Genomic DNA, 132238 nt, shown 5'->3' with positions numbered 1-132238 from the left:
CTGTTCTTTCTCAGTCTCCAAATATTTGCTAACTAGTAAATACATGAAATTTGTTTTAGCTTGTGCAGCCACAAAACCTGGGAAGCAGTTTGCAAAAGTGGATTCTCATTGAAAATTCTGGTGTGTGCCCTTCTATGTTGTTTTTGCATGGACCTATGTTGATAGCAATTTATAAAATGGTACGTTGACATCCGCAAACAAATAAACTCCAACAAACCTCAGAGCATGCTGGCTAGTTCGCTTCAGCAAGGTAAGTGAGCCTTGCAGTGGCCAAACTGGTACACTTCTTCTGTCACGTACCAATATGCAGACCTTGGCTTGCTGGGTTGTTCTCATTTAGGGAACATTTGAGTGATGGGACAGGATAAAGGGGGTGGCCGGGATATGAGGTAGGGAGGGGTGTATACCTTTATACAGCCGCTGTATGTGAATGTGAAGCAGTAAGTGCATGGAAAATATTTTCAGCCCCACAATATAGGGACCCCATGCCCTTTAATCTGGCCCTGAGGCACCCTCAGACTTCTGTATCAAAGATGGCTGAAATATGTCCCCAAGCCTAGGACCATCTACATACAGCCTGGATGTGATGGAGAGGAAATGCCACTTCTCCTTTTGGGGAATGTGGTGTTTGCTTCCACACGCTGCTGTTTACTGCTACTTTTAAGCAGACTCTCACCCCCCTCCTTCCATCCTCCACTGAGAGCCCTCCTTTAGTCTCTCATCTCCAGACCTGCAGGCCTGTCAGCCTGCGATGCCTAACTCCAGCTGTGAGCATTTGGAAGGGCAGCCTATCAGAGGGTGCTCAGATGCATAACTCCAGATCCTAAATGACACTTTGGCACCATTTCCCTGATGTTCTGCCTTCTCCTTCCCTGGGTTCTTATAATGTGCCTTTGCACTACTCGTTGCTGGTAATGAGGCCCCGCCTAATTGCCATTCAGTAAACTCCAGTTAAATTAACAGCTTCATCAGATGAGTGTCAACAGCTGCTCTGTGACAGCCACAGCTCTCCCTGATCTCCCAGTCCTAATGCCCATGACATTCAAGTCATTGACTGACAGCCAACAAATCAAAACCTGGTACTGCTCTCTATGGCCTGAACTGTCACCCAATGGCCAGTGCGTCCCTGTGTCCATGCATATAAATATACATGCAAGTACATGCATGTGGGGGGAGAGAAAGATTGTGGGTGCATTTTAAGGTGACTGCATGAATGCCAATAGAATGGAAGTTACGGCTATGTGAAACACACCACAGGTGTGCAGGTGGAAACCATGTAACTTTTTAAAAAATAATAATTATATGATCCAGTTGATGGAATTGTTTTCCATGACATATCTCAAAGCCATTTTGCAATAAAAACATCAACAATAGAAACAATTACTATTCTCTATGAAAAACAGTAGTAACAATTCAGTCTGTAAAAACAGCTAAAAACAATTTCGTACATAACTAATTTTACATCTAATATAGATACAGAGTGGAATAAAGATCTCCACGTGAAAGGTTTGTTGATGAAGGTATTCCATAGGTGCCGAAAAGACAATAGATACACACACACACACACACACACCATCTGAAGTGTAAGGGAAGTGTCACCTTACAAAAGACCTAATTCATATGGAACAGATCTCCTGATAAGATGGTATCTGAAAGATGCCTGCAGATACCTTTTTCTGGAATGCATTGATTGGGTACCTTATATAAAGGGTGAGATTATCTTTTAAGTAATCTGGTTCCAATCTGATTATGTTTTTGTACACCACAAACGACGCTTTGATCTTAGCTTGGTGGCTAATTGGCATCCAGTGCAATTCTTTCAGCAGTGGCATAATATGGTGGTGATACTTGGTCCCCTAAGCAGTTGAGCCACTGCATTTCACACTAGCTGCAGCTTCCAGGCCAGCCTCAAGGGCAGCCCTAGATAGAGTGCATTGCAGTAATCCAACCCGGATATTACCAGATTCATATAAGACCAGTCACCTGTAGATTTTCCCCAGTGTCATTTCCCTTTAACAACAACACCATCAAAAGCAGCCTGTAATGACTGCAGATTTGTGGGAAGGGGAAGTTTGAAGGGTCAACAGCAAGGGACTCTCAGGTGGTACCTTTTCCTTTGGAGAAAAATGTGGATAAGTTCTACCACCTCACAGGTAGAAAAGTAGCAGGGTGAGTAATTTTGAGCAGAAAAAGGCAGGACTAGAAAGGGTTAGGCAACACCCCCATCTCTGTTTCCCTGTGCAAAATAACAGCTTCGCCAGACTGCACTTATCGTTTTTTTTTCCAACGGGGTGGGGAAGATAAAATGTTTTAATGCCACATCTCATTAGGGCATTAATGGCATCACCTGGCATTCTTTGGCTGCCGCAAGTGCCCCAGCACCCTGGCACAGCCCACTGGCACTGTCCCCTATCCAAGGCTGTGGGTTTTTCTGATGGCAGCAGTGTCCCATTGGGGGCAGCCATTTTAATTTCCCACAGAGCAATGCTATTTCAGGCTGTAGGTAGGGAGGTCAACAGTAGGTGGAGTCAGAGGCAATGATAGGCAAAGTCAACTAGTTATAGTATCCTCCTCCCACAAGGGCTACAACACTGAGGGTTTAGCACTCAGTTGGAGCAAAGGGCAATTCAGGCTTTCTGTGAATTGCCACCTGTTCCAGTTCGGAGATAAACAGCATGTTTTCCCTGGCAAAAGAGTGGGGCAAGGGAGAAAAACACTCAGACCCCATGCTTTCTAGGTATGGAACCAGAGGAAGTGTAGACGAGCCCTGAGACTAAGGAGGAAGCCGGCAGTCAGCGCCACCCCATGGACAGGTTGTAAGTACGAAGGAAGGCATGTGGAGCTTGGCTGACGGCAGACTGAGCTTGGTGGGGCAGTTGGTCATTGGTTGCATTGGGCCAGCCCCCACTGCCTGCTGCTGTCTTTCCTCCAGGAGGACCACCCTCAAGCCATGTGGGAATATTCTAGAGCTTGAATGAGAAACAAAAGGAAATCAAACCCGACACAAAACTGCAACCTAAGGAACAACCAAGTTGGGATGTGCAATATTCAAGAAATAGGAGGCTGCATATATGACTAATACACCGTAAAGATTACTGTAATACATTTCATAACGACAAAATAAAAACAAGCAGCCTAATGAATGGTCACTCCGAGACAGGTTTACAGATATCATTTCTTATAAAACCTACAACCACAAACAGCCCTCTCAGGGCAAATTAACACAGGTCACTTCCATATAACAAACAACCAAATGTGCTTTTACCATATGCTTTTCTTCTGCTGTTTAATAAGGTCTTAATAATCCCAATTCTCCCATAAGCTAAAAACCAATAAGACCTCGCCTTTCAGCCCCGCATTTGCCAAAAACAATAAAGCAGCATTAGTTTCTTGGTTCTGTGCCACCTACAAAATAGACAAAAATTAATTATAAAAATCATTATAATTCTTAAAAGTTCAGTTCCCTCCCTGTAAAATACCACAGACTCACCACTTGAAAAACAACTTCCGATCCTTAACAAGGGCAAGAGGAAAAAGCAACCAGAAACCTGTTCCTAGGAGAAAAGGTAAAAGCAAATGAAATGATGGCCACAACGAATTGTATGCCCAAGGATGGTTGGGACTGCGCCATTAGAGAAACCTTGCGTGAGCTGGTCCTCAGTGCTCCATTCCCCACCCCTCAGAACAGAAAATGTGGTACACTTTAATTGCAGTGGCACGTTCCACATATTGGTAAATAAACTCTAGCTAATATTAAGAGAGAGCTTTGTGCATGGGAAGGCCACCGCAAGCCATTTGAAAAGGTCACCTACATTATCAACTCCAAATCTAATTAGTTAATGCTTATCTGTAATGAAGGCTTCTTCCCACAGAGCAATCTGGAAGGCTAGAATGTTATGAAGCGCTGTGAAAGGAGTTTCCTGAAGTCCAGGAAGAAAGCCGAATTGGATTCTGCAATTCCAGTTTGAAAAGCCGATCTTTACAGAAGAGCTCTTTCTCAGCAGCAGGGACTTCTTCCATATTTATTCAGTTGCATATTTAAACCTTTTTCTTCCTTTCTTTTTAAAAAAAGGATAAACATAATTTGGCTTTTAGCCAAACAATTAGCATTTGACAACTCGGTCCTTTTCAGCAGCAGCCAGCTTGGACTCACAATCTGAAAGTTTCAGGTTGCAATCTTAACTATGCTTACCAAGATGTCCAGCTGAACTTGGGGAGAAATCTTTTTCCTCAACCTGCAAATACAAAAGCATGGTTATTCCTACGGATATGTAAATACTTGGTTTTTTAAATTCTTCTTTCTGCATTGAAAACTTGCCATGAGAAAAACGAATCAAATACTGTGTCGTGTTTGATGGGGCTCTGATCTTCAGGAGGATGCAGCAAATCACACAAATGTTGAAGTGGGTGAGCGGGTGATTGACGAAAGAGAGGCAGGCATGTCCGGGACCACCCAGGGAGCTCTGTGGCTCAGTGGGGATTTGGACTCAGTCCAAGGCCTCAATAGCATTGCTTAGCCGAGCAGAGTGTTTTCGGCACTATAAGTACCAACTGTGAAGCCATGGGAAGGAGGACAGAAGGAAAAGCCTTTACTGAGAGCAAACAAAATCAACACTGCAGCTGGGATATGACCATCGTAGGGAGAAAGGATAATTTCATCCCAGCATCTCTCCCTTAGGGTGGCCCTATGCTCTTCTTAGCAGAGGACAGCCATCTAATTGATGCTGTCCTCTGTTGGAAGGACTGCCACGTCTGGTTCAAAGATCTGAAAAAGAGAAAGTAGGGTCTGGAAGATGCTCTTCAAAAGTTAGCAGCAGAGTTTTTCCAAGCAGACTTTTCACCTGTACAAATCTCCTCTCGGGCATCCCACACTAAAGAACCGCCCCCCCCCCAAAAAAACCCTGAATGAAGCAAGTGCTGTGCTACTTGGTTATCAGTGGCAGTTTCTCCATAGGAATCTGTAGTTCTTATCAGCTGTACTTGTTGTTGTTCAGTCATGTCCAACTCTTCGTGACCCCATGGACCAGAGCACGCCAGGCACGCCTATCCTATCAGCTGTACAGTGATGATTCATTTATGAATCTGCCTTAGTTCAGAAACTTACAGGCACAAAACTAGAAGTACTTGAAGGGTATTTACAAGCATACAAGCCCAAAAAGGAAGGTAAGGAAGTGGAGTTTCCAGGCTTTAATATGGTTTGGGCAGTTTGCTTTAAGCATGGGAACTAAGCACATGCTTCCTTGATTTAATTTGTGTGCATGCTGTCCCTGCCATTCCCTGCCATTCAAGTCCTTAATAAATACTTGCCCGTTATGTACCTATGGTGAAATACATTGTATAATCTCTGTTCCAACTTCTATCCATACATATAAATTAGCATATTCAAGTTTTATGTCCAAATCTGTGTCCTCATGTGTCCTCTTTGGGGTGGTGGTGGTCATGCATAAGTGGCCACCCTACTCCCAATTTACAAATAAATCACTGCTCTATGTCCTTGAAGGCCTTTCACCCCTGGCCTACAGTCTAGGGCTAAATACACACCATACATTTAAAGCACTTTCCCAAAGAATCCTGGGAACTGTAGTTTTTAAGTGTGTTGGCAATTAAAGCTTTGTGAAGGGCAAACAACTTCTGGGATTTTTGCTTTTAATTTATGGTGTGTAAAGCATCTTTGGATTCTCAAGACAGTTGAACTGCAACCTTCAGAATCCTTCCAGTTACCATATTTTTTCTGTACATAAGATGATGCTTTTTGGTTAAAAAAAAAATCAGGCAAAAACTGGGTGTCATCTTATACACACATAGTGAATGCAGAGGGGTGACATGTGATTAATGGCAGCAGCAAGCAGGAGATTGGCAGTGGCGATTGGGCGGGTGATTGGTGGCTGCAGCAAGGCCTGCTGGCAATTGGCTGTGGCTGTGGCAATTGGGCAGGTGATTGGCAGCTGTGGTGAGGAGGGTAGGCGATTGGCGGCGGCGGCGGCAAGTGAGTGAGTGGGCTGTTAATGGCGGCGAGTGGGCAGACAATTGGCGGCTGTGGCGAGGTGTGCAATCGGCAGTGGCTGTGGCAAGCGATCAGTAGTGGTGGGCAGGCGGGTGAATGATTGGCAGAAGTGACCTCCCCCACCCCCCCAAAAAAACTAAACAACTTAATTTCTTAATTTTGGGTTTAAAAAAATAGGAGTCGTCTTATACATGGGGCAGTCTTATACATGAAAAAATGTGGTATACTGATCCCTCCTCCTATCTGGTCAGCTCATGCTGCTCAACAACAATGGGAGGCAAAATAAACTTTTCCCATACTTACATGCACACACACCCTGACTCTGCCCCATACTCTCCCTTGTCTCCTCCCCTCCCCCCACATCCTAGCAACTAATGAGGCAATGGGTGAAAAGGGGGACACCTCCCCATTTTCAGTTCTTCTCCTCAGTGGGATAATTTACGATACAGGTTAAATTCCCTTAGTGAGCTCACGCGCCAAACTCCCCTGTTCTTTGTTTCCCATAGCAGGTGGCATTACCATGAACAGGGAACATGCTTCAGTCTCTCGCATGGTGTTTTACAATCTCCCATCTGTGGCAAGACACAGGTGGACAGCTTTGCGATAACGTGCTGTGCAGCCCTATGGATTTTCACAGCAATCCATTTCTCTGTAATCCAAGAGGCTGCAATGGGATTTTTGCTTGTAGCATCTGCCTTCAAGAAAGGAAGGATACACTTTCCGAAGCACGCCCATCAATCCTCAGAGCTGCCGGTTCACCTGGGAGCAGCTGGGAGATATTCACTTTCAGTATTAGAAGGGGAGCATGAGCGGGATAAGGGGGAAGATGGGAGGGGATAAGTTTGCTTGCCTATTGTGACAGCTTAGGGACATTCCTCCTAGGAAGCTGCCTTAGACTCTTTGCCCTGCTGCTGTCCCCTGGGGAAATGTGCCATTCAGTGCTAAATCAAAACAAACAGCAATCGGATTTTCTGTGGATTGCCGTTTGTTCCGATTTAGTGCTAATTATCAGGTTGTCCAGGAGAAAGCAGTGGGGCAAAAGCAAAACTGCTTGGGCCCATGCCTCAAAACCCATGGGACAAGCAGAAAACCACTAGGCCCCATGCTTTCTTGGCTCCGGACAAGTGGAAGTATGGGCAAGCCCTAGATCAGATTGTTTGGCCATGAAATCCAGCATTGTCTTCTTTGACCAGCAATAGTTCTACATTGTCCCAGGCAGAGGTCTTTCCTATCATCTGCTGCTTGATCTTTTCCCACTGGGGATGACCCAGATTGAACCTGGGACCTTCTACATGCAAAGCATGGGCTCTACCAGTAAGCTATAGCAGTGCACATTTTTGCCTCAGAGAACTTGGGTTCTAAGCACCTTGACCTGGGGAGGGAGGGAGAAACATTTACTGATTTTCCTTGGTCAGCACAATAGCTTGAGCCAGCCCTGCAGGCAAATAATAATAATAATAATAATAATGTTCAATGTAATATCCATTCTGGATGTTACTGAAAGTTCATGCATGCTCAGCAAGAGAAACTGTCCCCATGAAATGAATAACGGTGTCCAATTTGTCTTTCTCCACCAAATATTTCCTTTTCAAAGTATATTTGTGTGTGTGTGTGTGTGTGTGTGTGTGTGAGAGAGAGAGAGAGAGAGAGAGAGAGAGAGAGTATTTCTTGATTCTCACACTTCTCTTTGCACTTTGAATCTTCTAAGAAAGTGTGACTAAATTTGTTGGTCATTTTAGGAAGTTTTAAAAACAAAAATTTGCATGTGTGTGTGTGTGTGTGTATTAAAAGTGGGGTCTTGCATTCCCTTACTCATTCTTTCTATAAAAAAAAATCACTCCTCTTCCCCCTTCAGTTTACTTGTGCTTGAATGGCGAGTGGAGGAGAGCCAGAGTCACCCCTTTTGGGCCAACCCAATGCCAAAGCACAGCCATGAAGTATTTCCACTTGTAAAACAAGAGACAGAGGAGGCAGTGTTGGTAAATAGCCCATTAACACACTGTGTCACTCCATTAACTCCAAAGAGTAAACATCTCCTTTATTTCCCCTCCCACTCTCAGAGTGGAGATTGTGAGATTCTGCAGTGTCCGGGGCCAGTCATGATGGCTTGCGGAGGAGTAGAAATAAAATCCGCACGTCAAGATTTCAAAATTTAAGGCCCTCTTTATGCCACATGATATTCAAAGCCCAAAATTTTCAAGTAAAACCCAACATTTGTAGTCCATTAAGTTGGAATGCTTGAATCTGAAATTGGTTTCTCTCACTCCAACGCACCACACCAACACACACGCAGGCATTGCCAAAGCACCAATCTGACTATTATTATTATTATAAATAATAATAATTTGTTTATTTCCCACCCTTTACCCTAAGGTCCCAGGGTGAGTTACAGCATTAAAAAAAACATTAAAAACAATTTTAAACAACTTACTAGCTTCATGGGCAATTCCACTGAAATGCTTCCTTGAGCTGTTCTTGACCTAACCACTGCAGGTTGCTATTAAGTATATACAGTTGATGTATTTATTTATTTATTTATTTGGGTTTTTAATATCTGTAACACAGTGGACAAAGAACTGTGCTTCTCCAGATCACCTCCAGATGATCTGGGTGATGTATGCTGGAAGTAACTCAGCCACAGAATGAGATTTCCCATCCATCCTACAAATCCTGCACTCATTCTCCTGACACTACAGTAGTTTGGATTAGATCGTAACACTCCATGCCAACTGCCCACATAGTTTCTGCTAGGCTACACTATATACATGCCTGTGACAGAACTCAACCCTCTTTTCTGAGTCTCTTGCTTCAGGACTGGCTTTATTTCATTCATTTCTTGTGCATTCTGCTTTTTCCCTATGGAACTCCTAGAATATGTACATAGGGTTTCCAGGCAGCCTCCTATCCAGCCATTGACCACAGCCAGACCTGCTTAGCTTCACCAAGATGACTGCATTATGCGCCTTCAGCCTGTGCCATGAGGCTTTGAGAATTATCAGCTTGGGCAGCACTCTGGAGCATAATTCGAGCCTGAGTGCAAAGAATGGCAGTAGCTCATTGGGACAGCCCTCTCACCCAAACCACCGCACTCAGCACCCCCTGTGGCAGTGGGACAGCTGTGGAAGATGGAGTCTAGACTGCCCAACTCCGTTCACCTGGATGGCTCGGTTACAAATGGCAATTGAGCAGAAGCCAAGATGCTCTACCGCAGTCAAAGAGGGAAGGAGATGTTGAGTACATCTCATTTTACAAAAAAAATGCACTATCCTCACAGCTTCTCCTTTGCCAGTGACATCTGGCTGCCTCTCCAGGCTAAGCTCCTCTCCCATACAGCTGGAAATTCTAACGTTTGCAGGAATGGCAGAACACAGAATCAGTTGCATGGCCTTGGATGCAGAAAGACCTGCTGTTGGACTTGGGGAAGCAGAGAGGAAAGAAACATGACTTTGATGTGAACAATACAAGCTCTTAATTGTGATTCCTTTGAAACAGCAAAAAGGGCCGCCTTCCACACTGTCCATGACAGGACATAAAAAAACACCATCCCTGATTCCTTTCTCTTTTATTTCTTGTGCAAAGTGTTTGAGAACCTGATCTGAGGCTTCGGTTTCATGACTTCCCTCAGCAAACGTGACTTTTCACAGGGAAAGTGGCAAAATCCCACTTCCCCTTTGTTTCTGTGGGAATTGGCTCATGCTCGCAGCCTCTCTCACGCCTTATGCCTGTTATCGGATCCGACACGAATGCCTGCAGCTCGACCATTTGATCCCTTCCTATATGGCTAATTTCTCCACCCCTGCCTCCCTCTGCTTGGTCAAATTCACTGGTTGTGACTGTTTTATTAACACTTTGAATGTTAGACCATGGTGGAAGTATAGTTAGAAGTCGTCAGTCTGAGTCAAAATAAAATTGAGGAGGGTTCAGAATACAGAACCCATTAAAAAAGCGGAAGTCAAGAGGAAAAGATCAGAAGTCAGACATGCTGTAATTTGAGGGGTGGGGAACATATGAACAAGAGATACATGAAAGCAACTCTCAGATCTACAGATGAAATTTTCAGGCTTTCCCCATGAACCTTGACATTTTGTTTATAATGTTCTCAGAATCAACACACCAACGCTCAGAATAGGATATATCAACCAGGTCCCCAAACATAGTATTAATTATGGCCTCTCACACACTTACATTTCCTTTGCTCTTTCCAGGCACAGTCCACAATTTAAAGCTCTTTGTTCAAGCACCTTTTTTTTTTTGCTTCAGAACTTTCCCTGAGAAAACTCACTCTTTAAAGCTCAATTGGAGCAAACATCATTCCATGGAATACCCGAAGTGACTCAAATTGATATTTGCTCTTATTCAGCAAAAACTAAAAACCCAGGATCAGATCAGGTTAACCCTGCTTTGCTTCTACAGTTTACCTGAAAGGTCTTATATTTGATTCCTTTGGATTGGCAGGACTCCCCAGGCCTAACCATCCACCACAGATGTTTATCCAGTCTGCTTTCATTCAGATTAGCTGGTGTCCTCCTTTTCCAGAGAACTCACTGTGAATCTTATGTTGGATTATGAAAAATGCAGCTGAGACTAAATATACCTTTGAAAGCAAGAGAGGAGTGGGGAGGAATTCACTGATCACAACAATCAAGTGTAAAGGCACAGCTGCTTTTATTCATGAGTGTTAATAAGTTGAGAAAACAGGCAGAGATGGAAGGCAAGCTACAAGATCACAGGAGCATGACTATGCTGAGACATCTCAAGAGCTCTTGATAGGAATTAGGAGGATGCTGACTCCCAGCAGTCCTGTATCCTGAGGTGGTTTGGAGGATACATCTTCTTGCCCTACCTCTTCAATCAAAAGCTGAGGATCCTTTCTCCTCCTGGTTTTCTGATGGAGTGTTGCTCTAAAATTAGGAGACAAAATGCAGCTGTCAGAACAAAGAGCTCAAGCTATGATGGATGGGCACCAAGATGACTCTGGCTGCTCGTTATCCCCTGCCCTGCCTTGGCGCTCGACAAGGGGATGATGCAGTGGATTGCTACGAGCCACGGAGGCGGATACCAGGGAGAGAGACAACAGGAGCAACACACACTGGTCGAAAACGTTTGCTTGACAATCTAAACAGAGGAATTCACATTTAAATTGTCCAAGTCCTAAGGGGCACAGGGGATCAGGCAGTGTTTGCATGGGTGGCATTCTGCAAAAGAGGTAACTCAGAAAGGTTCCAAAGCATTTGGCAAAAATCCTTAGATCTTTATGCAGAGCAGACACCACTGTTCTGCTCCAAACATCTTTGCACAGGTCTGTTTTACAAATGGCACATTGTTCCAGTGGGTGAGCTAAGATTAACCTGTGTGCTGGCACCTTCATGGTTGCTGGATGGTTAGAATTGCAATACAAAATTTCTGCTTTGACTGGCAAAGCAGATAGCCTAGTACTTTTCTACATACACTTGATGTCACACACTGTATAATAAATATGTGTGATGTTTATTTTAGCTTACTTTGAGCCAATTGAACCCACTTCCCTTAGAGATGTGCTGTGGCTGGATTTGGTTGAAATAAAGATGGGCGTTTTTGTGTCTTAGGTCCAGTATGGTGGAAATGTTTGCAGAACATAAGTATAGCACAAAGCTCTAGATTGCAACAACTTTACTCCAGATAACAAACAGGAACTTTCATTTTTTCGTTCTGGCCTGCAAAAAAAGTGCTGTTCTTTCCCCAGTGCACCAACGGAGAGTTCTTTTGGTATCTGAGCATGAACAGTATTTTTCCTACCCCACCACAAGGCAAGATCTTCCCCCAGACAGAAGAGTTATGTTGTGCAGTCCTCATTGCTGTTGAACCCAATAAACATTCATACTATATGCATCAAAACAGGTGCCTTTGCTTGCAGTTAGTCATTTCTCAAGGTTGCCTTCCAGCAGATGAGTTCGCATTTTGATAAAGATTTGAGTAGAATGATCTCCCACTGTGTATGTCACATACCTACAACATGAATGGTTGCTTCTTTCTTCAAGTACAGTACTGACAGGCTAAATTCTCAAGACAAATGGACAGGTGCAAGGGAGAAACTGTGATTCAGGTGTCACAGTTCTGATAAACTAGTCGATGCCCCCTTCCTAGCGGGTACAAGAAATAATAATAATAATAATAATAATAATAATAATACAACTTTTAGGAATATAAATTCCCCTCTTGTTTTTTGATGTCTCTCTTCTTCTTTTTTTAAAAAAAATTATTAGAGTTTATAAAGAAAAATACAAAGATTATTGTCAAATATATATATTTTTGGTCCAAACTAAAACATTAATCCAGAGGCAAAAAGGAGAAAGAGAAAAGAAAGAAAGAGGAAGAGACAAAGAAAAAGAAAAAGGAATAGACAAGGAATTAAAAGAGAGAAAGTGAAAAGAGAGACAGACTGAAATGAGGAGAGAGAGAGAGAGAAAGTTAAGAAGCTAAAGAACTCCCTATTCTTCATCTATCCGCTACATATAAACATTATTCACTTCATCCACTTCAGTATTACACCTAATAAAGCCATTGTTTTTTGATGTCTCGAAAGGAACTCGAAAACCAGAAGAATCTAGAAGATCTTGGGAAAATATTTTCTTAAAATGTGCAATGAATTGTGTCTTCAAAGTGGCATTGCTACCTCTGTTCTCTGTGACTGCAGAAGCACAGAATCAGAAGCCATGTGTATTTCAGGTATTTCTAGGAAATCCTTAGCAATTATTTGGTTCCACGAGCCCATCTGCAAGAAGCAATGTCTTCAAAGAAGAAATGGGTGCCATAGGGAGCAAGAGTTTGCAATCTGCCCACTTTTCAAATAAGAGGAGCAATGCCCCTATGCCCTGGTGTGACAACTGAAGGGCATTCTGTGCCCTATTAATCTGCACCCTGCAATAAGGCTGGGCTACCTTGCCGGCAGTGTCCCAGCCTAGCCTGCCTTGCTGATTATTACTAACTGAGTGGCAGCACAGCAGGAGATCTGTGCAGCGGGAAAGTTTGTCTCTTGAGCTATCAAACATCTCATGTGTGGAAGTCCTGGCATCCTGGACACCTTCCAGATTGGGAAATTACCTTCTGCCTCCCTGACTACCCCCTGCAGTTTAAATGGGAAACAGTCTTCTCCCTTCTGCCACTTCCAATTGCTCCAGAGGGTTTTTGTGAACTGTAAAACAGCTGCCATCAGAGGTGGGAAAGGCAATGAGTTGCTGGGGCCATAGGACTGACTTAGTGAAGACTTGGATGACTGTCACCTGTTGACTTGTCAACACCATTCCCCATAACGCCTTGGCACAGGATGCCTTCTGGGGCTAATATTGACCTGGTCTGGCAAATGCATTCAGATCTGCTGGGATCAGGGCATACAGACCAATGTTCAGTCATATTAGATGTGCAGAGTAAATGGGTTGTCTTCTGTCCTCTGTTTCTTTATAACAGTTTCAGATTTAAAGCAAAACTTTCTCCTCAGCAGAGCAGAAAAAATAAGGCAAATATCATATTAATGTTGGATAAGAACATGGGTAGGCAAACCATGGCTCGGGGCCCAGATCCGGCCCAATCGCCTTCTAAATCAGGCCCGCGGACGGTCCAGGAATCAGTGTGTTTTTACATGAGTAGAATGTGTGCTTTTATTTAAAATGCATCTCTGTGTTATTTGTGGGGTATAGGAATTCGTTCATTTCCCCCCCAAAAAATATAGTCTGGCCCCCCACAAGGTCTGAGGGACAGTGGACCGACCCCCTGCTGAAAAAGTTTGCTGACCCCTGGATAAGAACATTTACTGAGTTAACAGGATGGTAGGTTTTAATGTCCTGCTCAATGTTATGTCAACAAAATCACTGCTGAATATTACCAGTGCAGACTTATGCATGTTTACATGGAAGTAAGTTGCGCTACACTGCCCACAAGGTTCACTGGAGCTTATGCCCTAGTAAGTGGGCTTAGCATTGCAGCCTCACTGTTGACCACCGTATACCCAAGATCTTGAAAACTGGAGAAGATGCAGTGAAGAGCTACAAGCATGGATTAGTGGATGGAGGACAAGCATGACCAAGAGATGCTAAAGAATATTGACCTGATTGTTGACGTGTCTTCCCAATAGATCTTTGCTTGAGTTTTCTGCTGTGTTCCCTGATAGGTAAGAGGGTGGAAATGAAATGAAATGAAATGGTGGCTCATACTCAACCATTGCACATGTAGAATGACTTCCTGGAGTGCAATGGAACTTCTGGGTTTTCCCTGAACCCTCCAGAGAAGATATGAGGGAAGAACAGGGCTTGGGGGAAAGAGACATTATATTGGACTTGTGGAAGTTGTTCTGTGTGTGCAACGATTTAGTTGGGTGCAACCCAGTGTGTGGGAATAAAAATTAAAATAAAAGCATATCTTTTATGCATATCTCTGAGTGATTGGGCACTTCCCAGTTGAATTCTTAAACAATTTGCATAACCTGCAGAGTGACTCTGGCAAGAATGTTCCTTACTCATGTGTTAACAAAATCTAGTTTTAATGGTCTGGTTTTGTTGTAACTGGGGGGAAGTTAATTTGGCTGGTGCTATGTTGACTCTGGGGTCACGCTACAATCTCTCAGAGATTCATTTTGATGTTTATATGAGGTGCCATGCCACTTTGCAGGCATGGATGAGGAACGGCAGCAACTGGGCTGCTGTAGTATCATTTTTGGGTGGCGATTCACATGGGAATGTTTACTCAGAGGTATGACCCACAGTATTCAGTGATGCTCACACCCAAGTAAATGCATGCAGGATTTCAGTTTCAGAAGAGGATCAACAATGCTTCAGTGTCTACACAGAAAGGGGTAAAAGAAGAATTCTTTCATCATCCAGTGAGTAAATGAGTTCCAATCAATGGGGCCCTCAATTTAAACCACATGAACTTGTTGGAATATACAATCTAGGTTCCTTCATCTTTTTTTTTGTAAACCAGGAAAAGTATCTGTATTGGAGTAAATTATTGGGAGTTATTGCTTTGTTGTCTGTGTTTTAGCTATTTATTTGTGCTTTGGTCTTGTTTTTTTATCTTGTGAACCACCCAGAGTTCTTTTGATGAAGGGCAGTATATAAATCTAATAAAATAAAATAAAAACAATTAACATTAAGAAAAGGGACTGTAAAGCATTTAAAACATTATAGCCTACACTTTCCACTGCCAGTAGTTTAGTGATGGTCAGAAATTTGCAGTCTCTGGCCCTCTTTGATGCACTTATCATCACTGATTTTGAGCCCAGTTATATTATAAAAGCCAGAATAACTAATGTTAAGCTACTGGAAAATTTTGTAATGGAAATTAAACCTTCTGCCAACATTTTCCAACATCCGAATGACAGATTTGAGCTGAATGTTGCAGGAGAGGAACACAAGAAACCTACTGTTGATACCAAAGGAGTCAGGCAAACAGCCTTTAGTCTTTGGGTGATTCCACAACATCACTATTTCAAGTTGGGAGTCAATTACATCCTTACGTCAGACTTTCTGCAATAAGGAACATGATGGGGGAACTTCATTAGAATGTCTGGGGTAGCACTTGCTTTCTCCAGTCCACCTGGATTTACAGATGGGGCCATACCACTACCTGGGCCATGATGATGCCTCTGGGACTCCCCTGTATTTTTCATCTGTAGCACAAGGTGTGTCAGGAAACCCAGGTGAGTCTTTACTGTCTCCCTTGGGATTATGATGTATTGATTGACGGGGGGGGGGGGGATGGACGATGCATGAGACTCTGTTGCACCAGAGGGTATGGGCCTAATTCAAATTGTAAGAAACTTGGCCCACAAGACCAATCCTGTTAAGGAAAGGTTCCCTACTCCTGTGTTAGAGGTTTTTAACAGATGCTGGATGGCATAGGAGCCAACTCCTAGGGGCCAAGGTACCTTAGGCACCCCCAATAAAATATTTGAGGAGGCCACCCCCCCTGAAGTTGATTCTCAGTAGTGGCACCTGCCCTGTGGAATGCCCTCCCACCAGGTGTCAAAGAGAAAAACAACTACCAGACTTTTAGAAGACATCTGAAGGCAGCTCTGTTTAGGGAAGCTTTTAATGTTTGACAGACTATTGTATTTTAATCAGTGGCGTAGCTAGCCTCAGTGCTGCTGGGGGCGGCGGCAGCAGCGCAGAGGCACCCCCCTGGGGGAGGGGCACGACACGTGCGTCGTGACGACATCATGACGTCACGATGCACGTGTATGCAGAAAGGGGGGATTTCCCCCTTTCCGAGGCTTTTTTCGGTGGGGGGTGGTGGCCAGCTAGGAGGGGGTGGCAAGTGTGACACCCCCTCCTCGCTGGTCCCCCCCCCGCCGGAAAAAAGCGGAGGAAAGGGCAAAAAGAAGCAGAGCAAGCCCTTGAATGCGCCTGTTCTGCTTCCTTTTCCCGCCCCCCAGCGTTTTTTTTCGGCGGGGGGTGGTGGCTAGCGAGGAAGGGGTGACAGGTTTGACACCCCCCCCTCGCTGGTCGGGGCCCCCCCCGCCGAAAAAAGCGGCGGAAAGGGCAAAAAGAAGCAGAGCAAGCGCTTGAATGCGCCTGTTCTGCTTCCTTTTCCCGCCCCCCCCCCCAGCGTTTTTTTTTTCGGCGGGGGGGGTGGCTAGCGAGGAAGGGGTGACAGGTTTGACACCCCCCCTCGCTGGTTGGGCCCCCCCGTCGAAAAAAAGCGGAGGAAAGGGCAAAAAGAAGCAGAGCAAGCGCTTCCATGCGCCTGTTCTGCTTCCTTTCGGCGGGGCGGGGTGAGAGGGGCCGGCCAAAGTGTCACCCCACCTCCCCTTGACCTAGGGGCGGCCCGCCCCCCCGCCCCCACCCTGCGACGCCCCTGATTTTAATATTTTGTTGGAAGCCACCCAGAATGGCTGGGGAAACCCAGCCAGATGGGCAGGGTATAAATAATGAATTATTATTGTATTACTATATTATTCAAATGGTGTGCATGTGCTGCATCTCGTGATCAATTATGTGGGGTAGGGCTTTCTTGTTGTCCCCTCCCCCAATATTTTATTTAATGTTGGCAAGTTGGCAACCCTGCTGGATGGCCATTTGTAGCAGCATATGTCTGGCATTGGCAGAGAGTTGGACCAGATAACCTTTGAAAGTTGGAGCACCATGGGAGAGTAAGTAATCAAGGGGTCTGCTAAACATGGCAGGTTTGATGTGGTAGGGTACCCTTTTCTTAGCAATAGGAACAAAATTTAGAAACTTCATTGGCCTCCAAACAAGGAAGGAGGGGATATTTGTGCTTTTGAACACCAGGTTGCTGCTGCTATCATTGTGTATGTACCTGGCCATACTCAGTGCCTCCATACCTTCTTGAGTTTATTATCTGTTATTTGTTGAAAAACCAATAAAAATATTTCATGGGGGGAAATAATCATAGGCTATTCCCTCCCCTCCCCCATGGCACATCTTTGCCCCTTTTGGGGGCACAAAGTTTGGGGATCACTAACCAGGGCATCCAGTCCAGGAGGAACCTCTTTAATAGCCAATCATTGCTGAGATGTTGACTATGTAGGAATTGGGTTCTTTCCATGCTATCAAGAGGAAGCAAGCTACAAGCCAAAATGAATAAGCCTTTCCACTACATGGAGAAATGTGCTCTTGTCTCCCCTGTACTGGCAGAACAATGCAGCCACCAGCCTGACATTCCGCTATGACACGTGAGCCAAAATGGAAAGGCAGACCATTGACTGGGAGTGATTTGTGGGTGATGTGTATTCTAAAACAGGAGAGGGCACATTGTCTGATTTTATTGAAGTTATCTTTGGGGAGGAGTAAGAAATAAAAAATAAAAATCATGATTGGGTTGTTGTTGTTGTTGTTGTTGTTGTTGTTGTTGTTGTTGTTGTTATTATTATTATTATTATTATTATTATTATTATTTTTACAATTTTAATTATGATCAACAAATATGCAACCACAATAAGCAGTTTCTAAAACCAATAACAAAATACAACCAACACTTTAAAACGAAGCAAATTGCAAACCTAGTAGTAGCAAGAATTAAAACAACAACAACAACCCTGCAGTAAAACTAGCAACAACGAAACTCGATGTTATACATGAAAAGCCTGCTGAGATAAAAGTTTCTAAAGTTTCTTCAGTTTCTAGCAAAGACCAAGGGTGTTCTGGAATGGCATCACCAACACAGAGAAGCCCCTGTTTCTTGTGCTCCCTCACCAAATCTACTTGCACTTAGAGCAAGGCTTCTGACATTGATCTTCATTTCTGGGCAGACCAGTGGAATAAGTAGTCCCCAACAGTAGTGACTGGTGGTCAGTGGACCTGGCAGGGCTGCTAGTGAATCATGGGACCCTAGCCAATCAGGTCACAGGGACCGTTGTCGTTTGCTCCCCATCCTCCTCCCTTGCAAAGATGTTGCGGAAGCCTTAACAAATGCTTAGCACCTGACTCAACTGAAAAAGGTGTCTTATTGTGGTTCAGAAGGGGTCCCTGCTGTCAAGTGGTGGCTGGCAGGGCAGAGGTCAGAGAGGCCAACAGTAAGTGGAGGAAGAGCCAGCTAATTCTACTTTTGTCTCCATCCTCCTCCCTGTTGAGTAGTACAAGGGCAATACTGACATGAAGCAGAAGGAAGCTGACAGCCAGTGGCACACTTTGGACTGGATGCAAGTAAGATGGCAGGCAGGTGGCAGCTGGAGGCAGGCCGAGACTGGTGGGGCAATGGACCAGTCTCCACTGCATCCAGTCTGAAAGTAACCGAAGCATGAATGGCTGAAGCCAAGTCCACTTTCTCCAGGTAAGCCAAAGCTTGTAAAAAGCACTCCTCCTAGCAACTGTGGCCATCTGGGCATCTGGAGAAAGTGATGGATCATTGAATACTCTGGAGCTAAATACCACCTACCTGAAGAGCAGTGCAACCTCATCCAGGATGAACCACCTCACCTAGATCAGCAGCGTTCTTGACTCACAGTTCCTCTGTTTCGTCTGGATTTAGCTGCAGTTTCGTAAGCTCCATATTCTACTCCTGAACCGACCTCAGATTGCTTGCCTTGAAAACAGAAAGAACTTCATTTTGCTTCTTCCTCCTCGAAAATTGTACCTCCTCTGCATACTGTCAGGTTAAACTCTATCTTCTCTCAATGAATCATCACAGACAGATGAGGATCAGTGCAGATGTCAAACGCAGCTCTAGCACAGCCTCTGTGTTTGGATTTGCTCCCTTCTCCGTTCTTCTTCCCTCTCTCCCTCTGCTGCAGGATGACACTCATCCATCATCAGCATTTTAAATACAAGCACATCACTGAGTTTGTCACCCCCCCTTTTCCCCAGCTCATTGCAGGGCTTGGCCTCACTCAACCACCTCCTCACTTTCCACTGCCTGCTGAAGTTGTGTAATCCTCTATTTGGTTTAGTTCCACATGGCTTCCTTGTGCATGGATGAAAGAATCCAATGGGAGACGAGTAAATTACACTAAATAATAACAGGCGGTTTGCTCCGATAATTTTCATAACGGCACAGGCATGCACACAGACTCACATGCATTTATTCATAAATACGCATCCATCTGAACAGTTACAAGCACCAGATGTAAAACTGGAGCAGACCCATAGAAAACAGTAGACCTGACCATTGTGTTTTTTTACCAGCTGGCGGCTAATCTTAAGGAACTGATTACTATAATTAAGTATGTATTCAGAGTATCAGATCACTATATACCAAAGGTAGCCCATCAAATTCCTTGTCTTGTTCATCTTCACAGCAATCCTGTTTAAAAAGACACAATTTGCCAGGGGGGGAAATGAGTCATATGACACCATACATTTAAAGCACATGGATTCTCCCCCAATAATCCAGGGAGCTGTAGTTTGTTAAGGGTGTTGCAGCTCTGTAAGGGGTAAGCTACAATTCCCAGGATTCTTTGGGGGGAGCCATGTGTGGCGGGGGTGTGGCATTAAATGTATGGTGGGGGTGTGGCATTAGCGACAGCAGCTTGCCCATGGTCCATCTATGAATTAATGGCTGAAGTGGGACCAGCCTAGCACTTCACCCCCTAGATCGCTCTAGTGCAGGCATGTCCAACAAGTAGATCATGATCTCGTGATCTACCAGTAGATCACTGGATGTCTCTGGTAGATCACCAGACATTTTTGGTAGATCGCAGTAGATCTCCCCCCCCCAGAAAAAGCTTTGCCCCCCCAATAAAGCTTAACAACTTTGCCTGTCAATAACAATGGGTAGATCACAGCCAGTATTTTTATAATGTGAGTAGATCACAGTCTCTTGGGAGTTGGACATGCCTGCTCTAGTGGATTTTGGTCTGCATATCAGAACATGAGCACTTAGGCTAGTTGTAATTATGAAGGACGATGGCTTTGTGGTAGAGCACATACATTGCACTCAAAATGCCCCAGGTTCAGTCCTCAGCATCTCAAGGTAGGGTTAGGAAAGATTTCAGTCTGAGACCCTGGAGACTGTTTCCAGTCAGTGCAAATGAAGACTTGATGGACCAGTCATCTGGCTCAGCATCAGGCAGATTCCTATGTTCCAGTGAACAGAGTCCATTGGAATGGACTCGCAGGTTCTAATCTCAGTCAAACTAGGGGTAAGCAAAGAGGAAAAACCAACTGAAACTGTTTGGTTTACACCACGAGCAATTTTGGGCTGTGGTTCTACCGTATATTTAGTGGCTGTTGATGTTTTTGAGTGATGCCATGGCCTCTTGCTAGTGCAACAAAAGTTTATGATAATGACAACTTGGAGCAACCAGACTAAGAGAATCTGAGACACAAACTTTAATCTGCTACAAGCTTTGCTGGGTCTAGACCCATTGATCTAAAAAGGACCTGACACTCAGATTCTGTTCTCCAACACACCATGCCTCGTTTTAGAGTGACCTCCCTTTTGAAAGCTCTAGTCCTGGATCTCAGATTCCAAATCCTCATTACACCAGGTGTAAATCCAAAATAACTCCACTGACTCCTTTGGAATCACCCTGGATTTATGAGGGGTGAAACCGAGCTTGCTATCTGTCCTGACTGATTTACGGGTGTAACTGATCTCTGAAATCCTGGCCCAGTATCTTTCCTAGCTGCATATGGAGAACGGCAGACGAAGAGAGGGTTGTTTCGGAAAGTTGGAGCAGAATGCCAGGGACAAGTCATGCCATTGCCTCACTATCCATTTACCAAGGGAGCAGCATTCTGTTGAGCTCCGTCGATATTTCATCTCGTCAAATAACTGTGGCTCCATGTCAAAGGAGTTCTTCAGAAAATAAATGGCAGGGGCTGAGGGAAAGAAAGGGAAATGGGCATCTCTTATCCAGGAAACCTTTCTATCCCCGCTACCCATATCACTTGTTGGAGGGAAACTCTCCCTTCCTTGAAATAGCTTGATACTTGTTAAAAGAAAGAAAAGAATCCTTGCTGGGTGGGGTGGGGGTGGAGGACACACTAGATTTTATCATCAAAGCAAAATGAGCTGGAGCATTGCCTCTGTTGCACACATGACTCCGAACTTCTGATATGTCATGCATGGCTGCTCAGATTTAAACAGAGCGGCTTATTTTAGCTGCAGTTTATCTTCTCAGCGTGCCCTGTTCAAGAGAAAAGGGAGGGAGAGGGTTATTTAAAGGGAAGCCCCTGAAGTGGCAGACCTGAACATCTACTAATTATAGAAAGCAGAAGGTGCATTGAAGCTAAAGGAGGGAAACTGTTTTTCTCAGCTAGTGGTCGGGATTGGCATTCTGCGTAGGCAGTGCCTCATTTAAGCTACATGAGGCCTAATGGAAAAAGGAGAGGATTGGCCATGTTGGGATAGAAGTCAGGCCTATGGAGAATCATCCTTAACCGCTGGCAGGATGGCAGATCCATGGAGGGCCTGAGGCCTTGGGCTGAGGAGAGCCAGTCAGTTATGTAAATTGAAGCTAATGAAATCCAACCCAGGTGGCATCATTAATTAGAGTAAATCAGCCTGTGTTGCCCTGGTGCCAAAAGAGGGAAGAGATAGTGGGGAGAGTGGGCGGGGGGTGGGCACGGGACAGGAGGACTGAAGAGAAAAGCTTCAAGGAAGCCTGTGTGCCAGCATGCCGTGAGCCTACGGGTATCCATTCAAAATTTAATAGACACGGTGGAGACGTGGCGGTTGTTTCAGGGAATTCTATGGAGCTGCTTTCTGGAAATAAAGGGTGCCCATTACATTTTATGAAAAACTGATGTTCTGAAATATAGGACATCTCTTAAAACAAGGGACATCAGGCAACTCAACAGGGGTTGGATTGGGGAGATGCCAGCATTAGGTTTATCCAAGGCCTAGATAGGAGTGGAGGGGGCAGAATGAAGGGCTTTGATAGGCCAAAGAGAAGGGAAGTAGAGCACTCAGCTTGGCCAGGACTGTTCAGCAGCTCTGGTGAAGCCTTGATAGGTGAGGACGAGGGGCCAGTGGAGGGCATGGGCAAGTCCCCGTTCGCCTCTGAAGCTCACTGGACAGCCTGGGCAAGGTGTTATCATTCACCGGCAGGTCGCTTTGAGACTAAAAAGCAAACATAAATCAGAAATGCCTGGGTATTTTTTAAGGGGAGAAAGATAAATTGATGAAATGGTTGCACAGAGTCACAGATCTGGAAAGAAGCCATTTTAATTTCAGCAGACATGTGAATTTTGTGTCATTTTGGAAAATAAGTTTTTATTTTATGGTTTAAGTATTCTTTTTATTTTGAATGGCATATGGAAGGGGGAAACACAATCTTTTCAGAGTTTAGGGCCTCTAACGTTCTTAATCTGGCCCAGTTGATTAAGCATTGACACACAGCTGATGCAAAAGTAACCCTCAACACAGATACCACGCAGTGGCTGTGCATCAGTGATGAGCCACTATGAAAGAAGGTGGACGTGTACCTATAGAGCTATAGTTCTTGAAGATGTTTCTCCATCCTGTTTTTGCTCTTCATGGTTTCTTTCCCCAAATTAAGGCCATCATACATCCAGATTTTCCAAGACATTACCGGGATTTCAAAGGCAGGTGTTTTTGTTTTGTTTTTGTTTTAAAAAAAACAACTAAAAAAAACCCTCAACAATTTCAGTGGTTTCCTAAACCCTATCAAAATGAGATTCCATGGGCTATAGGCTTCACCTGCTAATGTCCATAATAGCCACTGGAGGCTCTGGTGGTAAATGCCAAACTGAAGACAGATTCTAGCTTCTCCAAGACAGATGGAGAAAATGGTGGTGGCTGCATCTACAGAGGTGGGTGAAGGAGACCAGGCTCTTTTTCTCCTGGTATGCTACAGAGCTGGTAGCCATTTTCTCCCTCCCTCCCTCCTGTGTTCCCAGATCCCCACAGCTTTTACATATCTCCAGTCTTCCTAGTTTTACTCTCAGGACTATTATATGTCACTTACTTTGAAGGAATGTCCTTATTTCAGAACCCTCGAGCTCCATGGAGACTCATAAAGCAAATACCCCCTCTCACACAGAGCACCAAAAGTGTCTTATGTTTGGGGGATTTCTGCCTGCTAAATCTCGCTTGCTCTCCTCCCTCTCTGCCCACCCAATGCGGCTGGATAGGCTTGCATATGCTGACACTGGCCAAACAGATGGAGGGGGGAGCTAATGTGTGTGTACATCAGCTGCATCCAGCCCAGACGCTGATCTATAAACTAATCCCACCCTGATCTATAGCCTAATTCACCTAAAACACAATTACAATCTGGAGGAGAAAAATATTGATTTCAAAATTGCTTTGCAGCTGGTGGAATGGAATGGAATGGAATGGAATGGAGGGTGGGGGCACAGAATGGCAGGGGAAAGGGAGAAAGAGGCAAACAGCAAAGACCCAGGAGACTGCAAGCGTTCTGGGTGAAGAACAATCTGTGAGGTAGAGCCATGGCCGTCTAGCCTAAGGAACAACGAGGAGAGTAAGATGGGTGTTGTTTCCTCAGGAATCAGCAGCTGGAGGTCCCTGGGCCAAATCTGGTCATTGTGTGTGAGCAGACTAGTGGAGGGAATGAGAGACTCATCATGAGAGCACCAGATGGATCAATGAACCCCTTTTCTAGCTATGGTCCAAGTTGGCCAAGGACAAATAGTTATAGCTTGGTGTGATGATGAGTTGGAAGCAGCAATGTTTCCGAATACCAGTTGTTGGAAACCACAGGAGGGGAGAGTGTTCTTGTTCTCATGTTCTGCTCCCCGGTTTCCCACAGGCATCTGGTTGGTCTCTGTGAGGAAAGGATGCTGGGCTAGATTGGACAATAGCTTGTTCCAGCAGTAAATTCTTACTAGAGGAGGCTGCAGATAAGAAGAACTGCCATGAATTGTGATCAAAAGGTAGAGTGGCAGTTCATGCAGATGGAGGCTCAGCTGGTTGCTTTGAAGGCAGGGTCTTCGGGAGGATGAATCTCATACATTCTGGTGATAGGTCAGTTGGCAGAGCATGTGACTCTTATTCTCAGGGTCGTGGGTTCAAGCCCCATGCTGGGTGAAAGTTTCTGTGATTACAATTCTGTGATTCAGTGTGAGGGGGTGTTGAGAAATCTGGGATGCATCCATTGCAGCTCCAAACTCCAAGCAGACCAAGTGCAGTGGTACCTCGTGTTGCGTAACCTCCAGGTTATGGAATCTTTGGGTTATGGCCATGGCAAACCCAGAAGTGTATACTTCTGGGTTTCTCCACTCATGCATGCGCAGAAGCACTCTGCATGGTGCGTGTGTGCGCCGAAGCGCTCTATCATGCCGTGCTTGTGCGCAGAAGTGGCACCTCTAGTTACGGATTTTTCAGGGTGCACACGGCACCCTGAAACAAATTAAATCCGTAACCACAGGTACCACTGTAGCCATTTTTACTCATTCTGATAATTTGCTAGGGGCCTTGGTAAAGGTCATTACCTCACTATGTCCCCCTGATACACAGCCCCAGATCTGAATCATATGCGAAGGAACGTAACAAAGGTGCCAGCAGATACAACAGAGCCAAGCCAGCCCCTGTGCTTTGAAGTGAGAAGCAGAACTGAGGTCAGACTGAGACAAATCATGGGTCTGACTTATTTAATCACCCCCAAATTTGATTGTTTAAAACCATGCAACATTCATCTTCATGCAGTGCAACCTTGTGTACATTTTTCTCTGAATGAAGTTCCACATTGTTCAACTGAGCTTCCTCCCTAGTTCAGTACTGCAGCCTTAGACTCTTGATCATTCCTTTGTAAGGCTACAATTGCTATAACTTTACCTGGTATATATGGAGGGTGCTATGATGACACATATATTTATAAATTCACCATTTCCCCATAGATTTTCTTCACATTTGTGTGGCTTTATGGATCTCACCAAGACCAAAAAACAATCAAAAATGGGAATGCATGTATACTGACATTTACAGTAATGAGGCTTGACTTAAATTGGAGGAGAAGTAGGCTTAGGTTTTAGTACTGCCAGAGTCTTCCACACCAGGGGCACAGGTGGGCCCAAAATGCAGGCAGTCTGGCTTACTACAGGTTGAAAGAAATGAAGTAAATACCATCTAAAGAGTGCAGCACATTGCAGGACAGCTGCATGGAGCATAATATCCCCCACATGCTTCCAAATCTTCCTGACCTTGCTCCGTTGGGTAATCTATCTCAGTGTGCAATTTATAAGTGACTTATTCAAAGATTTCTAATAATGTGGAATCAGAAACAGAGAAATCTTGTGCTTTATGTGTTGCTGCTAGATTCTGTCAACAAGGACATCATTATCATTAACAAATCAAATTATTTTGCAAGACTTGAAAGCTGCTCTGCTGTCAGCCAACTCCAGGCTGAGTCCTCTTTCCTGGCAGCAGCATTTGAAAGGATGATATATGGCACACAAAGGGAGGAAGGATATGTTTAATGGCAGATGGAAGTGTTCTATTGATTACACAGAAAAGACATGAAATACTGACATAGGTGGCCTGTTATAGAATTTACTAAACATTTATGGAGAGCAGTGGAACACCCAGTGGCTCAACACTCAAAATGCTTTCTCTCCCCAGGAAGGCTCTGAGAATGAAGACTTTCCTGCTTGTTCTAGACTGCAAGACACAGTTCAGCTTCTGATTTGCCCAGCCTGCGTATTAGAGGGCTGCACTATAGCCAGGAATAAAGTGCTGTTCCTATTCCCACCTCTAATGTTCCTGACCTGCACATTTCCTTATAAGCTTCAGAGGTCTTTTCCAAGTTCCAAACACCAGATTTGTGTAATCATTTATGTAATATTTGTTGTCAGTTCACAATGATATAATAAATATAATAAATATGGATCCCCAAGGATGTGCTCTACAGGAAGCTAGCTTCAGGCACCAGGTTCATGGGTAGACCAACTCTGCATTACAAAGATGACATGAAGGCTGGCAACATCAACCCCACTGTGTGGAAATCCCTTGCAGAAGATCACATTACCTGGAGACAGTCAGGTCGCGCATCCATAACAGTGAGTAGAGGAGAAATGACTGCTGGGAGCAGAGATGGGTTGTGGGAAATGCAACACGTTTCGATTGCACTTGGCACAGAAGAAGAAGAGAAGGGTTTGGATTTGATATCCCACTTTATCACTACCCGAAGGAGTCTCAAAGCGGCTAACATTCCCCTTTCCCTTCCTCCCCCACAACAAACACTCTGTGAGGTGAGTGGGGCTGAGAGACTTCAAAGAAGTGTGACTAGCCCAAGGTCACCCAGCAGCTGCATGTGGAGGAGCGGAGACGCAAACCCAGATTACGAGTCTACCACTCTTAACCACTACACCACACTAGCTCACACAGAGCCTTGGAGGCACCACAGGAGTGCCATAACTATGATATAGAATGGAAAGTGAGAGGTGAGTGGCACCAAATTTTGGCATCACAAAGGGCGCTGCTGAAATTTGAGACCCCAAGGTCAACCACTGCTGGGAGGAGCACAGAGAGAAGAAAGGCCACAGTGCATCTGTATCAGCACAACCGGATGCCTTCATCTGCCCCAGCTGCATTAAAACATGTCTCTCCCATATCAGTCCCTACAACTACAGCAGGTGTTGTAACTCTCCAATGGTTTGACTTCACCCCCAAAGGCGGACTCCTTCATTTTCTCCCGAGACAGACAGATGCCAACAACTGAATAAATATGTTATACTAATTATCTGTGCAAGCATTTTATGAACTCTAGATATTCTACCAATGTGCCTTATAGAGGCATTGAGTTCCACAGGACAACCACAAATCACATCTGTTGACTCCTTGGTATCTTGCTGCTAAATTCATCACAGAAGTCCTAATTCTTGCATTATGGAAGCAAGTAAATAACACAACCAGGATAACTTGGTTCATTCTATTTGTGATCTGATGAAGCATCATTTACTAAGTGAGACAGGCTCAGTAACCCACATATGGTGCCAGATGAAGCTGCTGGTGGGTTTTATTTCTTATCTTGCTTCTGGTTGTCTTAACCTTCTTATCATGCCCATCAGTGTGGTATCAGCTCATTTGGCACAGAGATTGAAATCTGGAGGAAAAAGTAGCACAAAGGTGGCAGCTGTTAAGACAACAGCATCAGATGCATATAATTTCTTTCAAAATTAGATTTATTGAAGTCCTGTCTAGTGGAAATCACTGTAGCATGGAACACTCAGCATATGGATTTGATCATTGACTTATGCCTGACTACATTTTTCATTAGGGGAAATATTGGCTGTGAATGTTTTGACCTCATAATCTCTGTATTTTAAACAATAACCAGTGGAAAACCAAACTAGAGCGGGGAGCTAGACATTTTGTCTCAAGTACTCTGTTGTACTTAGGAATGAGTACCTGTAAAAATAAAATAGAAATCAGACATTGCTTAAAAGGGGGAGTTCTTTCTCTGCCTTACCACTGACAAGCATAGAGAACAGGTGGCAATCCCATTTTCTTCAATGGCTAAATGAAGGACGCTCCTGCCTCCAAGTTGAATGATATACTGTATATATATTTGAACTGCTTCATCAGAACAGTTTCACAAAGGAGCTATAGGCCTCTGTGTGCACTGTGGAGAGACAGAATGGTAGAAAGCATGGCTAGATTCCAAACCTCACCCTCAAATGGCAAATAAAAGATCATTGGGATATGTTTTCAATGGCTGTGGAGATGAAACTACCAAAGGCCACATCAAATAAAGGGCAGTCTGAGGTCTGCCATGTCTTACCCTTGGAGAGGGATTTAGGATGGTGAGGCCACCAGGGAACACAGCCAAAGGATTTGAAGTCCAAGCATTGAACACACCAGAGGATTTGATTGATTTGATTGTGGGCGACTCATATTTAATCCTGACAAAGATCTGAGGGTCTTTCACTGAACTTGTAGTACCAGCTGAAGAAAAGACCAAGGTCAACATTTCTGGTTCAGGGCCCAAATGACCATGACTGAATACCACCATTTTTATAGCATCAGGAGGAAGTGAGATAAAGATCATGCACTTCGTTTTGCCACACCCAAACATGTAGCAGACAGTTTTATAGCAATGCCACTAGACTTAATAAAACTTGCTTTGTATCATTTTAGAACTTGCTTTGTGAGCATTCATTTTCTAGCGCGGGAAGGAATCCTCAACCTGCGTCTCACTTTTGGACAATTTTGATTTGATTTCCAGGTTTTGACGTAGCCATTAGTTATTAAGAGAAATTATTTCTGTTGTTGTTGGGTCATTTTTAAAAAATTAGCTCCAGGCAGCATCACAGAACAAAGAAACAGAATACCCGTGAACAGAGTTAATCACAAATGGCTAATTATTTCACCCCAACCCTCCCTCCCTCAATCATGAAATATTATCCCCATGAAAAAAGGAAAAGGTATCTTCACTCATTATCTCTTCATGGATTTTATGCACCTAATTCATCAAAGTAGAAACACTTCCTGCTTGTCTCCTATCAGTTTTGGAATAAAGCTGGTGACCCCAGGGATTCGAACTGCTGGAGGTGACGCTTCTAATTTATATCTCCCAGGAAATGCCCCAAACTTATATTCCTTCCAGCTGTGGACAGAACTTTGTGGAACATTCCCAAATTGAGGCGCATGTTAACATTGCCAGTTTGAATGGTTTTCTGTGAGAACAAAGGCATTTAGCCTTGAAAGGTGTTGCTGTGTCTTTAACAACTGCACGGCAGCACAATCTTTGCACAAATGGGAGATGCCACCTCTGCTACATTCTTCACCAGCTAAGAAACAATTCAAAAACAAAGAAACGTAGGAACCAGGAATGCACTACAAGTTCATCACGTCCTTATTTCTGAATGGAATTGTTTCAACAAACGTGAAATAGTCAGCAGAATTCTTCGTCTCCTCAAACTTTGGTGATTCTTGTCACAATATGTTAAGAAGACGCTGCTGGATCAGACCAAAGATTTGTCCTGTTCTCACAGTGGCCAACCAGATGTCTGTGGAGAGCTTGCAACCAAAAGAGTACTCTTCCCTCCTGCAGTTTCCGGCCATTTATTTATTGCGTTTATATCCCATCTTTGCATCCAAGGAGCTTAAGGTGGCATTTACATGGTTCTCCCCCTTCCTAATTTAAGCCCGACAACAACCCTGTGAGGTACGGCAGGCTATGCTGAGAGGCAGTGACTGGCCCAAGGTCACCCAGTGAGCTTCATGGCCTAGTGGGGGTTTGAACCCTGGTCTCTCCCAGGTCCTAGTCTGACACTCTGACCACAGGGGCTCTCAAATTAATTTTCTGCAGGAATAGCCAATCAGCAAACACGTAGGGAGCTGTTTTGTTCTGAGTCAAACCAATGGTCTATGTTGTGGAGTAATTTCTTCTACACTTGTATCAGGTCAAGCAATTTGTTCATCCAAGCCAGTACTGTCTATTGCAACCAACAACAGCTCTCCATGGCCTTAGTCCTTCCCATTACCTGGCTGCCACCAGATTTCTTGTGAGATCACCCTTTCCCTTATATAACCAGTAGGTCACAGTGTTTTGCAGGCTAATTTCTCGTTGGAGTTCATAAAACATCAGAAGTCCTCTCCAGAGCAACTCAGAGCAGGGCTTTTGGTGGGGCTGCCTCTGTTTTGTGGAACAACATTCCTGTTGAGATACAGAATTCCTGAAAGTGCCCACTATCTGTACTTTCTGGAAACAAGTGAGGACATTTTTGTTTTGACAAGCTTTACCAGCTGGTCTTTTCCTAGGATCCTTATTTTGTTTTGTTTTCAAACTCATTTTTAGTTTTTTTATATAGTTTTAAAATTATGTATATGCATGTGGATAGAAAATGATAATAATGATAATGATAACAATAATAATTTTATTATTTCTACCCCCATCCACTTTGGGTGGCTTCCAACACATATACAGTAAAAGCATAAGATAGATAGAAAATAGATAGAATGTTTGTACATTTCCTTGAGACTCATGTGAAAAGTAATTAATGATACATTGTTGTTTTTTTAAAAAATTGGGGTTGAACCTGGGACCTTCTGCATGGGCGTAGCCAAGGGGGGCAACTGTCCCCTGTAAATCAAGTAAATCAATACAAAATACTTAACTAACTGAGGTTCTGCCCCCCTAACATAAAGCCTGGCCACACCCATGGCTTTGGTTCCTCTCACACATATAGCATTATAATATTGAGTTGAATTCTGAACCAGAATTAAGCAAACAATTGACTATGATGACCATGTACCAAAACCTTGGGAGACACATGCTAAACTCTGTGCTAAACTCACTTTGCATACAACCTCAGTGTGACTCGGTCTTTTGGCTCAATCCTAGCTACTGAAGTAAAGGCGGAAATCCTGAACTTGGAGCAAAATTACACACTGAACATAAAAAAACCCTGGATCCAAACACAGCCCAGCATACTGTTTCCACTGAGCTGTGAGATGGCCCTGGGCATACTTGTAAGCAGAGCATGAAGAGGACAGCTTTTTCCTGTTGTGTTGTTTATCTCAGTTATCTAATACTAAGAGGTATGCTGTCTCTGTATATGGGGATGTGATTTAACAGTATGGATTGACTGCCCAATCCTCTATGAATTGTCTAATTCTCGTTTAAAAGACCCAACTAAGCTGGGAACCACCAACATTTCCTTGGCAAAAAATTCTATACCGCCAACATTAAGGGGGGGGGGGAGCTATCGTGATGGTAAGCAGGATAAAACCAGCAATAAAATTACATCCGTCGAAGAAATACAAATCACAAATCGCTACCATCCTTGTGGTAGCAAACTCCATGAATTCGTTTTTTTAAAAGTTAGTTGAATTGTTAGAAATTGTACATCACCTTGGACACTTTGTGGCAGCAACACAATTAATAACATTAATTTGTTGACTGAATGTGTGTTATCTTCAGAAATACAGCTATCCAACGCTCTGAAAGGGAGAGGGGTTAGGGTTACAAGGGGGAGTGCCAAGCTTTGTTTAAGCCAAAATCATGACATCACATCAAAATGATGGTTGGAGAATAAATGTTTTGAAAGGAAGCGCCAATATAGAAAGGTTTACTGCAGGAAATTTAGCAAGCCTGGCAAAGAGCTACAGCCCAAGAAACGAGCACTAGAATGTCAATACAGTGGCATTTTAACAGCTTTTATTAATGTTTGAAAGCAAACAGCAGGTGTGGAATGGGCCAGGAAAAGCAATTGTATCAACAGAATCATAGCTTGTCATCTGCATACCTATAACCCAGCTGACCTTTGGGGTTTCTTTCTGCATTCAGGAGTCATGTTCTCATTTATTTGTTCCATTCTGCATTCAAAACGTGGTTTTAAAAGGGGAGGGGGGAGAATCCAGTCGCATGGAAACTTGGGGGGCAGAGTCCTGCCGGATTTCAGAGCGAAGCCTTGTTATATATTGCTTCCAGCAGAAGCCTTTCCCGTAAAAATAGCAAATGCAAAAGGGGACCATCTGGGGGAATGAAAACACATTTGAATCAATAGGATAGAGTTAACAGAATAAAAATAAAATAAAATAGAATGAACCAAATGGGATAAAAATTCCTGTGGATATATTAACTCTGAATACCAGATTTCAGGGCAGCTGTGAAATCATAACATGGGCCAAAACCTCTTATGGTGTAACCCTGTACAGCTTTCATCAATGATGTGTTGCACCTGGTTGGATTTTGAAGAGGTTTTTAAGGAGATACCGGTAGTTAAAAATTGGGATAATGTAAGCCTCCAAGTCCTCCCCAGGTCTTGACAGTGGGGGAAGGAGCCAGGCCCAATCCTGGCTGAAAGTTATCCTTGCCCTGCAGAACAGAGGAACCCATACTACTAAAATTACTGGAGACATGTTTATATCCTGGCTGGCTGCTTTGGGATGAGATGGGAGAGTGTGGGACTTCAAAGGCCTCCTGGGGAACTTTGGGGAGCCAATAAGATGGAGTATTCCAGTGTATGCAAGCATGAGAATCAGCACTTTCCAGTTCATGTGCCCCCAATGTAACTGTGTTAGTTCCCTGCTCTGTTCTGAAGTTCAGGCACAAACATAACATTAACTACCAAAAGGCAGGAGCTCAGTTTGACACCCTCCCTTAAGTGTTCCCAGTGGTTAGGAAATAAAGAGCTTCTGTCAAATCAGATGTGCCATGGGAGTTCTATGAATGGATTTCACAATTTATTTATTTATTTTCAATTTACAAAACCAGTTGTAGAGACTTGGATTGGGGCTGCGAGGAGGTTAACCTTCCTCAGCCGACACACATGATTTCCCTGTTGAAAATCACACCGACACACCACAAAGCTGCTATTTAGAAGAACACAGTCAGTACACAGTGTTATGCCTGCAAGTTTTTCTAACTGAGGCTAATAGCATCTTCAGAGAAATGATTCTTCATGGGAAAAGATAGCAGGGGCAAACCTCTCACACAGTCCTGACCTAGGCACAGCGAGAGGGCTTGCAGCTCCTTCAGACAATGACCAAAATAGTTATTAGCAATGGTGGGTGGCACGCTGTGGGGCTTCTAGGGTGAAATACAGGAAGGTCAGCAGTAGATGGAGCCAGAGCCAATGGCTGGCAGCATGGGCGTAGCCAAGGGGGGCAGGGGGCTGCTGCCCCCATAAACAAACAAACTTAAATAACTGTGGTTCTGCCTCCCCCCCCCCCAAATAACAAAAATTCTGGCTACACCCATGGCTGGCAGAGCTCATCTTCCTCTTTCCATCTTCTGGGTGGCAACAATGAGCAGGGCCTTTTTAGTTATGGCACCTCACCCTACACCACTCTTCTCCCTCCTCCCTTCATTCACCAAATCCCATCCCTAATTATCTTTAGAGTGAGATTGAAAGCATTCTCCTAAGCTCTTAATGCAGTTTAATTTTCCTGCCATGTCTTTTTGCCAGATTTAATTTTTGACTTTGTTCTAAGTACTTTCATTGTATCCTTTCATTGTGATGTTTACCTTGACATCTGCCTCATGAATCAGTATGATTAATAGGTAGGTGCTGTATTCTATTAATCATAGACTTGTGTTTTAAGAATTTTGTCCTGAGCAGGACCCAGTAGCTGAAGAGAGAGGTGGCAAGAGGAAGATAATAGAAACAGAAAACATTTTTTTTTAAATGCAAAAAAATACTGAGAATGTGATTGGATGTCCTGAGTAAGAATCTCCTTAAAAAATCATTAGAATCTCTTTCTGGTGGATATAGGAGTAAATAGAAAAGCAGGGAATACATGTTTCCAATAGATACATAAATAAATGAGGCAAAAGTTAAGAATAGCAAGGTAATTGCATTTGAACCAGAAGCATAGGAGACTCTTACTAATCCACAGTCCCATTTCCTGCTGCCCTGAGGGTGTTCCCACCCTAATACTGACCTGAGAACATGACCACTTAGCTTAGGAGACAGGCTTGGTAGAATGGCTGCCAGCCATCAGCTAAAATACTTACTTGTCAGCATCTCCTTTGTCCAGAAAATACATTGACATACTACATTGCAACAGCTTCAATGGGGATATTTTTATACAATGATTTGATAGCTGATGTGTGATATTTCCTTTTACCTGCCCTCACTTCTTTCCTTCCTAGACAATGTCCAGAGCTGAAAGCAGTCACCAGTTAATCCATATGATTAAATGACAGACTTGATAATCACAGCCATTTAAATATTAAGAGGTGAATTTTAAATCAGGTTTCAATAGGACTTCTTCTGTCTATGTGAGAGGGGTCAGTATGGAAGGCGTTGTTGTAAACAATTGATCACATTTACTCATTCAGAGAATGACTTGCCAGACAATCATTTGCCAGACAATGAATGACTTGCCTGTGAAACTATTTCCATCAAAGGTCTTGAGATGATCACGTTCACTGAAATGCTGTATCAAATTTATCAAATAATAAGTCAAAATCAGGACTATTAATTGACCCAATCCTTCATTTGGGTGACACCTCTGGCATTCTTCTTGTCTTCACCTTGCAATTCTCCCTGCTTTCCCCCAAATCCAGTGATGTTAACAATCTCTCAAAATAGTAGCTGCGCCAACGAGAATCTACATTTCCGCCATTCACATGGCATGAAAACTTAAATGCTGCTATTTTCCACAGCACATCAAAGGAATGGAGCAGTTTGGGGGATAATGTGGATTAACATAAACTCCTTCAGATCACGTGCCTTGCTGGGCTTGCAAAGTGGGATTCCATAATCAGATTTCAGTTGGGCTTGCTCTCAGAGACAGGGTGTTGAGTTCCATTGTATAGAAATGGATACTGTATTGGGCAACAGCATGTGGGTGTGTTGACTGAGCAGTTGACTGGGGAAATCTCTCTTGTAGGGCCTAGATATCCAGCAAATTTATACTTATTGTATAATATCTGTCGTGGCTTCCTCCAAAGAACCCTGGGAGCTGTAGGTTGGTACGGGTGCTGGGGAGCTTCTCTCAGAGTTCCCCAGCCCCCCTCATAAAACTACAATTCCCAGCATTCCCTGGAGAGGTGGAATGACTGTTCAAGTGGTTTTTGCCTGCAGGGTAGATGATCACATGCCCATTGTCTTCTTTCTAGGCTGTTCAACAGCAACTCTGTTTTCAACCTCACGGCCATATTTCCAGGTGATGGGGAGGACATGCTTCCATAGAACTTGCCCATCATCTATCTGGGTCTGTGTTTCTTCAACTGTTGGGAAAGCACCCCAAGGTGGATGTTGGCAGTTGCTAAGGGGGACACAAGTCTGTCTTCACTGATTCTCCCCTGCCCCATATTTTATGTCTGCCTTGCCTGGGCCTGAAGGCAGAATGTTGGCTGGCACTTTCTCCCCGCAACCCAATCAGTGTAACACGAGTGGTTGTGTGTCGTATTAGCTGGGAAAGAGAATACATTTTGCCTTAGGGCAAGGGGACAGGCGTGCCTTGGCTGTTCTCACTTTCCCTGCCTGGCAAGCAGCACAGTGCACTCTCTTGGGCCATCTGGAAGTGTCTTCACCAAATGCATTTCTTGCCTTTCAAGTGCTTCTGACATGGGTCATGTCATCAGTCCCTATGCCCCTTCCTCCCCTTCTGGTCTATGGCACACCATACAATCTCCATATACTCAAATACTGTATGTGTATCCACATGCACATGATTTTCATGGGTGGGCAGTGGTGGAGCAGCAGAACACTCGCTACACTTTGGGTGGGCATGGAAAGTTTCAAATCAGAGTAATCCTGTTTTTCCTGTTTGTAGCCAAAGAGCAGTGCTGGTTGGTAGCCCTTTGGCAATCTTGGAGCCACCTCCCCTTCCCTTGGAGAAGTTATCTAAAACGTTTAATGTTATTTTTATACTAATAATAATAGGCCGGACAAATGCTTAATCAGACAAACAGACAAAGTACAATTAGAAAGACAAACTGCTGTCCCAAATGGAAGAGTGGCAAAGAGGAGAAGAAAGAAATCAGCCTTGGATGAAGCAAGTCTGTGTTATCAAAGAGCCATGTTGGAAGAAAGGTAAGCTCAGGCCATGGAAGAAAATAACCCAAAGTGACATCTGTGCACAGGGAGCCTGAATGCAGCCACTGAAGCGGCATTTATCTGCTATCTGTTAATCGCTTTAAGATATTTTCATGGGAGGCAATTCATAAATTAAATAAATGAATCCATAAATTAAACACATAAATCTCAACTAATATTTTAGAAATATTTGGATATGGCATGTCCTGTCATTGAATGGGGTGGTTCGACTAGATGACCCATATCTTTCAAATCCATTATTTTGATGGAACAATCCCACATTGGTTATCAGTGCTGTATACTGTTCAATACTGGATACTGTTAAATGGCAAATTGGCAAGTTTTATACAAATGCATATATTGCAGTGGTATTTATTGCAGCGATATATAATGTTACCGAGCACAATTCAAAGTGTTGGTGCTGACCTTTAAAGTCCTAAACGGTCTCGTCCCAGTATACCTGAAGGAGAATCTCCACCCCAGTTGTTCAGCCCAGACACTGAGGTCCAGCGCCGAAGGCCTTCTGGCGGTTCCCTCACTGCAAGAAGTGAGGTTTACAGGGAACCAGGCAGAGGGCCTTCTCAGTAGTGGACTCTTCCCTGTGGAACGCCCTCCCATCAGATTCAAGGAAATAAACAACTATCCGTCTTTTAGAAGACATCTGGAGGCATCCCTGTGTAGGTAAGTTTTTAATGCTTGGTGTTTTATTCTGTTTTAATGTTCTGTTGAAAGCTGCCCAGAGTGGCTGGGGAAACCCAGCCAGATGGACGGGGTAGAAATAAATTCTTCTTCTTCTTCTTCTTCTTCTTCTTCTTCTTCTTCTTCTTCTTCTTCTTCTTCTTTTAATATTATAATTTTATTACAGAGGAACTATCCAACTCTTTTCAGTTGCCTGATTAAACCAGCCTTGACTGCACAAACTCCAGGGTAAAGGAATGTGTCCACAATCCCCCTCAATGGCTTCTCCAAAGTCAATGAAGCATCCTTCTTCCTCACCGCAGCAAACCCCTTCCATGACTGGGGCTGCAGAGCTGGGAGTCTCTGGGGTTTTCAGAATTGAACTGAAATGAATTTTCTTGAAAGTATGTCCTATTGATATCCGTTTAATAAGAAGGTCCAAACAGACATGCTATGAGAGAATGGTGATTGGATCTTCTGACCTTCTCAATTGGCAGGGGCTCCCATTCTGAATGGAGCAGTGTCACTGTAGGGAGGTGGAGGGATATGCTTAATCCTTTCCCTAAAAAAAAGAGTCAGAAACAATGCAGTCTTTCCTCCCAGCTTTCAATCCTTGTTTGCATGATCTTGATTGGGGAAACGACACATGCAGAATTGGCTTCAAATACCCCACCTCCCAGAAATCTTGTTCCAATCTAAATCAGAGAGCCCCACAATGGCTTTATTTTTTATTTATTTTTAAATGAGGAGAGCTACTCACTGATGTCCAACATCGTGTTCGTTTTGGTCCTTAGTTCCAGGTCCTTCTCATACTTTGGTCCTTCTCAGTCCTACAACTCTATTAAATGAGTTAAACCAACAAGGTAAGCGTAACCTGGAACTTAGGAACTGGGATTGCATAAATCGTTCTGATTTTGCTTTTGCTCCTCACTTCTCTCCCCATGTCTCGTCCCTCCAAGAGGAGCACCAGCAGGCTGTGTTTATTGCCCAAAATGTCAGCGAGTCCCTGTCCTTCCAGTTAGAGGTGAATTGTTACTCTGAAAATATTTCATCCTTAATGCCTGCTGCATGAGCCGGAGCATGCATCTCCGTGGGGTTATGCTCTTTCTAATTTATCTGCTGTCCCAGTGTCCAGGTCAGATGTCTCCATTGCTCTCCACCCCCTGCCCTCCTCTCAGTTTTCAGAGACACTCCGTCTCCACTTACGCTCTCTCTCTTTTCTTTTCTCTCCCATCAGCAGAACATTACTCAGCCGATTGATAAATGAGGTCAGAAGTGGCCTGACAGCCATGTTGAATTTGGAAGCCTAATCTGGGAAGAAACTTGAAAATTGGGGGGCATGCTTCTCAAATGATCCTCAACTCAATGGGATGACAGTCAGTCATGTGCCAGTGCTCCCCTGCCCCACTCCCCTATTTTAAGAATGGGGCTGTGTTGCGTAACGGGCTGAAAAGTACCCAATCAAGAATCATGCACGTGGGATTACTGTGTTTGCCCACATCAGTTTTATGTACATATGGTTTTTAAATGTCTCTGGGTTTGATATTATTTGAGACAGTGAGATCCAGCACTTAAGGATTTAGCTGTTGATATATGTGTGTGTTAATACACATTAGACATGCTGCCTTAATTAGGTGTGTTTTTAATTTGTGAGTAGAAATCCGGAAATGGTTCTGGAGCCATTGTGAAACTGGAAAAACTGGGAGGGGAATGTCATCAGAAAGGTAGGATGATTAAGAAACTAAACATTGTGCATTTAATAAGCCTAATGCCCCTAAATAGAGACATGTCCGTTCATTTGAATAGTCTGTATGGGTCTTGTCATGCCATCTTAAAGAAGATATAATGAAACTTTTTTTAAGTACTAAAAAGGGGGATGAAAATGAGTAGTGACAGTGAAAGGGGTTCCTTACGGTGGGAGATTTAAAAGGCTTATAGCGCAGTCCACAAATCAATTAAGACAGACTTTAAACTGATGGGACCCCCACTGTAATTAGTTGAAACTGATTTAAGGCAATTTACATCTGCTCAATTACCTTGTGGGCCAATCTTTATTTGTTCACTTTTTAAACTGTGTGGGTCGGTTACGATCCCAAGGCAGTTTACATTCAGTCTTTGATGCCGATGGTCACTGAGATATTGTATATTTTCATTACTGCTACTGTTATTCTTAATATCCACCCTTCACCAGCAGATCTCAGGGTGGGTTACAACAATTTTGAAAATCTGAATTAAAAACTGTTGCAGTGTTACATATATATCTCAGGTGTCAAAGGGCAGTGTAAAGAGGTGCAGCTGTAGCATTTGCTGTGCGGACAGAATTCCACAACTTGGGGATGCCACAGAGAATGCTCTCTCCCAAGCCACCCCACGGAAAACTTCTGAGGAAGGTGTAAGTACCAAGTGATCTGAAGGAAAAGAAGAGGTCTTTCAGATACTTGGCCGCTGAGACCACATAACACCGGTCCTGAAAGACCTACATTGGCTCCCAGTACGTTTCCGAGCACAATTCAAAGTGTTGGTGCTGACCCTTAAAGCCCTAAACAGCCTTGGCCCAGTATACCTGAAGGAGCATCTCCACCCCCATCATTCAGCCCAGACACTGAGGTCCAGCTTTGAGGGCCTTCTGGCAGTTCCCTCACTGCAAGAAGTGAGGTTACAGAGAACCTGGCAGAGGGCCTTCTCGGTAGTGGTGCCCATCCTTTGAACACCTTCCACCAGATGTCAAGGAAATAAACAACTATCTGACTTTTGTTTATGGAAGTTTTTAATGTTTGATATTTTATTGTATTTTTTATTATTTTGTTGGAAGCCACCCAGAGTGGCTGGGGAAACCCAGCCAGATGGGTGGGGTATAAATAATAAATTGTTGTTGTTGTTGTTGTTGCCTAAGCTGTTTAAGGCTTTGAACACTAATATGAGCAGCTTGAATTGGTTCTGGAAACAAACCTGGCAACCAATGCAGGGGTTTCAGAATGGGTGAGTTCTAAAAGCAACCCAAGCTTGTAATCTTTTCTGCAAGTGCCCACTAAAGGACAAAATCAGAATGTCTCTTGATGTCTAAAAATACAGCAAAATTAGATATTAAGTATGATGGTGGGCCAAGTCAGAATTTTTGTGAAAGGTGTATAACACTTTCAACCTACCTGATAACAGCATAAGCAAGGAGCAACCCAGTTACACCATAGATTGCTATGTTTAAATACCAGCATTGTCTAGAAGTTGGTATTATTCAAATTAGTTACTTCCTGCTGAGAAGAGCTCCTAACCAATAAAGCTTAATCTGATGCCAACAGTTGCTCTGGAAAGGAGATTTTCTCATGTTTCATATGAAGCCCGGTTTGTTTGTTTTTTTGGCACAAGAGAAACCAAGGATCTTGCGCATTATCTTTTGACACGCTCCTTTCTCATATCAATTAGAATCAGATTTCTTCCCCAGCTGTTGACAGATAAGGAAAATTGGTCAGATCTTCAAAAGACAGACTTTCTATTAGCAAATAGATGTTAAGGACTATTACATAACCAGCCATTTATTCCTTGGAATTATCTAAATCTCATGCTGCTTTTGTTGTGAATGGCTACCATGATCATTGTAGTGACAATTAATTTTAGTTGACCTACCTCTTGCCATTTGTAATCATTTGTAAGATATGAGTCCCATCGTTAAACATTTTATATATTGTAGCTTTCAGTTCATGTTTGTTTCAGAGAGTGCAAATTTGGTAAGTTTGTTTCAGAGAGTGCAAATTTGGTAAGTTTGCCTTTAAATGCTAACAGAATCAAATTTCTCCCACATTCCTGCATCTGCTTTAAGTAATAGCTGAAGATAAAATACTGAGATGAATCCTGGATAGCTCAGTTGGTTAGAGCAGGGGTCAGCAAACTTTTTCAGCAGGGGGCTGGTCCACCATCCCTCACACCATGTGATGGGCCGGACTATATTTTATGTGAGTTTTTATATCAAGTTTTCATTACATACGAGTTGTGGTTGATTTATGGAGACATAAGAATGCAGTCGTTTCCCCATGTAGTGACAACAGGGATTCCACCTCCATCAACAGGGACAGTTCCAGGTTTGAGCAACATGCTTTCTGGTTGGCTCCCTCCTGTGTCAGTGCCCCCTCTGGTGGGTTTACCTGGTGCAGCTGCATCATCAGGTTGCAGCATTGCAGCAAACAGTGTTGGGCAGCTGGGTCTCTGAATTGCCCTTTTCATTTCCCATAAATCCCCAGACTGACACTGCTTCAGAGGCATTGTGGGAAATGCAGAGGTTGGCTCCAAGACCCAACTGCCAGGCACGAACTGAAGCACAATTTTGGAAAGCAACTTGTTTGAAGGGCACCCCAGGGCAAACATCTGTATTGAGCTCTGCTGGTGCCCACAGGGCCCTGGCTAAGGATGCTGGATGCTGGCGCTGGGTCTGTCTGGCAACAGGCAGTGCAGGTTGCTTCCAAGGAGATGGGAGGGGGAAATGACTCACTTATGGGTTACTTCATCGCTTAACAGATTCCAGCAATTCCAAGGAATATTATTTCAGACCTGCCTAACTCTTTATCATATCCGGCAAGAACCAGTGACGACAACAGACAAATATAAAAAGGAAGGGTAGTTAAATGGTTAGGTTAGAGTGCAAAAGCAGCCCTGTAATGATAGTAGGAATCAAAGTGTTTCAGGAGTAAGTGCCCTGTGCACGGGGGAAACTCTAGCAGAGGAATGAAACCCAGGGCAGTTGCAAGTTGCACAATGTTGTAGTATGAATTGCTGGGTTAAGTAAAGTTTGTTTGTTCCACACTACAGACTTTGCAAACTGAAAGTGAAACTATGATACAAAACAAACTCCAGGAAATGTTGCAGAGAACTGGTAAGGACTATTTGATTTGTACTAAGAGCGGATCAGGTAAGAAAGATGGGCGACTTCATCATGCAGCACTGATGCTTCATGTGGCAGAGGACGAATACAAAGAAGTATTTTAATATTTTCTAGTTTGTTAACGATGCAGATGGTATAGGGGAAATCAAGTTTCAGTTGATAAGTGTGAAGTTATGCATTCTTCACTTAAACTCAGATGGGAGGATTTATATAGCCCCATAAGTGACTGATTTAAGGCTGTTGGCATGACCATGAGAATGTGGGGTGCTGTGTCAATTACTTATTAAAGATCACATAGCAAGAGGCATAAACTTTGACACTGATTGCTTGAGAGTCATATTACTGAGAGGCCTTCTGCATGCTGCTGGCCTCAGCTTCCAGCTCAAGCCACTCAACTCTGAAACTAGATGTGGTCTCTGACACTGAGCCTGACCATGTCACATGTTCAATTCATGACCCACCAAGCCAAATGCAGTCTAGCCACAGGGCTGGTTGAGAAATTCAGTTTCTATGAATTCCAGCATGAACTGACTTGATCTGGACTAATGTGCAGAGCAGACAGTAACTATTCTTTGGATTTTGCTCTTTGTTGAATTTGCAATACAGTTTTTGGCTCAATTTTTTTTAACCAGAATTCATTAATTTTAGAATAAAATAAAATTCATTTATTTTAGGATAAAATACATTTAGAAATGTGTAAATTGAAATAAAATACATAATTAAACAGGCATTTGTATATAGAGATTTAAAATATGAATTGCAAAACCAGAATAAGATAGACTTATGAATGAGCACATGCAAAATTGGCATGGGGTAGAAATAGACTGACCTGTTCATTCCTTCCTACCAGTTAACTACTAGGGCAATCAATCCCTTGGTGTTCTGCTTGTGGGTCAGAACCTGGAAAGCCCATATAAACCTTTACTAATTTCTGGCTCATTGTTACATGCCTTCCTCCACCAAACTCCATCTGCATCAAGGCTGTCCAGTCCTCCATAGGTTTTTCATGCAACTTAAAACTCACAAGTCATGCTGATGAAAACATTTCATTGGTGCAGCATTTATAAAGAAGAAAAAGAATAAGCTTCCCTCAAATCGAGAGGGGTGGGGTAGAGAAATCTACCCATTGATGCTCAGGGCATCTGCTGAAAGATCTGAATGGATTTGACCCAGTTCCAAAAAGTTATGATCTTGCAGACAGGCAGACAAAGAGATGTGGAGGGGAGGGCCCTGTTTTGCTCTGCCAATTCACAGGGAAGGCTGGCTCCAGCAGCCCTGTGCAGATGCTTAAGCATTTAAAAGGCCAAGACAACCTGCTACAGCCATTTTGTGCAACATCAAATTTTTACTCCTCTATTGGCAGCTCTCTTCTAATAAGTAGTTAATTTCCCTTCCCCTTATGCCTGCCAGTTTAAAATGATCGGGTGTTAATGGTTCAGGCCAAAGCACATTTTTTAATTTTCCAAATTGTGCCTGCTCTCCCCTCTCTTCCCAGCCATTATTCCTGACCAAAGCCCAGCATGAGGTTGTTTGCGTTGATGTATTTTTAATCCCATCCTCCTCGTTTCCCCAGTTTCACATGGCAGCCGACCACATTAGCCTGTGTAAAAGCTTTTCCTCTGGATTGCTGGCAGCCAGACTTCCAAGCCCAGCTTGCAGTTTTCCCCCAGAGTGGCTGGATTGATTGGCTACAGGCAGAATGGGCACGGTTCTCCACTGCTTGGACTGAAACGGAACCATCTGTTACACCTCTAGTTAAAAGTACATAAAGTTGAGCATTTGCGTGTAGACAATACCACCCCTGATACACTCCCCACCGCACATCTCACTCGCACTTTGGCAGAATCTCACACCATGATGGGGCCCAGTACAGGAAATCCGGCACTTCAGCTCTGCTGGAATGAGGCAGAGCAGAGACTCCAGTGCATAAATCAAGCCTTGCTTGTTTCGTTACGATCCTTGCCGCTGACAGGCCCACTGAATAGGGGGTGGGTGCGGGTTTGGTATCAGTTGAGTGGAGCCCATCGATTGGTTAAACTCTGCGCCATGGGACTTAGCCAATCGCAATTTATTCCCAGGCTGGTTTTGGACGCATAAATGGAGCCATGTTGAAGCATTCTTTCAGCTTTCTTTGTGTTGCTTAGATTGGCCCTATATCTGTTCCTGGGAGCCACTACGCAGGTCTTGTTTATTAAATAATTGTGCAATAACTATCTAAACTTATCTTTTAAGTTCCACTTAAAAAGATTAAGAAAGTGCTAAAACTCTCTCATTGAAATCAATTGGACTTCTTGCCAGAGTGATGCCCACTGGTTTTTAAGGCAAAAAAGGTGCTTCTGGGATAATCTAGATGAGTAGCATTTCAATAGTGGCTCATATTCCTATGGTATGTCTTGGATCACAGAGGTGCTGTCCATCTTTGTCCAGTCCTAGTTATACTAGTTTCAACAAGACTGCAAGTTACTTTTATGACAACAAATGATTTGGCGCTATTGTCTATACTCTGCACAATTATTATTGTTTTCTTAAATCAACACCTAGCGGAAAAGTAACCCAATTCTGAACCAAGAACTGCTCAGTTATAATCAGTCTAAATAATGTCAATAATTACATCATTTAACTACAGGTGTCACACACAAAATGTACATGTACGTGCTTAGTTTTCATAATTTATCCTGTTTCAAATAACCATTTGGAAGAATGAAAGGTGTGGGTCACTGGAGCTTTGCCTTGGGATTACTGGAAATCCTACTGAGCCCCAGCCTCGGCTTCAGGGGCACTGCCCTTCACATTCTCAATGCTCTCTTTGACCCAGTCAGAAGATCTGTATTAATCTGGGTGATGTGAAACATTTTAAAATCAAAATTGGTTTCAATGGGAGAGATTAAATAATTGTTTAAATCTATGAGATGGCGCAAACAATCTTGTACTCCAGGTCCAGAGATCACTGCCCTATACTGGCAAAATGGTTCCTGAATTCTACACATCATCCTCCAGCTGCAGTCCTCCAGATGTTTTGGACTAGAATCCCCACAAGCCCTAGGCAGCATGGCATGTTTTGGGCAGGAATGATGCCCAAAACATCTGGAGGGCATCACATTGAGGAAGACTGCTGTACATGCTCAAGCCAGGAAGGGGAACAATTAAAATCAATGGAAACAAAATACAAAAATGGTGAGAAAATGACAGACAGACATGTGCCATCCACCCATGGAGTCAGCCAATGAGTTCGTGACAATTGGGACATGCCCTCTGCAGAACCCCTGCATCTCCACACACACACACACACACACACACACACACACACACACACTGCACAGTGATGCCAGAGTACTCCCTCAACCCCAGTTGCACAGCTAGCAACAATCCCAGTGCTGTCAGTCCCCAGGCATTGCGAAGGCCCTGATGCTCTTCACAACCACTGTTTCAGAGAACAAGATGAAAAAGCAAGGCAACAGAAGACATACAACACGGTGCCCACATAGCACCCCAGACCCACAAAGAGAACAGTCACATGCACACAGCCTTCTCTGGGATAAGGGTTGAAGACATATAATCTAGGGATTGGAAAGCATGAATAGAGCATGAATACCTCATCCCCAGAACTGAGACCCATACCCACCATGTCAGCAAATCAACACCAGTAATAAACCTGGAGGGAATCCACAGAGAGGAGGAAGTGCTAGGCTGTAGGCTAGAAGCATGCCTCTTTAAGGCCCACATCCCAATGAATAAAAGGTTCCAGTCCTGTCCCAGACACTGTTAGAGCAAAATGCTCACTAGGGAGCTGTCCTTGGTGCTGACTGCCCTTGCTCTATTGTGCCCTGCGGGTTCCTCATTGGGACTAACCCCTGAGCCACTCAAGAGGAGTACTGCATGGGCCAACCCACACTTTTGGCCCACCCCCTAGCAACCCATGTGACCAATCTACCCCCCCCCCGCTGCTTTTTTGTCTGAAAGTGCAACCCTACTAGCTGGACTATCAGGGTCCCTTCCAACTCTACAATGTAAGAGTAAATAATAGCGTAGGGAAGCAATGAGAACCTCCTTCTTTGCTCAGGAGTTGCAGAAGTCCTCGCAGGTTTGAAACCATCTCTGTGAGCACAAATCATTTTCGAGGCTTTCATATAATACCATCAGCCCCCAATTTCCTCTTTGAATATGAGCTTTTATCTCCCGGTTCTATACAACACACATCTGCCCGGCTAGGCCACGAACCCAACCAATGTGTGAGTCCAAGGCTAATTGCTTTCTTGTGGATGCTGACACATGTTCCCCCCCGTGATTGCTCTACTATTGTATCTGAGTGACAGCTACACACACTGGCCTAGGAACCTACAGTAGGATTTCAATCTCACCTTTTTGCTCTCCAAACACTGTGATTTCTTTGAGCCGCTTTGCATTGGTTTCATGTGTGCTACTATAGGTCACAGGGAGGGGAGGTCATGGGCTTGAATTTCAGCAAGCATCAATGGCACTTGCTTCTTTCTCCTTCCATTGTGTCCTAGGCAGCTCATCCCTTTCTCTCGAATAAAGCCACGGTTCAAGTTTACACACACGTTTTTCCATTTGCACTCTGCACATTTACCAAAGAGGATAGAATTTTATTACAGTTCCTGGAGTTTTGTCTGGTCATTCCTTGTTCTTTTGCCAGCTGCTAAGCCAGTGGGCTCCATTTCTGATTGGGACTCTTTGTCTACTGCTGTTTATAGCTCCATTTTTCCCCCTGACGTGTTCAGTGCTTTCTGTTATATGTTCTGTGCTATTGCTTGCAGCAGGCATGTATATTTGACATATGTCCCTAGCTTAGTTCTGTTTTAGGAGACTTGTATGACATATTCAGATGGTACAGGATGCATATTTACAGTGTGGTCCAGCAGACAGTATTTTGGATATGGACCCAAAAACCTAAACTATGAATTCATAAGGAAGTCTTGGGCAAGCATTATGCCACCATCTCAGTTCCACCATGGTAAAATGGAATTATCTTCATCAAAGGGTTGGAAAAAGAAAGAAGAATATCCTTATATGGTAAAGCATAATAGATGTGATATTTCTCTTTAAACTGAAAAAATACGTTTTCTGCTTCTGGTAACTGGAAATAAAGTGCAGGTATCAGTTGAGCATTGTGGGATCTGCTTCTTATGGATTGTTGTTTAACTGATGAACATTGGACCTGTGTGATTTGCATGGAAATGCATTACAACAAGATTGTATACTTTCTTTGCAGTGCTGTGAACACTCAAGACTACTATCCCTAGTGAATTATTACCTGGCTGCCCTGTTTAAACGGTTGCACTTCAGAATTCTGACAGATAGTGACATGCATTTGTTTTTCCTGCTGCCATACAGGTGGGAGTACTTATATGATGAATGTGCCCTGCAGATAAGACCTAAGTTTTCCAAATGCAATAAGCATTAGCTTAGGCCATGTCTGCAAGTGCCTACATGTTCTCCACCAGCTCTCTTGCAGCAGGAAGTGGGAGGACCGATTATGGAGTGAGCAGACTTGAAGCTGTGGGATCAATTTTTATTTTATTTTTAGTAGAACTCCAAGATCAACTGACTACAGCCGTTTGCAAAAGACATACTCTTAGCATTAAGTAATTATGAGCCCCAGAATTTGTTTGACAATCAGAACTGAATGGAGCTCACAGTCCTTCCATACAAAATTCCACCCTGGTTAGCCCAAGCTTTCTTTATTTCAGCACTATAATTTTGGGCAGCAGAGGGGTTGCTGCTATTGTTAAACAATGGGACATCAGCCAACTCACTGGTGATCACTCTGATCTGCCAGTAGCTTCATATCAACTTTCTTCACACCCCTGTACCTGGTGGGTTGGCAGATGATGACCCTGGCAATAACATCAACCATATGCATGAGGGTCTCATCACCATTTCAACTCACTGGTGATCACTCTGATCTGCCAGTAGCTTCATATCAACTTTCTTCACACCCCTGTACCTGGTGGGTTGGCAGATGATGACCCTGGCAATAACATCAACCATATGCATGAGGGTCTCATCACCATTTCAATGAGCCTACCAAGCTATTATTTAGACATTGCAACTCAGACCTGCAGGTAATGTGTACAGTATGGAGTGCTGAAAAGGGCAGGTATTTATTTCATTTGGTAGACTGAACTTCGAGTCCCATCACCCCTGGCCACTGGTCATGCTGGTTAGAGGTGATGGCAGTTGTAGTTCAGCAACATCTGGAGGACCAAAGGTCCCTCACTCCTGCCTTAATTTGCCTAGTCCTTTTTGGACTGGCTCTTTTGTTATCTGTGTCACCATGTGGCATGGTGGCATAACGAGCTGTACAATCTTTTTTTTAAAGGTAACTTTAAGATTTCTCTTCCCATCCAAGGATCGCTCTTGAGCACCAAAATAACCAAGGGGAAGAGCAGCAGAGATAGTCATTTGCAGCAGCAGAGCTTCTGCCTAAGTTAATGGTTTTAATCATAAGGCATCAGTAAATCTATAATACGCTGCACGTGCCCTTATTTATCAGCATGGCTCTTTTTCTGACCAAGCTAGCTTTGGCCATTGCAGTCACAAGCCATTTTAATAGCAACATTCACTTAAGAATAGCTAACTGTACTGCTCCTGGCTGCGGGGAAGTAGCATTTTATTAAATGCTTCACACAGATTTTTTTTTTCCTTTGCATAATAAAGATGAATATATTATATCCTCCTCCTCTCCAAGAGTGAAACAGTAATAGGAATGTAAAATAAAAACACCCACCCACAAACAAACAAACAATAAAGTGAAGCATAAATAGAACATAATGGCTGTAGTGGTGAACTGAACTGACGATATAACATCTGCCTTGTGAACGTAAGCATGAGTTCCTGCACAGAAGAATGTTTATTAGCCTAACTTTTCTCCTTTACCCCCACAGAAAACAATCAGTATTGGTACCCTAACGAGTCTGTTTTTGAGTACAAAGGATGACTTGCGAAGTATTTCTGTAGAACCCATTCCATTTCCCATTATCTTAATTTGCTGAGTCATTGTCACAGGCAGTTGCCAGCTTTTTCTTTTCTATTTTGCCTGTTTCCCAGTGTTTGGATCCTTGCTACAGCCCATAGTGAGGAACCTTTGGCCATCCAGATGTCCTTGAACTCCTATTCCCATCAGCCCCATCCAGCATGTCCAATAGTTAGGGATGATGGGAGCTGTAGTCCAGCATTGTTTTGGAAAGCCAGACTTTCTCCACTCTGCCGTACATATAACTTTTAGTATGGCCTGTGGGCAATAAATTACCCAGAATGCATAGGGCTGTTGTGCCGGAAGGTTTCATATGCAGAGAAGAAACTGTGTGTAAGTAGCAGATGAGATGTCAGACTAGGATAGGGGAGACCCAGGTTCAAACCTCTGCTCACCTATGAATCTTACTGAATGGTCTTCAGGCAACGGCTATATCTCAGCCTAATTGCACCTCACAGGGCTGTTGTTAAGAAGCAATGGAGGGAACCAAGTATGTTGTTTTGATATCCTTGAGAAAGGTGGAATATACATATGCAGTGGTACCTCTGGTTAAGAACTTAATTCGTTCCGGAGGTCCGTTCTTAACCTGAAACTGTTCTTAACCTGAGGTACCACTTTAGCCAAACTTAGTTTGGCCAAACTGCGAGAGGCAGTGAAGGATAGGCGTGCCTGGTGTGCTCTGATCCATGGAGTCACGAAGAGTCGGACACGACTGAACGACTGAACAACAACAACAACACCACTTTAGCTAATGGGGCCTCCTGCTGCCGCTGCCCCGCTGCCACGCAATTTCTGTTCTCATCCTGAAGCAAAGTTCTTAACCCGAGGTACTATTTCTGGGTTAGTGGAGTCTGTAACCTGAAGCGTCTGTAAACCAAGGTACCACTGTAATTAAATCATAGGCAGTAGAGGCTAGTGGAGCAGGGTGGGCTGACATTGCTTACCTGGCTTCCCAATGTGAAGGTCACTGCTGGTAACCAAAAGGCAGGGGGCAAGACAGTGGTGAGGTTGGCATGGGCAAGGCAGTGGGGGCATTGGATTGGCCCCATCACTGTACCAGCAGTTACTGGCAGTGACCTCCACATTGGGAGGGCAGGGACGCAACACCACTCCACCCTGCTTTGCCCTTGCAGCCACCACTGATAATAGAAATGTGGGCAGTGGGGGCGGGGAGGAATCCATAAGACCAGATGGATTGTGTCTCTAGAATATGGCCAATGGTCAGGGGTAATGGAAGTTGTAGTTCAGAAACATCTGGAGGGCCACAGGTTACCCATTCTCTGCTTTGGCTTCTCTGAGATGCAGGGCCGACCCTACCATTAGGTACAGCCAGGCCTCAGGCCTCAGATGATCTTGGGTGTAATGAAAGGGCAGGAAATTGTTAATGATTTAATTTATTATTCTCATGTGCATCTTGATATGGGGGTGGGGAAAATGGGGTGCCATTAGAAAATACTGGGCTCAGGCAGCAAAAAAAAAAAAAAGGCATGGGACAGCCCTGAGTTGTGTTTTACAAAACGTGATCCCTGCCTGATAGGATCTATATGGTATTTACACTTTCTGAGAATGGCCATGCCCTTTGACTGGCATCAGATAAACAATTTAACTTGCCGTTTGTTATTTCAACCTTTCATAATATGTCACTGTGGTCATTAAATAGTTAGAAGCATTGCAGCCCATATCATATGGCCCAAGATTGTGCCATATCAATATTAGTATCACAAATTAGGAAGTCACAAATTAGTAGGACAATTAGTTTTGTAAGCCTAGCTCAGGATGGGCTGCTGCAGTGTCTACAATTTCACATTGGAAAATATTCCACAGATATTTCTCTCCAAAGCTTTCGCAATCTAATCAAGCAGCTCATCTGTGAGGGGACATAGGCTTGTTCAAGTTAGCTGGTGAGTTTCATATCATGGAGCTGAGTTGGTAGATCTCGCCACTGCTCAAGGCAACATTAGATAGACAGGTTTTTAGTATGAAATCTGAAGCTACTCTGCGTTTCCAGATCATTCCCATCTCTAGCACCACATTGCGAATTGGATTCATGCCTTATGCATATAGGAAATGCATGGCAAGTGTTGGCAATCAAGTGAAGATGTTGCACTATGATAATGTTGAGTGGTAGTAGGGTCTAACTACAGTTTAGCAGTCAAAACCTGCATTGTGAAGCAATCAGCCTTAACTGGACTTCATAAGCCTAAAACCACCCCCATGTTGGTTTTGCGTAACAGTCCAGGTAGGGCCAATTGCCGTACAAAGTAGATTTTGACTACTGAAATGTAGTTAGACCCACTTGGTTTTTATTGTGCAAATTAATTATACAGAACTGGACTATTTGTTCTTAACCATTCATTTAGGGAAACTGTCACCATTCTGTAGTGTTCTGGCAAGTTCTGAAAGACACTCATTATTCTGACACAATGGGTCTGACTGTTAACCAGAAGGTTGGTAAATCGAGCCCACCTAGGGATGGCTGTGGGCAGGATTCTGGCATTGCAAGGGTTTAGACTAGATGACCCTTGGGGTCCCTTCCGACTCTACAGTTCTTTAGATTTATGGCAGCTTCTCTGATTTGTCTTGTAACCCACATGTCTGCTAGCTGGTGGTAGAGATACTACATATATACACTCTCTGAATTTAGAAAAGGGGGGGCTGGAGATTGGCTTTGGTGTGAAGATTGAAAATGCTTTAGTAAAATGCCTTTGTCATAGGGATTTGACAACTGCTCACATTTTCACCTCCCTCATTTGTCATTTTCCTTGGGAACCCTTGATCCCTGCTTGTAGGTTTATTTGTGCAGTAAATTGTGCATATTGTTAATTAGATGTGAGAAGTCCCAAGGGGGTTTTGGCCATAGGGTGTCTCGTATTTATTATTCATTATTTCTTCTTATTAATTATTATTTATGATCAAGATTAATTTTGCAAGCAGCCCTCTGCCTGGAGTGATAGGGATACTGTTTTAAGGAGTACAGTTCCGAGGACAGAGCTCCCAGGGAAATCAGTGGGGCATGTTTTCTCCCTTTTTGAGTGACTGGAAATTAGTGGCTGAGCTGTTGGAGGCAGAATTCTGAAAAAGCAGTGATGTTCTGCAGAAGGCTCTAGCCATAGTGGTGGCACTTGGGAACTCAGATCCTAGAATTTTCCATTCAGCAGTCAGTGGTTTGGGTCATGACTTCCAAAGGCCCTCTAGCATCACAGAGTACTAGAGATTCTGGTGGCACAGAAGACCTGACAATTGTAGGATCTTTGGGCAGTGTGTGTTCCCTGCTTTCCGCCAGCAAGCGATGTGCATATATGAAAAAGACAGGAAGTTGAAACTGTGCAGGCAGTGTTTTCCTCATTGGTTGTTGTGTTGAATGATAGCGCTAGAGGCCAGTGGGCGTGGGACACAGATCAACACACATATGAACCTTTCTATTCTCTGTTCCCAGATGCAGGATAAAAGCGATGGCTGCCAAATGAGCTCCCCATCTTTAATTTGTCTTTGTTATCCTTGGGGAAACTTGTATAGCTATCTCCACTTCCCACCACCCCCAAGGATGAGAACCTCTGTTTCAGTTTGTCTTCTGTTCTGCCATTAAACCAGAAAAGTATGAGAGTTTAACATAATACCAGTGGGAGAACGAAACTCTGCAAATTAAGGTCAAAGCTAAATCCTGCAGGTAATGAGATGTCAATATGAGGAGGAGGACATGCTGCAGAGGGATGCAAGGCAGTCTCATTATTTGGCTGCTTAAAAGGAAATTAATAATAAGCCAAATATATACAAAGGAGAATAACCACAAAAGCCTGTATCTTACTGTAAAGCAATGGTGCTTCTTAATATATTCTATCAAGTAGTGGAGAAGATGAAAGCAACACAAAATGCAACACAGAGGCAGTGAAATGCTGCTGAATGTGACTGTGTAGCTGCAAAAAAAAAAAAAGAATATAGCAATTTATGTATTAAATTCTGTACTGCTTTTTCTTTTGAATATTTCAAAGCACTTTTCATCCTGAAAAGTTTGAGTCAGAAGCCAGTACAAAAAAAGAAAGCTACTCATGCAGTACAATCCTAAATATGCTTACTCAGAAGTCAGTGAATCCCAGTGAGTCCAATGGGGCTTACTCCCCTATTAAGTGTGCTTAGATTGCAGCCTTAATCCCTAAAGATCACAAAAATCATAATCACAGCCGTTATAAGAATCCAGCACAGAGTTAAGCATTCTTGTTGCTGTCAGAGTGTTTATGCACGTATAACCTTGTGTTGAAGTATGACTGATAAAATCTTCATCAGACGTCTTCGTATAAAATAAACATACACATCTCACTTTACAAAGTAATAGGGATTCATTAAATACGTTCTGCTGTTTTCTGAAACTCAGCAGGGTCACGGCATGTGAAATTTCAGTAGGCTTAGGGGAAGGATTAAAAGGGGCTGAGGCCACAACAGAGAATCCCCTGTTCCTACCCTCACTCCCACCCCATACCACGAAAATACATTCTTTGGAAAGGGGATCTAGAGCGAAATTCTGCAATGATCTCACTAGGTATAACAGCTCATATAGAGTGAGAGGGATCTATTCCTTCTCAGTAAATCAGATTCCTGGATCTCCCAGGAAACTGGTCATTACAGTCTATTTTCAGGTGGCACAATGAAAGCCATAGCAAATAGACGACTATATGTGCTTATTTAGAAGTAAGTTAAATTACATCAAATGGGGCGTGTGCTCAGGATTGCCGCTCCAGCAAAGCAACAATAATAGCTACACTTGTTTTCAACAGAGTGTTGAATCAGATGAGCTTTTGTTTGTTTTATTTCTTAAGGGTACTTATGACTCACCCTTCATTACATGATCCCAGGGTGGAGTACAATAAAAAAATAAAATACAACCAACACAATTGCACTATAGTTACAAGAGCAGGTAAAAACATCATAACAAACTTAAAATTATTATTCATTTTTAAAAAGGAAATTACCCACAGTCTCCTTTGTTGCAATCACACATTAATACTGTACTGGATTTCCATGAAATATGACCCCACCATTTTATGAAATATTAACTGTGCAATTGTAGAATTTTTTTACATTGTTCTTAGTTGATTGAGACTGTGTATTTTATGTATTTTTTCTTATTTTATCTAATTTTACACCATTCCAATAGCTTTGTGATGTGAATGGTTTAGACATCTGCAATATAAATAGAAACAGAAATACCCAACCAAAGCCCAGGCAAACAGGTGGGTGCCAAAATGACAATGGTATTGGCAAGTGAATGGATGTCCTTGGAGAAAAGATAGGATAAAAATGTGACAAATAAGTTAAGAATGCTAGAATATCCCTTCTGAATTAGACCAAAGGCCTACCTAGTCTCACATTCTGCTCCCACAGAAGCTAACCAGATGCCTGTGGGAAGCCCAGAAGTAGGACAGCAGAACAATAGCACTCTCTCACTCACATTTTTTCAGCAACTAGAGTCATTTCCACACCATACATGGCTTCCCCTAAAGAATTCTGGGAACTGTAGTTTGTTAAGGGTGCTGGAAATTCTAGCAATGTGGGGGGTAAACTACAGTTCCCAGGATCTTTTGGTTGGGGATCTATGTGCTTTAAATGTATGGTGTGGCTGTGACCTGGTGTTCAGAGGCATACTGTCTCTGATAGTGGATGGAACGCAGAAACATCAAGACTAGAAGCCATTGATCTCCATTAATTGACTTGGATTATGTTGCAGTTAACACCATGGCAACACAGAATCAATCTACTCATAATTATCTACAAATCCAGAAGTTCAAAGAATGACTTCAGCAATTACTATTTTGCTTCTTGGTATGAGTTTTGGGAGAAAAACAACAACCCTCAAATTGCAAGAAAACTCAAAATCATCTTCTTTTTATTTGGGCTAGCAATCTCACATGAACAACATAGGGCACCATAACAACCCCTGATATCTGTTTGCAGCTTTTGCTATCTGGAACTGGGTTACAGCTCATAAGAAGATAAGAAGAGTGCTGCGTCTCAGGACCAAAGGACCTATCTCGTATAGAAGAAGAAGAAGACGAAGAAGAAGAAGGAAGAGAAGAAGAAAAGAAGAAGAAGAAGAAGAAGAAGGAGAAGAAGAAGGAGAAGGAGAAGAAGAAGAAGAAGAAAGAAGAAGAAGAAGAAGAAAGAAGAAGAAGAAGAAGAGGAGGAGGAGGAGGAGGAGAGGAGAGGAGGAGTTTGGATTTTATATCCCGCTTTATCACTACCCGAAGGGTCTCAAGCGGCTAAACATTCTCCTTTCCCTTCCTCCCGCACAACAAACACTCAGTGAGGTGAGTGGGGCTGAGAGACTTCAGAGAAGTGTGACTAGCCAAGGTCACCCAGAAGCTGCATGTGGAGGAGCGGAGACGCGAACCCGGTTCCCCAGATTACAAGTCTACCGCTCTTAACCACTACACCACACTGGCTCTCAGGAAGATCAGGTTTCCCACAATGTCCAACCAGATGCATAAACAGGACCTGGGGGCCAATAGCCATGACTTGGTTTTCACATTTTCTGCCTTTAGGAAACCCTTTCCACTCCTATTTGCCTGCTGTGGAACCCCTGCAACTTGGAAAAGTTTTTGGAGTATACATGTATTGAGGTGACGCGGGATGCTGGTGAGGCCTCTTGATGCTTAGCCTTAGCTGAACCTTGTTGGGTGAAGGGTATAACAGCGGTTGCGGGCAATCTATCTTTCAGGGAATCTTGTCTGCCGTTTCTGATCTTCTCACTCGGGAGTCCCTGATTCCTCTCACATGGAGTGTTCTTTTTCTTCAGTTCATCAACAACATTGTCATCACTGCGTTCTATCAAGAATTCCAGAGCTAACCCAACACCAAAAGGCAGGGGAATCAAGCATTTGGGATCAAAAGGATGTTCCTAGCATGAGAAGAAACTGTCTGTAATGCTTAATCGCAGTTGGACTGCAGTTGAAATTTTTGCATGTCTTGCTACTGGGGAAGATGCTTCAAATATAAAGTGCTTAGAAGGAAGCCACCCAGGGGAATATTTATTGATGGGCAGGTATATACATTAAAAAAATGATCCCCAAAATAACTCACCTGGATTTTCCTTCATCACCTGCCTGTGATGAAGCCTAAAACCTGGGCCCTTAAGGTTATCCTGGGATGGGTCTAGTTGTGAGGAGACCCATTTGCATGCATTCTTGTCTGACTGCCCTTCTTAACTCCAAATCTCTATCAACATTATCTATGTCCAAAGTCAATAACAATTGACTCAGTCCTTCCAGAGGAGATTAGCAACAGCTGTATTTTTCTTTAAGGGGGTAACTATATCAAAGGAGGGGGAAAGAGGTAAACTTCTCCAGTAACTTTTTTTTTAAGGGAGAAACTAGACCCTTTCCTTAATTCCTGCACTCAGAAATATGGTCTGGCTTCTTTTTCATATAAAAACCTCAAGATGTGACTGTGTTTCTCTGAACATTTAAGATAAAAGGAGAGTCTGACATGTCATCTGCTACTTACACACTGTTTCTTCTCTGCATATGAAACCAATAGGTTAAAAGTATTTGTTTCGTTCCTGCATTCATTTGCATGTATAAACATAAGTGGTGATTTCAGAAAATCTTGAAACAAGTGGGTTTTTTAAAAAAAATTGAGAAAACTAGCAGTGGTTCTAGAAAAACATGAACTCAGGATCCTGCATGTTCATGCAAAGTATACACAAAGTGTGTTCATTCAAAATATTTTTAAAACAGCAGAACTTAAGATTCTAAGAACTAACTGCAGAATGTTAATTTATTCACAGGAATATGAGGGGTTATGAAAGATTTTGCCTCCCAGATTTATATCAGAGATCTCTTTGCTCTTTCTTTTTCAGTTTAAAAATAGTGAATCAGGTGGATTTCAAAGCCATCAGATCACATTATTTTAATGGTCCAGGAGGTGTGTGGATAAGTCTTATTCTGCATCTTATTTTGGAGATACTAGTCATAAATCTCTCTTTACTTTCTCATGAAGTGTGAGAGGCAAACTTAAATATGGGCATATATGCTTGTAGTTATATAATTATATAGATAATGCAGCACACTCTTGAAGGTAGATTTTCAGAAGCCATTTAGGGAATATATTTGTGTAAATGGCCACTGCATTTAATCATTAGAATTTTATTCTTATCCTAAACACACTTACATCTAAGTAAATATTGTTAGGCCCCAGCTGCGCAAAATCTAAATCACCTTATGTGATTCCTGTCATTACATTCACATTCCAGATAGGTGGTGGATTTGAATAATATTGTGGAATTGCAATGGAAAAGATAATGCATATATGCGCTTTTAAAACCTCAGCACATTCCTAAAATGTAAAAGTGCTGAGACCCGCCATTCAAGTGTGCTTGACTCTGTTCTCTTTTTTGGAGTAGAGAGAGAAGAGGGGAGGAAAGCTTCTGTGCCAGCCTGGACTGCTGGCCACCTAAATGGAACAACGCTAGAGGATAAAGTGTGACTTATAATTGTGTTTGTTCCCTCCCTTCAGTTGTGTGCTAATTACCAATCACCCAGCTTTTAATTATACACACATGTAAGTCCAGAGGCCTTTAGGGACATCTCCAGAAGAAAACTTAAGGCCCTATTTAAATTATTTGTGATCAAATTCTTGAGGTTTTAAATTTTCGAAGCTTAATTTTAAATTTTGCATATTGTATATTTTATTGCGGAGCGCTTTTTTTTTTTGAAAAATTGTGAAATGTAGGATATAAATTTTGGAACGAACGAATGAATGTTTAGCCCAGCACAGTTTGTGTATGGAATGGGCTCCATGTGGTTTGGTAATTTTAGACACTGGACTTAATGGTCTCATGAGAATGGTGGAACTCTTTAGATGGAATTTCCTGTGCATATACTTCAATTTCCTTGCTATGGTAAGCCAGCCTTCCTGCGTCTGCGAGTCCTTCACCTACTCCTCCTGTAAGCACCTGTTTAAGAATAAATGCCAGTACTGTAACATGCTTACTCAGAAGTAAGACTCACTACAGTGGGAAGTATTCCCAGGTAAGTCGGTTTAGGAACTGCCACCTCAACACAAGGGGATTACTTGTGCCTAAGGGCTTTTGGAAAGGGAGACAGCCAAAGGGGAATAGCTTTAACCGGACTGTTTCTTTACTTGTCACGAAGTTGTTTTTTCGTCACCAAATGCTTCTCAATGAAGACATATTGTCCATGTTTTCTAGTTACTGTTTTACTGGTGATGATAATACTCTGTTGGGGGAAAGGGCCTTTAATTGGTAATATTTGGCCAACATTTTTTTTTTAACTGCTGGCTTCAAAAATAGATTATTGGAGGAGGGAATGAAGAAAGAAGGAGAGAGAGCAAGAAGGGAAACGATCCAAGTTCTCTTTTTCTTGGCCGTAGAATCCAGAAAGTTTTCTTTATTATTTTATTATTATTATTAAATCCGGAGCAAATGTTGAGAGTTAATTCTATTTCCACCGCCTCGCTTTTATTTCAGTGAGAGGGGGGGAATATTACTTTTTAATTAATTTCATCACTGGAGTTCTTAGAACTGCAAAAAGAAAATTAACGTGCGGGGGGGGGGGAGGCGGACGGGAAGCAACTCGCCTTCCAAGTGAGCAATACCGAAACCTATGTGAAGCGAGAACTTTTTCCTAGGATAATTTATTGGAAGGTGAAATAAAATATTATTGCCCTGTCTGTCCGGATTGCCGCTGAAATGCATCAATTCTCATATTGCGATATAATCCAATGATTTGTTTATTTCGGAGTCTTGAATTATTAAAGCCAGCTGTTTTATTATAAGAAGCTTTGGCGGGATTATTTCTTTGATTTCCTCCTCCTCTCCCCCCTCCCCTGGTTATTAAGTTTCCATTGATTTCAAGCACATCTTCCTGCCCCCTAAAAGAGAAGAAAATGAATAAAAATCAGAGTATTCCGCAAACTCTTTAATTTCTTCAAGAAATGCTAGTTGCATTTGGCACCCGGAATAAATTATTCACGGGTGCACTCAGCCGCCCAAGGAAGCAGATATTAAAGGTCTCAGAAATGAAATGATCATTTTGCATTTCGATCTGTATTAGCATAACCATGCTGAAGCCAGCAGCATTCCCTCCCCGGGAAAATAAATGAATGATTTAAAAAAAAAACAACCCTAAAACTGTCATCCTAGCACCCTTCAAACAACAGCAAGTCCAAGGTGGAAGGCGCAATTCCTGTTGTCTTGCTCGACCCAGGATCTGGCCTAACTTCAGTCGAATGGTACATTCTTCCAGGGAGAAGAGCTAATCCTGCCCAGAGCACATTTGCAACTTTCAAAGTATGATGTCCGCTATTGCCCCAATTCCCACCCATGGCTTGTCTAGAGGATTCCCACGCACGCACCCCTTCCCATGAATAAGTTCACACGTTTATTGGTCTGATGATCTAAGGAAGAGGAGTAAAAGCAAAATATTACATTTGGAACAACAACAACAACACAATCACCAGGATTTCTGGCTGGCAACGTTTGTAAAGAGAAAGTTAAACTGCCCCGCCTTAGCTTTTCCGAGTTGGGTGGTTGGGAAGTCGTTAAAAAGGCGTTGGATGCGAGTCAACAAGCAGCCTCTAATCTGTTGAGATCAAGAAACTTATCCAGCTTGGAAGGAATATGACGACCCATTGAAATCTCTTTCTGTCTCTCTCTCACACACAGGCTGTGGGTGGGTGTTCCTCTCGCTGGAGGGTTACTAACATTTTCCAAGTCCTGGCAAAACAAAGAACCAGCAGAATAGGCTTTTGCGCTGCGTTTTAGCATCCATGTGAATCTTTTTTTCTCATTTTAACAAGGATTACTCAAAGTCCCAAAGCAGCCAAATTAATGAAGGAATAAATAAATGGCTAATTTATTAATGCAGGCCACCGAACCACGATTGACAATTGAAAAGAAGGGCAGGGACGTTAGCTTTTACGTTCAGATTCGTAGCTTTAGATGTTTAGCTTCCACTTCAATATGCTTCAAACTAAAACAATATTTATCCGGGAGTTTAGTGCTGCTGGAATCCTGAACCAACCTAAGCTCCAATCGCAAACATAAATCATTGACAGGTAGGTAGCCGTGTAGGTCTGCCATAGTCGAAACAAAATAAAAAATAAAAATAAAATCCTTCCAGTAGCACCTAAAAGACCAACTAAGTTTGTTCTTGGTATTTTAGAAATCATTGAGAAGTAAATTGCGATGAAATCACTGAGATTTGTTTTTTTGGGGGGGGGGCGGAGGAATCGGGCTGTAAATATGTTTAACGTATTTAACAACTCAAAATAACTCAAAACATTCCCGCATACATTGATGGGTTTTAAAGTTGTAGTACAATCAACTCAAAGATAAGGCCCATTGAGGTCAGTGGGACACTCCCATGTAAGTGAGTATAGGATCACAGTTTTAGGGTGCATTGTTTGCAAGAAAGTATTTATAGAATAATGCAATTTAAGCAGAATATACTGAAAAAGTTCCCCTGCACAGATCTATTCAAATTATGAGGAGTTGCACAAAATCGCTATGCGTTGCACCCTTCGACTCTGTAGGGTTAAGTTTAATTTAATTTAATTAAAGACTAATTCGTTTGATTTGGAAATGTTGTAACGCAGTGTTATACGAGAAAGAGGAGGATGTGTCTATGAATGTTGTTTTCTCATAATTTAGCAACATCTGATAGACCCCCCCCCCGAAATCAATGCAGTTAAACTGCATATCGCTAACACTTGCCAATCACCCAACAATAATAATTGATTGTGATTGTTTTGATACCTTTAAAAAAAGTTTTAAGATTTCAGAAGCATTAAGTGCTATTCCATGGAAGTTAGCATATTTAAATTTCATTGCTCTCAACAGATGTGACTAAGGTGCTGGGCCCTTGACTGGACTGTGCTCATGGCTTTCAACACTAAACATTATGGAATGTTGGGTTCTACATCAAAAGCTTTATGTTGCAAATAAATATGGCTTTAGATCTGTCATGGGACTCCATCTATTAACTGATGAAGTGCCTTGCTTTTCACCCACTAGTCAAAGGATTCATGTTTCTAGTCAGAATCCAGTGTAGGCTATTTCAAAACATTTGATAAAGATGGCCTCAGTTTAAACTTTAATCTCCTTTTTTGCTTACCAAACTCAGTAACGAGCCATGTGCCCTGTATGTATAACAGCATATTAATGGTATTATGGCCATGATTATTAATGATAATAATTAAAGTAAGTAACACACAAATAATTTATTGCCGAGAGAAAATTTTAAGCTCCTTCCTTGAATCAGTAAGTGTAAGACAGCTGCTTATAGCTATTTTGCCACGACTGGTATCAGAATGTCCAAATCCACAATTACTCTGTAATAATAATAATAATAATAATAATAATAATAATAATAATAATAATTTATACCCCACCTTCCCCGGCCATGGCCAGGCTCAGGACAGCTAACACCAAATATAAATTACAATAAAATGTAATGGGGGGGGGACAGTTAATTAAAATATGGCTTAGCATACAGCTTAAAATGCAGTGTTATTTTAGTAGTAGCACATAAATCAAGGAAGGAAACATCAGATATTCACTTGAGTTAGCTATCTATGCTGGTCCTACATGGGCCAGCAAAAAAGCAAAGAGAAAAATTATATATTAAATCCCATATAAGGGGTCAGAGGGAGTCCAGGCCAAAGGGCAGGCAGAACAGCTCTGTCTTGCAGGCCTTGCAGAAAGATGTCAAATCCCACAGGGCCCTGGTCTCTTGTGACAGAGCGTTCCATCAAGTTGGGGCCAGTGCTGAAAAGGCCCTGGCCCTAGTTGAAACCAATCTAACCTCCTTGAGGCTCAGGACCTCCAAAGTGTTGTTATTTATGGACCTTAAGGTACTCTACGGGGCATACCAGGAGAGGCGGTCCCATAGGTACGAGGGTCCTGATTGCACCAATTAACCAGTGAAGCCCCCACACTCGTTGGTTTCAATGGGGCTTGCACATTGGAGAACTGTGGACTTCAATGCTCTCAGCTCTATAGCACATGTCAACAAACTTCAAAACTCTTAGCAAACTTTGGTTAAAATCTCTTAGGCAAACAGCCTCCTAAGATATTAACAGATGGGGTGGCTGGGAGCAAAAGAGCCTTCTTATGAGATAGCTAATTTCAAGACTGGATCTACAAATGCAAAATTTAAAAATGAGAGATAATATTTTCATAACAAAAGTGAACAAACCAAAAATGAGGTAAAGTGCCTGCTGTTGCATCTTTGCTGAAAGACACACAACAAAACCCTGGGCATGTCTACTCAAAAGTAATGCACTTAATTCAATGGGGTCTACTCCCAGGTAACTGTATACAGCAGATGTGGGAAGCCTTTTTCAGTCTGAGGGCCACATTACTTTCTGGACAACTTTCTGGGAGCCACAGGCCAGAGGCAAAAGTGAGCAGGGCAATAATGTCAATATTACCTGGCTTCTATAAATGCTTACAGGCCCCTTTCTATCCTCCAGCCAGACTAAAACATTCAAGGTGAGTGTGGAGCAAGACTAGTGAAGGGCTGTGGTCTAGGGAAAACCTAAAGGACCAGACAGAGAGGACTGAAGGGCTACGTGTGGACCCTAAGAAGTTTAATTGTGGCATAAAGCTTTCATGGGCTTTTTTGCTTTCTCCATCAGATGTGCAATCTGAAATCCATGGCAAACATTTACCTAGATTTCAGCTGGTACATAGCCTTGAAGCATGAGCTCAGAACTCCCAAGGAGCCACAGTCTTGTAGCCTCAGTCTCTCCATCTGCAATATGGGGGTTGCCTGACGTACCTTACAAGTTTGTTGTAAGAGTTAAAGCTTGATAATGCATGGGAAGCACTTTGAACAAATTTGCATTGATTTGTTCTTACTAGATGTTAAGAATAACTGTGCTAATCTGCTGTATCAAAAATGGCAAGAAACTAATGGCACTATGAAGCATAAAAAGTGGCATTTGTGACATAAGGTTCGTGGGTTTGTGCCTTCTTCATCAGATGCAAACTCTGAAGTCCATGGCAAACGTTTGTCTAGATTGCAGCTACCTAGCTTGGAAATCCCAACCTTAAGCATATCCCCACGGATATAGTGTGTATACCTGGAGATAAAGTGTAGCATTGAGATACTTCTTTTCTTAGTGGTCCAGCTTCAAGTTGCTTCGACTTTGCTTTGTCTTCTACACCCCCGATCTTATCCCCCATTTCTTGGAAGAAGAAAAGTGGGGCTTCGGCATCTTCACAGGCCCTTGCACATTGCACTGTTCATTGGGATTAAGCAGTACAGCACGGGGGTGGACCGATTTCTGAGTAAGCAATGCCCAGTAACAGTGCGTCCAAGGCTAGAATACTGACGTGTGAAATCAGAGAATGGGATAAAAAGTGCTGCTGTTTTGCATAGAGAGGAAAATCCAGAGCATTCATGACCAGGAGGGGTTTTTAAGTTCCTACTGCAGAATTTCGTCAGTCATCCCGAAAACTGAGTCAAAACTTATGGGAAAAGACACAGAGAAAAGGGAGTCGAGGAGCGGGGTGTCCTCCTTCCTCAGTACTCAGCCAAAAGCAAAACTTCAAGTTTGCTCTCTCTCGGCAATCCCGGATGTGTCCCATCCCCGCTTTTCTTGGCCCCCGGAGGACTCGACGTCGCTCACGTTTGTCCGCGGCTGCCTCCTGAAAAGTTGTCCTTCCAGTGGAAGCGAAGAGAAAGGCTACCAAGACGACAACGTGGCGACCTGGACTCAGCTCCGCGGGAGGCGCGCTAAGAGAGGAAACCAGCTGCTGGTTCCAAGCCAGGGCGCCGAGGAGTTTCTTCGCTGCTCCTTCGCCGCTTGTGACGCTGCGTCGCTCAAACCAGATTCCTTCCTTCCTTCACTCCAAAATCCAAAAGCATCAGTTCGTTTTTCTTTTCCCTGGATCACCACTGCGCGCCCAAGGGCAACGCTAGTTTTCCTAGCGTAGAGAAAAGAAAGAGCCGGCATTACTAGAGAAAAAGGGGGAAGCGGGTCACCTGGCGGTGCCTCTTGAACGGAGTTGGGCCCTTCGCTTGGGAAGGGCAAGCAAGGTCGAGGGTGCTGCCACGCGCACGGCCTTTTTCTTTCCCCATAGCTGCATTTCTCTGCTTGCAATCGTCACCCCCTAAATCCATGTAACTCAGGATAACTCTTCATGTATCTGATGCAAGTGAACTGCAGTTCAGGGAAGCTTGCGCCTTAGTAAAGTTGGTAGTATTTTAGTCGACGCCACTTGTTTTTGCTGCAAGAGACTACCAGGGCTACTCCTCTAGGGGTTTCTTTTTAAAGTTACCTTCTCCCTTCCCCACGGCCTCTTGAAGAAGCAGCTGAAGTATGTAAACTCCCCTTGAGACTATTCCTGGCTGCCTCTGTTGCAAGGGACAGGAGTTTGAGAACAGGAGTGCCCTTGGAAATAGACATAGTAGAAGTAACGATAATAACAACCCAGTTATAGGTGTGGTTGTTGTTTCTCCGTGGCCCAGCAATAAAGTGCATCCTGTCGCTCCCTTCGCACAAATTTCTCACGCCTTAAGAAATCTTGAGGAGATACACACTTGCCTAAGAAGATAAGACGCGTCTCGCGGAATCTGACCTAAATTCAACCAATCCGGAATTTTTCAAGAAGCACAGATGCTGACACAACACAAGAAATGGACCAGTGGTCCTCCGGGTTACCCTAGAAATAATAGAATGGCAAAAGAGACCCATTCTCCCGCATCAAAACTTTGGGATGACATCCTGCTGCTTTCGGTGAGATTTATTTTCAAAGAAGTGGCAAAGTGTGCGCGAGCGCGCTTAGGTAACTCTGAACACAACACCCCTGTAAACAGGCATTGAAAAGAGAGGGCCGTATCCCTACTGGACAGAGAGTTTGATTTGTGATTTTGTTCCAAAGAGGTGTTGCTTCTGGCTCTGGCGGGTTTGTCTTTGATTCCCCCCCTTCCCCAATTTGGAGAGGAGAAGCCCAGAGAAAAGATTTTGAACAACTTTTAGGCTGTTTCAACTTTCTGATAGATTCCAATCCTGCTATGCCTGTTTGGAACCACCGCCACCCCACTCAACTGAACTATTTATGCAGTGTATACTGCTCCTATATGAACCGAATTAACTCTCCAGCGTAATGCTAACCATGCTTACTCAGAAATAAGTGCCCCCCAGTCCAGTGGGACTTACTAACCTGTAGGTAGGTTGGTTTAGGATTGCAGCCAAACTCATTACTCCGTTGAACACCCAAGTGCTTGCTTCACATTTATTTCAGTTGAACTTACTCCCAAGCAAGAGTACACTGCAATGCAACCCAGTGAACGCTTCCCTGGGAGTAAGTCCCACTAAAATCTCTATTCGGTGTCTCTATCTTTCTCTGGAAGGAACTCATGGACTAATGTCTGACGCCGATTATGGAAAATATCTGAGGAATAGGGAATTAAAATTAATGCATTTCCTATCTTTCTGCAGTTTGCAAACATAAGCAATACTTACAAAGGACAAGCGGATGGTGGTGGTGCTTTTTTTACTTTCCCTTCCTGCCAGATGTTACTCATCCTCGGCTTTTGCAACTGTTTTTTCCCCTCTCTTCTACATTGCTGTAGGAATGGGATTGTAAGGTTTATTGCAAACCGTGTTGACGGAGAACTCAGTTGCGCGTTTGCACCGGTTGGCTTCCTTTGTATTTAAAGGACTTGTGCCGTCCAGCTGACATTGACAAAGATACCTCTGTAGGAGCCTATAAGTTTCGTTAAGAGTAAAACATTGTAGCCGTGAAAACCGGGCAGCTGAGCCGACGTAGTTCGGATAGACCTTTTTGAAAGTTGATATTTGGCCTAGCTAAAAATCGATTCTGGTCATTTGAAAAGGTCAAGATGTAAACATTTCTCCTGTACCCTGCTCTTGTTTTGTACAGCACAGAAATGTTTCGCTGGAAAAGGTGACTTAAGAAACAACAACAGTGCCTTTGTTCTGTTTTATTTTTAATCCATAGTGGAGTTGCCTTCCATACGTTCCTGCACAGGTCTCGTTGCGATGAAGGGGGGGGGGGGAACGAAAATGCCTTTGTACAGTTTCCCTTCGTCTTAATGGAGCTTGGGCGGGAGAATGTACAGCTGAACTGTCCGGACTCCTTTCCATGTACGCTTCCTTAGGAAATGTAAGATCATATTATTTACACAACACTGTGCTTTCCAATGAATCTGCATTAGGTCTTTTGTAGTCTCTTTCATGGCAGGTATAAAGAGATGGGTTGTCTAGCTGTTGAAAAAAGAAACTATACTGACCAGAACTTTTAACCTCCTCTTGCAAAACAGGCAAAAGCTGATCCGGTGTGTGCATTACGCGTTTTCTCCTTTTTAAATAAAGTGCTAAACATTACGAAGGAATAATTTGGAATACTCTGGAGTGATTCTTTTAGGAGGAGGAAACCTCATTGTGGGCCCAAAGTACAGGAAAAGTATTATTCTGCTTTGCCTAAGGCTAAAAATCCTCTGCACGGTTACCGGGAAATATGCTCGACTACTGAATAAACATGCACAGGATTGTGCCCCACGACTGTAAGCCTTTGAGCACTACTTGGGAGTAAGTTCCGCGGAAATCAGCAAGTCTTAACAGGAGGAGTCTTGGCGTGAAATCCTAAATCAATTCACAGGAATACTGAGTGTGTCTAAACAGACTTCGTTCTTTTGATTCCAGAGATCATAGAATCATAGAACTGTAGAATTGGAAGGGACCATCAGGGTCATCTAAGTCCAACCCCGTGCAATACAGTAATTTTTGCCCAACGTGGGGCTCGAAACCACAACCCTGAGATTAAAAGTCTCGTGCTCTACCGACTGAGCTATCCATTGGTCTTAATTCTTAATTCTATGGGCCTAAAATTTTGTAATTGATTTTACTGTGTTTTAATTGCCTTGCTGTAAGCTACTCCCTTCGTTGCATTATGTGCAGAACTTTGGGACTTACTGTATTATTGTTATCGCCGCCACCACCACAATCACCACCATCTTATTCAGGGAAGGTATTTGGCCTACTCCATTGTATGGTAACTCACTGAGCAGCTCCACTGACCGAGCTCGTTTAGAAGGTTATATCTGCGTTTCCTCCGAAAATGAACCTCCAGAGACAGCCAACACTTCAGAAGTGTTGCACTAAAACGCCACTCGTCCCTGACCATTGGCCATGTTGGCTGGGGACGATGGAAGCTGGAGTCCAAAACACCTGGCTACCTTCCCTAGAAGAAGTCAATCACACACACACACACACACACACACCCCAACCCACTTCTGTGGCACATTCAAGACCAACAGATTTAATGCTGCATAAGGTTTGGTGCACAAGAACCCAGTTTGTTTATTAACAGGAATGACTGTTGAGTGGGAAAACGCAGAGGAGATGGATAAGATGAGACAGGAAAAGATAGTTGATCAATTGATGGGCGGAAGAGAGGTAAATAATGAAGTGATTATTAGATTAAACCTATCCATTCTTAAGGAAATCAGCCCTGAGTGCTCACTGGAAGGACAGATCCTGAAGCTGAGGCTCCAATACTTTGGCCACCTCATGAGAAGAGAAGACTCCCTGGAAAAGACCCTGATGTTGGGAAAGATGGAGGGCACAAGGAGAAGGGGACGACAGAGGATGAGATGGTTGGACAGTGTTCTCGAAGCTAAGTACATGAGTCTGACCAAACTGCGAGAGGCAGTGGAAGACAGGAGTGCCTGGCGTGCTCTGGTCAATGGGGTCACGAAGAGTCGGACACGACAAAACGACTAAACAACAACAACAACATTTAGATTACTTCCATCCCTTGGTTTCTGAAGAGGCAGGGAAGAGTTCACAAAGATGAGTAAAAATTTCAGAAAGTCAGTGAGTTTAAACGCACACAATACAGTGTATCAGTACACAGTCACATTCTAGAATATACCATATTGCATTTGTAGAAAGAGAAATGTCAGGACCTGAACCTCCCTGGAGGCGACGCCTTCTGACCTGGACGCTTTGGCCCTGATCCCCTTTGGGAAAGGCTTGGTTACCCAGTGGCGAGTGGGAGGCATTCTGCGCATGGTCAAAAACACCTCTTCCTTGGTAGATCGTGGTCACGTGCTTTAGCCACGGAGACTTAATTCCTGAGGAAGCTGAGACAGGCTAGTGGGGAATGACATCGAGGTGCTCTTTCTCTCCCCCACGCCTCTTCCTCGTGGCTCTGCCTTCTCTCTGCCTGTTATTTGTCTCCTTCCGGGACCGGCTGCCCTTTCGGGAAAACACAGGACAGGGATCTGCGCTTCTAAAGGTTTGATATTGCCGCTTGTCTCCGCGCTGTCCTCATGAGAAGTCAAAACATGTTTGGCTGGCTCAACGAGGCAGACATAACTAACTGAGAGACAGGCAGGGATCAGCTATGCCGGGAAAAGGAGGTGTCACTTGTACGCAGTCACTTTGGTGATCAACACTTGGATGATTTATGCCTTCGACTTTAATTATATTTCTGTGACAGGTGGCACTTCCCTGGACAAAAGTTAGCAGAGGTCAGCCAAGACGAAGTGTCCCTTTATCAGTCCTGAAATACAACGGAACGAGATGCAACGTCCAGGCAGACAGCCCACAACATTAACTTAGCCTCTTGGATACATGAATTGACAGACAGTGGCCCAGGATCGGAGATGGGGAAGATCAAGGTAAAATTTTGTCACACCTTTGAAAATAAATGGAATCTTTCTTCCTCCTTCCCGCTCTGACCCAGTCCGGGTTCTTGCATGGTTACTAAGAGCTGAAATAACATGTCATTGACTCCCTTCAAGAGAAAGATCTTGGGAATACAAAGCAAAACAAACATAACTTTGAGGGCTAACTGCTTGTTAGCTTCAGTTCAAGGAAAATAATCTGTTCTGCAGAAGAAGGCAGTGGGTGGGGGAGAAGTCAGTTCCTCAGGCTCCTTAAATTCAGATGACTTATAGTTGTCAACCTAATCTATGGTCCAGTTACAAAGGAAATTCATACATTTAATCTGAGCATGCCCCATTGAAGTCAATGGAGGAGAACTGAGATTTGGATCCAGGTACTTTAAACTACCCAGTAGGGCTTGGTGAACCACAGCCAGTCCAGAGAGGACCATGGTATCTCCAACCCATTTGGTATCAATGCCATCAAAGACTTACTCTTCTTATACCTGACATCATTAGAGGGGTTTCTGAAAATCAGCAATTTGGAATGGCATTTAAAAATGGAGCTGAATCCATCCAAATTCCAAGTGGCTACTGGGAACTGCTCAGGACACACCATGTATTTAAAGAACACGTGTTTTTAAATGTGTTTGTAAGTAAGGGAGGTTACATTAGTGTCAGTATTTAGTAAGTTAGTTTTGAGGCCTTGAAATTGTTGCTTTCCATAATGCTCAGATTTCTTAGAGGTTCCACTGGATGCTCTGTATGGAATCCACAACAATCATAATTTGCTACACAAACAGCAAAACCCTACCTATAAGCTTGCCTTCATAGCCCTGCTGCTCTGTTGGGAACATGGCTTGTTCTTCCCTCCCACCTAGCCTCAGTTTTCCTCCCACTTTTCAGCTGTTTTGTCCTGCTTTCTTGGGGTTTATCTCACTTTCTTTGTATCATAAAGAGTGACCTGATCTCAAAAGCTGTACACAGATGGAAACCTTCTTTGGGATGGGATGTCATGGATAGCACACTCATTATTGTCATGACTCATTTAGGTCATTGGAGTGTTAAATGCAGGGTGCTTCTGATTCTTGGTGGTTGTGACCTTGACCTGTCATTTGTGGTGAATCAATTGACCTCTAGGCCAGGGCTGGGGAATCTGTGACCCTCCAGCTGTTGTTGAACTCTCATCAACCCCAGCCAGCATGGCCAGTGGTCAGGGACAGTGGGACTTGCAGCCCTGAAGCTTCTGGAGGGCCACCAGTTCCCCCAGCCTTGCTGTAGGCCCTGGTGCACTCAGAAAAGAACTTTGTGGGCAAAAGTCAAGGATGCAAATCAGCAGAATGAGTCAGAGGGACTTTGCAGCAGGACTGGCCACATTTTGAAGCATGTGAAAACAAATGTTTACTATGATCTAAAGAGATGATAGCATTTATGACCATTCACTCTATAGTCCAAAATTGCATAACTGCACCATTGTCTGTAAGAAAAATGATGTTACAAGGAACCAGGCAGAGGGTCTTTTTGGTAGCGGCACCCACCCTGTAGTGGCACCCACCATGACATCCATCAGATGTCAAGGAGATAAATAACTATACAACTTTTAGAAGACACCTGAAGGCAACCCTGTCTAGGGAAGCTTTTAATGTTTGATGTGCTATTATGCTTTTATAATTTTTGGAAGCTGCCTAGAGTGGCTAGGGCAGGCTTCCTTAAACTTCCCCCTCCAGATGTTTTGAGACTACAGTCCCCATCATCCCTGACCACTGGTCCTGCTAGCTAGGGATCATGGGAGTTTTAGGCCAAAAACATCTGGAGGGCTGAGTTTGAGGAAGCCTGGGCTAGGGCAACCCAGTCAGATGAGTGGGGTATAATTATAATTATTAGCATTTCAACCATCAACCCCCAGCCAAATGAAACTGTTAGAAACAAGAAGAGCTTCCTTCCACATCAGGACCAGGAAAGTCAGACAGAAAGATACTCAGGCCATTACATCCTGGATTTCAAGATGTATTCCTACAAAAGTGATAGAACAGAGAAATGAGACATTCCCTGGTCAACACACAATATGCTTCTTGGGTTTCCTTGAATCAAAATCGCCCCCCCCCCATATGCTCGAAATGCCTTGAGCTCCCAGCTCTTTGGACACCTTCTATTTTGCACCTAATTGATTCTACTCTTCTTGATTCCTGTTGGCTGGTTTCCTCTCTCTTATCTTTAATGGTCAGTACTGCAAGAAAGACTCCCTGGAAAGATGTTGGGAAAGATGGAGGGGACAAGGAGAAGGGGATGACAGAGGATGAGATGGTTGGACAGTGTTCTCGAAGCTACTAACATGAGTTTGGCCAAACTGCGAGAGGCAGTGAAGGATAGGCGTGCCTGGCGTGCTCTGGTCCATGGGGTCACGAAGAGTCGGACACGACTGAACGACTGAACAACAAACTGCAAGAAAGTATTGAGGTTCTGATCTATTATTCACTGGAATTTTGTCTTTGGCTTAAAGAGGAAGGAAGAGAATTCACATCTCTAATTCCATCTCTTATTTTGAAGTCCTATTGATTTCAATAGAAGTTATCTCCAATACATTGTTCTTGGTATGGCTGTAAACACATTCCCACTGAGTTTACAAAGTTTTCTCTCAAGTAAGTATGCATACGATAGCCTCTTTAAATAGTGTCCCTGAGGCAGTTACTACAATCCAGGACTTTACAATCAATGGATATTTTACCATTGGCTTCAATGGGATGCAAATTGTAGCCATAGGTTAGCTCATTTCCAAGGTGCTTTAGTGATACTTGTTTAGAATCAGTAATTTAATAGTATAAAACTATCTATAAATTCATCCCAGTCCCAATATACTTACTTTTAAAAGTAAGTATATCCTATTTAATATCGTATTTATTTAAGTACACCACCCCTCCTTTTTAAACAACTGATTCCACTTTTGGGGAAACTCCAGAACAAACTACCTCAATTCTAGTTACAGGTAGGTAGCCATGTTGGTCTGCCATAGTAAAAAAAATAATAATCCTTCCAGTAGCACCTTAGAGACCAACTAAGTTTGGTCTAAGCATGCACATGAAAGCTCATACGAAGAACAAACTTAGTTGGTCTCTAAGGTGCTACTGGAAGGATTTTTTTTTTTACTATGGCAGACCAACATGGCTACCTACCTGTAACTAGAATTTTTATTTTGTTTTTACCTCAATTCTGATGCACAATCTCTTTAGAATCTAGCTGTTCCTGTTTCTCTTTTGCTTAGTTCTAAGCATAACGCATGCTAATATATATATATATATATATATATATATATATATATATATATATATATATATATATATATATATATATATATATATATATATATATATATATATATATATATATATATATATATATATATATATATATATATATATATATATATATATATATATATATATATATATATATATATATATATATATATATATATATATATATATATATATATATATATATATATATATATATATATATATATATATATATATATATATATATATATATATATATATATATATATATATATATATATATATATATATATATATATATATATATATATATATATATATATATATATATTCTGTTTATACCACAATCCCTTGCAGGCACAAAGGCAGGTGCTGGCGTTATAGAAGGAGACTCTAGGTTGCGTTGGAAGATACTAAACATTAAATTGTCAACCTCTGGCCCTTCCGACACTTTCAGAGCTCGTTCTTACACTTCCAAATCCCCATCAGTAGTTTCAGGATTATTCGCTTGCCTTTACTTCGGATTAAATGAACTCCGGATTAAAAGAGCAAACGTGAACGCTGTGTTCGCAAAGCCTTTTAATAAACAAAACCTCAGGACACCAGGAGCTTGCAGCAACTCCAGAGAGCCCACCCATCCCATTTCAACCACTTCTCTTTGCAGGACGCACCAGCTTCGCCTCCCAGCAAAAAGAGACTCCTGTAAGAACACAGGAGATTCCTTAGCCCCGGCAAGATCTCGACCCCACCCTTCAGACATTAAGGAGTTAAAATCAATGACGGAAGTGGTCAGCATGTCTTTTTCTTTTCCCGGAACTCCCAATATCGCCAGTATTTAAACTTAAGTTCTGAGTATTCTAAAGGATGGGCGGGACAACATGGAGGGAGGGCTATTGCTCGAATGCCCTATCTCTGGGAGACGCAGAGGGACCTGGCTGACCGGATACTGGAGTAGCTAGGCCTTTGGTTTGCTTAACCAAGGCTCTTATCATCATCTTCTTCTTCTTCTTCTTCACCCACCCCACCCCATTTCTCCAGATAGGTCCCTTCTTGACCATTTTGACCACTGGTTCAAGGCAAATATGGAGCTGGGAAACGAGTAAGTGAGGGAGGGGGGAAGTATAGTCCAAACAATTCCAGGACTTTAAAAGGGGGGGGGGTGTTTAAATTCCGTGCCTTGCTCGGTTGGTAGCAGGACGTTGATATAGTGACGCAGTCAATATTACTGCTTGCCCAGATAGCAGTGGAGGAGATCCACCGGGAGAGGAGAGTCGGGACCTACTTTATTTCGTGTGACTGCTCTTTTAAATCTTATTCCAAGGCGACTTCACCGGTGCGCACATTTCGTGCGCATGGGCGAGCTGTGGTGGCGAGCCCTTGCAAAGAGGACTCGCGAGAAGGAAACGCAAGCACGCTTATTAAGCAATATTCTAAACACGTGTGCAAATCTTTTAAGAGTCTATGTCAGTGAAATAGTATGTATTCGTTTGTTTGCTTTTTTTTCATTTATCTGGGTCGTTTTCTTTTAAGGGCAGGCCACCAGTATCCAAGGGCGCGTGTAGAAAAAGTTGATCTATTTATTTCAAACGCAGGGGACAAAGCCAATTGGCCGATCTGATCCTAAGCACGCTTAAGTTGAAGTAAATTGCTTAGATGCGACTGTTGTGAAAGGTCTCTAGCCCACTGAGCTGATGTGATTAAGGCGCAGCACCAGCTCCAGCCGCCTCTAAGGTACAGGGGGAGGGAGAATGTGAGTCTCCTCGGGTTGTCTTGGGAGGGACAGGCCTCCCCCGACGCCCTCTTCTTTTGTAATGGGGTGAGCTGCAGCGAGCTCAGTATACATCCCCCCCAAAAAGTGACTCCAGTCCACACCGAGAGAGAACACAAGCCTGGACCGACGTTTTATGGGTGCACCTCACCCGACACCCCACCATTGTTGTCTCGGTTTAAAAACGAGCTTCCGAGACATCCTACCTCAAAGCTCTCAGGCCGATCAAATCTCGGCAGGCATCTCTTGATCTGCTCAAAGATGCCCGCTGAACCTCTGTGTCAAAGCACACTTGTTCCAAAGGAAACTGCCATCGATTACAACGAGCTTCTGCTCCTCTCTCTCTCTCTCTCTCTCTCTCTCTCTCTCTCTCTCTCTCTCTCTCTCTCTCTCTCTCTCTCTCTCTGTCTGTCTCGTGATGGAGAGACTCCAATCATTTATCAAAGCAGGAAGCCAAAAGAAAGGAAACCACCCCTCTCGGCAAAGCCAAGGCAGGAACCTAACGATTTAGATTCAGGGTAATTTCTCCCCTCCCCTAATCTCCTCGCAGTATTTGATATGATGAATAACCCAATATAGGCCTTTAAAAATAGGTCACTGCATAAAGAGACTCCCAGAGAGCAATAAAAAAAGAGGGGGAAGGAGGGCGCTTTAAGGAGAGAAGCCCTTTGACTTTCTCTCGGTGTTTGTTGCGAGCATATGCGCGCAGAGGACAAACAAACGGAGGCACCTCTGGATGGGAGTCAAGGTGGAGGGTGAGGCGAGCCTGTCCCCCGTCTCCAGAGGTTCCCCTGTGGTCTGAAAGAAGACCCGAGTGCTCAGGTTGGGGGGGGGGGTGGAGAAAGGCATTAAATCTCCCCTTCCCATATCCTGTCTATGTGCGCAGGGCGGGGGAACTATCCACGGATCTAAGACGGCCCTCTTTACACTGCGATACTTAATCCAGAATAACGGCAGCAGCATGTTTCGTACCCAGAGTCCCCGACACACTCCCGCACCTTCGTCCACAGCCAGGAACGAGCTACAGGATCATACATCTGTAGAGCTGGAAGGGAACCCAAAGGATCATCTAGCCCAACCCCGGCGACGAATAACTTTCTCGTTTTCGCCGCTTTTGTAACCGCTCTGTTTGCGAGGTTAAACGAAGCAAACTAATCCGCGTTAACTGCTTCTTTCTACCCACGAGCCTTTGGATTTCACCGCAAACGCGGGGGGTTGTTTCCTCTCTCACACCCTCTTTTATTTTGTGTTTGTTCAGTTTCTTTGTTCCCCCTGGAACGATACCGTGGTTTATAGCAGTAGTTAAATATTTGCTCTTTCGGTGGTTGACTACAGAGCGGGGATCCGAACTCCCTTCTCCATAGGAGCGGCGGCGTTAAAATATGGTGCCTCTGGTTTTCGCTCGTGTTGGTAACGGGAGGCGTCGGAGAGATTTATGGAATTTTAGCTTTACAGACATGAAGTTTCGGGGACAGACAATAAATAAGAGGGGAGGGGATTGGGGAACGGTTTATTTCCTCTCACTAGAGCCTATGAGAGGAATATGGGGGGGGGCGAGGCAGTGGGAGGGGAGGGACGGTGATCCCAGGTAATCATTTGTGGAAAGGCTCACAAGAGCTCCTAGCGCTGGAAATGCAGGCGGAAGAGTCACGTCCCCAGTTCGCGGAGACTCTATTCCACCAGCTCATCCCGTCTCTATTTCCACATCGCCACCAACAACAACACTTGACTTTAACCGAGCCTAGAGCCAGCCTGGCTACACTGATTTCAGAGGAGGGGCGCGTGAGAAGGAGGGAGGGATCAGGATCCTAGTTTATGTAACTGGTTTCCACTGAAATAACTGGAGGGTTCCTCTGTTTATAAACAAAGGGCCTTCGGAAGGCTGCATCTCTCTCTCTCTCCACCCTCCCCACACCGCCTTCCTTTCCCTCGTTTCCCCCTCTTGAAAAGGGCTCGCTCCTCTCGACAGATCTCATAAAGGGCACGGGGATGTTGCAAGATCGCCTGCCGAATAATATCATCATAACCGGAAACGTGATGCTGTAATAATGTTTTCATCTCGTTCCAGAGGGAGAACCAAAATGGTTTCTTCTTTACCGCCACTACTACCACCCCCTGGTTAAAACAAAAAACAAACAAAAAAAACCCTCCTCAAGGACAAGGGTCCTCAAAGATTCTCGGCGACCCTCTGCCCTGCTCCCAGTCACTCAGGGAGCCTTTCTGGGGCAGGGGGAGCAGAGGGAAAGAAATGCCTACACCTCGCGGGTCCCCAAGCCTTTCAGCACCGTCACCACCAAAGAGCCGTATTTCTGCTCAGCTTTTGAGTGAAGCCATACGAGGGTGGTTTAGGAAAAGTGGGGAGGAGAAAAGAGAGGGTGTGGGGGGGAACCCTCCTTGTCAGAATCATCTGGAGTTTTTTTACGGGAAATGAAATATATCCCTTCCGTCTTTGGTGGCCCTTTGCACTTGAATTATAGCAGAGAAGGATTTAGCTAGAACTATAGGGGGACTGAGCGCTCTCGTTCGCTCTCCCTCTGCTGTCCTCTAGGTATTACCAGCGATGATATATTTACCGAAAGTCTATGCACAGCTCTGTGATCGCACCACCTTCTCTGACATGTAGAGATGATGATGATGATGATGATGATGATGATGATATAATAATAATAATAATAATAATAATAATAATAATAATAATAATAATAATAATAATAATAATAATATGCTTGAGCCAATGAGATCACCCATATTACAAATACTGTAGTGGAAAGAAACTAGTCTCAGCAGCAACTAACAACAGCTTACTGCGTATTTGGTTATCCTGATCTCAAAGGCAGGAGGTCGCCATGTTACTTGGATCAAGGTGAAAACTCCTACACCAATACATCAAACAATATGTCCGTATTTTCTTTATTTTATTTTTTGGAAAAACAATAACCTGACATAAATGGTTATAGAATTAGTACAACAGCGCTCGCAAAGGCAGAGACGCTTTGCTTCCCCCTGTAGATAAATAGATAACACATAATAATTATTTCTTCCAAAGCATGCTGAAAGGAAAGAAAAAGCAGTACAAAAAGTTTATGTCATAGGTGTTTGCCGCCTGCTAACCAGGCGGGTATTTATTTATTTTTTAAGACATCAGCCACAACCATTTAAGTACCGAATTAAAGGTACGGAATTACAACTTCGAAAAATAAAGTGCATATTATTTTGGGGTGGGAGGGGAAAAAAGCGAAGGAAAAAACACATAAAAGATTAGAATAAGCTTTTGAACGAAAGATTTCCCTTACCTGGTGATCTGTTCGTTCCTTCTGCCTCTGGTTAGAAATAATATTTAAAAAAGAAAAAAGAAAAAAAAGATTAATCATAATCATAATCGAAGTCGGGAGGGGGGAATCTGGAAAGGAACTATTGATGGGATTTTGGAGGGGTTATTTAATTTTTCCTCCAAGCACACTGTATTATCCTGATGCAATAAAGCCTGGCTGTAATGTAATTTTAAAATACATACGTCCAAGCAAATAGTGGGGACAGAATATGACAAGTGTATTTCGACATTATAATTCAAGTGGGCTCCACCTACCATCCGCCTCCCAATTAATGGCCTAACCAAGTTGCAAGAGCCTGCATTGGCCAGACTTGAGAGAGGGAGCTAGAAAGAGACAGGCAGAGCGAGAGGGGGCGAAAAGTGTCATTGAGGCGAAGGGATCGCCTCCCAATCAACAATAACTTGTTAGCAAGAGTCAATTACCTCGCCTCTGCCTCTCGCCGTCTTTTTTTCTCCCCCCAGCCCGAGGAAAAGAGGCTCTCCGGCGCCTCTCGCTCTCCCCTCGCTCTGGAGGAGCCCCCCCTCCGGATTTCGCTGGGGGAAGAGGGCGAGCTGGGGGGGCGAAAGACAGATCTGGGACGATTTGGGGGGTGTCTCCTAAAATAGCAGCTGGGAAGAGAAGCGAGAGGCGAGAGAAATAAAGTGGGACAGGAGCGCCTCGGCCACCTCTTTCCCAGCCAGGACTGCGGACCCTGCCTGGCCGTCCAAGGACGGCTTCCCACCGCCCTCCTTGGCCCCGTCCTCCCTCTTCTCTCTCCAGGGCCAGCAGACCTGCCTCCTGGTGGAGTTGAGGACCTGAAGTTTCGGGGAGTCTTTTTGGAGGGGGGTGTTCTGTTTTAAATTTTTTCCTCGGTTTCTTTTTTGGCTCCCCGCCTCCTTATCGGTTGCTCTGCGTTGGCGACTGCAGAAAAGCGAGGGAGGTCATTTCAGGCAAAGAGCGAGAGTAGGAAGGGGGCACAGGGGGTGCTGCGGTGGGGAAGGAGCCGGAATCCCCGACGCCCGCCAAGCATGACTTCCAAAGACGACGGCAAAGCCGCCTCGGTGGAGGAGCGCCGGAGAAGCCCGCTGGACCACTTGCCTCCGCCGGCCAACTCCAACAAGCCCCTGACGCCCTTCAGCATCGAGGACATCCTCAACAAGCCCTCTGTGCGGAGAAGTTACACCATCTGCGGGACTGCCCACCTGCTCTCGGCCGCCGAGAAGCACCCTCCGGCCGCCCTTCCCCTTTCCAGTCGGGCGCTGCTCTCGCAAACGTCGCCTCTGTGCGCCCTCGAGGAGCTGGCCAGCAAGACCTTCAAGGGGCTCGAAGTCAGCGTCCTGCAAGCCGCCGAAGGTAAGACCCGCCGCCCGCAGCTCGGGCTGATCAGGGGCTTGCTGCCTGCCGAGCTGCCTGCCCCCTTTCCCTGCCTGCCTTCTAGCTGGGGGGGGGGGTGTTTTGAGGGGAGAGAGATGGTGGCGCGTTTGTGGAGAGCATCGGTGGAGAACTTCACCTGCTTGGCGCTTTGAGGATGGAGGCGCGGCGGGGGCTTAGGGAGGACCACAGATGCGGGTTCTGGTCTGGACAAGAAGGGGTAGCCCCATCTCTGGCCCCCCACAGCCACGCCGGGCTGTTTTGAGAGGAATCCCGCAAACGCTCTGTGGTTTCTTGCCCTCCCCCCTCCCCCACGCGCAAACTATGTCTTTGGAGAGGAGGCAGCCCACGCGTGAAATCGGTGTGACTACTGCAGCCTGGTTTGTGCGCCCAGTCGGTTTCCGCTCCCCGCTCCACCCGCCCGCCCAAATTATCCTTCTTCCCTCCGGCCTCCATCAAGTCCCCATGGCCATTAAGATGCTGGGGGGAATAGTAGAGGCCTACTTTCCTTCTTCCGGGGTGGGATTGGAGAGTTCTCCTGGCTGAATCGGTGGTTTGTTTTGCTTTTAAATTCCCTTCTTCCAATGCAGTTAAGGGAACCCCAGAGTAAGGAGAGGGGAGGAGGAAGATGGCAAGAGGGGCCTGCTGGTGTTTTGGGGGGTGCCGGATGGCTTCCTATCGCTTTGTGGCCTGGGAGAGAGCAAGCGAGAAAGAGAGAGAGAGACTGGATAAGTCTCGTTGGGCTGCCTGTGTGGGGGGTGAGCGTGATGAGACTGAAAAGCCTTATTCTGCCTATTTTCAGGAAGGGATGGGATGACTATATTTGGCCAGAGGCAGACCCCCAAGAAAAGGAGGAAGTCTAGGACGGCCTTTACAAACCACCAAATCTACGAACTGGAAAAGCGTTTTTTGTACCAGAAATACTTGTCCCCCGCGGACCGAGACCAGATAGCGCAGCAGCTGGGCTTGACCAATGCGCAGGTGATAACGTGGTTTCAGAATCGCAGGGCCAAGCTCAAGCGGGACCTGGAAGAGATGAAAGCAGACGTGGAGTCTGCCAAGAAACTGGGACCCAGCACCCAGGTGGATCTGGTAGCCATTGCCGAGCTGGAGTCGACCCCCGAAGGGAGAGCGAAGTCGCGCTCCCTTTCGCCTGCCCTCCCCAAACATGGACTGGAAGGCAGCAACAGCCACCTCCAGCTCTCCCCCGGCTCTCCTCTCACGGACCAGCCGGGCAGCAGCAAGGACTGCTCGGAAGACGAAGACGTGGAAATTGACGTGGATGACTGAGGGGTGGTGGTGGTGGTTGCTTCTTCTTCTTCTTCCTCCTCCTCCTCCTCCTCCTCTTCCTCCCCCTCTTCTCTCCCGCCCTTCTTTTGCCCCGCAAACAAAAACAAACGAAGAAATTGACAAATCTCTTCCTCCCCGCCTTCCTTCTCCTCGCGCTCCCTTCCACCAAGACACAAGGAGAAAAAGTGTCCGCTCCTGCGCCCTCCTCATCACCCGGGGATAAAAATAAAAAATAAACAGAACAGAACAAAAAACAAAAACAAAACCCACGCCGGACTTTAGGGGGAACTGCAAATCAGCTTCCTTGGCGACTCAGTAAAGGCGGTTTCTTTTCAACAAAAGCAATAAGCAATATGAAAGAATCACAATTATTGTTAATTATTATTATTAAAGTAGGAAACAATATCCCAACGGCTGCCAAACCAGGTAGCTATCACTTTTTTTTTTTTGGAACGGTGCAATTATGGATAGCTTCTGTATAAATATTTAAGCATATCTATTGGGTATTTTCTTTTTTTTAGGGTTTGCCTTTTTTAAAAAAAGAATAATAATAACGATATACTTTTTGTTGTTTATAAAATAACTCTTAACCTTGGAGTAAATGCCACCTCTTTGATGCTTGGTTAGACGGTTTTTTTGAAAGGTTTTCAAAATTCACTTTATGTGAGAATTAAGTTAAACCGTGGTTCCCTTTGCTTGCATGCTCCCTATATGCACGATTCTTCCCCACCCACTTTTCTTTGGCTTTTTTGTTTGGTTGTTTAATTCTCAATTATTATTTTTTTCTTTCTGGGATATCGTGGGGGTTTGGGTTCTATCGCAAGTTTAAAATATATACTTTCTTTCCCACCCCCAGCACCTAGGACTTGGTCTCCAATGAGATTTCTGCCTCGTTTTACCAATTAAAAGCTATTTTTACCATTTACTGCTATTGTTGTGCTTTTATTAAAAAGGGAAAAAGGAAAGCTACCTTTCGTATTTTTATATGAAGGTAGTTTTAAGAAAAGAATCTAGACTTATTTTTTACTCTTTTTTAGAATTCTTTTGCATGCTACCGAAATAATAAGACTAATACCGCTGCTCAAAATGATAATATCAACAATAATGAAGAACAGATCCAGCCATCAACAGATGGGAATATTAACGCTATAAATACAATTGTACAGGTTTGAAATGTTTTTCTTTGATCTGTAAAAATAATTTTTTAAGGCCTGCTTATTTAAGTTACAACAGGGACGATGTTGCTTTATATCTTGTCTCTCAGAGTTGTACAGACAAGTCTTTTTCCGACACAATAAAACCTTTACAATTTTAATATACACTTTTTAAGGTTTTCTTTGGGAATTAAAGTCTTTAGATATCCCTTTTATCCGTTGTTATATATATATAATGTTCCTTTCGTCACTTTGGGGGTGATACAAATGTGTTTCAGCTTTGGGTGTCACTAAGTTGCCAGCATTTTGAGGTGGATGAAATGACAGCAGGAAATCTGCATTTCATACAAGCTACACGTAGAAATCTACTTAGAGCTGAAACTGTATTTCTTTTTTGGGTAGGGGCGTTATCTTAAAGTAACAAGGCTGGTGAGGCGAGTAAGTCACCAAATCCAGAAGCATCCGTGGATATAAAAATAATGGCTTATAAAGCCGTGTGTGTGTGTGTGTGTGTGTGTGTGTGTGTGTGTGTCCACACATACACCATACACTTTCATTCCAGAATATAGTCTATATAGAAAACACGGTTAAGCAGCAATACATCCGTGTTTTGTATATTTACGGATTTCATACATAGCACACATAAATAAGAACCCTTCCCTCAGTTTGCATCTAACAACATTTTTAAAAAACCCCCACAATAATAGAGAACTATCCCTAAATCATGGCGGAATCGTCCAGTGTTCATAAAGACTATTAAAGTAACATATTAGAATCGCTTGTTTTAAGGGGGCGCGGGCGGGGACTGCAAAGGGAAGAGAGAAAATTGGGGTTATTTTTGTGTGTGTGTGCAGAGCTGCCAAAAACAAACAAAAAACAAAACCCACCTTCAGGTAAATTTTGCTTTCTTTACTATCGCGTATGTACCAAATGCTAATTTAATTTACAGCTCCCCTTTATGTCTTTCTAAACGTGTATCTCCCTTTCCCCCCAAATACCGCGCTCTGCCTTTTTGACCCACCAACGTGGTGTTTCCCTATTCTTGGTAAAATTTATGTGAGAAGCACAAATCTGGTGTACATAGCGGCCTAGTTAAAAGAGTGTGGGGGGGGGGAGGTGGGGTTGGGAGAAGAAGGAACTGGGTTCCGGTGACGAGAGGGGGGACAGCGTGGCTTGGAGGGGGGGAGAGAGAAGAGCGTTTTGGGGGGGCCAGTTTCTCCGAGGCGAAATCAATCTTTCTCCTCTTTGAAAATGGATGGCGTTGTAATTTTTAGCGTAAAGCATGAAAACTGGGGACAAATGAGGCCTCTTCTGTGAAGTGACAAGCGACAATGGAGCATGCTCTGCCTCCTGCGGCTCGCCATGCTGAAACAAGCGTGCGCCTCCGTCGCAAAAAGGACCGAACCGCTTGGAGACCATATGGTTTTTGAATTTTCCTCACAATTTCCAGACAATTTGATGGATTAGGTTAACCCTCCCTTCCACTGTTTAACTCCACAATAATGGGAGTGGAGCTCCCTTTCCTCCCTCCGCCCCCCCCACTTCCACCGCCCCCTCCTCCCCTGCGCTGGGGCATCTGCGCCTTTAGACGGGGCGCCCATTCTTCTCCTTTCTCTCTTGGCATTTGGAACAAGTCTATGAATTACAATGAAAGGCACTTTCTTTAGTATTATTTGGGAGAGCACTTGTCTCCCACCCACCCACCCACCCCCTTTTTCCCTTTAAAGGGGGATGAGGGGGTCTGTTTGCAATGGATTTGTTTGACTTCTGTCCAGATATCACGCAAAGCCTTCAATCTTGTCCTTAAGTGTTTTTATGCTAAGCAGGCAAATCGTAAAAGGCTGAGAAACTGTGACATTTATGTGAAGATCTAGTTAAAGGGCTTTATTTGTTTTCTTTATTTGCTCTTACCCTCCCCTCCCCCTCTGGATTCTCTTTCTCTCTTCTCTCTCTCTCTCCCCCCCCCCGCCCCACCTCCCAAGCTTTTTATCCTTTTGTCTTCGAATAGATTTAATGAGGCTGCAAAAACCGATGCAAGTCAATGTAAGCAAGGAAATGTGTTTTTGTTTTGTTTTCAAATAGAGAGATTGAGGGCTGAAGGGGGGGGGAGAGAGAGAGAGAGAGAGAGAGAGAGAGAGAGAGAGAGAGAGAGAGAGAGGAGGTGTGGGGTTGGGGAGAGGGTAGGATAACACCGGAGTTCATTTGGACTTGTGAGCTATTGACTCCAGTGTTCAAACGCAAGAGATGGATGGAGCCAGAGAAGCACCACACAAGTTTGCCACACGTGGCATTACAAGCCAGAGCTGCTTTCTTTAGCTTGGGGTGTTTTTTTTTTCCTCCCCTTTCTTGCAGCATGTTAATTTGGCCAGAAAAGACGGGGCCGATTGTTGACTGCAGATCGCTTTGCTCGGTTTGTCAACAACCTTTCAAAACGCGACACACGATCCCCCGGAAGCCCCACCGCGTCCAGTGGGGGACAGATTCCCGCCTGACCAGGTTAGGGGTCTAGAGAGGCTCTACATTCTTTTCTCGCGAATGGGTCTTTAAAGCTTCCTGGTTTTCAGACTGTTCTTCCAGCTTAGATGGAATAAGACTTTTCAGAGCTCAGGCGGTTAGAGCAAGGGATTGATCTTCTTGCTATATGGTATTTTCCACCCCGCGTTCTGCTTTTAATGGAAAGGGCTGATTAAAAAAATAATGATGATGGGGGGACACGATGGTTAAATACATGCCGAATTTGAATCGATGCCACTTCTGATGAAACCGGTCGTCGTGGCCCTTCGGTGTAAGGAGCCCTGCCTGCTCTCTCTTGTCTCCTCGCAGTTGTTACTCTTGAGACTTAACCCCGCAAACCGGGAGGAAAAATTATAACCAGACAAAAGCGATACATGTTTCCTTCTCAGGGTATATTGTATCTCTCTTTCTCTCCGGTAGCCCCAACTTGGAGCTTGATAGGTTGTATATTTTCCGAGACAGACGGAGTTTTGTGGAAAGGGGTGTTCCAGGCGAAACAAGAGACATCTTGACACCCAGACGTGCCAAAGCTGAGTGGACATTTGATGAAATCACCACTCGACACAAAAGCCCCGAGCAAGGGAGACTTTTATCTCTCGCCAAAAGAGGGACGGCGGGGAAAGAGGGCGGTGGGGAGTGGGGGGGGGGAGAAGAGCGGCGGGGCGATCCGGCATTTTTAAAAAATCTAAAACAAAACCCTGTCATATTTTAATGGATGTCTGCTTTTAGAAAGAATTTGTACACGTCTAACGGAATAGGTATCTCTCTGATTAAGAAGAGCGGAAGCCTAGTTTCACTATTAGCACGAAGAAAACTTGGCAGTCTTGGATTTGCAGAGACACACAATGTCTTCCTCTTCTTCTAACAGGAGATTCTCAGAAATGAGAGACTCCGTCGTGGGGGCGGAGGGAGCGGTGAGTTGTAGGCTGGATCCATTTGGGCGATTACTAGGGAGTAAGCCCCAATCGGGTAAGTTGGGCAGACTTCTGAATAATTAGGGCGGGGGTGCTTTTTTTGAGCCCCAAAGATGGTACCTCTCCATGGAATAAAGTATTTGAAATCAAGCAACTCTGACACCAGGACCCTAAACCTTCCAAGTGTCTGCCTAGCGCTGCAATCTTGCAAGCTGGCTCCTTTGTGTCTTCAGTCAGAACTAACTTAGCCCGACTTTGTTCAAAGGAGGACTTGCTAGCTACGCGACGGTGCAAACGACTGAATCCTTAAAGTTATACGCAACTCTACTTCCTATGCAATGTTGCATAGCCAGGAGCAACTATTATTTGCAGGAAAAATAAGCCTGTCAAAAAATTAATTCCGGAGGGGCGCAACTGTGTTGCTGGGACCTCCCTCCCTCCTTAATTCCCTCCCCCTTTATCGCCCCCCTGTTATCCCTATGTCATTGATCCTACTGTAATTTATCTGAAGTTTCCAGACCGCTGGGGCTGAGCTAGTCTCCCTCTAGCTGTCTGTTTGTCATGTCAATTCCCCCACCCCGAATTTCTTATTTTAGGGGCGCTGTCCTGTCCTGTCCCGAGTCCTGGGGGAGCGAGGCGGGACAGAGGCCTGCCGTGCGAGTGTCATCTGGACCCGCGCATTCCCCCTCGCGTCCCGCCGCTCAGCGAAGCGGCAGGCTGGGGGGTCATTTGCGCTTGTAGGACGCGCTAGATTAGCTCCCGATTCCGTGTTGGGAGCGCGTGTTTAGCCAACGGAATCCGCGTTGGGTGTTGTTCGTCACCAGCAGGTGCGCTTTTGCGAGCTGGCGCCGGGTTCGCCCTCCTGCCTTGGTGGGAGTGTGGGGGACGGGGCAGCGGTGCTGGGTGCGAATCCGCACATGCTTCGGGCGCATCCGGAGAGATAATCAAACAAAGAAACCCTCCAGGCGGACCCCAACCCCAATTTTATTCTGACCCCTTTCCATAACCTATGAGAATCGCGTGCCTTCCCATAATTATTCTTCCGCCATCACCAACATTTTGCCTGGTTCTTTAAACTCGCTCGTGTGTGCGCTCGCACGTGGGGCGACAAATGTTTGCCGGAAACGCCCCCGTGTTTTGCTGACACTGTCCAATCCCCTCCTGGCCCCGGAAATGTGCAGATCTGATCCTACTGCAGCTCGGCTCGTTCCCTTTCTTTTGCGGGAGGAGATGCGCTGGAGCGCCCCGCCCCTCACCTCCCTTACACAAACAAACACACACCTCAGCCTTAATTTAGGACCATCCTTAGCCTCACCCCCCTCCTTCCTGCACTTTGGGAGCCGAGGGAAGACCCGAATTTGCCTCCTGCTGCCTTAAAGGCTCGCCTTTGTCGGTTGGCTTCGCATTGGGCTCCCAAAGGTAACAGTGAGGACCCACCCCCCTCACTTCTCCCCGCGTCCCTCCCTTCTGGCGGGGCTGAGGGAGACGGTTGAGTCAGTGAAATTCAGTTCCTTATTTTATGAGGTGTCAGGGTTGATGTCAGACGTGGCAACGATAACTAATACTACCGTCTGAGAGACCAGAACGTGGTAATTAATCCCAAAGACTTAAGTGTATTTTAGTTCAGGAGGAAAAAAAAAATCACTAATTCAATCGTCCGGAAAATTGAAGTTTGATGCATGAGTCCCTGTTGAAAGGGAAGGCGCTTTTTTTCTTCTTCTTCTCCTTCCCTCATTCGGATTCTGGGGTTGAAGCTGAAGTCGCATCTCTCGTCTTTCCTGTTGTAGTTGCACACACACACACACACACACACACACCCTATCTAAATCACACGCTGTTTAATTCACACCTAGGTAGCTGGATCAGTAGCAAAGGTATAAACGTTGCACTCCTACGCATATTTAAGTTCCCACCACTCCAAATGTACTTCGGAGTTAAGATAATTTAGATATTCGCTGCAGGGCTGCAATCCTATGGAAATACCTCCAGATGAATTTGAATGGGATTGTGCTGATAGCTGTGCCCGCAGGCATGTGTGCGAGATAGGCGCACACACTCACTCACACATATATGTACACGTTTGTGTGTATATACATCCACTGTTACAAACGAACATTATATACATGCATTATACAACAAATTATATCCAAGTGGTAGGACTTAGTGCGCATCTCTCTCAGAACCCCCGCCCCCTTTCAGAAATACATAGCTGTAGCCGCACCGTTAGAAAACAGTGTCACCATACATACATACATACCCACCCACAATAAATCCCCTATTACGGTACCTACGCACCATCACGCATGTGACCTGCGCACCAACGTTTGCACACAGCTTCACGGAAGACAATGTTATCACACACCCCACACTGCCAGCACCCGCAATCCCAAGACCCTCCTAGAGAACACCTTCAGCGGTCCTTAGAAAACCACGCCACGCTTGTGGGGTAGAGCCACACATACTTTTTTACACCCCCAGGGTCGCGTTTTCAAAGGGGTCCTCATGGCCAATATTGGATGCTTCCTTTGGATCGTTACATAATCTGACCCCCGACCCCTCTCCCCTTAATGGCTGATGCCTGTAAGCAGATGCACAGGTTCCACGGCGTAACCTTTTACATCTGTTTCAGTACATCAAAGGTATCATTTTTTGAGATGGAGATATTTGGCGTGCCTGCTGTTGCTATTTGGGCTGCCGAAGCAAGAGTAGATGGAGAGGGGGGATCAAGTTACTTAGGGCTCCTTAATCCTTGCCTTCTCTCTCCTTCTTTGATAGATGGGCTCGGTTGTTTGTGCTTTGGACGCGCGGGGCAAGTGTGCGCCTCCGCAGGAATGCCTTTTGTGTCTGGAGAGGGAGGCGCCCCGGCCGCACGGAAATATACCAGGCAGGTAAAAGTCAACCAAGCACGCAAGGGCCACGTGCCTTGGAACGGCGGCGTTTTTGGTCTAGTCAATCCGGTTCAATCAGCGGGAGACAACAGTTCGGATCCTGCCTCTGCCATGGATTTATTGGGCAGCTTGGAACAATTTCCAGAAGGGTGGGTCCTCTTAGTCTGTTGTAGCAAAATCAAACAGAAAACAGTACAGAGTCTTGTAGCGAAAGCTTTTTGCAGACCACAGTACACGTCATGTTTAAGTTTCCAAAACAAGCGTTGGGCAACACACTCCCCGCCCCCAAGGCTCAGTTCCACAAGCAGCGGTATCATGTGAAATAGGTTTTCCTGGTTAGGACTGTACCACTTCACGTGGATGCTGGTATATTTGCATGCTCCCAAAGGCATGACTTCTCCTACTCCTTGGTGGTGGTGGTGGTGGTGGGAAGTGATGATGGCTTTTCATCCACCTTCTGGACTCTTCAGAGGTAGATGGAAGGAAGGTATTAGAAAACACATAACAAGAGAGACTGGACTCGAGAACCTTATTGTTTTTTAATGAAGGAGCATTCAAGTGCGTGAGCGCCCACTTGCAGTCTGAAGTGGTACAGCCTCAAGACAGATTTGCCATCTCAGTGAGAGCCTAGTCTAGATTCAAGGAGCTCGTGGATTGCGGTGAGCATGAACTGAAAGGGCAATAAAGATAAACAAGGATTACATGGGAGGAGAACGGGCCTATGCCTTACCGTAGCCTTCCACAAACGTTGATAAACTGAGCGGGGTTGGCTGACCGCATTTTGAAGGGAGTAAAGTAATGCCTAAAACCATTAAGCCCAGATTCGTCCAGATTCTAAAATGACCCAACTGAACCAATGAAGGATTCTGTTTACTCCTGTGACAACACCGATAGATCATTCCTATGATTAGCTAATATATCACAGACAGATTTTTTTTAAAAACGAAGTTGTTGAGTTGTAAATAATCTCTCTCTCTCGGTACTTTTATAAGGAGTTTAAGGAAGATTTTCCCGATGAACACATGATATGCCCGTACCGTTTAGACCAGCGGTCCTTATCTTAGCCGCAGAGATCCTTGGGTATTTTAATCGGTCAATGAAATGGCTCATCTTCTAAAAAATATTAGATCACTTGTCAACCCTACTCAGATTTTATCTGAAGCTTCTAAAGATCACCCCTCACCGCCTCTCAACTTCTTCTCAACGCTTCTCATTCATTAGCGAATTTCTAGTAGCATTATTTAAGCTGAGATTCTGTCATGGATACCATTTATTTTGACCACCCCAAATCTGTACTTCTTACCAGGCAACAGCAGCCATTTGATAGGCTACTCCTGGGAAGTGAACTTCTCGTCCAGGGCTGCTTAGTATATCGTTCTGGCCCCAATCCTATGACTTCAACAGGAGTCGGAGACTAAGACATAAAATCGCCCAGGGGTTCCCGGTCATTTTATCTCCATCCAACGCGTTTCATCGGCTCCATATCTCTGGGTCAGCACTGCTAATCAAGACATAGCAGTAGGACCAGGAAAGCGATGGCAATGCTACTTCCAAGCGCCAAGAAGTGGCCCAAACAGGTGAGAGCCAGTGATGTGTAGTGGACCGACTGTTGGACCTGGGAGACCGGAGTTCAAATCCCCATTCAGCCACAAGGACACAAGGAGAACCTTCTGGATCCATCTAGTTCAGCATCTTGTTCTAGCAGTGGCCAACCAGATGCCTATGAGAAGCCCGTAAGAAGGACATTCTCCCCGCCTTCGGTTTCCAGCAACTGGTTTCCAGAAGCCTACTGCCTCCAGTCATGAAGCTCACTGGGTGACCTTGGGCCAGCCACTGTCTCTAGGCCTAACCTAAGCTACAGGGCTGTCGTGAAGATAAAGTAGGGGAGCATCATAAATGCCACTTTGGGCTCCTTGGAGGAAGGATGGGATATAGATACTGTACATCAATAAATGCGAGGGCTTCGCAGTAGAAGTTTGGCATATGGTGCTTCTCTCAGTTTCAGCGGTGAGAGAAGAAAGCTGAGTACGCCCCATGCATTTAAAGCACCCACCCTAAAGAACCCTGGGGGGTGTAGCTTATCCACCACAGAGCTACAGTTTCCAGCACCCTTAACAAACGAAAGCTCCCAGGATTCTTTGGAGGCGGGAGAAGCGCTTTAAATGTATAGTGTGGACGCAGCCCAAGCCACACCTGCCTGCTCCGTGGTTATTTAAGGCTCCAGGCTCCTGTTGACAGGAGAGTCATTAAAAAGGCAGGTGATGGCAGACCAAGCGCCCAGGAAAAGCGATGCAGAGGGAATGATTTCATGCCAGGTGTGCAGGAAGGAAGATTTAGTTGGCTGAAAGAAATCCCGAGTTTATCGACGTCAGTATGAAAACAAACCCCGAATTTAAACAGAACAGTATTTAATCCCAATTCAGAGCGGGCCGAACAGTACTATAAGGAATCCATCAAAATGGCTCAGAGGCGGTACCTGATTCTATCTTGGCAATGCAACCTCTGCGGGACTTGTGAATGAAGCCCTGCCTGGAATTCAGCTTCTGGCAATTGGGGGAAGGTAAGAACCGGAAGTGATGCCCTGTCCGTTCGTCGGTTGGTCCAGTCTCTTCCACCTAGACAAGAATGATCAAAGCAGGTTGCTCCTCAGCAAGCGGAGCTGGCAGCATTCATTCTGACAGAGCCTCTCTGCTTACTATAGCCTGGTGACTGTCCGAAATTCAGAGGATTTCAGGCAGCCTATGCATTCCCAACCATCGGCATCCAACTCATTGGTTTCAAAGTAGTTGGGTGGGTTTCTGGTGTGTGAAGTTTAGTAGAATACTTGAATGTGTGTCAGCTAACACACCCATACTAAATAAGTTCACTGGGGCAGAAGTATGTTGCATTGACTTTCAGGGACTGTTAGAAGTTCGCCATGTGCTCTTCCTAAATAAATTTATTTAGGGTGATTTGGAAGTGATGGAGAATTAACTTGTCTCGATTTATGACGATTAATTTTTGATCAAGCTTATTCAAACAGTTAAGAGTTATCTAGGGCTTTACATGTGATTCTGGGGACAATAATGGTTTTTGTAAGACTGTATTGCCTGAATCAGGAGGACATCCATTTCCCTAGAAAATCGGACATTTGCGATTAAAAAGCTTAGGCCTACATTTTGCAAGTGTAAGTTTAGACATGTCTCTTCAGAAGTAAGTCCCATTCAGTTGAAGGAGACTTGGTCCCAAGAAAATGTGTATAGAATTGCACGCTTAATCAGCTGCGAATGAACTAATCCATTGTCCAAAGCCCTCAGCTGTCCGTAGGACTATGTATTGCAATCTCTTTTAATTAAAGACGGCAAGGTGCACATTTCTGTATTGATTGAAGCTAACTTCCCGCCTTTCATTACGGTATGTAGAAGTAAAACAAACCCCTTCTGCATGTTGTTTAGCATTCTTCGTGTGAATTATGATTTTAAATATCGCTCTTCACACATTTCCCCCCCCCAGGTGTATGTAGCTTCCCACCCTCTGTTGAAAATGGAGGGAATGCATGCTGGGGTTCTTCCAATTGTTCCAACCTCAACCCCCCCATCCAAAAAAATCCAGGATTTCCACATGAAGGCGAGTGGAGACTGGCACAGATACTGTGCTAATCCGCATGAAATTATTGAACGTGGGTTGCTTTATAGCCTCCTGCTTTTCTTCCCCACCGTCCTTGTGAGGACAAGTGCGCACTCTTAGAAGCAAGGCTTTTCCAGGACCATAGGCAATTTGTAGGACTTTTCTGGTTCTTTTCCTCCCGTAAGTTCACCGTAGAGAAACTGCTGCTTTGTTCTGAATGTCAGAAAGCGAGGGGTGTGCTTAAAATGCGCGAGACTTATCGTAACAAGCAAACGTCCGTTGGATTACAGCATCTTCAAAATCAAGACCAGGGTTGTGCCTTGAAAGGGCATTCAAAGCACTTTTCCTCTCCAAGAATTCTGGGCCCTGTAGTTGAGAGTGAGGGCTAAACAACAACACTTTGCAAACTACAGTGCCCAGAATTCTTTGGGGGGGGTGGTCTTAAAGGTACAGGTATATTGTGTTCACAGCTCTAAAATAATAAAATGTCACCACTTTAACTAATTTGCACCCTAATTTTAAGTTTTGTCTTGTTTGAAAAGTGAGGATCTGATGAAAGAAGAGACCTGGTCAAAAGTACACGGACTACCTTTGATGGAGAATCCTAATATTTTGAACCCCTCCCCCCCATCATGGTTATGATTTAGAGCTCCCTACCTGACGTCGTTAGAGGAGTTATTGTGAGTAGTCTGCCAGGCAGCTAGCTAGCTGGGGGAGGTGGGGAGGGAGCGAAAATTACTGCCCGATCCTGAAAATCGGAGAACATTTCATTGATGGACCGTCTTATTAAAGCGCTGCGGAACCGTCGCTTTGATTGCTGGCCTGCCTTGGTTCCAACGTCGCAGACCCTTCCTCTTATTAAAATAATAAGGTGTGCAAATATAGCCGGGCCCTGTTTGAAGTAGTAGGCACTGGTTATGTCTACAGCCCTCTCCTCGGGGTCCGGCGAAGCTATTCCAGCTAATAAAACTAGGCAGGGAACGCAGGGTAAACTGAAAACGAGATGAGGAACAAAGCCCTGAGACATTTGGAGCAAATGGAGGCATGGAGCTTCCGCGAGCCAGCGAAGAACTATCCACTGTGGACCTCCAAGATCTAGGGGGCGGGTTTCCTTTTGCCCTGCTCCGGCCGTTCAAGTTGGGATGTCCTGTATAGAAAGCACGCTCTCTACTCTGGAACTTTGGTCCCTTCCTGAATTGAATGTTTAGCTTACTCTTTGCCTGTCCTCCTGATTTTTTTTTCTGGCTCCACCACAAAGGGTGAAGGCAGCTGTGCATTAACTATGTGGACTGACCACTTTAGGATATCTTCGTATGTGTTTCATAGCTGTTCCTGCTTCCACAGTTGTTTTCTATAGGCAACATTTTTTTACTGGCTCCATCTGTGTTTGTATCTGGCACTGCCCCCACCACCAAACCAACCCACAGTTTCAAACTATTCTTTTTTATTTCCTTTCTATACATATTTATTTATAGTTTAAAAAGCAAGACAGCCTTTCACAAAATCTTAAGGCAGTGTACAGAGTTAACATAATAAAAGCACAACAATAAATCCTCATATTCTTGCTTCTGGCAACAACAAGATTTGTGGGTTGAAATCTAGCAACCAACCATTGCCATATTTGATCTCCAAAGTTTGCCAAATCATAAAGTGTAAAATTGAGAAGAGGAAATGAAAAATCTAGAGTGGCAGTGTCTGTTCAGCAGACAGCATTATAGACGAGCCTGTGCTGAATAAACTTAGGAAGTCTTCATCATAGAATAGTAATAATCTATAATTCAGAACAGGAATGGGGAACCTGTGCCCTCCCAGATATTGTTGGATTCTGTCTCTCATCAGCCCCAGCCAGCATGGAAGGTGGGCAGGGCAAAAAGGTTCCCCATCCCTAGTCTAGAGCACAGAAAGGTTATTTCTCAGTCTAGTCTTCTCTCAAATTCTGCCATACAGGATTTTGGGGAGGGGTGAATGGGCTAGGATGAAACAAGACATTCAAGACAGTATTTAAGTTCCATGTCTCTGGTGATTAAGTAGCCTATAGTAGAATAATTGAATGTTTGTCTAGAGTCCCAGGCATCCCCAACCTGCGGCCCTCCAGATGTTTTGGCCTACAACTCCCATGATCCCTAGCTAACAGGACCAGTGGTCAGGGATGATGGGAATTGTAGTCCAAAACATCTGGAGGGCCGAAGGTTGGGGGTGCCTGGTCTAGACTCAAGGCTCTTCCTGGGTTCTCCTTATGACTCTGATGGCAATAGACAGAAGACTAAGCCCTGAATGTTTCCCCTAATTTTGGTCTTGTTAAGTGTTAATATTTTCTTGTAGGGGAGACAAATGATCTCCCCACCCCCACCCCACAAGTGACCAAAGGGCCAATGAAGTTTATGACATTCTATTAAAGACCTCTGAAGGCATATGAACATCTTTCTTAGTTACCATCACTCCCTCCTTAAAAAGGAGTTCGTAGAAGGCGATGCGGGTTTTTTTAAAGGCATCAACATCGTGGCGGCGGCAAGAGGCTCGAAAGCTGGAAAGGCGTGCTGGAACATTGTTGTAGCTTTATGTGGAGGGGGCAAAATTCTTCTCACCATAACAACTATTTTTGACTGCAAAGGAGTGATGTTCTAGAGGGCACAAAGGGTGCGTGGCAGAAACCGCAACCGATATGGTGATACCTCAGATTGGACCATGCTATGAAATCAGGGTAAGATAAAAAGACTTATTTACTTTATGACACTCCAGTTCAAGGTAAGGACACATGAAGACAAATTATTGGTCTCAATGTTTTTCAAAGAACTCAGAGAAAGCACGTTTGTGAGAGATTTCCAGGATTTAGCCTTGCAACCATTTTTAAATATGAGTCCTACAATATGAGGAGCAATAACAGAATGAGCATACTCAGAGTGCCCTTCCATCACTGCTCACTCACTACAAATATCCCCCCACACATTTAGGGTTAGAGAAGAAAGGACCTCCATGTTTGCCTCTTATTTCATAAATTAAAAGCAAGCTCAGTACTATCTGAGATATAGAAACAGCCTTGACACCAGTAAATATGATAAATGAATCTTTGGACCCCCTGGGGCCTGAGGCAGTTCCATAAAAAACACAACAAGTGACTTGCCAGATCATAGAAGGTCCATCTATCCAATGGGACAGTCTCATGCTCCTGGAATTTCACAAGACACTCCCTGGTAGAAGCGTTCTTACTTCTGGTAAACAGAGAGGTTCAATTCACTATCCTGCCTAATACCCATTAAAAGACCTATCATCCCTGAATTTGTCTGATTTGAATTTCTAGTGGGTTGGCTGTTGTTGAAGAGATCACCTCTGGGATCGGGACTCATGGTTCTGGGCATCAGCGTTTAATATTGTGCGGTCCCACTGTAATAGCCCAGGTGGTAAAGGGGAAGTGTCATGCTTCTTATTCATTTCTGCATTGTAGGGGCCTCTGTCACATTTCACTGGTTGCTCAAGGTGAACCCATAACGCCAACACAATCCATGCGCAACACACCCTTTCCCTTATATATCAATATCCAAGACAGTAATCAGACAATCGATTTTAGGCCAGCTATGAACAGAAACGAATGTAATGAGGGGTCAGGAAAGGACCTTCGAAGAAAGGTGACAAAGAAAAAAGTAACCAGATAATATATATCAGTGTTTTACTGCCACTACTGGGCAGAGAGCTCTGTGACTCTATTACATTGATATCCACAGTTATATTCTGAATATGGAAGATACCATGAATACATTGTACAATACATTTACAAAAATAATACATTTAAAATACAAAAATACATATATCTGTGCACTAGATTGCTATCTATATTTCTCTATACGTATGTTTATAATTTGTGTGCATAGACATGATGACATCCAATATGCATATACTTAATTTATGGGATACATACCATTCAAAGGGGAAAGGGTGCATTTAGTGTGCTTATAGTTATTACAAGTGTATGTGCATGTTTCCAGCATTTTATTATCCTCTTCATTTCTATAGCACATGATGGTGTGAAATGTGCTTTTCAAATAATATGGCCACTTATTCTCTCAGAGAGCTTGGCATGTGTGTGCCCATTTTGCACATGGAGGATGAAAAGACTGATTTGCTCAGACTGCAGCCATTCTGCTACAGAGATGTGTGTGCAAATAGGCAAGAGGGAGTAGGAGGAGAATATATTTCTAGCTATTATCGGAGGAAGTGTATTAGCAATCCCAAACAATAGCTCATTCTATATAACAGGAGTAGGCAACATGGTGCTCTCTGCATGTTTTGGACAATGCCCAGCATCTCTTAATAATGACCAATCTAAATGGGGCTGATGGGAGTTGTAGTCCAAAGCATCCACGTTGACTCTGAGACACACACACACACACACACACACACACACACACACACACACACACACACACATATTGCTGCCCTGGGCTCCTTCGGAAGGAAAGGCGGGATATACTGTAAGTTAAATAAGCATCACATAGCTATGAAGAGTACAAAACGAAACTGGATTCCCTTTTGGGATGATCACACTTCCGGACTCCACTTTTTAAGGTCATTCCACTCATCTGTCTTCGACACCGAACTATAGCAGGCAGATGTTCCAATCGTTTTTACTTCTGTGCAAGGAAACGCTACGTCTACTTAATTTCAACTTTAATTGAAATAAACGCTTTATTCGACTCAAGGTCTTCAAAATGGGTCATGCAGAAGCAAGACGTGCTATTCTGAGTATTAAGGAGAGGAGCCTGCATAGTGGTTAAAGTAAGACCCAGGTTCAAAGCTGACTGGCTGCAATCACACGATACCTTTACAGCATATTCGAAGCCCACCCTTTCTCTCAAAGAATTCTGGGCGCCCGCACAGAGTCATAATCCCCAGCCACCCTTAACAAACGGCAGTGCTCAGAATTCTTTGAGGGGGGAAAAAGGTGCTTTAAAGGTATCGTGTGAACGCAACCGCTATGGCTCAACCCTACCTGAGAGGGTGAAGGTGACATGGGAATGGGAACGCCGACCGTGCAAGTAGATTGGAGCGTTCTGTATCTTACTTTATTTAAAACAGCTGTTTATTTTCTGTCATTTCCTTCCCAATTATGTTCATTCCTTGTGATGTGGCTTGCTTCCAGGCACCCCGAAGCTTGCATCCGGATCTCTACCTATATGGCGTGGCTCGAGGTGGTTGATTCAAGCCAGGTTCCCAGTCCTGAAACCCCTTTCTTCCACCTGGGACAGCTCCGGTTTAAAAAACGAGCCTTTGAGTAGGCGATTAATGACGTCATCGATTAGCTGTACCAATTCATCAATGAATGCTTTCTGGTTTCTCGTATCTTTTACTCCCCCCCCCCTCCACATCCCAAGGGAAGCGCGGTGCGGGTGGGGGGCGGACAGCTAGACATACACTACTACAGACCCCATTTCCTAAAGTGGGGCGGAGCGGGGAGAGAGAGAAAAGGATGAAATCCATCCAGGCAAGGCTGTTGCGAGTTGGGTCACTGTTTTAAATCACAGCCACTTTGGCGGAGGTTGAGACGGGAGATGAGGGAAATAATTGCATATTTAATGAGATGCTTCGCCAAACGAGGGTTTGCTGAACTGTAGCCTCCCGTATTCAGATTGGAAATGGCGTGCGTGAAACTAACGAAGGAAGGCTGGCTGGAGTGTGCAGGAGGCAGCTCACGCGTTGTGTGTGTGAACACACACACACACACACACACACACACACACACACAAGATCCCTTCTAGATGCACGCCCGCGCGTACTCACCCACACACCCCGACTTACTGTGTGCAGGAGTCGTTATCATTTTTGTTAACTTTTTATCGACTGTTTGCTAGATGGCATGCCACTAAAGTGTATGATTTGAGATGAAAAATTAGACAGATTAACCCGAGGGGAGAGCTTGATTGATTACTAAATAGGATCAATTTGAAAGTTTTAGTCATAACGTTTCTGTAGAGCCCCTTAATACTTCAAACTTCAATTTTACGGGCTATTGAACTAAGCATGTTCCTGACAAAATTGATATATGTATTAATTTGCTTTAACTGTTGATTAATTACTCTCCACTGAAAGAATTATATGGAGCTGTTTGCCTCGGATTTGCATATTAATCAAATTCTAGTTGATAATTCAGTTGGTGCAATGGATTTCGGAGGGGGTGGGGGGAGAGGGGGAGACAGAGATGTGGGGCTAAGGCTTTTAAGTGTATTGATCTAAACCAGACTGTGGTTTCTATTGTAAGCTTGCCCACCCCCCTCGCCGCTCAACACACACACACACACACACACACACCTCCCTCTCTCCGGCTTTGGTCCCTCACTGCTTAGCTGCCAGTTTAGTGCATTAAAATCAAAGATGCAGAACGCGTTAGCCTGGCTATTTGGTGAAAACAGAAATTGCCTGTCCAGTTTTTATGATGTTCTCAGCCTGAGCAGGCTGCACTTTAATGCGTCCTGTCAAAATGTCTGGGATTTAAAGGGAAAACAGCACAATTTAGCGCTGAGTAATTAATGACAAACTACCTAGGTAGTTAGAATTGTAGCAACACCTGCGTTTGCCCCAGAGTGTTACCAAGTATCTGTATAGCTGCGTGTCTGTGTAGAAGGTGGGGGAGTCCCTCTTAAATTAGGAGATCCAGCTCATTCTTCTCCTCGCAGCAATGTGGGAAAAGGTGCTTGCAGTTTTGGTGGCATGGGGCTCTAGTCCCCGCCCCGCCCCCCTTCTGCACATTGTCCTCTGCAAAGTAATATATTTTCTTTGCAGTTGCGGATAGGAGAAGTCTATATGGGCCGACTTCCTAAGTGGGGAGCGCGTGAAACAGGACAATGACATCAACTGGGAGAAAGCCAGGCTCGAAAAGAACCTTGGAAACTATGACCGGGGAGAGGTTTTTGTAAAGTGTGTCTGGGTTTGATAAAAAGGTCGGGGGGGTACAGTAGTACGCTTCGTGCTTGGGGACATTTGGGACTAAGAGGGAGGGGGGACGTCAAATAATAAGGGCTGATTTCTCTGGCTGAATTCACCCTCTTTCTGGAGGTGGGAAAAGCAAACCTACCCATCCCTTAAAGTCGGCTGACCTTCCCCCCCCCCAACCCCAAAGAGTTTTCTTTCCAATATTCATATGATATTTCTTTATTTTATTAAAAAAGATGGTCAATCTGGATGCCTTTTGCCATTTTCTCCCCACCATATCCCTCTTTAATTTAATTCAATCAGTTCCCCCCTCTTTGTTACAGCGTACCCATTCACTCGTTCCCTCACCCGCTGTATCCCATTGCCCTTTGGATCCTGATCCCTCTCGGATCTTACAGCCCAGTCCTGAGCATGTCTACTCAAAAATAAGTGCTGCTGACTTCAATGGGGCTTGCTGTTCTGTACTCATTCATTCCCATGGGAGGAAGCTCCATGGAACTCGGTGGGACATGGCGCTGAGTTTACTCGCGTTAGATGGGACTGCTGGCAGCCCACCCCCATCCACGATGAATCCGTGTGCACCTTAAAAAAGAGAAAATGGCACCCCCTCCTCCCCCCTAAAAGAGTGTATGAGGGTCTGGGCGGTGTAAAAAGCCCTCCCCCCAATCTATGGATTCAAAGGGTAACAGTGTAATTAAAACCAGATAATTAATGAGACAATATTCCTACAGCTTACATCTTTAATGAACAAAACCCTTCAGGGCAGTGTGCTATTCCAGGCTCATTAAAGAGAATAAAGTTGTGGGGCTTATATACTTCCCAGTGTGTTAATAATAACCCAGCGAGTGTATACTTTAACCAAGCATAATGGCTTGGGCCTCCCATATACTTGGAAAGAGGCTCGCAGTGCGATGTTCTTAGTGTGCCTTGTATGGCTGGGCTTTTTGTTTTGTTTTTTTGTTCTTTTGCAAAGGCTTAAATATTTTAAATGCAAAGTAGGGCACGTGGAACCCTCATCCACACACGGTAATAAAAGAAGCAAAGGAGGAAGATCTTGCCTAGGAAAACTCTATTGTGTACAAAAGCACCACAAACATCTTCGCGGGCCCTTCGAACAGGAGCCAGCCTTCAAAATGACGCAAAGAGCAGGAGGCTGGAGACCAAGCAAAGTTTCCAAGCTTCTGCGTCATGGGCTCCTTAATTTTTTTCTTTTTTCTTTTGCCCGAGCTCAGCCTCTTCCCTTTTCCCGGGCAAAGGAGGCCTCCTTTGTGTTTCTGCTGAAATCTTCCACTCCAGAAAATAACAGCTTTCGCTTTAATGATCAGAAATATACAGCCTGCGTCTCTCGGCGGGTTTGTTCCACACAAGCCAAGAAGATCCGGGCTTCCCAGCCCCCCACCCCTTCTCTCTCCCCTCCCCACCCCCTTATTGGAAGATCCCGAGGTAATATTTCCTTTTTAGTACATTGCAAGCTTCTAACTCAAATGGTTATTGCTTCCCATTTTTAAAGTTTACTTAGCAAAAGGCCCGGCTAACGTGAGCTGCTTTGGCAAGCTGCGGAATAGACGAGGGGGCTTCGCCTTCCAGCGATGCAGCGCCAAACCGGGAGAGGGGAGGGAAGCGGGGCTTTTAGGGATGAGTTATATTGCAATCAACTTAGTAAATCTGCATGCAGAAAAGGATGCTAATTAGTCTTAATAGTCTACCAATATGCCCCAAGACTGGAGACACAACAAACGTAAATCTGTTACCGATAAATATTTTTAATTGTTAAATTTACTGGAAAGAAAGTTTTATTTGCCTTGGCAGGACCACGTGACGTGACAAAGCGAGGTGCTGTGGGGGTGGAGGAGAGGAGAGGGAAGAGGCGGACTCGGAAGGGAACTGAGCGAGACACTTCGAGCTGCGGTGCTGAGCCCAGCCCAGCACGCTGACTTGTGGGGAGAAAGCCCCACTGAAGGCCGCCAGGCTGACTTCGGGGGAAGGCGGAGAGAGAGGATCGGGGGCTGCTCGACGAGGGCTAAGATGATTTGCGCACCTACTTGGGGAGTAAGTCCCATGGAAGGAGGCGGGGCTTACTTCCGAGCAGGATCCCAAAGCGACAGGCTGTGCAGAGGAAAAGGGACCCCTTGTCCCACTTTCAGAGGGTCCCAGGTTCAATGCCCGGCATCTCCAGGTAGGGTTGGCAGAGACTCTCCTGCCTGAGACCCTGGAGAGTCAGTCAGTGTAGACAATGCTGAGCTCCGTGGACCAATGGCCCGACTCAGTATCAGGCAGCTTCCTAGGTTCCCAACTCTCTGCCTCCCACCCCCACGCCTTTCCTCAATTCTAATAGGCACGGCGTCTAGCAAACGCGCATGCACGTCGCGAGCGCTTGGCAAAATTAGTGATGTATCACGTTAATTACCAATGTGATTTTCAAATGGTTGCAGGCAGGCCCAAGGAAAATTAATGGAAATCCAAATTCTAATTATGTGGCTGTTGTTAAAAGAATTAAACTAAATACTCGAGGAAGGGAGGGGAGGGGAGGGGAGTGGGGAGACTCGCCGAGGAGCGGAGTGAGGAAGGGGCTTCTGGTGACAGGATGGGAGTCTGCAAAGGCGCCAGCGACGCTGGGTTTGTGTTGGTGGGAAGCAGCACCGCGCGCACCTGGGAGATCACTCGCCTCCTTGTAAGGCGAGCCAAGACCCGTTAATTGTAAGAGCCAAAGATACAACGAGGCGATAGAAACTCAGCCAAATCGGGAGTGGGTGGGCTCGCAGGAGGACAAGGACGGGGCTTGGAGGAGGGATCGGTTTGGCCCTGGACAGAATGACGTCGGATAGGGCTGGAAGGAGCCAGGCGGGAGTGGATGGAGACAATTAATTGATCGCCGGTTAAAATGTGGACTTGAATCAGGATTGCTGCTCCCCCCGCGAGAGGATTGCATGGAGAAGGCCTTGTCCGAAGATGCTCTGGGAAACCAAAAACTGGAGCGAGAGGAACCTGGAGGAGATATGTATGTGTACACACACACACACACACACACACACACACCTCAAGGAGTGAGAAAAGATGAAGAACCAGGAGCAAAATAAATAATGCCTGTTCGACATACCCAGCCTTTGGGGCATAGTTTTTTCAGAGGGCTTTACATGTTTAATGGAAACAATGGGGAAAGATTTGGTGGTTAAAAAGCAGGTGAAGAACTTGAGTGACCATGACTTGGAGCCACAGGGAAACAGGGCAGTGAAGATGCTTCTAGACCCCAGCTGATTGGCTCTTGTTTCTGAGCCTTCAAACACCCACTTATTTATTTATTTGTTGCATTTATAGTCTACCTTTTCCTCCAAGGAGTTTAAGGTGGCACACATGGTTCTCCCCCTTCCTCATTTAATCCTTGCAACAACCTTGTGAGGCAGGTTTGGCTGAGAGGCAGTGGCTGGCCAAAGATCACCCGGTGAGCTTCATAACCAAGTGGGGATTTGAACCCTGGTCTCCCAGGTCTTAATCCAGCACTAATCATTAAAGCACACTGACTCGCTTCCTTCTTCTAATAGAAGCTTATTCAGAACTTGCACAACTGCCAACAGCAGAATATTTGTCCAGTCCTATTGATGACATTGTTGTCAACAGTCTATTTGCCTCTTGATAACTAAATGACATTTGGGTTTTTTGTTTTTTTTAAAGAAATATTTACACTGTAAGTCAAAAGAATGTTTCAGTCAGCTGTAAGTAACCCTGGCCACTTCTATATACCAGCTCCATACCCCATTATGGCCCAGTCCTAGTTAAACCAAAGTACTTGGATTTTGAATCTCCTCAGTTTCAACAGGGTTTGACCAAAATAGTCATTCTTAGTGAGTGGTGGGCATAATCTTAATGAAAAGCAGAGCAATTGATCGGTACTGTAACAGCAAAAATATATTTAGCTTTTGAGTCCTAAAATCTGGATCCAGTGCAGGCAGATAGCTGTTGACTGGAAGTTTAAATAGGATTAGGAGGCAATGCCATTGTCTTCTTCAAAAGGTCTTCTATTTTCCTTGGAACTGGAAATAAGATTTGGCCATGCATCACTAATATAGGCAAGCCCTTATAGACATTGGGATAGTTAAAGATGTACTGTTTCCAAAGAAACATTTCAGTATCTGCTGAGAACAGCATGCAAAGTTTCCAAAGCTGTAGCAAAGAGGACAGGGTAGATACGTGAATAACCCAGGTGGTGTTGGTAAAAGTAAACTATCTAAAGCACTTTCGTCACCAGTACCTTCTAGGACTTAGGAAGGCCTGTCCACCCTCCTTTTCTTCAGGGATCTCCTTTGGAAAATACACTTTCTTCATGACTTGAGCACATGGTGGTCTTTGCCACATAACAGGTTCACATTGGGCATTCTCTCTGTGTGCAGGAAAGTGTGATGACTGAAATGAGGGGAAAAAACTATGTGAAATGGCAGCCCTCATGTTGGCCATGGATGATCAATAGGTGTCATATTTGGGTAATTTGCTATGATAGATGCAGACCATTCAAAAGAAAAATTGGAGCACAATGAAAGTTATGTTCATGGTCTCCTAGTTGTCCTTCACTGAACTCCACACTTATGCTGACCATTGTAACTATCCACTATGTATATACACACACGCCAAAGATCCTAACCCTCCGCACAATCTTTTTGTAAGGTGTCAGTTGTCTGTCTACTCTTCTTGACAACTGTCAAGAGCTGTAAGGGCCCCATGAACATGCCTCTAGCATCTTCTGACATCTCTCCCAGCTCCATCACTAGGTGGCAGAACTGTGTTATATACCAGTATGTTCACCCCCCTCCTTCTCAAAATAAAAACCTCCAATTACTGAACCAAGGTGAGTTTCCTCTGAGGGTTTAACTCCTAATGCACTGTTTATAAAGCAGCTCACAGTGACAGGTACAGCAGGCAGTAGCTCCCCCTGCCATACATCTTGGCGCAAAACATCATTAATACTAATAAAAATATCACTATGGAAACCAATATACCCAAACAGACTCAGAGTAGCGACCCTTGAAAAAGGCAGGGTCCTCCAGCTCCAGCCAGACATGAATCATTTTTCTTTGCATACTTTAAAGGAATTAACCAGTGATATGCAAGGCTGTCACAGCCAAGCACATCTATGGATCTGCAAGTCATTTCCATAAATCAGAGGCATTGGGCCCAGCAGAGAGGGGAGCCCTAGGAATATGATGGAACTCTCTTTGAACATATAAAGTGTTCCAGAGGCTGCAGTTATTTTTCTGCTTGTTAAGGATTTTTTCCCCTCTCCCTTTTGCAGCTTTTGAATTTGATTTTAAATTAAAATGTCGCCAAGAGAATGTTTTATTGGTGATCACCCTTATGATAAATTTATGCCTCAATAATTACTTTTCACATAGTATTGATTCCCACTGGCAAGTTCTATACCATACACACAAACACACACACCCCTTTCAGCAGAAGGTTAAACAGGATTCTTTAAATTTTAAGGTGATGGCCAAGAGAAACTGGGAGGAATTCCTTAAAACCGAAGGTTGGTTCTGGGGAGGTTTATAAAGAGGGATTCAAAACAGACCAGTGTTCAGTGAAAGCAAGCTGCAAGAATTATTTTCTCTTCCTGCAAGAGGAAAAGACACCTTCAGTTATAGACATGTGATCTTTATACGTGCAGGGGGGGGATCAAAGCTAGGTGTAAATATTTAACACAAAAATAATGAGAAATATGCAGGGATAAATAACTCTTGATTAGCTGAATAGGTATATTAGTAGCTACTGTATATCCCACCATCTTTTCTATAGCTCAAAGCAATAATCTAATAACTGGTTTTTGTTTGTTTGTTTTGTTTTTTTTGAAAGAGAGAGAGAACACATTACCTGCTATCTGGAACCATTAAAATCAATGGGAGTTCAAGCATTTATTTTAGCACACTATGGATTGCATCCTAGTTTATTAAATTCAATGTTAAAATGTTGGGTTTTAAAATTTATGTTAATTATGATAGCTGACTGGGGCTTCTGAGCAGGAGTTCAGCACTGCTTCCATTGTTGCAAACAAACTATGTGTATCTCTAGATTCAGAATGCACTGAACATGCTGTTCCAGATGACAAATGATTTTTTCCCTTGTTATTTGATCAAGATAAATTGGTATGCTAAATAGTTTCTAATTATAACCTGTTATAATGGACTGTAGCATTTAAACTCTCAATTAATTAATTAGTTTAAAGCAATGGTTCTCCAAGTGCCTCTGTAAAGAAGGCTATTGCCAGAATTTGGAGGGAATCCTGCTCAATACCTGAAGGTCCTCTATGACTGGGACAGAATAACAAACAAAGGCCAACTTTCCCTACCCACTTCATTATGTGAGATTTCAGGTTTGAAATTTTCTTCTGGTTGCGGTCCCAGGTTTAGAGAAAAGTTGAGAAGGTGGGTCACATGCAAGAGCTGTATAATATTATGTATGGTGTGGGAGGTAGAAGCTTTTCTACACACCACATTTCTCATTACCTACCCCCCCACCACACACATACTCCCTCCCTATAATAACAAAATTAAAAGGAAGTCTGTTCATATACTGGTGAGTTTTTTAATGAATGAATGAATGAATGAATGATATATCCATGCACCCTGCTCTTCGACATGTCTTTTTTTGGCGACAAAGCCAAGGATCTACTACACAAATAAGAGATCATGTGCTTAATGGTGATAGCACTGGAAGTCATCTCAGCAATCTTGGTATCCAAAAATATGAGGACTCTCAAGAATGGAAAAGCTCATGGGTCATTCAAGGCTGCAAAACGATACAGCTAAGTCAGACTCCTTGTACTATACATAGCTTCTATGTACCTCTTCTGTAAAATGTAACAAACTCACAACACAACCATTAATACACCATATGTCTTATTGGACACATCAGAAGGGATACATTGGCTTTTCCAACTGAGCAGAAGCGGAACCATTTGCCTGCCTTGTCTCCTGTAATGTTGTGTATGTGCCTATACTCTCTATTGACCTCTAGCTATGATTTTCTCTGTTGCAAGAGAGAACATTAGAAATGAAAATGCCAGGGCTGGGGAATTTGTGGTGCCCCAGAAGTTGTAGAACTACAACTCCCATCAGCCTCTAGCCTGCATGGCCACTGGTCAAGGATGGTGGTGTTGAAGTCCAACAACGTCTGGTGGTATCTGAAGAAGTGTGCATGCACACGAAAGCTCATACCAAGAACAAACTTAGTTGGTCTCTAAGGTGCTACTGGAAGGAATTTTTTATCTTTTATTTTGTTTTGACTATGGCAGACCAACACGGCTACCTACCTGTAACTGGAACATCTGGAGGGTCATAGATTCCCCAGTCCTGGTAAATGCCTTAAGATGCATGTATATCTACCACAAATATTTGGGCACCAAAGAAAGAAAGAAAGAAAGAAAGAAAGAAAGAAAGAAAGATACATCTAGCTCAAACATGGGTTATGTCAGTGGAATATCAGAATGTGAATTTATCACTGTCTTGCCAGGCAGCTGCATATTGTATGTTAGCAGAAACAATTGCTTTTAAACTACTCTTCCTGTAATAAATGGGACTTCTCAGAAAGTTATAAGCCACATGAGTAGTTCTGATGACTTCATGGAGAGCAGTCTAAAGAAAATGGGATATACTCAGTGTTAGTCGTATTCAGAATCGACCCACTGAAATTAATGGGCACAACTAGATCCATGAATTTCAGTGGATCTACTCTGAGTAGGACTAACACTGGATACTGTTTTGAAAGTACATCCTACATAAACAACATAAATGTAGGACTATCTCATTGTGGATTGTTTTATTTGTCACTAACTAAAGTTAAGACATATATAATTTTGAGTCAACTTTCAGAAACTGAGAACCACTGGTGGTGACTGGGCAACTCTACTGGTGCATCCTGCTATTAAATGCATCCTTTCAGAATCAAGAGCCAGCTATTGCAAGAGAGATGGTGCTGCACTAAATGGAACCATTGACCTGACTCCATAAGGTTAAAAAAAATATCATCTTATTCATTTGTGATATGAAAATCGTGCCAGTTACTCACACTAATCACAAAACATTTCATGAAGCACTGATTCCCATAAATCAAATGTATGCAAAATATACTCCCAATAGGAGAAATTCTGTCTCCAAAGATAAACTTTTTCATGCAGTCACTTTGCCTCAAATCTGAACATGAAGATCTCCCGCAAAGTGTTTGGAAGTGATGAATGAAGCGATAGATTGGTGTGACAGAGACACAAACAGTCATTTCACAGTGCTGGGATCACATCAAGAAGCTGGGATTGAAGGCAGAGGCTATTATGCAATTTATTTTTGTTTGTATTCTCTTTTACATGTTTATGGGGAAGGGGGAGATTTTACCATCCAATAATGGAATGAGCCAAATAAGGCAAGCTGGCATGGAAATAACCCTTTGCAACATTTACTTGGCTCTTCTGGGAAGAAATGAGGACATGGATGCTTAGGACAGGCTAATCTGAAAGCAATGGATTGGCAAAATGCATTCACCTGGATTATTGCCACATGGTCTTCCACCACCCTAATCCAGGCTATGACCCCTGCCACTTCTCAAAAAACAGGGAGAACATTTCCACTTGTTCTGTTGTTCCAGCACCCTGAGCACAGCCACTTCAAGGCACCGGCAGGCTCCTTTTGACCTTTATTACTATACTGCCTGGCGATGGTGTTTCCCCATCCCACTTCTAATGGCTTGCTCCAGTGAAACCCCTTGGCTCCATCTCTATGGCTGCAATTCTGTACACACTTATATGGCAAAAGTCCAATTGAACTCAATATACATACTGTCTGAGTTGATGCGCATAGGGATTGCACTATTAGTCAATTTCCACTGGCTGGCCAGCCAAACCAGGCTCCTCCCAAACCAGAATTTGTTCAGGTACGTTCACCAGGTGCGGTATAGACAACAGTGACATCATTATTTCTTTCCATGTGCTCCTTGTGCAACATAACTGTCCGAGGAAATGTATCACATATGTTGGACAGAACCTTGGCTCTGCAGAACTGGGAATGAGCTCCTGGCCTATTAATGTTTTAGGGAAGGGTAGGGGCAAAGGAAGCTCTAAAGTTCTGCTCTAACAGGGCATCACAGTTACCCACCTACAAAATCAGAAATAATTATCTTTGGAGAAGAGTGCTCTTTGAATGAATCCACATCAACTAGCTGCTTTTGAATGGATGTGATGGACACTGAATGCAATGAGGCTTAACTCTTGAATGTGTGTGTCTTGAACAGGGGTGGGAAACCTCTGGCCTGTGGGCAGCTTAAACCCTGTTTAAGACACACTCCTTCAAGAGACATCAACCTGGCCAGGCTTTGGAACTCCCCTCAGGCTACATCTTATCTCCCAAAGCCACTCCTCTCACTGACCCTGCCTTGTATGCTTTTGCCTGGCTGGAATTTGTCTTTGAACTGTGATGGTTGTTGTTGTTGTTGTTCAGTCGTTCCCGACTCTTCGTGACCCCATGGACCAGAGCACGCCAGGCACGCCGATCCTTCACTGCCTCTCGCAGTTTGGCCAAACTCATGTTAGTGAACTGTGATGGTGCCTTTTGATTTTTAAAATTTTGATTCTGATTATTTAATTTCTATCCCTCACAATGTACTAAAAATATCCTTAAGCGGTGTACGGAAAACTGAAGCAGCAACAGACAACTCAAAACAAAAACATTACAAAAATACAGACACTGCTACATATAAAAGTGTTACATTAATACAAAGTTACTAAAATTATAATGTACATAAATCAAGATCAATTCATTTTCCTTCTGACACACCCTCCCGTTCTGCCTCCAGGATCTCACTCAGGGTGCAAGCAAACTCTCAGCTCACTCACAAAAGTCTCACAATGAGAAGAGTCCCTGGAAACAGCAGGCATCACTCTAGTCTCTCACTCTAGACTTGCTTCTAATGGGCAGGTCCAAGGTAGATGGTACATTCTCAAGCTGCCCACAGCTGTGTCCCATTCAGCTGCACTCTTCACACCCAGTTCCACCATTTTTATCTTCACAACAACTGCACTGTGAGATAGGTTAGGCTGGGAATGAGTGAAAGGTCCAAGGTCACCCAGTGAGCTTTATGGCCATGTGCAGGATTTGAATCCTGGTCTCCCCAGGTCCCAGTCCAACACTCTAATGGAGGATGAAGGCAGCCTCTGACTTTTGCATGGCCCCATCTGTTGCTCTACCCACTTTTGCCTCTGGCCCCACCCACTACTGGCATGTGGCCCCTGGAAGATTGCCTGCAGAGGAATGTGACCAAAACAGATTTAGAACATAGGTCTTTTGTGGACCATGTCAGGTGAAGAGGATACTCCTGCCTGTGTTTGGAGGTTTGATCTTAATGGTGACTTTTCAGTATTACTCCTCACAAGGAGGAAAGAGAGGATGGGAGAAACAGCAGAAACAGCAGTTAGGATTGGGTCACACAGGGTGTCTATTCGGGTGGCCCAGGCTTTCAATTTTCTGCTTGTGTAAATCCCTGCAATCATGGATCTGTCCACAGTGTCATTTGCCATCCTATAATCCTCCATTTGGAAAGGACCCAAAGATCTGTTCCTCTGATCTTCTGCGCTGAGCCAGGATTCAATATGCATTAGCAGTCTTCCAGCTCATAGTGTGCCACAAGCAGAGAGCAGGAGCAAACAAGAAGCTCCATGCCAGAGATGCTTGCCAAATCCAAGGAATGGCTTAGTAAATAGGGGGTGAAATGTATGCTTCCTTGCAGTGGGCTTATTTTTATACCTCAGGGGAGACCATTCCATATTATGTACATTGGCTTCACTCCATTTATAGCTCCATTCTATACAAGTCTACTCAGAAGGAAGCCCCATTAAATTCAATGGGACTTACTCCCAGGTAAGTGTGCATAGGACTGCAGGCTTAGCTTCCTCCTTTCATATCAGCATGAAATTGCAAAGCAGTATTGGACTGAATGATAGAATAGCAAAATAATAAATAAAGGAGGGCCAATGCGAACATGAATCTGGCCCCAGGACATCACATTAACATAGCTGTCAACCTTTCCCCCCCTTTTTGCAGGAAATTCCCTTATTATAGCAGTGGGGAACAGCAGGGAGGGTTGACAGCTATGCATTAATAATTTGACAATTCTGTTCTGTTACCCAGCACTTTTACACACAGAATATATTTGTACCAAGCCTGTATCCCTGGATCTGTTTTCAAAAACAGGCCATGAAAACAATTAATCAGTAATGAAGAGCAATGCCTCACTTAGCATGTGCAGAGTGCCTTCCCCTCATCTACTGAAATTGCACATTTAGGATTAAGAAGCATGGCTTGCAAACAGGTATGACAGCCCATTATATTTTGGTGCCCAGGGTGAAGAGCTCCTTCCTTCTCTGGCAGTAAAAATATAATTGAATAGTTTACAATTTGCTGACCTTTACTGTCACCTACAATCTGCCACCTGAGATGGCAGCTGCCTCACCTTGCCTAATAGCAGGGGTGGCTCTGCTTGAGTCCTAGTACCTTTTCTTCAGAGAACTTAAGCACTGACGCAGATCAGCTCAGGGCAAGCAACTGTGAATCATGCTCGGAAAGGAAATCATAATGTTCTTTTCATGGAAGAACCCCTTTTCCCTTATAGAAATCACAGCCCCTAAAGAAATATATTAGCCTGGGACACATGCTAAGGAATAGGATGGAGGGACATAAAGAGAGTGAATACCTGATGGGCTTTTTATTATTACTATTATTATTATTATTCTTTGGCTGAGTAACGGGGATGGGAAATCAAAAACAACCCTTTCCCTGGACCGTAGTAATACAGCGTCAGCTGTCTGCGGCTTGCATGAGCTCTAATTTATAACTCACAAATAACTTCCTTCTTATGGCCGCTGTGATTCATGGGGCGCTGTGTCCGGGAGGATGGATTTGTGAGTGACGGCTTCTCTCCACAATTTACCAGGTACACACACTGCAGGCCCATCGAGGTCTGATTTACAGCCAAATGTGAGGAAGGGGCTTTGGCTTGTGTGCTTTGCCTGTCTGGATTTGGGCAGGCACCTTCTGAAGGGGAGGCTGGGAAGGATTGCAAGCTACCCTGCTAGCTAAGCTACCAGATTAAAAAGCCATCAAGTAGCAATGAAAATTCAGAAACAACTGTTCTCCCAGCCTGCTCTGCATCCAAATAGCAATTTAGAGACAGAGACCACATTTCTTTGTTATTGCTGATGGGTTGGGCTTTTCTCTCTCTTCCCCCCAGTCTGAGGGAGCAAGAGCCTGTGTAATAATGGGATGTCAAGAAACTTGCATTTAAAACTCAGCATCTCTGTAATATAGCAAAGCCCTACCTGCATTTTTGAGTGAAGGTCTGTAAGAAAACTCCTGTTTTATAGAATCATAGTGCCTGGAAGGAAGGAACAAAACTCCTGATAATCCACACAGGATCATCTTCTAAGCTAGGACATCATTCCTGCAATCTCCCACAGAGTTGAACAAAAACAAACATTCACAAATATTTAATATCTGTTACAGTTAAGATGTTCTCTGTTCGAATTCCGAAAAAATAATAATTCAGGGGCGATATTCTCGTTTGAAATTTTTCACATTATATTTTTGCCTCAGAATCCTAAATCATTGTGCTTAAGGCTTGTTGGCATTTCTTGATTGATTTGATTTTGACAAGTATAAACCAGGTATAAAATGTCTTACAGTCCTCTAAATGCCTATTCCGAAGCAATTCCCATTCATTCAAATGGGACTATCTCACAAGCAAGTGTGCATTGGTTTGCAGCCTTAAACTATGAAATACTAAATCCCATTGAATGTCAGCAATCAAATATTGTCAGATACTAAATATCAATAAAGGAAGTTTATTTGGAGAGCTTTTTCCTACTAAGCCCCACAGCAGGGCTTTCTTTCTTTTTCAGCCAGAACTCGCCAGAACTCAATTCCAGCACCATGATAAGAGAACAAGGGAGGCATTCATGGTGAGTTCTGGCACCTCTTTTTCTAGAAAAATAGCACTGCCCCACAAGAAGGTTAGCCCCCATATATGTAGAAAACTACCTTCTTGGTGGAAATTGGGAAGTGACCTATCCTGTCAAGGATATGGCCATTTCTCTGGTCAGTCACTCTGTCCAGCAACTCCAGTCAATTGTCAATAATAATAATAATAATAATAATAATAATAATAATAATAATAATAATTTATTTATACCTCGCCCATCTGGCTGGGTTTCCCCAGCCACTCTGGGCAGCTCCAACAGAACATTAAAATGCAATAATCTATTAAACATTAAAAGCCTCCCTAAACAGGGCTGCCTTCAGTTGTCTTCTAAAAGTCTGGTAGTTGTTTTTTTCTCTTTGACATCTGGTGGGAGGGTGTTCCACAGGGTGGGTGCCACTACCGAGAAGGCCCTCTGCCTGGTTCCATTTCCACTCATTTGCCAGTCCCACCCCCCCTTTACTTACTCAACATTCAACATTCTGTGCCACTGAATTATTATGGAGCTGTTTGGAATTATTGTTTTTAGGGGTGTGTGTGCCCTGTTTCGCCACTTGAGGTGACGTAGGAAGTGCCACCCTGCCCTGCCACTGCCATTGCTGCCTGCCCTGCCTACTCCACCACCTCTGCCAGTGGCAGAGAAGCAATGCCTGCATGACCACTGATTTCATGCAAGATCTCCCCAGAAATCAGTGAGATCTCACCCAAAATTGGCATCAGTGCTGGTGCTCCCTTTCCACCAGTGGCTGAAGCAGCAGGGTAGATAGGGTGCCTGCAGGGATGCCACCTCAGAGGCATCCATTGCCTGAAGCAGCAGCCTCAGCCTACCTGATAAGTGGGCCAGCCCTGTTAGGGCTTCTTATCTCCCTCCCAAGTTTTTATTTTATTTTATTTTTGAGCAACTGAAAACCTCTGGGTTTGTTGATACCTCTCTCTTACCCATGAGTGGTACTAATTTGGCTAACCTGCAGGGTTGGCCCATAACGTTTTGCTGCCTGAAGGAAAGAAAAAGATGTCCCCCATTCCAGGCAACTGGGCTGGCAGTTGAACCTCCATGCCCTCCACTGTACTTGAGTAAAGGAGGACGCAGCTCTCTCCTCCAGCACCTCACTGCTGCCCCTAAGGCATCACCTGCTTCCTAAGGCAGTTGCTCCACTCTACCTAAACATAGGGCCGTCCTCATAAGCACATAAAGACTCAGGTTTGTGTATAATCATAATAAGTAGAGGATGTCCTGGGAGATGAAAGTGCTCAAGGCTCTATAAAGGTGAAGGGGCCCCTGACCGTTAGGTCCAGTTGTGAACGACTCTGGGGTTGCGGCACTCATCTCGCTTTATTGGCCGAGGGAGCCAGTGTACAGCTTCCGGGTCATGTGGCCAGCATGACTTAGCTGCTTCTGGCAAACCAGAGTGGCACATGGAAATGCCGCTTACCTTCCCGCCTGAGTGGTACCTATTTATCTACTTGAACTTTAATGTGCTTTCGAACTGCTAGGTTGGTAGGAGCTAGGACCGAGCAATGGGAGCTCACCCTGTCACGGGGATTTGAACCACAAGGCTCTATAGCTCACTCCAGCTCCTTATCATGTTCAACCCCTAAGCTGAACCAGTACATATGCCTTAAAATTGCACCTCCTTTTGCAGAAATGAAATCTTGAAGCCTATCCCGTTGTGAGAAACAGGCTTTGCTGTGATATCACACATCCAGAGAGATCCTGCAACTCATCCTGGGCTACTCAAATAAGGACCGAGCGCCACCTACTGAATCCAACAGCATAGTACGCATCATTACGACTGGATGGAGAAAAAGGACAGCCATACAAAGGAGAATAAAGTTATTTGCACTAGATTAGTAATGTGGGCTACATTCCTAGCTAAAGTACAGTTAACACACACACCCCTTGTCACCTCTCTCAATTTTTCCTTTTGGTTCTTTTGTTTTAGAAACTGGATTTGTTTGTTCATGTCTCCAAATTATCTGTGTGAACGATTGCTTCCATGAAAGGGAGCCAAATAAGACCACAATAAGAGCCCCTCTGAATAAGAACAAGATCCTGCTAAGTCCAGCATCCTGCCTCTTAACAGTGACAAATGAGATACTTTTGAGAAGCCCATGCTTCTCAGTGTTTTCCTACTGGCAACTGGTATTCAGAGAAAAGCTGCAGCTGAATTCACAGGTTTCATGAACTGTATGGGCCATATCTAATACCCATTGACAGACCTGTCCTCCATGCATTTGTCCTAAGCTTCTTTCACATACATCTTAGTCAGTGTCCGCCACCAGATCTTCTGGTAGCTTATACCACAAATATATTTTGCAGGGGCGGGGAAACCAAAGGTAAGCCCTCTGAGTCTCTATCTGGCCCTGGGAACTCTCTGCAAACTCTGCCCCTCACTTGCCCTGCCTTTGTATGAGTGCCTTTGCCTGCTTGGAAGGTGTCCTTGGACTTTGATATTGCCTCTTGCTTCTCTGGGTGAAGGATAGAGAAGGGTTTGTACAAACTAGGCTACTGTACAAATGAGAAATTGACATCAGTTGTCCCAGCCATGTTTGCTTCTGGCTCCACCCATCACTATCATGTGGCCCTCAAAAGGTTGTCCAGCAGGGAATATGGCCCTCAGGATGAAAAAGTTCCCCCACCCGTGAAGTTGTGCTTTCTTGTCTCAGACCTGCATCTAGTCTGCCCTGCCAATCAATTTTGTTGTGATCCTAAGGATTATGGGTACCCTCTCTAGGATGATGAAAAATGGAGAGAAACATTTATTTCTCCAACAATGCAGCACATCTGGCTAGCTCTGGAATGTTGCCACCATCCTGTGCCAACTGCAATGTTTCAGACAATGCTCTCTGATCGCATGCTGCTTTGTTGGTGCCACTGACTGCATGGCCACCCCAAACAACTGCTTGGGTTGCTTGTGCAATGGCAAAGGTCCTGAAAGACCTACATTGGCTCCCAGTACATTTCCAGGCACAATTCAAAGTGTTGGTTCTGACCTTTAAAGCCCTAAATGGCCTCGGCCCATTATACCTGAAGGAGCGTCTCCACCCCCATCATTCAGCCCAGAAACTGAGGTTGAGCTCCAAGGGCCTGGCAGTTCCCTCCCTGCGAGAAGTGAGGTTACAGGGAACCAGGCAGAGGGCCTTCTCGGTAGTGGCGCCTGCCCTGTGGAATGCCCTCCCATAAGCTGTCAAGGAAATAAAAAACTATCTGGCTTTTAGAAGATATCTGAAGACAGCCCTGTTTAGGGAAGTTTTTAATGTTTGATGTTTTGTTGCTTTTTTATATATTCTGTTGGGAGCTCCCCAGAGTGGCTGGGGAGGCCCAGCCAGATGAGTGGGATATAAATAATAATAATAATAATAATAATAATAATAATAATAATTTGCCTTTAGTGCTGTGTGGATTGTGGGGCAGGAGAAAGAGGTGTGCAATCTGTGCATCTACTTGAAGCTTGAGCATCTCCTTTACCTGAGCCCTCTGCAGATGAGCATCAGCTGGAACCAATTCTGATAACGTTCAAAGTCACTGTGGTCAGGGCCATCACAATGGAGTTTCCTTTTCCCTTTTAATTGCACATCCCGCAAAACGTGGTGGCTCTGTCCTTGTCACATGATAACAGGACTGTTGCCTATGCTCTGAGCTGTAGGGAAATTTAAGTACCCGGTACTGAGAGTCAGCTGAGATGAGACTCAGGATTTCTTTCTGATCTTATGCTTACTGTGACGAATCTTAGCTGTGTGATTGCATGACCAGCATTGCTGTGTGCCGATACAAGTATCATGGGACGAAGATACCAGACATAAGGGGCCCCAGAATGCAATTCCACACAGCCCCGTGACCTTTTAACCAGTTTTCCCCAGGTGAAACGGACAAGCAACATGCCTTCTTTATCTGTGGCATCTTTCCCTCCCCTTTCATTGCTTTCAGCCTCGCATACAGCTCTATATAATGTAAATTAATCTGATGCTACACACTGTCGTTAGCCTTGAACAAATCATCACGCAAACAAGCCCTCAGAGCAAAGCGCTTTCTCTCATAACCATCAAGGTCACAGTCTTCTCCAGGACAACGAATCTATTTTTAGTTCAGGGATGGTGAATCTAATTGCTGGTGGGAGCTATTGGCTTCGGCAACCTTGACAGCGGTACCCAGCCCATTCGTTCACAACTATACAGAGCTCACTTGGAGGTGCAGGCACCAAGCTGAGCAAAATATTGGGGCTCTTGGTGACTTCTTTCAGGTTCCGTCGTCTTGGTGATCACAAAACAAAAATCCAAGTGACGAGAATGGTCAAGTGGGTAAACTGAAGCAAACCACGGAAGGTAATTTCCACACAAAAAGAGCTTCAAAAAGCTTCCCCTCTGCTATTATTATTATTATTATTATTATTATTATTATTATTATTATTAGAGCTTCATGATATTAAAGAACTGTGAGTCACTGAGAATGCTTAATTCATCTGTCCTAGCAGGACTGCATTTCTATTGACAGAATGCAGGGTTATATCCACATGAATGAATGCAACTTATTTTAAAATGAGCTATTTATTACCCAGATGTCTAATCTAGGAACAGGAAACTTGTGGCGCTCCACGAGTTGTTGGGCTCCACTTCCATCAGCCCCAGCCAGCATGGCCAATAGTCAGGAATTATGGGAGTTGCAGTCTAAAATGACTGGAAGGCATAAGGTTGGGTAAGGCTGGGTTAGGGTGTATTGTAGATCCCCATTATCTCTCAAGGGTTCAGAGAAATAACAAGAGCTTGTCTAAATTTAACCCAAATTAATGATCACAAACACAGGAATTTAAATGTAAATAACATTCATAGTTTGGTTCTGCTGTGCGCACTCAGTCCTTACAACATTTCTGTTAGAGTCAGCATTTTTTGCAGTCTTGAAATCTTATACAAGGTGGCCCTCTGCTGGTGCTAACTTGAAGCTTAAGAAATGCATGTCCCCATTTTTAGCATGTTGGCACCCCAATAACACTGCTCCTTGGGCAGGTGTGGAACAGAATACTATAATAAAAATTGGGACTACCTTCATACCTTAAATAGAAGGACAGCACTGAATTTGTAAGGAGAAATTGTAATTTGCTAAGGCTCAAGTCTTCTGGGAAATCAGCCCTCTTGTTTGAAAGGCCCTGCCCACAAATTCCAGATTTGCAGGACACGTTGTTGTCTGGATTGTAATTCTGAGCTGGTCACAAGAACATAAGAAGCACCAGGTTGGCAGGAGCATACATGGGGCATCAGGGATGCTGCTTTAAAGATTGGCGCTGCTTTGGGACTGGTATTGCCTGCCTGCCTCCCCGCTAGTTCACTTGAAGCGCAACCTGTATATTTGCAAATGAGCAGACATCATGAAGCAACCTTACTCTCAGTGCTCTCTCCTCCAATACACAGTTCTAGATGCCACACTTTAATAAATAAGTTGACACATTCAGAAGAAGGTGGCCAGCATGGTAAGGTGTTTTATTTTCAAGCCCTGTGGTGCAGAAATGGAGCGGGCGAGTTCTTGGTAGAAGAAAAATAGCAGGAAAGCAGACCAGCTAAACTTTGGGCAAAATTTCCTTAAAGTTAAATACTGCTTGACAGTGGAATGGTCTGCCTTGGGAGGCGGTAGGTTCTTCTTCACAGGAAGATATTGGAGGCTGGATAGTCATCTGGGAGGGTTGCTGCATTGAGTGTTGCATGTAAGCAATACCAAGCTAGGGAATAATGGCCTGACTAGGTACTGTATAAGCCAATTTCTTAATGACATTAAGGATAACCCTGCTGGGTCAGAACAAATGCCTACATAGTGCAGCAGTCTGTTGCTACAGTGTCCCACCAGCAGCAGAACATGGGGGGGGGACATTCTATAAAAGATCTCAAAGTAGCTGTCTTAATACAAAGAAATTTCAGAAATAGACTGGAAAGAGAAGTGGCTGAATTGCAACTAATCACCAAACTTAAAACCATGGAGAAACCTGGTTTGAACAAAGACATTGGATTCTTATCTCATTATACATAACAAAGCCATCTTTAGCCATCTCACCCCTTCCCTGCAAGACTAATTGCAGCCGTTTAGAGTCGTCAACAGGTTTTCCACACTTATCAGCCTATCACCCATTCCCACCACCCTTCTGAGTAATACCCCTCCCCACTCCCCCACTATATTTAAGGATCTGGTGACTTCTGTTTCAGTGTATCTGAAGAAGTGTGCATGCACACGAAAGCTCATACCAGGAACAAACTCAGTTGGTCTCTAAGGTGCTACTAGAAAGAATTTTCGATTTTGTTTTGACTATGGCAGACCAACACGGCTACCCACCTGTAAATGGGGGGGGGGGGAATGCCACTCACCTACCTGTACTCACTAAACCCAGGAACTGGCAGTCAAGGACCACCTCTTTCCGTATGAACCTACCCAGACCCTGGCATCATCTTCTGAGGCCCTCCTTCATGTGCCGCCTCCTTCAGAGGTCTGCAGAGTGGCAAGACAAGAACGGGCCTTCTCTGCAGTGGCTCCCCATTTGTGGAATGCTCTCCCCTGGGAAGTTCGCCTGGTGCCTTCATTATACACCTTTAGGCGGCAGGCCTTTGGTTGACCTGATCAACATCCCATACCCTTTTAAAATGTGGCTCTTTGGGGGGGGGTATTATTGGGTTATTGCTTTTATTTTTATTGTATATACTGTGATCTTTTTATGTGAACCACCCTGAGACCTCCGGGTATAGGGCGGTATATAAATTCTAACAACAATAACAATAACAATAATACTGCCTTTGATACTGGAAGTCATAGAGCCATCATGCCATTGTTAATCTTCCATGAATTTATCTATTCCTATATCCACCAGGGACAGATACTAGAAAAAGGGATGGTCCCTGCTAAATAGGGGTAGCTGAACTATGAGGATAAGTCCTCTGACCCAAGGGTACAGACCCAAAGAAATCTTCCCTGAGTTACAATAGAAGCATTTGTCTTTAAAAAAGCTTGTAAAAAAAGACGAGATCAGAGACAGAAAATGGGCAACATACTTTTTTTCTTTTCAAGTACCTCTCAGTCTTTTTTAAGATTCTGTGTTCACCTAAGTGTGCCAGATTCCCAGAGGGTAGCAACCCAAGCACTGAAAGAAGCTCACCTGAGTTGCTGTCAAATGATACTCTCAAAGAGGAATACTTCTACTGAATCAGACCACTGGTCCACCTATGTAGCTCAGTATTCTCTGCACTGACTGGCAGTGGCTTCCCAGGGCCTCCCTCCCTGCCTTCCTGAAGATGCTGGGGATTGAACCTGGGACCTTCTGCATGCAAAGCACATGCTCTGCCACTGAGCGATGGCTCCTCTGCTCTGGTTTCAATGCCACACACCTAACAATCGTGGATCATGGTGCCCCAACATGGTTTCTGTATGTAATATATTGCTAATGAGTATGTAGCAAATAGGCACTATGACAAAATTTCTGCCCTCACGCTGCTTGGTATGTGACATTACAGATGGAGTTCAAAGCTGGACCCTGGACATTTTTCAAGGAGGCCAAAATTAGCCCGAATAAAACCACTCCAGCAGCAATTTGTTTAAAGCTCAAGCTTCAAGCTAAAGGCCTTTCTAGGCACCCCCCCCCCACTCACCCTTTTCAGGAGAAGTGAAATACAGAGTACTAGTGGACTGTGAATAATGCATTTACTCAAGTGAATAAACTGTTCGAAATGATGTTACAGCCCATTTGCTTTCCAAAAGTGCACTCTCCTGGTCAGAAGATGGTATTACAAATAAGGGGTGGGGGTGGGGGAGAGGGGAAATGGCTGCATTTCACATTCAGCAGTTTATAAAATAGAAATTTCAGGAGTGTGTGTGTGTATACAAAAGTAGTGGCATTTCTGCATACAACTTAAGCAGTGAAATGCACCCTATTCAATCATTCCCCTCTTCCCTCCCAGGGCTTTTTAACTATCCCACATACATTTAGGAGGTAGAGATATATAAAACTAAAGGGAAGATAATTTTTAAAGGTATTTCATGAATCACAGAATGGTGCATCTCTCTCTCATTAATACATATATGTGCCGGCAGCCTAGGGTGGACATTGTTGCTGTGAAACGGTGCTATAGCCACAGGGGAGAGGGCCTTGTCACCAAGTCCCTTCTCAGAATTCCATTACGGAAGTAAATAAAACAACTGTAAACGCCCTACAGCATTTTGTATCACATTTTTATATCCTCATTCCTCCAATATTCTCCCCTCACAACATCCCTGTGGGGCAGGTTAGGCAGAGATAGAGGGAGGGAGAGGGAGACAAGCCCAAGGTCACCCAGTCAGCATCATGACTTGGTGTGGGTTTAAACCTGGGTCTTCCTAATCCTTGGCTCACCTTCTAACCACTCTGTCACACTTGCTTACACCTGTGTTTGCGTTTTTGGCTTTTCACACTGAATTAGGATGCCCCCTGCTGTTGGACCTCCAGCCATCCTTATAACTGCAATTGCCTGTGACGTATGTCATGTTTTAAGGTCAGAAATCAACAGCCTGATGCAGCCTTATTTAGGGCCCCAGAACGGCTTTGTGAACAGAGAAGGATGTTGTGGAGAAAAACCCCGCTCTCTTACCTGCTGCTGCACACTAGTTCATCTTCAGCCTCCTTTCTCCCCTGATGGCAACTGGGGTGTGTGTGGCAGGTGCCAGGGACTCATCGGGAGGAAGGGGGAATCTTCTGTTTCGCCTCTAGTGGCAAAACATCCCAGGTCAGCCCTGCCAGGGTTTTGAGAGCTGCGGTGGCGGTGGCAGCAATTGCCAGAGAGTTTTAGCACACAAGTGGCCTACTTGCAAGACAGTTGTGCAAGGGCAAAAGCGGGCTCTCCCAACCTCCCTTTCCATTACATTTGTAACCTGCCAGGTGGAGGAAATTCTGGAAATAAATAGGGTATATTCCAGGAGCTCATAAACCACGTATGCATCCTCTCCCTGGAAGGGGGAGACTGCACTGACAGAAATGATATGCTTTGGAATAAATAATACCTGCCACAATGACTTGAGACTTATGTGCTAGCCACAGCGTATACATGCTACAGATAGAGAGGGGAAAGGCTATATACTTTAGCAACTCATTAACCTGCAGACTCTGTAAAGCACATAATCCTAATCTGCTCTCTGCCTTTCAAGTCAAAGAATTGCCCTGATAGCCGGTACAGAAGACCCAGTTGAGAACAAGAGAATGCAATAATGCTAGTTGCCATTGAATAGGCTCACGAATGCCACTTAATGATCATGTTTAAAGCAGTATTTTTATGCATTTATTAGCTATGTATACCTAGATATTCTCTTCAAATTTTAAGGCAGAAATAAGCTTCGGTATTTATTTGAAGAGATTCTATTTCTGTGACTAAAGAGGAACACTTAAAAAATATTTATTTGTTTGATCCTTGTCTGTCACCTCCTATAGAAGCAGGGTGGCAAAGCGGAATAGCCATATCAGGCTCCCGTAAGGCAGATCCATAAAGACAGGAAAAGTCATAAATGTTGTAAACAGCTGACAGTCCCATTTTTCCTTACATCTTTCACTGGGTTTTATGTTCCAATAACTTCTTACCTTGATAGCGTTTTCCTTTCCCCATGTCATTGTGCACCTGTTCTTAATTTAATGGTAATTGTTTCGATTCTCTGATCTCCTTATCTTCTCAACTCCATTACAACAGAAAGAACAGAAGTATTTGATCACTTGCCTTCAATTTCACACAGCAACTTGGGAGCAACGTTAAGGCTACGTCAAGAGGTCCACTTCTTGATTGTAATCTTAAAACCATGTCTTGATCTTGCTGTTATTCACATCTCTTGGGAGATCCATGTAGCGAACATCCATAGTTGAGAAGCTGATAATTAATAATGCAAATACAAGTTGAAAACAAGCAGAAATAGGAAAAGCAGAGAAACGCTTTCAAAATCAAATTGTGATTGGCTTAGCTCAGGATGGGGAAATTTTGGCCCTCCAGTTGTTGCTGGGACTGGCTCTTCTCCCGCTCTACCAACTCTCAAGCACTCTCTCATCCCTCCCTCTCCCTGCTGCAGTTAGGGGGTGGGCTTACAGGGAGTGGTGTCCGCCCACATCCTTGTCACTCAACATGCAAAATGGGTGGTCATCTGAACCCTCTTCATGTTAGCTTGGTGTGTGGGGAACTCCACTGTCCTCTGACTACAGAGCAGACTCTCGTTGGAATGTCTTGTGCCTGTTCTGGTGGGTCACTAAAGGCAGACGCTTCCCCCAACATGGAGAAAGGCTGGCCATGAGCACAACAGCCTGATCTCCATTCCCTCTCACTCTTCTGAGCATCTATTGCACACATGATACTGAATGAGCCCCTTGGTCAGTCTAGCCCAGTATTGTCTATCCATCTAGGCAGCATGGTGTCCTCCAGATGTTGTAGACTACAGCTCCCATTGCCCACAGCCACCATGGCCAATGGCCAGGGAAGGTGAGAGCTGCAGTCCCAAACATTTGCACTGGCCCTGGCCTACTCTCTGACTGGCAGAGGTTCTCCAGGCTCACTCCCAACCATTTTCTGACACCTACAATCCTTCTAGGTGGAGGTGCAAGAGCTGAACCTGAGATCTTTTGCTCTTAAGGAGCTTGCTCCCTTGTTAGGATTGTATCCTAGATAACAAATGGCTATTTCAACTGGCTTATTAAAGAAGTATGACAAAAAGAAGAATACCTCTAGGTGTTATATTCCTCCATAGCAACTTGGGCTTTCTACTGTCAGGTGGCATTGGGGGGACATCCTGAGGCCACTGTCTCACCAATTTTGTTTGAAAGATAAGCAAGCAACTAACTAACTAACTAACTAACTAACTAACTAACTAACTAACTAACTAACTAACTAACTGCACTCTTCTCTGTTTACAAAATAACATTTTCATACTTTTGGGCATAAGAATCACACCCAAATCACAATCAGGTGAATAGGGTTATATATATTTTTAATGAATTATGGCTGATAAGACTGGGGCTCAAATGCAGCCAGACACTTGAGAATTCCTGCTTAGATTCCGTTCTCCATTCTCACATGAGCTCCATTTCCACCAAGACTCTGCTAGTGCGGCTGGTTAGCTACTGCAGTTTCCCATCCCCCTTCTTGGGGAGTACTGATAGTCTAATTTTGCTAAAGGCATTATTAGGGAATTAAGTGGAATGAATTAAGCCTAATTCAATTGTTATTTTAAGGACGTCTCCTGATCACGGTCTTCTAAAGAGTTTCCTTCCCTCGCTTGCCGCAGAATGGCATTAACACGCACACTCCTGCTGAGCTGTTGCCTCAAGCTGCAAATCCCAAACCCAGCCCGGTGGAAGTTTTTACTTAATGCTAAAGGGAGAATTTGGTCGGTGCATTTAGGGTTGGTTAGCGCTTCTCTGAAGTGAGAGAAGAGAGGAGGAGGCGGCAGGGCACTGTCAAACCTGGAGGGCTTTCTTCAGATCTGCAAAGTGCCAGGCAGGGACAGTGGCGTAGGGAAGGAGGTGCGGTGGGTGCGGTCCGCCCCAGGTGTCATCACTGAAGGGGGTGACAAAATGGCAAAAATATGTGTTTTTGAAAAAAATGACTCCCGCACCCACCACACGCCCCTTCCTATGCCACTGCAGGAGCACTCTCTCCTCGAGTGATTTCCAGAAACCAGAAGCATTGCTGCCTCCAACTTTGCAGGCAGAGCACAGCCTTTATGGCTAGTAGCCTTCGACAGCTCTCCCCTCCACGAATCTGCCTTATCCAGAGGTGTAGCTAGGTGAGGTGGGGGCACTGGGCGTCACACTGCAGGGCCTGCAATATGCCTAAGCCATGGGTCTCTCCTGAGGGGGAGGTGGTGGGCGGGACTGCCTGCAACCTCTGCGCTGCTTTTTCGAGCAGCACGGGGCTTGCGTCTGCATCTGCCCACCGCCTCAGCCGCCCTACAGCTAAGGGGGAGGCTGTGGAGAGGCTCCACGCAGCGCATCCTGACTTGGCTTGCCCCACCTCCATAGGCAGCTCGCTCCGCCCCCAGCTGCAGGGCATGCACACCGCCCCAGGCACCCGAGCAGCTAGCTACACCACTGGGCAGGGCCAGCCCAAGATATTTTGCTGCCTGAGGTGAACCAGAAAATGACGTCCCCCTGGGAATTGTACCTTGTTAAGGGTGTTTGGTTAGAGCATGGATAGGAAATATCAGGCTCAGGGAGCAAACACAGCCCTCCAGGCCTCTCTGTTGGGGCCCCTTCTCCAGTTCTGTTTTGCTCCCTCCTTGAGCATTTTTACTGACAGAAATTTGTCTTTGGATGGAGAGAATGTCCTATGGCAGTAGGAGAGTGCTCACCTCACCCTCCACTTCCTTTCCCTCACTTCCTGTTGTTGTTGTTGTTCAGTCGTTCAGTCGTGTCCGACTCTTCGTGACCCCATGGACCAGAGCACGCCAGGCACGCCTATCCTTCACTGCCTCCCGCAGTTTGGCCAAACTCATGTTAGTAGCTTCGAGAACACTGTCCAACCATCTCATCCTCTGTCGTCCCCTTCTCCTTGTGCCCTCCATCTTTCCCAACACCAGGGTCTTTTCCAGGGAGTCTTCTCTTCTCACGAGGTGGCCAAAGTACTGGAGCCTCAACTTCAGGATCTGTCCTTCTAGTGAGCACTCAGGGCCGATTTCCTTGAGAATGGATAGGTTTGATCTTCTTGCAGTCCATGGGACTCTCAAGAGTCTCCTCCAGCACCATAATTCAAAAGCATCAATTCTTCGGCGATCAGCCTTCTTGATGGTCCAGCTCTCACTTCCGTACATTACTACTGGGAAAACCATAGCTTTAACTATACGGACCTTTGTCGGCAAGGTGATGTCTTTGCTTTTTAAGATGCTGTCTAGGTTTGTCATTGCTTTTCTCCCAAGAAGCAGGCGTCTTCTAATTTCGTGACTGCTGTCACCATCTGCAGTGATCATGGAACCCAAGAAAGTGAAATCTCTCACTGCCTCCATTTCTTCCCCTTCTATTTGCCAGGAGGTGATGGGACCAGGAGGTGATGGGACCAGTTCCTACTCACTTCCTACCCCTCCCCAAACCCACACCTCCTCTTTCCATTCCACCCACTGAGCTCTCTCTCGCCTTTGCATCATGGCTTATTGGCTGGAGACAGAAGATGCTCTCTTGCAAAGCTGCACATGCAGTGCAGAACTTGAATGGGACTCTGTGGGTTAGCGGTTTGATGGAGGTATGAAAAAGAAGGAGCTGTGAGATCATGGGGAAGAGAAATGCTATGGCGAAACAAGGGGGATCAAATGGGGAAGGAAAATGCCAGGGAGGAAAGCAGTGGGAGAATCAAGGAATACTTCCCCTCCCCTCCCATTCTCCTCCAATTCATCTCCCTTGCTTCACCCCAGCAAGACTATCTGAGAAGATGCCTGTGCTCCTTTCACAGCTGGCTGACCTTAAAGACCTGCTAAGAGCTGCCTGTAACCAAGTGACAGATAAGAAATTAGCCCCCTTATCAGCAGGTGTCTGAACATGAGATAAGAAATATGCTTGGCTAAATAAAGGCTCCTAGATCTCCCAAAAGAAGGTCTGGGCACCAGAGGAGCCACTCCTGTACATCACTTCAGCCTTTCCAACACATTAATAAAGTGTTTTTGGATGTTGTTTTAAAAGCTTTAAGTAGGCGATGCCAGAGGCACCAGCTTACAAGGGCGATTGGGAGGGGCAAAACATCACACGTGTCACCTCAGGACATTGAGAGGAGTTGGAGGTGGAGCCGAACATGGCAGCTGTGTGGCTTCAATGGCCAGTGGCTCCTCCTCCACCTCCTCTAGACACTGCCACCAGTAGGAGGCTGCTTTGACCCTCCTTCTCCTCCATAGCAGCAGCAAGAAGAGGAAGAGGAGGAGGAGGAGGAGGAGGAGGAGGAGGAGGAGAAGCCACCCACTGGAGCCGCATGATGGTTGGCTCTGTCCTTTGCCTCCACACATTTGTAACATTGGGGGCGGGCGGTCCCAACACCCAAAATATAGGGGGGCCAAAAGTGCTTGGCCCCCTGGAGCTGGTGCCCCTGGTTGAAACTGTCTCATTGGAAGAGGAGTTTTTATCAGGGCCCTTGTCCGGTTCTGCAGTGGTTGGCTTTTTATGAGTTAGAGGGGCTGGAGATGTTACTGGAGACTCAATTGTACAACCAAGCAAGCACCAAGTCAATCATTCATTCATTCATTCATTCATTCATTCATTCATTCATTATTTATTTATTTATTTATTTATTTATTTATTTATTTATTTATTGTGTTTGACTAAAACCATTACAAATGGAAGCACCATGTACTCAACCTAGGTGGGGTGGGGGACAGGGTGTGCTTAAGTAGACAGCCTATATCTTGTCCTCATCTCTGTGTTTATTAATTTTATATACTGTTTATTTGACAAAGACCACTAACCTGCCTGTCTTCACATAGCATAGTGAGGCAGGTTTGGGGACATAGAAGACCCATCCAAGAAAACCTCCAATCTCAAACTGTCAGAAGGTTGCAGCACCTGCTGTGCCTGTAAAGACCAATACGGGAGAGACATGTTTTGTTGCAGCTGGGGAAGGTGAAGGCGTCCGGTTGTGCTGCTGCAGATGCACCATGGCATTTCTTCTCTCTGTGCTCCTCCCAGTGGTTTTTCTCCTCAGGTCACTGCTATGGATACACGACCAGGCACTGTGGTACAGTATCCTGTACTTTGCAGCTAAATTTGCATGTTTGGCCTTTAGAAGGTGTGATGGACTCAGGATATGCTTTAATGCCTTTCAGGAGGCAAGGATAGAATCAGAGTTTATGATAGGATTTCTCATGTCACATTAGAGTTATGTCAATTTTCTTCCTCATGCCACGGTCTATAGATATCAACCACAGAAATAAATTCAGATTCACACACTCCATTTAAGACAGCTTTAGCACTGCAAACCAAACAGAGCCATAAAGACCATTTGGAAATAATAATAAAAATATATACAATATAATGAAGTCATCTTGTGGACTTAAACTAGAATAGCTGTCAGGACAAGGTCAGATCTGCACCAGATATTTAAAGCAGTTTCATACCACTTGGCTTCCTCCCAAAAATCTGGAGAACTCTAGTTTATCAAGGGTGCTGAGAGTTGTTAGGATATCCCTATGCCCCTCATAGAGCTGCAATACTTGGAGTGGTTTAACAATCAACCTCACTTCCCAAGGAACTCTAGGAAGAGAGGAACAGGAATCTCCTAACAACTCTCAACACCCTTAACAAACCACAGTTTCCACCCACTCCTCTCCTTCTGTTTCTTCCTCTCCTGGGCGCCCAATGCTGGCATCCATTGTTTTGTTTTAACTATTTATTTTGTGCTTTTATTCTGTAATTTTTTGCTTGTCTGAGATCTTCTGATGAGGGGCGGCATATAAATCTAATAAATAATGGTGATGGTTGAGGTGGTGGAGGAGGATTATCTCTTGTGTTCAGCATAGGATGGGAAGACATCAGGAGATGTGGACAGGTAGCAAGGAGAGCCTGGGACTGTTTTCTCATGCTTAGACTTTGAATTTCTGCTTGGGCATGTCTGCTACCATTGTTGGTCGAAGAAGAGAATGGTTTATATCTCCTGTTTCCTCCCATCACTGGAAACAGGGGAAATGACATCACACACACTCTCCACCTATGGTGCTCTGATCTGAGTAAGCCAATTTAGAAATTGACAGCTCTGTAGTCATTTGCCCCTAAACTTACTAATTAGCAAGAATGGGCATTTGTTGAAATTGACTTCAATCTCCTCCAATATGGCCTCCAGATCTTGGGCTGTAGGGGTCAAGGGCTATGATTACTTCTGCAGTTTTGTTCCCACTTTAGGTTTTGCATGAAGAAATGTCAGTTCTCCATCTGAAGGGGAATTCCTGATTTCATGAGCTCACTCCCTTAGTTGTCACCTTCAGCAATGATCCCACAGAGAAAGCAAGTGAAATGTTATAATCCATGTGACATCATGGCACATGTGTGTGTGGGGGGGGGGTTGTAGTTTGGCAGGCAGCTGGAACTTCACTTTCAGCAGGGATGGGGAACCTGTGGCCTCCAGATGGTGCTAGACTACAGCTCCCATCAACCTATTGGCCAAAATGACTGGGGGCTAAGGGAAGTCATAAGTCCACTTACATCTGGAGGGCTACAGGTCCCCCATCTCTGGCATTCAGTCTGTTATCATAATCAAGCCATGTGTCACCTTCCCCCTCTATCTGAAGCAGGCATAGGCAAACTCGGCCTTTCAGATGTTTTGGGACTACAACTCCCACGATCCCTAGCTAACAGGTCAGGGATGATGGGAATTGTAGTCCCAAAACATCTGGAAGGCCGAGTTTTTGCCTATGCCTGACTTGAAGCTATTGTTAGTCCTCCAACACCACCCTGCCTGACATGCTTCGCCACATGGGTATCACCCAGGACTTGAACCCCCATCTCTTTCTTGCTGCATTGCTGTTTCTGGCTGAGCTGAAGGTGCTTGCTGTTCTAGCTTCTGTTCTTCCTCCTGCCAGCAGTCCTCTTCCTTACACATTGCAAAAGTTCCCCACACAAACAGCAATGCAAATGATTCATACCCAGTGGAGTGGGATTGGTTTTGCTTGGAAGCAGGGCTCCTACATCAGGACTCTAAGCCTCTGTCATGAGGTTCTTCTCTGTTATTCAGTCTTCCTACCAACATGACCAAGTACAGAGACCGGGGGCTGTGGTCTCTTTTTGGTGCTGTCTGTGTTTGTGTGAACTGGGATGGCATAAATGGGAGTCATTCTGCCACCGCAGTGTATCAACTGGTGCCTCCTGGGCATGGGTAACGATGGGGCATTGTGCAATTGGTAGATGGTGCTGGAGTAGCCAGGGTTGCTGTGAAAGTGTCTGTTGTCATGGCTAACTTCTCTCTTGTTTCTACAGCTGTCCTTGAACTTTTTGTTTAGCTGCAATCCTATGTACTTGCAGCAGCAACATTAGGCTGGCCTTTATAATAATTTTATTATTTATACCCCACTCATTTGGCTGAGTTTCCCCAGCCACTCTGGGCGGCTTCCAGGAAAATATAAAAACAATAAAATAGCCCTGACAACAGCCGAGGTTCATCTATGCAACTGCTCTCAAGTATTTCTGTTTTCTGGGATCCCTTCCATGTAATCACACTCAGTGTGTCCTTCCCTTGATACCTGGGCTCTATCATAACTCTCTCAAACAAGGCAAAAGGTAAAAGTTTGCAATCGCCCTTTATTCCCTCCCTACATCCCTACATACAATTACACAAACACTAGCGCTTCTCCTTTTGCATAGCGATTGATTTATCAACGATAAGACCATAGCAAAGAATCAGAGAGAAATTTTGGCACTCCTCATATCTGAAGCACAAAAAAAATTAGAAATTGTGTGACAGGGAAATTTGTGGGGTTATGGAACTCTCTACCTAATGAAATGAAGCAGGTATCGTCTGTTTGAAGCACCAGCTTAAGTTTTTGATGTTTCAGGAAGCCTTATGAAAAAGATACGGCCACCATGACCAATAGCCATTGATAGCCTTCTCATCCATTAATAATCCTCTTTTAAGCCATCTAAGTTGGTGACCAACACCACATCACACGGCAGTGAGTTCCACAGTTTAACTGCATGTTGAATTACATGCACATTAGGAATTTTGTGTTATCTCCTGACATTGCTTTAATCACAACATCTCCTTTGTCTTTGGCACAATAGTGTTTGATATAATGGAGCAAACTGTCTCACTTTTACAGACAATCTTTTGCCCCATTGTGCCGATATATGTGAATATTTTGATTATTGTGGGAAATCTACTCAAAACATTGCAGGTTATAGGTGCTCTTGAATGTGTTCAATCCTTTTGGATCTAGTTACATCAAGGGGATGAGTAATAAGGCATTTCCCAGCAGGAGCAAGTCAATCAAATCTGAGCTGCCTGGCTCTGAATCGGCCTCAGCAGCTTTGAATCACAGGCTAGGAGTAATGAAATAGGATCTTACTGCTAACACTTGAACCGCTCCACCAGCATGTCCAGGTGCGGATGGCATTACAGTGTAATTTACTGCCCAAGGAGCCGCCGGGCAGCCCCTTCTAAAAGATTGCTTCCAATAGTTCTAGAGTTTATACCTAGTTCTCTGCTTCAGGAAGGATTTGCAGCTATGATTTGTACCCTGTGTAGCTCTATAAATACCATTCCCAGCCTGTTATATACAACGACAGCCCTACACCTTTCTTGGTGATATATCCCCTTGCCTGCGCACTTGTCTGCAAATAATTTTTTTGCTTTGAGCTGTATTGTGCTGTCAAGTACAAGGAGGAGATAAAACAGAAGAATAATCCAGCCAGCAGCAGAGGCCCCATCTAAGGCTGGTGGTGACCTCAAGCTATGCAGTGGTTTGGTTTGCAGTCTTGCAGAGAAACAGGCAATAGCCTCTTCCCCCAAGCGACCACATCTCAACCTTCTTTGGAGCTCCATCAGCTAAGTCTCATGCTCTTAGCCATCAGCACGTATCCTGCAAACACACTGCCATCAGCCTGTAGCACACTCAGGTCCTATCTACACATGATGCCAACTGCATCATCTGCAATCACGGCAAGGTGCAGGGCCTCTGCTGGTCAGTAGAGTGGCTGATGTGGTGTGGTGGAGCCGTGGAACCACTCTCCTGACACTGGCATTGTTGCAGCTTGCCCAGATAATGCTGAGGTGGGGTAGGGTGGTGGCCAAGGTCTGGATGCATGGATGTACAAATGAGGACTGCTGGACCCACACAGCCTTGACCTTGTTGATATCCAACTCCACCAGCATCCAGGTTAGCTGCAATGACGTTGGTGTTCAGAGGGCACCTCTGCAGCTCCATCCCACCCCAGTGGCCTCTACTGCTGTAGACAGGGCTGGTCCACCCATGAGGCAGACTGAAGCAGCTGCCTCATGTGGTGGAATCCTTGTGGGCACCCCACCTGACCCTGCTGCCACCACCAGATAAATGAGGAGTGGTGGCAGCGGCTTTTGCCGAGATCTCACAGACCTCTCATGAGATCTTGCCAAAAGCTATGCTGTGGTGCAGCCTCAGTAGACAAGGCAGCGGTGATGGATGGTCCTGGGGGGAGGCCAGTGAAACAGGATGGATCACCCTGAGTATAGATAATACTGAGCTTGATAGAGCAATGGCCTGACTTTGTGTTAGGAGGGTGAGACTCTGCCTTATACGGAATCAGACCATTAATCCATGTGACCTAGTATTCCTGGCCCTGACAGAAAGGGGCTTTTCTAGGGTTTCAGACAGGAGCCTTTCCTCATCCCTACATGGAGATGCAAGAGACTGAACATGGGACCTTCTGCATGCAAAAGTATGTGCTCTTCCACTGGGCTGCAGATCTCTCCCCAGGCATATTCCTAAGCAGTTCATCAGATAAGTTACTGCACAACTTGAGAAAGCTCTCAGGAGCAGAAGGAATTGATTTGATGATACCCCAAGCAAGACTTGATGACCTGCCTGTCAGACCCCATACCCCTTGAGCAGGGGCGTTTCTAGCCCCTTGGCTGCCAGGGGCGGCAAGCCAAGAGGCACCCCTGGGGGCAGGGCATTGCGGCATGTGCATGCGTCATGACATCATGACGCACGTGCACAGCGCGATGCCACGCCCCTGGGGATGCCCCCACAGGGGGGGAAAAGGAAAGCAAAGCGGGTGCTTGAACGCGCCAGCTTTGCTTCCTTTTCTCTCCCTTTTGGCGCCGAAAGGGGCGGCCGAAAGGGGGGGGGGGAGAAGCAAAGCTGGCGCGTTTAAGCGGCCGAAAGGGGGGGAAGCGCCCGTTTGCTCCCCCTTTCCCTTTTGCCGCCGTTCGTTCCATCGCCCCAGGAGCAGCAGCACCGCACACACTGTGCGCTGCTCAGGGGCGTTCTTAGCCCCTTGGCTGCCGGGGGCGGGAAGCCAAGAGACACCCCTGGGGGGCGGGGGGGGCGTGCGTCATGACGTCATGACGCATGCGACGCCCCACCCTCGGGGGTGCCGGGCGGCGGATTCAGGAGTCTTTGCGCGCTGCAAAAACTCCTGAAGAAGCCTCCGCCCGGCGGCAGCACCCCTTCTTGCCACGACTGCTCGTGCCTGCGGGAGCAGCCGCTGCAAGAAGGGGTGCCGGGCGGCGGATTCAGGAGTCTTTGCGCGCTGCAAAGACTCCTGAAGAAGCCTCTGCCCGGCGGCAGCACCCCTTCTTGCCGCAGGCACGAGCAGCCGCGGCAAGAAGGGGTGCTGCCGCCGGGCGGAGGCTTCTTCAGGAGTTTTTGCAGCGCGCAAAGACTCCTGAATCTGCCGCCCGGGCTCCCTTGGCGCAGCGCAAGTCAGGGCAGGGAGAGGGACGGGCCACCTCGCTGGCCCGCCCCTTGCTTCCATGCCGAGCTGCGCCGCTGCAAGGGGGGGCTATTTTCGGCGCTGCTGGGGCGGAGCCGCAGGGGCGGCCAGCGAGGGGGGGTGACACCCCTCCTCGCTGGCCGCCCCTGCGGCTCCCCCCCCTGCAGTGCCGAAAATAACCTAATTTTTTTATTTTTTTTATTTTTTAAAATAAAAAATCCCAGTGGGCGGGGCTGCCCCCCATGTGTCACCCCAACAGGGGTGCTGCCCGGGGCCCCCCGCCCCCTCCACCCCCCCTGCGACGCCCCTGGAGCTGCTGCTCCCACAGCGAGGGAGCGAGCGGCGGTGCGTGGGGGTGACAAGCGGCGGCCCCTCCCACCACTCCCCACGCACCACCGGTCACCCCGGGAGGAGCAGCGCTGCACGGACGGGGAGTAGCCCCTATCAAACAGAGACTGTGGGGGTCAGTGAATCTGGATAAGGGCACCAATCCATGATCTGAGGGCAGGTTGGCCTCAGTGACCTAGGACATATTTATCATGTCATGTGCCATCTTTGTAGAAGTTCCTACCACTGCATACTGCAACATAAGAACAAGTCTTTGCAGTGGTGGCTCCCCACTTATGGAATGCTCACCCTAGGGAGGTTCACCTGACACCATTGTTACATATCTTTAGCCACCAGGGAAAAAAACATTTCTCGTTCATCTGACCTTTGGCTTTTAACTATCAATGATGTTTTTGCATGGGTGGGATGTTTTAATGTAAATAATAATAATAATAATAGAATTATCTTTTAGATTTTTTAAAAATGCTGGTTTTAACGTATATGTATGTTTGCTTTTTGCTGAAAAAATATTTTTTGCCCATGGCAAAAAAGTGATGAATAAATTTAATAAATAATAATAGTGATAAGTGAGGCAGAATTCTTAACTGCTGTTTGTGTATCCCCATCTAATCTCTGTTCTCCTGGGAGGAATAGTTTTCCCACCACTAATCTTACAATGCTCTAAACACCCAGGTCTGTTCTAGGATTCCTCAATGGATGGAGGAAAATAGCTGTTGCTTAGGTATCGGCTATGGCTGTTGGGTTGCTCAATTGGCTGAAAGTGGCCTCCTCCCTTGTCCATCATTGGGAGAGACTTTATCCTCCCCTATTGCACATGCAGTGGTGAGGTTCCAAGTGCATGTTTTGTGAAGGGCATAACTCCATCAAGCCTCCTCCTGTAAAGATTCTAACTGCCTGTGGAGGCTGGTCCCTGAGCATACGAGACACTGCCCACCAACCTAAGCCTGTCCTCAGCTAATCCTCACCTGCCTGCCTTTTTGCAAACCTGTCACTTCCTCCTCCTTAGCCTCGCTGCCTTGCAAACTCAGCAGGGTGGAGGAGGATGGGGACAAAACTAGAACTAGCTGGCTCCGCCTATCATTGGCTCTGGCACCACCTACTGTTGGGCATCCTGCCTTCTGCCCCACCAGCCCCAGTGGGCACCAGCCACCAGTGGTAACTGCTGTCAAGACTCACACTCTCTGGCAGGAGCTGCCCTGTCCTGGACGCGAGTGGCGCTGCGGTCTAAACCACTGAGCCTCTTGGACTTGCTGATCAGAAGGTTGGCGGTTCGAATCCCTGCGACGGAGTGAGCTCCCGTTGCTCTGTCCCAGCTCCTGCCCACCTAGCAGCTCAAAAGCACGTCAGTGCAAGTAGATAAATAGGTACCACTGTGGCGGGAAGGTAAACAGCATTTCCATGAGCTCTGGCACTTGTCACGGTATCTCGTTGCACCAGAAGCGGCTGGCCACATGACCCGGAAAGCTCTCTGT

At 44.6% G+C, this 132238-nt stretch overlaps 1 protein-coding gene and 1 long non-coding RNA gene across 2 annotated transcripts; one reads left to right on the top strand and one right to left on the bottom strand.

The window, feature by feature from the left end:
* Positions 1–10647: 10647 nt before the first annotated feature.
* On the bottom strand, positions 10648–76677 carry LOC117047073. Its single transcript, XR_004426660.1, has 3 exons — positions 76405–76677; positions 31625–31837; positions 10648–10905 (listed from the first exon to the last, which is right to left on the bottom strand). It is a non-coding gene; the product is annotated as an uncharacterized LOC117047073 (long non-coding RNA).
* Positions 76678–76739: 62 nt separating this feature from the next.
* LBX1 (ladybird homeobox 1) lies at positions 76740–80398 on the top strand. The gene is made up of 2 exons (XM_033149822.1): positions 76740–77775; positions 78596–80398. Exons 1-2 carry the CDS (start codon positions 77451–77453, stop codon positions 79081–79083), a joined length of 813 nt encoding a protein of 270 aa, XP_033005713.1. The 5' UTR covers positions 76740–77450; the 3' UTR covers positions 79084–80398.
* The last annotated feature ends 51840 nt before the right edge of the window (positions 80399–132238 follow it).

This window comes from Lacerta agilis, chromosome 5 (genome assembly GCF_009819535.1).
Source record: "Lacerta agilis isolate rLacAgi1 chromosome 5, rLacAgi1.pri, whole genome shotgun sequence".
NCBI lineage: Eukaryota > Metazoa > Chordata > Lepidosauria > Squamata > Lacertidae > Lacerta > Lacerta agilis.
This window is presented reverse-complemented; position numbering and strand designations above follow the sequence as displayed.

Bases quoted from the DNA above. Each gene is read 5' to 3' on its own strand.
- LBX1 (XM_033149822.1), top strand. From the start codon at position 77,451: ATGACTTCCAAAGACGACGGCAAAGCCGCCTCGGTGGAGGAGCGCCGG. The intron at 77,776-78,595 runs GTAAGACCCGCC...GCCTATTTTCAG, and splicing joins CGTCCTGCAAGCCGCCGAAG to GAAGGGATGGGATGACTATA.